At 37.2% G+C, this 115860-nt stretch overlaps 5 protein-coding genes across 6 annotated transcripts; 3 read left to right on the top strand and 2 right to left on the bottom strand.

Annotated features, from left to right (window-relative positions):
* Positions 1–12839: 12839 nt before the first annotated feature.
* LOC125263357 lies at positions 12840–14100 on the bottom strand. 2 transcript variants are annotated; one of them, XM_048182370.1, is made up of 2 exons: positions 13897–14100; positions 12840–13791 (listed from the first exon to the last, which is right to left on the bottom strand). In XM_048182370.1, the coding sequence occupies exon 2, from the start codon at positions 13780–13782 to the stop codon at positions 12991–12993; it is 792 nt and encodes a 263-aa protein (XP_048038327.1). In that variant the 5' UTR covers positions 13783–13791; positions 13897–14100; the 3' UTR covers positions 12840–12990. The 2 variants fall into 2 exon arrangements, with proteins under 2 accessions (XP_048038327.1, XP_048038328.1); XM_048182371.1 differs by having other exon boundaries at positions 13880–14093.
* Positions 14101–22233: 8133 nt separating this feature from the next.
* LOC125262605 lies at positions 22234–24741 on the top strand. The gene is made up of 7 exons (XM_048181447.1): positions 22234–22848; positions 23457–23792; positions 23872–23928; positions 24269–24388; positions 24495–24533; positions 24621–24653; positions 24710–24741. Exons 1-7 carry the CDS (start codon positions 22794–22796, stop codon positions 24739–24741), a joined length of 672 nt encoding a protein of 223 aa, XP_048037404.1. The 5' UTR covers positions 22234–22793.
* Positions 24742–37673: 12932 nt separating this feature from the next.
* Positions 37674–39971, top strand: zgc:194627 (uncharacterized protein LOC799208 homolog). Its single transcript, XM_048182369.1, has 4 exons — positions 37674–37845; positions 38680–38717; positions 39086–39412; positions 39646–39971. Exons 1-4 carry the CDS (start codon positions 37802–37804, stop codon positions 39765–39767), a joined length of 531 nt encoding a protein of 176 aa, XP_048038326.1. The 5' UTR covers positions 37674–37801; the 3' UTR covers positions 39768–39971.
* Positions 39972–40062: 91 nt separating this feature from the next.
* Positions 40063–94122, bottom strand: LOC125263353 (unconventional myosin-IXb). The gene is given in 44 exon segments (XM_048182367.1): positions 40063–41303; positions 41641–41768; positions 41868–41983; positions 43349–43396; positions 43589–43712; positions 43802–43933; positions 44022–44127; positions 44206–44334; positions 44471–44663; positions 44740–44813; positions 44897–45008; positions 45090–45131; positions 45261–45431; positions 47143–47250; positions 47430–47608; positions 47691–47797; positions 48408–48526; positions 49200–49325; positions 49543–49606; positions 49704–50762; positions 50858–51015; positions 51110–51259; positions 51347–51466; positions 51578–51688; positions 51860–51940; positions 52464–52580; positions 53104–53143; positions 55042–55134; positions 55880–55955; positions 56276–56471; positions 57359–57500; positions 57588–57709; positions 57803–57937; positions 58011–58036; positions 58039–58126; positions 58210–58299; positions 59704–59833; positions 59918–59936; positions 59939–60017; positions 60125–60224; positions 61846–61908; positions 64200–64294; positions 77394–78290; positions 93986–94122. Coding segments are annotated over 43 exon segments (6630 nt in total). The 5' UTR covers positions 78231–78290; positions 93986–94122; the 3' UTR covers positions 40063–40878.
* Positions 94123–94199: 77 nt separating this feature from the next.
* On the top strand, positions 94200–104201 carry s1pr4 (sphingosine-1-phosphate receptor 4). The gene is given in 6 exon segments (XM_048182368.1): positions 94200–94339; positions 94471–94540; positions 99030–99180; positions 100135–100893; positions 102435–102511; positions 102514–104201. Coding segments are annotated over 3 exon segments (1380 nt in total). The 5' UTR covers positions 94200–94339; positions 94471–94540; positions 99030–99180; positions 100135–100813; the 3' UTR covers positions 103737–104201.
* Positions 104202–115860: the final 11659 nt, after the last annotated feature.

Genomic DNA, 115860 nt, shown 5'->3' with positions numbered 1-115860 from the left:
AATGATTAAAATTTTGCTCTCGCTGTCTTTTTCTAATTGATATTCTTTTAGTAACATACTTTCATTTAAATTCTGAATAGAATTAGAAGTAGAAATTATTGGCAGGATGAAGCTAAAACGGGAAACTTAAACTTTTTACTCACGCTCATGTCATACCAAACCCATATAACTTTATTTCATCTGTGGGACAGAAAATAACATATTTGACTATTGAATATCCACACACTGCTCGTTTTCATGTAATAAGGGTGAAAGCAGCAAGATGAAAGTACCATAAATTATGACAATATTAGATAAGACTGTGATTTCACTTGGATGTGTCCAACTTAAATCACTAAAACCGTCTCTTCTCAGGTACAGATGAAATACAGTCAGTGATGGAGGGAGAGTCTGTTACTTTATACTGTAATGTTACTGAAATTCAGAAAGCTGATCGTATACTGTGGACGTTTGGACCTGACAGCACTCGTATAGCTCAAATCAACAGATCGGTCAATAAGGTCTCGTTATATAATGATGTTCTTGATGGGAGATTCAGAGACAGACTACATCTGGACAAGACTGGATCACTTCGGTAAAGTTGGTTTTATATTCGCACATTCGGACATCCCTATTCAATAGCCTTGTCAATCACACTACATTGGACATTCAGTGGACATTCACAAGTAAATATGCCATTAAAACAATACTTGCCTATTTTGATCGACTGTGAAAAATGTTGTAAGTTGACAATCGTTGGTTGTCAATATCATGTCGCTGCTTAAAATTCGCAAATATTAATTTATTGCACATTTATTGGAAAGTCTGAATTTACGAGAAGTCCGAATGTGCGAATATAAAACCAACTTTACCGAAGTGACTGGATCTCTGACCATCACAAACATCACGACTGAACACAGCGGCGTTTATGAACTACAGACCTTTGGTGGAAATGAGGTCCTGCCAAAGAAACTCAGTATTATTGTTTATGGTGAGTCGTTCTGTAGATGCATCAGGTTTAATTTCTTTGAATTGCAGTATGGATTCATTACAGACTTTATTCTCGTCTCACTGTTCCTGTCATCAGCAGTAACTCTTCACAATGTTCATCATCATGTTCATTGGAGTGTTCAGCTGTGAATGTGGGTCATGTGACTCTCTCCTGGTACAAAGGAAACAGTTTATTGTCCAGCATCAGTGTGTCTGTGTAACATAGTTCGTATATACGGGAAGAAGGAGGCGGGAACCGGCGAACGTTCAACAAAACTTTAATCTCAAAATAAACAAATACAAAACGAAAGTAATGCCGGCAGACCCTCGCGGACGTCTGCCGGCCACACAAACATAATAAAACATAAAATAAAGTCCAGGCCTGGTCCTCTCTCGTCCTTCACTGACGTCGCTCCTCCTTTTATGCCTCCGGAGCTCCTCCGTGAGAGACTCGAGGCCGGCGCGCCTCGCAGGTGATGCTCATTATCACTCGCGTCACCGGCCTCGCGCCGTTCCCTCACGGCTCTCGCCCGCCCTGCTCGTCACAGTCTGATCTCAGCATCAGTCTCTCTCTACCTCTGCACTCTCAGAAAAAAAAGTACAAAATTGTACCTTTAGGGGTACAATGGTACTAAGGTACAAATTTGTACCCTTGTGATTTGTACCTTAAGAGACCAGTTTTGTACCTTTGGTGACAATTTTGTACCTTTATTTAACAGTACAAAAATTGACCCCTCAAAAAGGGGACAAAATTGGCTTTGACAGCGTACAATCGTTGACTATAATGAGATATATATATTTTACACACACACACACGCTGAATTAAAATCAGAATTTATTAAATCCTTTTCATTTTCACATTTTACAACATTTCATTTTAAACACATTTTTAAACATTCCATATGAGTCCATCTTGCCGGGTGTTAAAAAGTAACACTGAAGCAGTGTTAAAGTTAATGAGATAATTGATTGATGATTGAGTGATGATTGACAATTAGTGGAGACACCTGATGATAATAAGCAGAATCACTGAAGGAAAGAGAGAAAAAAGGTCTTAATTGATGTTTTATGGAATGTTTCATTTCAAGTCACCATGAAAGAGGTCAGCGTTTGCTTTAGTTGGGCTCTTGACTCTTTACCTTTTATTATTAATTTTTCTCTGATTACTCCAACTTTGTGTTTGTAAAACACATTTGTTATGGTCAGAGAAAATAGGATCTGGTCACAATATAATTTGATGATATAATCGTCATGTGATGGCATGATGTCGTTTATAGCCTAACTCTCTGACCATATGCTTGATGTGCAGCTTTAGTATTAATGACTGTAATCCTGTGATTTTACAGCTTGAGATCCAACAATAGTATGATTTTTTTTTCTTTTAAGAATAATATATTATGCACTGAAGCTTCAGTGTTTAAACACACACAGACATCAAGAATCAGCATATGATTCTCAAGAACGGTGACGATAAATAAATACAAAATACTGAAAAAAAGATCAACTCTTAACATGCTGCATCATTTATTCATGCAGCAATGCATGATGGGAGCCATGGATGAGTTTTGATTGGTGGCTCCCATCATGCACTGCAACATGAAGCACTTTGTTTGATTGTCACCATTGTTGAGGGTCATATGCTGATTCTTGATGTCTGTGTGTGTTTAAAAAAAAAAAAAACCCTTCAGATTATTAAAGCTCTGCTAGATCTCAAACAGTGACAGATTTACTATAAAGAAATAATATAACATCTATATCACCAGTTAATACTGGATGTCACTAGTGTTGTCAAAAGTACCGGTACTTCGGTACCAAGTCGGTACTGAAATTTTGAAAATGTGACGATACCAGCATTTCTATAGTACCGGTAGTACCGAGAATCCGGGTATATTCGGTACCCACTGATGGGGCTGTGCCAGTATTTACTTGAATATGACACGAGTGAAGCACAAAGCTTTGTTTACAGAAGAAATAATAGGTTAGCAATTAAATGTGACATCGTAGCCATGGAAACATTTTGGTTAATGCCGAATAAGAGAGGTGCGTGAGTCCATACATTTAAGCTTCGTATTCTGTTTTCCGAATCGCGATCTGGTCACCTGATTAGCAGAGAATTTAACAATATTCCATTAGTTATTCCACTGAACATGGAATCTGTTTCTTTTCCCAAATCTTCACTCACGCAGGGGATTATAACGTTTCTTTCGTTCGCATTTAGGCCTATTATAGGCTATTCGCATTATTTACTGTGGTAAAGTAGAAAAACACCGTAGGACAGAAACCTTTTTGCTTGCACGTCAGTTTCTATTTAACAGAGTTTGTGCTTGTTATTAGACTTTATAAGGCGCGTCAAGTTTATTTGTATATATCGCGTTTCATACGCTGGTGATTTTTACTTTCGTTTTCTCTGGCAGCGCTAAATCAAACATAGCCTGAATGTCTTGCCCCTGCGGAGGATAAAACACGCTCTTCAGACCTTTTACAACAAGTGTCAGTTGTTTGTAACATCAGGAGATAACGAAGATATTATTAAAGAGAAATGGTCTCATTCCTGCTCGTGTCCCACATCCCTCTCAAAGCGCAAAGCGGCTATATCAAAGTAATAACGGGACTTTGGCTATATATGACGCGTCTTTGTGTGGAAATAAAAAACGAATGCTTTTTAAAATAATATTTAACTTTCTTATTATTTAGGTTACCATTATTTACCGATATTTATTTCATAGTTTTACAGGCTGTGTAGTGTGTTGTTTCTCTGACGGAATAGTTCAAATAAGCACGCACGTCTGTTACCCCTGTTGAAAAAACCAGCATATGCTGGTAAAGTAGGTTTTGAAGCTGGTATGCTGGTTTGAGCTGGTTTATGCTGGTCCAGGACCAGCTTAGGAGTAGTATGGACCAGCAGCACCTACCTTACCAGCATATGCTGGTTTTTTCAACAGTACACAATAGATGTTTGAGCATTTAATTATTTATTTTTTTTATATTTCAAAATTTATTTCATTGAGGTAGCCTATATATACACACACAAACACACACACTCCAAATCATATTTAATGTTTTTAAAATAGGCTATATAAAATAGTAAAATAGTTCCAATAGATTTTACTGTGGTACCGAAATTGGTACAGAGAACCGTAAAATTTTCATGGTATCGGTACCGACTACTGGAATTTTGGTACCGTGACAACACTAGATGTCACTAATGAATCTGGCTATTTCACAATGAGAAAACACAACCATTATGACTGTGCTTCCCAAAGCATTGTAAACCTAAATTGATCAACTTTGGCTCACAGCACTTTTGGGAAACACAGCTCAGATCATAGTTTCTCTGACCATAACAAATGTGCTTTACAAACACAAAGTCGGAGCAGCCAGAGATAAATTAATGTTAATAAATAGAGTCAAGAGCCCAACTAAAGGAAATGCTTTTCACCATCATGGTGACTTCAAACTAAACTTTCATTAAAACATTAACATCTAAACATCTGTTAATTCTCAGTAAGAACTTTTGTTGATGTATGACAGAAATCAAATCAAACTGGTTAATAATAAGTGTAATAATGTTTAATGGCTGGAAGTCAGTCGTAGTTGTTGTGTCTCTCTCTTTTTCTCTTGTTGTTTCTTCAGTGATTCTGCTTATTATCATCAGGTGTCACCACTAATTGTCAATCATCACTCAATCATCAATCAATTATCTCATTAACTTTAACACTGCTTCAGTGTTACTTTTTAACACCCGGCAAGATGGACTCATATGGAATGTTTAAAAATGTGTTTAAAATGAAATGTTGTAAAATGTGAAAATGAAAAGGATTTAATTAATTCTTAATTTTAATTCAGTGTGTGTGTGTAAAATATATATATCTATAGCAGGGCTGGGCAAACTCGGTCCTGGAGGGCCACTGTCCTGCAGAGTTTAGGTGCAACCATGATAAAACTCACCTGTGTGTAATCCTGAAGACCTTGATTAGCTGGTTCAGGTGTGTTTGATTAGGGTTGGAGCAAAACTCTGCAGGGACGGCGGCCCTCCAGGACCGAGTTTGCCCAGCCCTGATCTATAGTCAATGATTGTACGCTGTCAAAGCCAATTTTGTACCCTTTTTGAGGGGTCAATTTTTGTACTGTTAAATAAAGGTACAAAATTGTCACCAAAGGTACAAAACTGCTCTCTTAAGGTACAAATCACAAGGGTACAAATTTGTACCTTTGTACCATTGTACTCCTAAAGGTACAATTTTGTGCTTTTTTTTCTGAGAGTGTGGAGGTGGAATATCAGGATAAAAACACCTACAGCTGTGTGCTGAACAATCCCATCAGCAGGTGAAATAGCGCTGGTTTGTGTTTGTGCTCTGACTGTGGCTGCAGTTTTGTGTGGTATTTACTATTACCATCAGCGCAAGACGTTTGAATTTACTTTGATTTCATTCTTTAAATTAAGTGATTATTTTTATACAGATCAACCTGATGAAGAACATATTCTGCCAACCAATGGTGAGATACAGTTTAACGTGTTTTAATGTGTTTTAACACTTGAGTTTAAGATGTGGCTTTATTCTGTCCACTGAGGAGTAAACATCTTAAAGAAACTATATTAAGAGAGACAAAGTTTATAGATGACGAAAGGCTTCATTGAATAAAGGGATAGTTCACCCAAAAATGAAAAAAACCCACATAAACTACAGAACGAGCACTACTTCTACTCGTGGAAAAAATGGAACTGGCGCTGCGTTCGTTCCGTAAGTTGAATAGGGAAGGTGTAGTACATACAGCGTAAGCTTTTTGAAGAATACAAAAGTGCTGTTTTGGCGGAATATTATTTGTTTTATATAAAGAATATACATTTACATTTTTTCGAAAATGATAATAGATAAGATAATAGATAAGACCCTTATTCCTCTTCTGGTATCATTTAAAGCTCTTTGAAGCTGCACTGAAACTGTAATTTTGACCTTCAACTGTTTGGGCTCCAGTGAAGTCCACTATAAGGAGAAAAATCCTGGAATGTTTTCATCAAAAACCTTCATTTCTTTTCGACTGAAGAAAGAAAGACATGAACATCTTGGATGACATTGGGCTGAGTAAATTATCAGGAAAATTTTATTTGAAAGTGGACTAATCCTTTAATTAATAATTTGAAAAAGCTGCACCTTCTATGACAACTCAGGACTTTAACATGTGGTTACTGACCTTCAGTCGCTTAGTTGCAGAAATGGACATCCTGTATTGTGTTTGTTACCCACACAGCAAAAGGACTCCATGGCGGATCCACCGCGGAGGTATCGCGCAGAGGTGGAAAGTCCAGGGCTCAAAAAGTAAAAGTCCTGCCATATTTTTTTTCCACCCACTGAAGCAGTGTTAAAGTTAATGAGATAATTAAGTAATTAATTGGGTGATGATTGAGCATTATTGAAGACACCTGATGATAACAAGCAGAATCACCAAAGGAGAAAATCACAATTTTTAAGACACCATCACAGAGGTCATGGTTTGCTTTAGTTGAGCTCTTGACCCTTGACTTTTTAATATTAAAATTTATTTGGGCAGTTTTAACTGCATTAAAACCAACCAGACAAGCAAAGTTAAAAGATCAGGTGGTGTTGGTTATGTTTTCACATAATCATTATTTCTGAATCACTGAACTCATTTAGAGCTCAATCTCTGAGTTAGATTTACATTATTGATTACAGCAGCACTGTGATTCTACAGCAGAAGATCCAGTTTTTTTTTTTCAAAATAATTCAATCATCAAAAGTTGTTCTTAGAAAAAAAAAAGGCTTTCATTTAGACACAGACATCAAGAATCAGCCTGTGAATCTCAACAATGGTGAGCATAATAAAGCATGTTGCAGTGCATTCTGGGAGCCACCAATCAAAACTCATCCACAGCTCCCATCATGCATTGCTGCATGAATAAATTATGAGGTGAATTGTCTTAGTAATTTCTTTATTCTCACTATTTAAATTTTGCTGTTTTTCTGTGACTTTTTAGTAGCTTGTTTTCTAATGTTCAGGAAGACACTGAGCTGAGAAATGGTAAGATATTGTTACTGTGTCTATTCTGTCATCAAACAACATTACTATGTCTAATCTCTATCTCCATTCCAGTTTGTTCAGCTGATGGGGTCGGTGACGGTGGGAGAGTCTGTCACTCTAAACGTCACTCCAAACACTGGCGTCACTGAAATACAAGGTTTTGATGTGCTGCAGTGGCGGTTTGCAAAATCAGGCACAGATCACACAAATACGTTTGTTGTCATTGACAGACTGAATGACCTGAACAATAGCGATTGTCATGATCATAAGAGTTTCATGACGAGAGTAAACCTGGATCAAAACACTGGATATCTCACAATCAGTGACATCAAACCTACAGACTTTGGAGTTTACAAACTAAATATCACCAGGAATGGACAAAATATGATCTCCAAGACATTTCTTGTCCAAGGTGAGCAGCTCAAATCTGTCAGTGTAATAAAGATTGAACAATTAATAAATTTACTGGATTTATTGGCTAAATTTGCATACAGTGCCCATATTGCATTAAAAATATTGTCAAATCATCTAGTGCAGGAGATGACAATGCAGTGCATCTTTCTCAAAGCTTCATTAATCATATCGATATTAAATGGCAAGTGAAAAGATCACATTTCAGTCATCAATCAATTGCCAAATATGAGCTAAAAATGTAAAAGATGCAGTGATAAAAGTTTTTGTTCTGTATTTGTATATTTTAGGCATATATTTGAGTTATGGTCACTAGATGTAGATGTTTGACACATTTTGACACTATCTTACAGATTCCTCAGAAAGCAGAGAAGATGCATCAGAGGAGACAAAACCACTGTTGAAGAACGGACAGATCTGTGAAAACACGTGTCTATAGTGACATTATCCCTGTGTGCTTTTATGAGCCTTTAAAATGATCAAATGTGTTTGAAATGAATGCTTCATACCTGTGAAAGGTATTACAGGAAAGGGTTTGTTTGTTTTAACTTTACACTAACATGTTTTTTGTTTATTTTAATGTTGATGAAATGTATTACCATTAACAGTGATCTTGTCTGTTATGCAGATATTCATTATGTATTTTTCATGTCTGTTACAATGCATGTTTTTTTCAGTTACTGTTTTGAACAGTGTTAAAGGGACAGTTCACCCCAAAATTTAAAATTCTGTCATCATTTACTCCCCCTAACGTTGTTCCAAACCTGTATGAATTTATTTGTTCCGCTGAAAACAAAGGAAGATATTTGGAAGAATGTTTGTAACCAAGCAGATCTCGCCCCCCACTGACTTGGTTACAAACATTCTTCCAAATATCTTCCTTTGTTTTCAGCGGAACAAATAAATTCATACAGGTTTGGAACAACTTGAGGGTGAGTAAATGATGACAAATGTTTAATTCTTGGGTGAACCGTCCCTTTAATGAACAGAACAAAAAGTGTCCTCTAGTGACAATCAGTATGTTGGGAATGTGGGTTTGATTACAGTTTTATAATGTGAATAAGATTCTGCATTTTAAAGGATTAGTTCACTTTCAAATAAAATTTTCCTGATAATTTACTCACCCCCATGTCATCCAAGATGTTCATGACTTTCTTCAGTCGAAAAGAAATGAAGGTTTTTGATGAAAATATTCCAGGATTTTTCTCCTTATAGTGGACTTCAATGGCCTTCAAACGGTTGAAGGTCAAAATTACAGTTTCAGTGCAGCTTCAAAGGGCTTTAAACAATACCAGAGGAGGAATAAGAGTCTTGTCTAGAGAAACCATCGATCATTTAAAAAAAAAAAAAGTAAATATATATGCTTTATCTAAACAAATGATTGCCTTCCAAGTGGTTCTGCCAAAACCGCACTTTTGTATTCTTCAAAAAGCTTACTCTATTTTACACCTTCCCTATTCTACTTACAGAATGAACACAGCACCAGTTCCTTTTTTTCTGTAAGTAGAATAGGGAAGGTGTAAAATAGAGTAAGCTTTTTGAAGAATACAAAAGTGCGGTTTTGGCAGAACCACTTGGAAAGTGATATCTCCCTGTTTTCTCCCTGTTTTCCCCTGCTTTCTTTTCACACTAAACATTGCAAATGAATAGCGCCTATTTTAAAATAAACATTATTTGTATAAAAGCTATATTGAATTAAGAATATTATGTTTATTAATTTGAGGTTCTGATGTACTGTAAGAAAATAAAATAGACCCTTTTCACATTTCTGTGCTTCGTCATAGTTGGGTAAACTTTTATAGCAGGGAAATGAGAGACTAGGCCTACATTAAATATATATATATTTGTTTTCTTTTGCGTAAAAAGCAAAAGAGAAACTCTACAATACTTGAAAAACTTTTAAAAAGAGGGAAAAATAGAGAGTGAATGATAATGTCAGTCAAAAGAAAGATGTCATTTTTACCATCACTCCCACAGCTGCTGTATTAGAAACACCTTCACAGCAGCGTAAACTTTTTTTTTTTTTTTTTTTTCTGCAAATGTAATATAATAATAAACAAATTATAGTGTTATAAATGTACATATATATTGATGACCGTTAAAATGCGTCATCAAAGGTTCTATTAATGGGTGGTGCAAATTAAGTTTATTTCACTTGTATTTTAACCTCCTTCAGTTTACAGTATTGAAAACACACTGTCTGTTGGGCATTTCTAACATCAGAATCTGTTTTCTGAGCTTTACTGTTAAGGTTTGGACTCAGTTGTTGAAGAACATGGAGGCTCTGTCGTTTTGTCGTGCAGCTACCGAAGAATTGTACTTGAAGAACTGACACACTGGAAACACAACCATATATATGATATTATCCATGGAGAAGTTTCTTTAATGACACAAGATCCAGCGTACAAGAACAGAGCTGAAGTTTTACCTGAAGAGCTCAAGTAGGGCCAGATCTTTCTCAAACTCACCGATCTTCAGCTCTCTGATAGAGGAACGTATCTCTGTTTTGTTCCAGCTGTGAGACTTTATCACAGTACACAACTGGTGGTCAAAGGTGTTAATACTCCTAATTTTATTTGATGTTTATGTGATTGCAATCTAAACAGAGTTGGTTCAAATAGTCAAACATGTACAGTATTGTTTTTGCATGCCAGACAGCACACATATTTTGCTGCTAGCAAAATAACTAGGGTTGTTCCGATTCCGATACTAGTATCGGAAATACCACCGATACCACAAAAATTTCTGGCATCGGTATCGGCGAGTATTTAAACTAACGTACCGATCCGATACCATTTTCTTAAACAATACCTAGTTGTGCCCGCTATCTTTGCTTAACGCAGCAAATCGGAAATCAATTCTTCTTCGCGGCTCAGAATGCAAACACAGGAAGTTGTGCTGTGTTGCCACAAGCAACCACTGTTTAGAGCAGCGGAGAAGTGAAAACGCGCTAGCAGTATGTCTGCTGTTTGGCAGTATTTCAGACCAGTAAAATGGCGACATGTCTCATATGCAATGCTGCAATTTCGAGTGGCACAAGTATTGGCAACTTTAACACAAATAACTTAATAAAGCATTTGAAGACGCGTCACCCCGCGCAACACGATGGTTACATAAAGGCTAATGCTGCGTTCACACCAGACGCGAATGAAGCGATAAGCGCGAGTGATTTACATGTTAAGTCAATGCAAAGACGCGAATTGACTCCCTGCGGCGCGATTCGCGTGAAAGACGCGGTGCGAATTGAGCGATTCGGGCGTTTGACGCGCTTAAGATGGAGAAGGATGAGGCGTGCCAGCTTCATTCAAACAAAGAGAAAAGTTTTCAAAAGACAAATAAAGATAACCGACAAAATTGTCGGGTTTATTGTTCTGGATGACCAGCTGCTGTCAGTCGTCGAAAACGTGAGATTTTTATTTAACAAAATTGTTTCTGGACTTCAAGTTTTAAAGAGATTATTTTCTTATATAATTATATTCCTAGATTTATTTGTTGCACTGTTTTTATAGTTATATTGTAAAACTAATATACCTTTTTCAGTTTACAGTGTTAGATTTGTGGCTGCATTTGAAGTTCTTTTTCACTTAAAATAAATAAATAATATAACTGACAAATGTATGTCAGATAATAAAAATACTCTAGTTCACTGTATGTTTTTGTTCTTGTTTTATTAAGGGATAAGTCTGAAGCACACCATAAATAATTCTATCAATTCATACAGGGCTAGTAGTATATATATATACACAGATACACACCCAGGTATCGGATCGGTACTCGGTATCGGCCGATACCCAGAGCTCAGGTATCGGAATCGGTATCGGGAATGGAAAAGGGGTATCGGAACATCTCTAAAAATAACTAATGGTTATAATTTTTACTCCCTATAATACATTGCATAAACAAAGTTCACACAGCTAATATAACCCAAAAAATGGATCTTTACAAAGTGTTCATCAGGCATGCTGCATGCATGCTCAGATCATGTGAGTATAGTATTTATTTAGATATTTACATTTGATTCTGAATGAGTTTGATGGCGCTCCGTGGCTAAAGCTAACATTACACACTGTTGGAGAGATTTATAAAGAATGAAGTTGTGTTTATGAATTATACAGACTGCAAGTGTTTAAAAATGAAAATAACGACTGATCTTGTCTCTGTGAATACAGTAAGAAACGATGGTAACTTTAACCACATTTAACAGTACATTAGCAACATGCTAACGAAACATTTAGAAAGACAATTTACAAATATCACTAAAAATATCACAATTATTTTGTGATATCATGGATCATGTCAGTTATTATTGCTTCATCTGCCATTTTTCGCTATTGTCCTTGCTTGCTTACCTGCATAAAGTCTGATGATTCAGCTGTGCAGGTCCAGACATTAATACTGGCTGCTCTTCTAATGCCTGGAACATGAGCTGGCATATGCAAATATTGGGGGCGTACATATTAATGACCCCGACTGTTGCGTAACAGTCTGTGTTATGTTGAGATTCACCTGTTTTCTGGAGGTCTTTTAAACAAATGAGATTTATATAAGAAGGAGAAAGCAATGGAGTTTGTCTGTGGACTCACTGTATGTCATTTCCATGTACTGAACTCTAATTATTTAACTATGCCGAGGTAAATTAAATTTTCAATTCTAGGGCACCTTTAAGTTGAAAGAAAGTTTGAGGAACATTATACCTTATAAAAGTGTTCCTCTAAAATCAAGAAAACTGGATGTTTTTAATGTTCTCAGAACCAACACTGAATATTTAGAGAACGTTCTTATAACAAAATTCTGCTAGCTGGGGTGGTGTTGTTAATACATACAGGTAAGAACAGAACAAATAGTATTTTCACTGTAAATATTATCACTGGTGACCAGACCACTAATGAAAATGGTTTTACTTTCCATTTTTATGATGTAACAATTATTTTGTGACATATTATCTGCAAAACAATGTGTTAAAAGTTAGCCTGTATAAAATATATTAATACAATTAATCTACATTAATCTTTCATTTTGCTGACAGCAACACTGGAGCTACATGAACAAAACATGATGATCATGTTCTGAATGCTTTGAGATGTCACATGATCAATGGCACCCATTTGGTTTAGATTTGACATACACATTCAGAAATTTTAAATATTGAAATGTTGAAAAAAAAAAAAATCCAACCCTCTAACCATAACATTTATTCCAAAGCCCCTTTTAGGCAAGAGTTTTAAGCAGAGTCTCTGTTCTTTGATATATTGCATGTTCAGATATCCATACAACAAAATATTCAAGTTTTGTGAAAATTATCAAATACGCTGGCAGTGGCTGGCAACTTAAGAAAAACTAAATGCTGGCATGGAAAGAGTTAAATTATTTGATGTGCAAAACCTAATTGCAATTGAACAGAAAACATATTTGTTGCTTAATTTTCATGAAATCAGTCATTTATTGAGAGTAAAAGAAGCAAAGCAAAACAGAAAGCAAGAGATTCATTTAAAATAATATTTGTAATAGTAACAGGCTTACTGTAACATATATAAGCTTGTATTTTTGTACTTGTTGAGAAAGTATGATAGTTTAAATTACTGTTTTGCTCTGATATTTTGAAACTTCAACAGTAATCTTTTTTTGGGTATTGAAGCTCTCCTGGAAGGCTCTGCGCATGTACTCGTCTGGAATTCCGTCAGGCACAAGGATCTGAGAAACAGTGGTGCTATCATTAGGCCCTTTCCGTTTCCTATTTATCTGGATCTGCAGGTTGTAGTAGAGCTGTTTATTGTGTGTGAAGGTGCCCTGCATGTCGATACGGAGATTATCAGTTGTGATCAGATTAGATTTTTGCCGTTTCGACAGGCGTCCACCATTCCATTGATTGATTAAGTCTGTTGCCTCTTCACTCCACTTTTTGGCTTCAGTGATCTTAGCTTCCTCCGCATAAAAGGTTAATTTTATACGGTTAGCCTTGTCATCCACAGTGTCTATCACTACTCGGTCTCTCTTGTTGCGATGTCGAGGGGTGATGTGAGTGACTTCTCCAGTTTCAGTGATCTTCTCTTTGTCCTTCACCAGCCCACAGTATCCCCAAGTAAAGTCATTAATTCTGCACCAGTAGAAGTCTTCTCCATGCTTTCCACACGCACTGTCAGCTCTGCACTGCCTGCCCCAGTAGTCCATGTTCTCCTGAGGTGAACAGTACAAAGCTTGGCTCTGTCCATCTTCATCAATAGTCTTGCACTTGTACTCACCACCGTCCGGCTTGCAGTCTTCTTCACACTGCGTTCCATGATGGGTCAAGAAGGTTGTTCCAGCACTCAGCCACGGTGAACAGAAGAGGAAGAGCAAAATGAGAAAGGTGTGTAGATGTTCCATTCTTTCTGTCTGGAGGAGAATGAAGTGAAGAGTAAGAGGCAGCAGTAAAAGGACATGCTGAAATAACATCATAAACACATGGCATAAGTTTACATACTGATGATATTCACTCACGTTTGCAGATCGACTGAAATGGCTACTGTTAGATTAATTTTTAGGTAGACTATCGAAAGGCTCAATGCTGTCAGTCATCAGCTGAAAACAGTGCCTCAGCTCCTGTGATGTGTGGCAGCAGCAGCTCGAGATCTCTGGAGATTGATCAGGCAGACACAGAGACAGTGTAATACCATTACATTCTCAACTTTTTTCATGAAGATGTGCCATATTTATACACACAATATTAGGAAATAACATTCAGGATGTCCTGGGCATCCAATCATAGTACTCAGATGTCAAACCTCACCATATTTGGCATATGAAGGCGAGGCATACAGGCTAAAATGCTGATTTTTCAATTTTGGGGCTTTTAGTTAGTGTTGTTGTTTTTTCAGACTAGTGGTAAGAAAACAAAATCCACCTTTATGTTTTTAAAGGCTGTTTTCTCAAAATGATTTTTTTTCTCCTACACTGAGCCATATATCAGAAGCACTTACACACACACCAAACTTTACAGTTTTATTCTTTATTCTGAAGGTTTTTACATAAGTATTTGTTCATATATAATTTGCCAGATTATATGCAACATTTTATTTAAAAGAAAAACTGTAATTTTCTGAATTATAAAGTGATAAAAAGCGATACTCAAAATCCCCTCTGTAAAAACCTGTGCCTTTGACTCTAATATGTTAAAAAAAAATGAAACAGGAATTGTGAACCTGACTTCATCCAATGCTGAGATTTTGTACTAGAAATTTATGCAAATAAGTGCATTTTTAAGTAAATAATGCATAATTTGCATATTTAAACATAACATTTGAGAAAACTTGTAATACAAAAAATGTTTGCAGTTCTTATTATAATCAATCCACTGGGGAAGTATGGTGAACTATTATTTTTTACCCAGTTCCCCTGTCTCCCCTTAGGAAATATAGTAAAAAGTATGAAATGTGCATGAGTAAATGTACATATGTCTTGATTTTGTGTGTCCAAGGTTCCTACTTCTTGTTTTGGCTAGTTGTGTCCATGATGTACACATAATCGTGGAAAGAGGAAGTTTCACACGGGCAGTGTCTTACACAAGATCCATCTACTTGGAGCTGCCCAGGCATGAATTTCGAATAATAAGAAGCAGATGCTTGATTTTAAGTAAAACCCTCACGTACGGGTTACAACATTTACAGATGAAAGATGTTTTTTCTGGAGTTTTGAGAGTCCCATATAGGCAGAGACTGCAGGCTTGTTGGACTGTTTTCTCATGCGTTCTGTCTAGAATCAAAAGAATTGCTTCCTCTGTTACATTTTTCCACCCGTTAAATTTTTTATCGAAGACCTATTTCTTTATCTACTCCTAGGCAGTCGGTTCATGTGTAATTTTTTTTTTTGATATGCAAAAACTTATCAAAAGAATTTTAGGACTTGAGTTTGGCCTATGAAGTCCAAACCACAACAGTGTGAGTTTTTGTGTTGCACAGCGAGGAATTTATTTGTTAAATGTATTTTCAAGTATTGTAGTTAATTTGTTTGTATTCTTATTGATTAAAAACTGATCAGCCTCATATGTTTTCTATCCACATCTTGCAGTTTCCATCCAGTTTTTTTAGCAATGTCTCAAAATTTCCATAAAATATGTGGATGAAAACATAACTAGCATTACACAAGTTTAACATCCAGATGTGCTTGTGAATAAAGATAAAATAACGTGAGTATGAGTGATAGAAGGACAATCTGTCACACGACATTGTTATTGAAACAGTGAATTGAGCTGATATTGTGGAAGTTTGCAGATTTCAAACAGCGCAATTGTGCTGAATTTGCTCTAACAGCTACAGTGAATAAAACAAACAATGAGGACTGCTTACTGTATATAATGAAGAAAGATTCAAAGTTTGAAACTGGAGCACAAAACCGGATCTCTTGTCATCACTTCATCACATCTAAACACTATGGACATTATAAACTACACATAATCAGCGACGGACAGAAGATCATTCATACAGCCATTGTTGCTCATGTGAGATTGAGTTTTTCAAAGTAATATTGATCAGATCATAAAAAAGGAATATAGTTTTATGCAACTTTTTTTTTAAACCATTATGCATAAAACATTATGCAATTTTTCTGCAAATTTGACTGTCATAATTCATTTTGAATAGTTATTAGTAGTTGAACAGTTATTTTAGATTGATGGGAACATGAAAACACCACATTTTTACTTGCTATGCTTAATAGTGTAATAATGTATAAAGGCTATAAGTCAGTTGTGTTTCTTTTTTATGTTTTGTTTTACCTCTTTCCTTCAGTGATTCTGTTTGTTAACAGCAGGTGTTCATCAATAATGCTCAACAATCACTTCATATTCACTTAATTATCTCACTGCAACACAGCTTCAATGTTACTTTTACTCTTTGTAGTGTGGACACTACAGGATGTTCCTGTGGGAACATGAAACTGACATGAAACTTTTGATTGTTAACATTGTTGAGATTCATATGCTGACTGTTGATGTCTATGTGTGTTTAAGTGAAGCTCAAAATGTTTTATGCCCTATATGATTTAAAAATCCTTTAAAATAACTGAAATATTACTAGATTTCATGCTGTAAAATCAGAGATATTTTAATCAATAAATATAAAATCAAAGATTAGACATAGAAATAGATCAGTGAATCAGACAACTCCAAGATGATTATCACAACAGCCAAAAGCACTTGATCAACTTTCTCTTGGCTTTTTCACTAATCACCATAATGGTAACTTTATTATTTTCAATAAAGCATCAACATTTAAACCCCACTTAATTCTCAACAAGAACGTCCGTACATGTATTTAAGAGATAATGTCAAACTGGTTTGTGAACTGGTTTCACACTCAGTGTGTCTGAAGTCAGTTGTAGTTCTTGTGTTTCTGCTCGTCTCTTCTCTTTTTTCTGGTCTTGTTTCTCTGTTCTTCAGTGATTCTGCTAATCAGGTGTTCATCAGTGTCTGAATTCACTCACTTCTTTTCATTCACTCTGAATACTTTTCTTAGAAATGCAAGAGCAGTTATTCATGGAATTAGATGGAACTGGTGACACAAGATAATGCTACCGCTTATCTCAACACCATTACCAGAAGTTTTGTTCCACATTATTAAGAAAGTCACAGTTCTCATGCAATATGGGGAATATTGCATGAGAACTGTGACTTTCTTAAGCAGTAGCATTATCTTGCATCGTTATCCAATTTCATAAATCATTGCTTTTGCATTTCTAATAGAAAGTCTTCACTGATATTTCATATATTCCTAACAAAAATGGCACCTAAATTGTCAAAAAATAAAGGAGGGAAAGCACCTAAATCAGATCGGGATGAAGGGCTCTCTGGCTCCACAGACCACAAGGAGGTCGAGTCTTCAGACACAGAGACATTGAAGCAAATGAAACCCGCAAACTTAGTTAATATCCTCCAAGCAATTATGTCATTAAAGTCAGATTTTTATGCGAAACTCAAAGCTGTGTTAACCATGTTGGTGGATGTTAAGAACGAAATAGGTGACGGCTCTGCTAGACTGACAGAAGCAGAGGAGAGAATATCTCAGACTGAGGATGCAGTTAACAAACTGCAATCTACAGCTAAAACGTTGGATGACAAAATAAAGTCGCTGTCTGCTAAAACAGAAAATCTGGAGAATAGCAGTTGGTGTTTCAACGTAAGGCTGGTGGGGCTGCCGGAGAAAGCTGAAGGCAGAGACGTGTGTGGTTTTCTGGGGGGAAAAAAGGCTTCCTGATGTGTTGGGGATGGAACTTCACTTTTTGCTCATCATTGAACGGGCTCACATAATCGCAAGTGTTCAGACAACAAAGCACCGCAGAGGGCATTAAGAATAAAGTTCCTTTAACTATAAAGACAAAGTCTGAGTATTGAATGCGGCCAGATAAAAAAGAGAGGTTCTGTACAAAGGCAAGCGAGTGATGCTCTTTTCTGATTTTCAGCCGAGGTCAGCAAGAAATGCCAGCGCTACAACAAGGTCAAGAAAAAGCTCAGAGCAAATGGTCTGGATTACAGATTCATCTCCCCCTCACAGATACAGGTGTCTTTCAAAGGAACTTCATACACTTGAAAACCCTGGAGAAGCCTTTTTGGACAATCCACCAGGGTAGAATCAAATAGAAATGTGGTGAGTCACTGGATTAATGAACTGGATTAAAATGTAATGCCAAAGACTTTAAGACTTAGATAATGCCCAACTTATACACTTGTTTTGATTTGATTTTTAAATTAATAATGTGGAACAAGCTCTTTATGTAGGTTTTCCATTTAACTGTAAAACCTTGCTGTAAAAAAAAACAAAAAACGTCCAAATTCTTACAGTAACATACTGATGTGTATTAAGTCAATAACTAAAGAGGTATTCTGCATTTGTGCACTCTAGTGTTGAATGTGATAATTGCAACTGCGCAGTAAAAGACGTGTTCAAGCTAAGCTCCGATCTGAGTGTCTGTTTTACTGTTATGTAAGTGTACAACCATAACAGAACTGGCAACGACATTTGAAAGGAAACTGTCGTGCAGCAAACTACAGAGACTGGAAGCAATTGTGTCTTGCCTACCTCAAAAGAGCTGCCGAAATGTCTGCTATGGATGGTGGAGGGCACACGTAGGCCCAACGAATTGTGAATAAACTGCATCAGAGTTGTGTAAAGAAGATATACATTAATCAACTTAAACAAAAGAAGAAGCGAAAATGCCTGGGTGTGTCAGACAAATGGTTGCTTTTGACAGTATGGTGGAAGACTGGGTGACATATGTAGAGAGAGTTGAATAAATTAATAAAAGTCAAGGACCACGAGCCCAATAAAAGCAAATACTGATCACCATGATGGTAACTACAACAAAATATTTTCATTCAAACATCAACATCTAAACCAACGTTAATTCTCAATAAGAACTTCTGTAGACGTGTGACAGAAATAAAGTCAATCTGGATAATAATAAGTGAAGCTGGTAATACTGTTTGTGGAGTTGTTTAATCCTCCTTTGTTGAGATTTTGAGAGATTTAATGTCTTCTTTTATCCTCAGTAGATTTCATCTTATGCTGTGGCTAGAAGTCTGGTTTGTGTTCTTGTTGTTTCTCTTTCCTTCAGTGATTCTGCTTGTTAACAGCAGGTGTTTGCATGTTTCAGGAACGTCATACTAATCTTTAAATGATTTTCTATTAACATTAAGAAATTGGACATTTTTATGTTCTTGGAATGTTACAAATCAACATTCTTTTAATGTTGAATTGTTAACCCTTAAATGCATGACTGTTTCGCCAATCATTCTTACATATTTGGGTCTTTATCGACCCGGATCTATATCTAACACGGAAGGATCTCTACCTGTCGCGATAATATAAAACGCCTCTGATATTAGAGTAACAATTACAGAAGAATAAAATAAATCGTATTTTGTTACCTTTTGGAGCTTGAAAGGGCTCCGTTTGAGCAGATGTTTTATGCCATCATCACTGTCCTCGTCAGAGCTCATTTCCCAGTAATTCAGCAAATAATGGGCTATTTTTATGTTTGAGGTCATGAATATGAGCCCATTCATGATCTCAAACGTATTCTCAAAACTATATTCATTTTCAACATCTTCAAAATCAATATTTCGCTAACAGCTTCACCAGATCCATCCAGTGACAGTTACAGTCATATTTCATTGCGTTCAGTATTTGCTCTGAGCCATTTCATGTTTTTCTTATTATTTATTTTTCTGTTTAAATGAGTCGTCACTTCATCATTGTGTATCAGACATTGCCACCTTGTAGAATGAAGGTGAATTGCACTTATTCCGTCATCTAAGATTCAATTATTGTTGTGCAGAAAAAATATACGTACACTCATACACACCTCGGGTCGTTAGCGACCCTATACAATTTTTACAAAAAATGAATACAAAAACAGGCATTCTTTTATAATTTTAATGTTTGTTTTCTTGTTATATTCTTTATAATGAATTGATTGAGGAATACCAAGAAGGTTGATGTCTAACTTTAAAAACTGAACAAGGAGGAGGGTAGTGAATGACGTCCCGGGTCACTAAAGACCCGAGGTATGCATTTAAGGGTTAATAAAAATTACATTGAAATAATGTTTCAGGAACATTATACTAACCTTAAAAAACGTTCCACTAACATCAAGAAAACTGGACATTTTAACGTTTCCATAACCAAAACCGAACATTTGGAAAACGTTCTTAGGATAAATTTTGTTGGGTAGGTACTTGACGTTACTAGTTTAACTACATTTCTCAATAGTGTGGTGGTAGCATAAGCTGTTTTCTGAATCAAACAGCTTTTCAGATGCAAAGCTCTTTTGTTGATCAAGTAGTGTAGTAGCGTCCACACAAGCTAGATTTTCTAAAGCATTTCTGAAGCTCAAGCTCAAATCGGAAATACAACTGGATCAGTAAGCGATGCCATCACCATACATGGACCTGTGTAGCCGACAGAAGTACTTCTGTATAACGGTGACTGCTTCTTCATGTTTTATGGTGGTTGGGTTTGCTTCTGTGGTTAAAGTTGAGTTGAATTTTAAATTACCATACAGTTTATCCTGCAAAGAAGGGCCTAAAATAACACTCGAGAGTAAAAATCGGTGTTCGTGAGTATATGAAACTGTCAGTGGTCAGATGGCCGGTAAAATTTTTATGAATTCTGACAATGCAATGTTGTGAGAACATGAACGACGCTCTGAACAGTTGATGGTCAGTGCTGCATCATCATGAAAATGTAAGCCTTTCCACTGTAAATATTCAAGCACTAGAACAAGCAAAAGGAAATTCATTACTCACATGTGAGAAGTTTAACATCCCAAAAACCTGTGTCTCAGATAGCTGAACTCTCTTTCATGCCTTCATGTGCTTGAAGAACGGATAAATTCACACAAAATTGTCGAAAAATGCCCGTCTCGACCAGTATCCTAGTAAAGTCAGTTGAGAAAGAAAATGCGTGATCTGTGAGTGCATTCGGTCTTAAAGTGACAGTATCCTAATCCTGCTGCTGTGCTGTCTGCGATTTTAATGTTAAACAAACAACAAAGGGAGAAAAAAAAATCACTCACTGCTCTTGAACTTTAAAAAGGATATGAAGAATATTAAGTGTTATTTATTTAATTATCCTACTTTATTAAATTGTTGTACTTAAACATTTGTATCTTTATTGGATTGCATTATTTGTGCTATTGCTTGTGATATTATTTATTCTTATTTTATTACTGACTGTTTACTTGTCTTTAAAAATGTAGGCTATTAAAATTATATTAAGCTAATAGTTTTAGCTGTGGTATCAAAATTGGATTGTGAATTTTCACTTTATCATCCCAATGCACGGTGAAGAGGATAGTTTGAGTGGCCTAAGACTCTCCAAGGATCACAGCTGGAGAATTGCAGAGATTAGTTGTGTCTTGGGGTCAGAAAGCCTAAAAGAAATGGTCAAACTATGACCAAAATATTCAGTTGTCAGGCACGACTGGAACTTCAAAAGGGACCGGCTTCTATCAGATGAAAATGAAAAAAAGCTTTTTGGCAGCAAACCTGCCAGATGGCTTTAGAGCAAACAGGGATAAAAAGTACCCCATGCCCACGGTTTAATATACCGCTGGATCTTTAATGTTGTGGTCTTGTTTTTCTTCTTCTTCTATCTTGTTCAGATACATGGCATCATGAAATCTAAATCAAAAGGAGATTGAAAAAAGTATTGAATAAAAGAGTGCAAATAACTGTGGCCAACATGTTTTGGAGGAAAACATTTATTTCATAAAGAGATTTTCCCCACATTTTCGGTTCTTTTACTTCAATGGAAGGTTAGATTTGCAGATTTATTTTTTACAGGCTTTTTGTTCATATTTACCAGGGGTGCCAATAATTCTGACCACAACTGTATTGAAATAGCCTACATATGTTGACAGGTAGGTAGAACATTGTATCATTGCATTCAGACCGGACCATTGCATTTTGGTCCCGAGACTTCTACAGAAAATATTTAGACCACTTCTATTATCGATTGCTATCAGGATGTGAAAAGAGTTTCAACCAGTATAACAAAAGTATTTATAAAAGAAATTACTGACCCTACCTTTAATACTTATTTCAGTGTTAATGAAGGAAACAGTGATGTTTGAACATTTTCTGCCCTCTAGTGGACAATCTACAGGTTTGCTGTTTAAGTTGTATAATGTGAATTAGAACTGAAAGTTCAATTTCAGCCTCATTTACAACAAAATATGTTTTAATGCAGCTTTTTTTAATAGTAAAAAAAAATTGTCATATGAAGTTATTGTGTTGTATGTCAAGTAAACTGAATGCATATGCATAGAATGCTTAAACTTCTGTTATCCTTTTTATCCTGTGACATAATAATTGTCTTTGTAAGTGTAATACTTTTACCTCAAAGAACAAAAACCCGGGATTTTTAGTTTAATTCTGTTAAAAATGAAAGTTTGACATATGGATGGCGCCTACACACTTTCTTACACACCCATTCATTTTGTTAAACCGTTTGATTGATTGTCAGTGGCGTGTGCTGAACAATCAGTGTGGCATGTTTCCGGCGCTCGAGCTGCGTATCTACTGTGTTCGAATATTGCGACGTTCCAAAGAACTTACTTCCTAATTTTGATCGGATTTGTTGGCTGGATCGAATCTCTTTTCACAACATTGAAATTAAGAACTTGTTTTACTCGTATAAACGCTACCTATTGACTGAAATCGGTTAAATATGATAAAATCATCTGTAAAAGTGAAATTATGTTCATTATCGTCGCTGTCACTATATGCGGTTTAGCTGTTTTAGGAACGGTTGCGGTTCTGATTGGACGAACCGATCGAACGCTTTGAGACTCCACGGAAGTTCGAATTTACAATGAACATATTTTAATCATCTTTTACTCACATGTACAGAAATATGGAGATGTTTGTTGTATTTTTCGTTCTGTTACTCGTGGATGGTGAGTAGCTAGATTTAAATGTTTTTTTAAGAATAATTATGTTCACTTTACACTTTTTAAATGATTTAAATCTCTCTCTAATTTATACTCTTTTAGTAACATATTTTCAATTTCTGTATTAAAATCTGTTTTGTGGAGCTTAATGTAAAAAAAAATGTTTGTGCTGATGTCTGCCTGTCCAATATTCATCACTGCATTAACATTATTTAGTATTCAGTGATCTTACCTGTGAACTCTCTTATTCTCATAAACACCTTTCATTTCGTTGTTCCTGTATTCACAAAATATCCTATATGACTTGAAATGTGGCCTTTGAATAGGATTCGAAGTAGAAATTATTGACATGCATGAAGCTAAAACAGAAAACTTAAAATTTTACTCACCTTCATCTCAAACCAAACCCATATAACTTTATATACCCACCAAATGAGCAGTGTGTGGGTATTTTTTAATACCCACACACTGCTCATTTTCATGCAATAATGGTGAATAGAGTAAAAAGCAGCAAAATGAAGCACCATGAATTATAACAATATTAACTCTTAGACAAGACTGTGATTTCACTTGGATTTGGGCGACTTAAATCTCTAAAACGGTCTCTTCTGCAGGTGTGGTTGGCGTTACAGATGAAATACAGTCAGTGTCAGTGATGGAGGGAGAGTCTGTTACTTTATACTGTGATGTTACTGAAATTCAGAAAGCTGATCGTATACTGTGGACGTTTGGACCTGACAGCACTCGTATAGCTCAAATCAACAGATCGGTCAATAAGATCTCATTATATAATGATGTTCTTGATGGGAGATTCAGAGACAGACTACATCTGGACAAGACTGGATCTCTGACCATCACAAACCCCACAACTGAACTTGCTGGACTCTATAAACTTCAGCTTATTGGTGGAAAAGAGGTCCCGCCCAAGAAATTCAGTATTATTGTTTCTGGTGAGTTGATGCATTAGGTTTGTTTCCGTTGCATTGCATTATGGATTCATTACAGACTTAATTCTCTCATGTTTTACAGCTCGTCTTCCTGTTCCTGTCATCAGCACAAACTGTCCTTTATCATCATCTTCATCATGTTCATTGGTGTGTTCAGCTGTGAATGTGAGTCATGTGACTCTCTCCTGGTACAAAGGAAACAGTTTATTGTCCAGCATCAGTGTGTCTGATCTCAGCATCAGTCTCTCTCTACCTCTGGAGGTGGAATATCAGGATAAAAACACCTACAGCTGTGTGCTGAACAATCCCATCAGCAACCAGACTCAACATCTGAACATCACTCACCTCTGTCACACATGTGCAGGTATGACAGCGCTGATTTTTCATAGAGCTAATTAATATATGTTGGTCTTATTATTTCGTCAATAGCAAGTTTTAGCAGTTCTAATACTGACACGGATTCTCTCTTTCCATTATAGCACCAGGTTTGTCTGCAGGTGAAATAGCGCTGGTTTGTGTTTGTGCTCTGGCTGTGGCTGCAGGATTGTGTGGTTTTTACTATTACCATCAACGCAAGACATCTAAACAAGGTCAAGAGAGTATGGGTTGCATACAGCTAATTTAACTTTATTGTGCAAAATATAGTTTAGCAAGAGAGGTTACATTTACATCAAAGACATTATTATCTGTGTTTGTTTTCCACAGATGGGGGAACATTTAATAAGGACAGATATTCACAAAAAGGTAAGTTACTGTATGTGTGTACCTTAGTTGAGAGTTACTATGTCCAAAGGTGTCATGTAATGAAGTCTGTGATTTTGGTTAAAACAGGTGCAGTTCCTCTGTTGGTCGTGAAGCTAGACGGTAAGATATCATGTGGTTATATTGCAGGTTATTGTGAAGATAATGTCTTTGTTCAGCATATAGGGCATGTTGTCGTGAAGCCGATTAGCTCAGAAACAGCATAAAATAAAAACTGTCAGGGTATATCCCAGCTAACAAAAGTAAATGTTTTGCTAATGTCCATATTAAGTTATGAAATGTGTTTTTTAATGATCTCTGAATGTTTAAAACATCCATTTTTTCCCTGGTTTTGCAAAACTTAGAGCAAAAATTAATGGAACATTCTATTTTATAATTTTGCAAACAGTATGGAAATTATACTTTTGAATGTTCTCTGAACCATGATATTAGTAATTGTTTCTGAAAGTTGAGAGAACCTTGCCAGAACATTAGCTAAAGTTCTGAAAATGTTCCCTGTTAGCTGGGCATATACCAGAGTATTATAAGGTGGGGTTGAACAAATAACCGGAGGAGCAGGTTTATGGATTGTACTCAGGTGAAGGGTGTGACTGAGAGGAAAAGAATAGGTTGTAGGAAAAGCACATGGGAACTCCAAATCCATTCATGCAAACACACACTCTAGCAAAATGTCGCTGTTTTTTTTTTTAGTTTTTTTTTTAGAATAAGCAATTACTATGTAAATATATGAAATATCCTGGCTCTTTAGTATGGTAGTGAATGGCACTCACAATTTTGATGCCCAAAAAAGTGCATCCATCCAACATAAAAGTAACCCATATGACTCCAGGGGGTTAAAAAGTTCTTCTGAAGCAAAGTGTTGGGTTTTTGTAAGGAAAGTATCCATATTTATAACTTTATAAACTATATTAACTAACTTCCGGCAGACAGCCGTATGCATCGATTTACGGCAAAAAAAGGAGTAACCTCTGACGGAATGTATGATGCAGGACCATCATACTGCAGTTCAGACAAATAGGGCTGGGCAAGCTCCTCTTAAATCAAAATTTCTCATTCGTGACTGACTCTATCCTCTTCCGCGTTCGCCATTACGTCATGTGTCGGGTCAGAGGTTACTCTTTGGGCACAAATGGATACGTACGGCCGTCTGCTGGAAGATAATTTTTATAGCTTATAAAGATTTAAATATGGATATTTTTCTTATAAAACCCCATTGTTTCACTTCAGCAGGCCTTTATTAACCCACTGGAGCAGTAAGGATTACTTTTGGATGGCTTTAAAATCTGGTTCAAACTAGATGGACATTTAAGGATAAGGTACAATCATACCACTTATTACACTGTATTTCACCAAATAAATAAGTATGGGGAAAAGAGATATTGATTTGAGATGAAACTGTTTTAACCCTTAAATGCATGACTGTTTCACCAATCATTCTTACATATTCGGGTCTTTATCGACCCGGATCTATATCTAACACGGAAGGATCTCTGCCTGTCGCAATAATATAAAATGCCTCTGATTTTAGAGTAACAATTACAGAAGAATAAAATAAATTGTATTTTGTTACCTTTTGGAGCTTGAAAGGACTCCGTTTGTGCAGATGTTTTATGCCATCATCACTGTCCTCGTCAGAGCTCATTTCCCAGTAAATCCAGCAAATAATGGGCTAGTTTTATGTTTGAGGTCACAAATATGAGCCCATTTGCCATCTCAAACGTATTCTCAAAACTATACTGTATACGATTACTGCTGGTCTGCAGTAAATCGCTGAGCCATTTCATGTTTTTCTTATTATTTCGTTTTCTGTCTAGTTGTAACCTCAGCATTTTGTCCCAGACATTGCCATTGTACACTCATACACACCTCGGGTCGTTAGCGACCCTATACAATTTTTACAAAAAATTAATACAAAAATAGGCATTCTTTTATAATTTTATGATTTTTTTCTTGTTATATTCTTTATAATGAATTGATTGAGGAATACCAAGAAGGTTGATGTCTAACTTTAAAAAATGAATGAGGAGGAGGGTAGTGAATGAAGTATGCATTTAAGGGTTGAAATTGTACCTGTTAATTTCACCTGGATGAGCCTGTGTTATCAGTTTTTCCTGGTTGTTATCAAAAACTTATCGCTGGATGGTGCAATTGACCAATCAGAATCAAGTATTCCACAGAGCCTTGTAATAAAATGTAATTAATGTTAAGTGTAGAAAGCGTGCAAAGCAAATACATTTATTTGAATAAATTTTACAGTGTAATTTATTCCTGTGATCAAAGCTGATTTTTCAGCATCATTACTCCAGTCTTCAGTGTCACATGATCCTTCAGAAATCATTCTAATATGATGATTTGCTGCTCAAGAAACATTTATGATTATTATCAATGTTGAAAACAGATGTCCTGCTTTGCACTTCCATTTTTGTGGAAACCATTTTTCATGATTTTTTGATGAATGGAAAGTTCAATGAACAGCATTTATTTGCCATTTGTTTGTAATATGTGCATTATACTGTATACACACGCATATTTATTATATATATATATATTTTTTTTTTTTTCCTTATATGTTTTCATGAGATTCTATCAAAGCTATTTTATATGAACACAATATTAGGAAGGTGGTCATAATGTTATGCCTCATGTTTTTACATTTTGCACCTACGTGTAATTAAATCTGTAATTTATTTGTTTTGCAATACTACAACAACATTGTACTTGCATCAAAAAATAAGTGCATAGTAGTTAAAGACACCTAATATAAAGAGTGACCCAGTTTTGACCCAATGCTAATTATTTTCCAGGTAGTACAACTGTGCATACTGAAGCTCTGTGTGTCTGTGTTTGTGCAAATCAACTTTTACAACAGACTAACATGTGTTTGTTTTCACCAGGAGGGGACACGTCTAATCCGAAGAGAGATTTGCCAAACAGTAAGTTATCATATAACTGTGAGAGGATTTATATGGTTGTACCTTTCAGACATCAAACACCATTACAAAGAACATTTAGATCTACATTTATTCATTTTGTTGATCCTTTTATCCAAAGCAACCTAAACAGTTTACTCTAAGTAGGGAGTAACATGAGAAATGCTGCACTGCACAACTGTCCAATTGCTCAGAAAAGTACAATCTAATGAAGATCTAATGAAGACCTCCGGGTCCTACTCGCCTATCTGGCCACCGTTACACTCACCCCCTAAACATCACTCCCATCCGGGTCACGGCACCAATGTAACCTACGGGTCCTACTTACCCCACTCTGTGTGGGCCTCGAACCCGGGTCTCTGGTGTGGGAGCTGGGTGCACTAACAAGGAGGCTAAAGACAGCAGCCTCTGACATCAGTCGCTAACGTGCCTTGAGATCAGGGGAGTGAGGTTTACATGCACAGCTCTCTCTAGCTGGCCTCCGTTACACCTGGAGAGCTCCATTTGTGAGGTTCAGGATGGAGTTTGATAGTGCTGAAGGCTGCTTGGAAATAAATAAACAGGGCTTCGACAGCAGATAGCGAGGTCGATGTATGAGAGAAAAAAGTGTTTGGTGTTGGTTAGAAGAGGTCAGAGGGGTTAGAAGAGCACCTTTGATGGGGGGTTATTGCGGGCCACAGCGCATGTCTGTCTGCTACTCCACTGGTAGTATATGTAAATCGACAAAATTTACTCGTTCTTCGTGTCACCTGGACTGAGAAATTAACTTTTATTTGTCAGCAAAAGTCCATTGGATGACACAAAACAGGCTTTCGTGAAAACTACAGATTATACTTTAAAGGTGCCCTAGATACAGTTTTTACAAGATGTAATATAAGTCTAAGGTGTCCCCTTAATGTGTCTGTGAAGTTTCAGCTCAAAATACCCCATAGATTTTTTTTTTATTAATTTTTTTAACTGCCTATTTTGAAGCATCATTAACTATGCACCAATTCAGGCTGCGGCCCCTTTAAATCGTGCGCTCCCTACCCCCCGAGCTCTTGACTATAATACAGTGCATTTACAAAGTTCACACAGCTAATATAACCCTCAAATGGATCTTTACAAGATGTTCGTCATGCATACTGCATGCATGCGTCGGATCATGTGAGTATAGTATTTATTTGGATGTTTACATTTGATTCTGAATGAGTTTGAGGCTCCGCTCCGTGGCTAAAGCTAACATTACACACTGTTGGAGAGATTTATAAAGAATGAAGTTGTTTTTATGAATTATACAGACTGCAAGTGTTTAATAATGAAAATAGCAACAGCTCTGTAGTCTCCGTGAATACAGTAAGAAACAATGGTAACTTTAACCACATTTAACATTACATTAGCAACATGCTAACGAAACATTTAGAAAGACAATTTACAAATATCACAAAAAAATATCATGATATCATGGATCATGTCAGTTATTATTGCTCCATCTGCCATTTTTCGCTGTTGTCCTTGCTTGCTTACCTAGTCTGATGATTCAGCTGTGCACATCCAGACGTCCTATCCTTGTCTAATGCCTTGAACATGAGCTGGCATATGCAAATATTGGGGGCGTGCATATTAATGATCCAGACTATTACGTAACAATGGTGTTTGAGACTCACTGTATGTCATTCCCATGTACTGAACTCTTGTTATTCAACTATGCCAAGGTAAATTAAATTGTTGATTCTAGGGCACCTTTAACATTTTTTGCAGAACAGTTATACTACTCTTTAAACAGTGCTATCATAAAAAGGAACACTATGGCATCTGTTTCCTTACCTGTACACAATGCCATTTTGCTTCAGAGTTTTTCTTCGGCGTGTTCATGGTCATCCAGTTTGAAATGTTGACTACAAACATAGAGGTTTTTCAGATTTTCTGTCACACCGTTCTCTGCATATTTACGATACTTTGCAGCATTTAGACGCTGCCTACAACACGCTGGATCCTTCACTCAAACCGAAAGTAACTTACTCCGCTAGAATTTACTCTTTGAATTCTTGCACCCAGGAGCAATACAAGTTGACACCATTATGACTTAAAGTTTGCAAAGAAGTATCACCTACTAAAGTAAGGCTGTATTTGACTGCCGTAAATGTATTCTTAGCAGACTAATTCTATCTTGTCTCCACTGACTGCTTTAGAGTCTTACTCAGATTGACTTGCAGGCGAGAATTTTTTAATTTAGTCCAGAATTTTTGACAGAACTGTCTAATTTCATGTTTATCAGAAGCTGGTCATCTTCGGGTGTTTTATCCATCACAGTGGATGAGTATGCATGTAAAGGAATTTACCATTTCAGGATTTCTTTCCTGTCTAGAGAGTCATTTCCAGGTCTATAGATAGGACCATATCCTCTTTTTCTCAGACATGTCCTGGCCAGGATTTTTAATTGCCTAAAATGTTCCAGTTTTGCCTTTGTTTTCATACTTGCTGAAGATTATGACTGAAACAGGAACAGTGGCGTGCACAGACCTCCGCGCAGAAATTGCGTTCTGGGGGCACCTCGATACGACCTAAAAGGGCACTTTCATGATTAAAGGGGCAGGGGCTCAAGTCATTTTAGGCAATTTAGAAATCCTGGCCAGGACATGGACACCGGGAAAAAGAGGACATATGGTCGTCACCCTACTATAGTGGAACTTTAGAGTCAGAATGAAGCTGAAATGATCACCAGTGTATGAATGGGAAACTAAAACACAAGTAAATTAAGTGATGGTGAGCTGTTTTAAACAAGTCAGTTGAAGCTAGGAGTGCATGACCACAAACGGACCCACAACTACAACACAAATTTGTGTGGGGGGTTATCACACAGAGAGGAGAGTGGTGTGTTTTGCAAATATTACAAATAATCAAACCTGTTTGGTGGGAGTTTGCTTGGGAGAAAGGGTGTTGCTGTGTCCTCTGGGCAAATCCAGGTTTCGATGATGAGCTTTACTGACAACTGACTGGCATTTCCACAGTCCCGTACAAAGAGAGCGATGAGGAGGTGCAGAGAGACTGCAGACTTGTTGGATCATGTTGTACAACAGCACAGCGCTTCCTCTGTGACATTTGTCCACTGTTTCAAGTTTTTTGAAAAAAATACTTCTTTTAAAGGGATAGTTCACCCAAAAATGAAAATTTGATGTTTATCTGCTTACCCCCAGCGCATCCAACATGTAGGTGACTTTGTTTCCTCAGTAGAACACAAATGATGATTTTTAACTCCAACCATTGCCGTCTGTCAGTCAAATAATGCTAGTGGATGGGAACTTCTACTATAAGAGTAAATAAAACTTGCATAGACAAGTCCAAATGAAACCCTGCAGCTCATGACGACACATTGATGTCCTAAGCAGAGGTGGACATTCCAGGGGTCAGAAAGTAAAAGTCCTGCCATATTTTTATCTCATCCACTGAAGCATTAATGAGATAATTAAGTGATTAATTGAGTGATGATTGAGCATTATTGAAGACACCTGATGATAACAAGCAGAATCACCAAAGGAGAAAATCACTATTTTAAAGTTACCATCATCGAGGTCAGGGTTTGTTTTAGTTGAGCTCTTGACCCTTGCCTTTTTAGTATTAGATTTTAGTTTTAACTGCATTAAAACCAACCAGACAAGCAAAGTTAAAAGATGATCAGGTGGTGTTGGTTATGTTTTCTCAAAATAATTATTTGATCTGAATCACTGAACTCATTTAGAGCTCAATCTCTGAGTTAGATTTACATTATTGATTACAGCAGCACTGTGATTCTACTGAAGATCAGCTTATACAATACAGAATTTTTTTTAAAAAAAAAGTTGTCCTTATCACAAAAAAAAAAAAAAAAATCTTTTAGGCACACACAGACATCAAGAATCAGCCTGTGAATCTCAACAACGGTGACAAGAAACATATTCTGATCAACGGATCAACTCTGAACATTAGAAAACAAGCTACTAAAAAGTCACAGAAAAACAGCAAAATTTTAATAGTGAGAATAAATTAAATTACTAAGACAATTTAGCTCATAATTTATTCATACAGCAATGCATGATGGGAGCCATGGATGAATTTTGATTGGTGGCTCCCAGAATGCACTGCAACATGCTTTATGATGGCCGCCACTGTTGAGATTCACAGGCTGATTCTTGATGTTTGTGTGTTTAAATGAGCTCTGTTTTTTTTTTTAAATCAGAACTCTAAAAAAAAAAAAAAAAAAATTGTATTGTAAAAGCTGATCTTGTGCTGCAGAATCACAGTGCTGCTGTAATCAATAATGTAAATCTAACTCAGAGATTGGGCTCTAAATGAGTTCAGTGATTCAGATCAAATAATGTTTATGTAAAAACATAACCAACAACACCTGATCATCTTTTTTCTTTGCTTGTCTGTTTGGTTTTAATGCAGTTAAAACTGCCTAAACAAAATCTAATATTAAACAGTCAAGGATCAAGAGCTCAACTAAAACAAACCCTGACCTCGATGATGGTAACTTAAAAATTGTGATTTTCTCCTTTGGTGATTCTGCTTGTTATCATCAGGTGTCTTCAATAATGCTCAATCATCACTCAATTAATCACTTATTTATCTCATTAATGCTTCAGTGGGTGGAATAAAAATATGGCAGGACTTTTACTTTCTGACCCCTGGAATGTCCACCTCTGGTCCTAAGACACGAAACGATGAGTTTGTGCGAGAAACCGAACAGTATTTATATCATTTTTTACCTCTAATACACCACTATGTCCAACTGCATTCATCACTCGATTCGTTTGGTCTGATCGCGCTCTGACAGCGGCAGTGATGTCTCGCGCAGATACTTCAATGAGAGCGAGACATCACTGCCGTTGTCAGAGCGCGATCAGACCTTACTAACGAGTACTGCATGCGGTTGGACATAGTGGTGTATTAGAGTTAAATAATGATATAAATACTGTTCGGTTTATCGCACAAACCGATCATTTCGTGTCTTAGGATATCAATGTGTCGTCACGAGCCGCAGGGTTTAAATTGGACTTGTCTACGCAAGTTTTATTTACTCTTATAGTAGAAGTTCCCATTCACTAGCATTATTTGACTGACAGACGGCAACGGTTGGAGTTAAAAATCATCATTTGTGTTCTACTGAGGAAACAAAGTCACCTACATCTTGGATGCGCTGGGGGTAAGCAGATAAACATCAAATTTTCATTTTTGGGTGAACTATCCCTTTAATGAAATTTGATATGCATGATCTGGAGACCCAACATTTTTTTCTGCAAAGAAAAAACTAATTAAATGCTGTCCTGTTGTCTTGTGTTCTGATGCCTGGTGTTTGCGAACACAATTGTGGTTCGATCTCCATCTGAAAAACTGTTTCTGTATGTTCTCCAGGTGTTTTTGTTACAGAGGATAAAGTCACATCAGTGGTAGTTATGGAGGGAAAATCTGTCACACTACCCACCGAGATCATTGAAATACAGGAAAAGGAGATGATATGTTGGAAGTTTGCTGATTACAAAGAAGGCAGTTGTGCTAAATTTGTTGTCATTGCTACACTGTATAAAGCAAACAATGAGGAGCACCCATATAATAGAAAAATTCTAAAATTCAGAGACAGTTTGAAACTGAACCACAAAACCGGATCTCTTACCATCACTAACATCACACCTAAACACTATGGACATTATAAACTACACATCACCTGCGAGGGACAGATGACCATTCATACATTCATTGTTGCTCATGTGAGTAGATTGAGTCTTTCAAAGAAATATTTTAGTATTCAATAAAGAATAGTTTTATCTTCTTGATGCAGTTTTCTGTCAGAGCGTCATATTTCATTGTGAATAGTAAAAAAACATTGAAATGGGAAGACTAATTTAATTTTTAGATTGATGGGAACATTCAAATACTTTCCCTTTTTTTTACATTGTATGCTTCTTTATTTTCTCACAGGTTCCACTGCATAGCAAGTGGACCCCAACCCTGAGGAGACAAACCTGCCCTTGATCACAACAGATGACCTTCCAGTATACAATCACTGGAATATCATCCACATTTGAATTCCACTGACTAAAACAAGAAACATTTTTCTATTTTTTTAAACATCGCTAATGACAAAATACCTTATGCTGGGTACACACCACAAGATAATCTGGCTGATCTCGGGCCGTTTTTTCCCCTTCCAACAATCCTAGATAATATCCCGATTATCTTGATGGTTCTACAGATTATCTAGGTGTGAGGTGTCTCGGTACACGATCCGTTCTACGCATGCGTAGTAGACTCTTTAGAAAACGCACATGCGCAAATGATAATTATCTTTCTTCATGTAAGTGCAGATAGTCTTGGTAGAAATGCATGTTCCTTATTGTCTTCTGTAAACAACATTGAAGGGGTTATTTTCCTCGTTTAAATTATATAGATATATATTAGCCTATATAGACCCATACTAATACAAAATTACTCAACTTAAAAGTTTACTATTAGCAGCTTTTAATAAAAAAAAAAACGACACAAACCGTCTTTGACAATACTACTGACCTCAGACCAAAACACGGCAAGTTAAGTAAGTTAAGCCTTATACCAGCAATGAATCGCAAAGGAGAATATGGAGGAAACTGATCATGTATGTTCATGTAACGACTCACAACTCCTTTATTATTTTGGATTGGCAACCACGTAAACACATCGTAATGCATAGCGTAAGCTACATTTAAAAGCATCAAAATAGACCCGCTGTTAAATGTTATACACAATACTAACGTTACACAAATATGCCACAAGTTGTGCCGCCTTGCCATCAAGTGTTTCATTAGTAGGTACCGATAGTGTAGGAAAACCGTGACGTTTTCTACTACGTAATCTGTAAGAGATCTGAAAGGTAAGATGGAGAGAGGTTATCCCTAAACCTACCCATCTCCACCCCCTAGATCTGGATCCAACTCCTCCCACTTAACATATTCCTAAACTTATGTTCACAGTCGGGATTCTGGTTGAAAATCTGTTCATGTCTGGTGTGCTGTCATTGTCACATCACGGCACACCACACACTATAGGAGCAAAACGGTTAAATCTAGGATTTTATTGTCCTTATGTTTGTGGTCTCTCACATTTTGATTTTAAAAGTCTTTTAGTGTGTACCCATGCAGCATTAATGACAAAAGTAAATTTGTGAGTTCTGTAAAGCTTACATAGAATGTATGTTTTGTCACACTACACCTGTTTGTCAGGAGAAAGGAACTATTAACTAAACACAACAGTTAATTTATGTAAATTATTTTAAAACCATTATCACGCTAGTATTTTTTAGTATTTTAGTATTAATAGTAAAATAGTATTTTTTCCCATTTTAATTTTTTTTCATAAAAAAATATTTAAAGGAGTCATGACATATAAGAGGTCTTTGTACCATTAAAACAACATGCAAGTGTCATGGCTTAAACGTCCTCCTCATTATGAACAAAGCATTTAAGCAAGCCCCAAAAACAGCTCTTTTTGATATTGTGGGATCTGTGACGTCATACATTTGCAAATGACTTCCTCCAGACCAAGACATCAAAGAATAACTTTACATCATCACACCATAGGCCCCGCCCACTGGAGTTCAGTCGTCTACACTGGATGAGAGCGTCGCCTCAGAAGCAAATAGAACCCATTATAATCACGGATGCTGTCTAATAGGACTGGGACAATACAAAGAATCTGGAGTGATTCAGATATTTTCTGATGTATTGTGATTCTCTCTTGAATTGATTGTAATCTTAGTATTTTAACAGCAGATGGCGCTGTGTGCTTTAGAAACAGCCATATTCTGCTTGCTTCCAGTTTCTTTATACACACCACTTAAACCTAAAATAATCATTCATAATGTTCAAAAAAAGGTTGAAGTGAATTACAAGGGTTTTTGCAGTGGGCTGTTTATATTAATCTTGTGTCATAAAAGCATTCTGAGCAGAGGTGCAATTACATGTAATCACTTACATGACTCAGCGCTCTTCTTCATGAGCATTTGAGTATGCAGTTAAAAACTAGCCTAGAGCGCCATCTGCTGTTAAAACAAGAATTGATGTATTGTCCCAGCCCTACTGTCTACACACTGATACAGTATACTAATGTGTTCAGTTTCTGACATACTTCATGCATTTGAGTCTGTCGACAAATGTAAGAGTGAAAGATTGTTCGCTTTGAGGCGTCCAATTTAAATGGCTTGTTTGAGTCTCTGTAGAGACTTCAGAAAGATCCCAGTGGCAGAAACAAGTGAATGGTTTATTTGAATGATGTCCTGGGTTGTGCTTGAGGATTTTATGTTTGTTCGGAGCATTTTGTTTTGTAAACAAGGCAGTGTAATGGAGAGTTTGCAAAGAAACTTTTGTTGAAAGATGAAGCAGCCGACAGTATTGGATGTGACAGCAGCTGTATCACAAACCATAAGTAAATGATTTAATAATGCTTTGTATGTAAATTATAGTTTTATATGGATAATCAACACACTTACTTATGTGCAATAGCGAGTGGTCGTTGATACTGTTTCCTCAGCAATGACTTTAGCCAGTCATAACAGTGGCTGTTTACTGACAAGCCTTAAAGGAACACTCCACTTTTTTTGAAAATAGGCTTATTTTCCAACTCCCCTAGAGTTAAACAGTTGAGTTTTACCGTTTTCGAATCCATTCAGCCAATCTCCGGGTCTGGCGGTACCACTTTTAGCATAGCTTAGCATAGTTCATTGAATCTGATTAAACCGTTAGCATCTCGCTCAAAAATGAGCAAAGAGTTTCACAATTTTTTCTATTTAAAACTTGACTCTTCTGTAGTTACATTGTGTACTAAGATCAACGGAAAATGAAAAGTTGCGATTTTCTAGGCTGATATGGCTAGGAACTATACTCTTATTTCTGCCTAATAATCAAGGAACTTTGCTGCCGTATACATGGGTGAAAATTAGAAAATCGCAACTTTTCATTTTCAGTACATGATGTAACTACAGAACAGTCAAGTTTTAAATAGGAAAAATATTGAAACTCTTTGGTCATTTCTGAGCTCTTTGATGCTAAGCTATGCTAAAAGTGGTACCGCCAGAAACCGAGATCAGCTGAATGGATTCAAAAACGGTAAAACTCAACTGTTTACCTCCAGGGGATTTGGAAAATGAGCCTATTTTCAAAAAAAGTGGAGTGTTCCTTTAAGGGGTTAGTTCACCCAAAAATTAAAATTTTGTAATTAATTACTCACTCTCCTGTCGTTCCACACCTATAAGACTTCCGTTCATCTTTGGAACACATGAAGATATTTTTAATGAAATCTGAGAGATTTCTGTAGCTGCTCTGCAAAAACCTATCATTTCAGACAGAGAGTGAGAATGAGGGTTGGAAATATTTTTTTTTTCCCACATGTAGGCTATTTATTGTGTGCAAAAAACTTACAATAATAAGCTTTAAGCTTTTCTCAGTGTTATCAGAAAAAAACTTGACACTATATATAAAACAATTTTAGAATTTCCATCAAAAATGTGTCCAAATTCTTGGCTAAAAATAAAAACTGGACTGGAGCAAAACAAAAAGTGATGAAAATCGAATAAACTGCACCCGTTAAATATTTTCATGCTACTTATGTATTGTAATATATATATATATATATATATATATATATATACACACACACACACACACACAACTTTTTATTTGCACAGCTTTGTAAATTGTATTTTTGTTTACTATGTAATTTAAAAAAATATAGGCATATTATTGTACACATTTGTAAATATTTTGAATCAAAACTGTGTTTGGTCCTTTTGTTCATAAGATCACACATTTAAATGTGTAGATATGTTTGTAGATTATGTGCTGAACTGCAGTCGAATCGAATCGTTCATTATTTAAAAATTATATTTCATGTATTGAAATTAGTAAAAAAAAAAAATATGATTGTAAGAAAAAACAGTTAAACGAAATTCATAATCTTTTGAGAAGAGCAAATCAACTTTTATGACGGTTATTTAATACAAATAGTGTTAATTATAGGTTTGATTGAGTATATTAGGATGCATATTATTTAGTTGATGTGTAGCCTACCTATTCAGTTTGCTTTTACTTGTCTATGTAAATGTTTACTAGGGTTTGGGCTCAACCCCCTAACGATGCCCATAAATATGTAGCAGTAGATCTTTATCACTTACTTTAAAAACGTACGTTTTCAAAAATAAACATAACTGCTTCAAAATTCTGAAGCACTCGAGGACGTCAAAGCCCCGCCCTTCCTACGAGAGGCGGTGCTACTTTCAAATTTAAAGGGAAGGCGCCTTATTTCAAAAACTTAGTTGTAAACCAGAGATACAGCATGATGTTGTTGACGGTCAGTTCTGAGAATAACACGTACCAACGGTAAGATGGCTTTCTGCACGATAAATCTATCTAAAGTCTATAATCATTAATTTTCGGTCTACAACAATGTTCTTGTGAGATTTATAATAAGGGTTTTCAGGCATGTGATATTGAATGTCTGTTAGTCTCAGTTAATGTTTCAGTTAGTCAAAATAGCCTATGGTTTGAAGTGCAGTGTGGGATAGAATGACTCATATTTATGTGCATGTGCAATTGAATTTTTTAAAGAAACAACTCTATTCATAGGGACCCTTTTTGAATGAAATAATTCAAAATTCTGTTTCATGGCCTGTTTGACACTTACTGACAGAGAAAATATATGCACGATGTGAACTGTAAACAAGACGTAAATTCTGCACAAAGACTCATGACAGACATTCATTCATTCCATTGAACAAAATAGCTGTCAGTTAACAGACTTGGACCAGTCAGCCAAGATAGGCGGGACTTATTTCAAACAATGCACAGGATATCGCTGATTTGTTTTTTGTTGTCGTAATGATGGCAGAATATTTTGAATTACTTTTTAAGGAGTTTTATTTATTTTAGTATTGTTTCCCCATAAATGTATGGTATTATCCCCTTATTGCTCCCTTTTTTTGTCCCTTGTCTTTTATGTGTCTCTTCATATGCATGTAAATGATTCTTAAACTGTAAACTTCCTTTAGATATTTGACTCTACATACAAATGTCTTTTATTTCTTAATTCTAATGTTCTCCTGAAGGTGTTTGTATATTTGTATGATTCTTGAAAACAAAACAAAAAACTACTCTTTAAGGAGTTGACATTGATCAGCATAATTGTTATTAAAATGTTCTCTCTCGTTTTTTTAGATGTTTCATCTATGTGTTGGTACTGTTAATAGATAAAGGTAAGAATAGATACTGTACAGTAGGATACAGGGTTTAAACCACTAGTGAAACGTTTTACTTTGCAGTTTTATGACTTTTTTTTTTTTTTTTTTTGCTATTACAATTTATTTGCAAAACAATTCCAGTATGATTTAAGAAGATCATTTTGCATTTCAATGGAAAATTATGACTGTACATAGAGTCACATGATCATTATATATATTAGCTACATTTGTTTTCAGACTTAGAAATTCAGAAATAATTGTAACAATATTAAATATTTGAGAAAAATCCCAAATTTTCTGTCATTTCATGCTTTTGGACCCCACTGTATAATAATAGTGAATGATTAAATTTATGTAAAACTAAAAAAAGGTGTGTTTTCTAGCCTCTCTGCACAGGTTGATTGAAGGTGATGAAGGAGGCTCTGTCGTTATGCCATGCAGCAAAAGAAGCATTGTACTTGAAGAAAAACATCTGACAGTCCACTGGAGACACAACGACACCAGGAATGTATATGATATTATCCAGGGAGAAGTTTCTGTAAAGGAACAAGATCCAGCATACAAGAACAGAGTTGAAGTTTTAGCTGAAGAGCTCAAGAAAGGCCAGATCTTTCTCAAAATTACTGATCTTCAACTCTCCGATAGAGGAACGTTCCTCTGTTTTGTTCCGGATTTGAGACTTTATCACAGTACACAACTGGTGGTCAAAGGTGCGTTGTAATGTATTACTGCTGATTTTATACATTTGATGTTTCTATGTGAATGCAGTCTAAACAGAGCTGGTTTAAATAGTCAAACATGTTGTAAAATATGTTTTTGCATGATAGACAGCACACATATTTTGCTCTCAACAGAATAACTAATAGTTTTCCAAGTGTTTAATTGTACTTTTTTTTTTTTTTTTTTTTTTTTTTTTTTTTTTTTTTTTTTTTTGCCTTCACAGAACGACCAGTAAAAGAATACAGATCAGAAAAATTGCATGTAAAAAGTCATGGTACAGGAACAAGCCTGGGAAGGACTCTGCACCTCCTCCTTTTATCTGGATTCATTCTGCACTTTATTTGATTCTGCCCATTCTATTGTAAATGAAAAACAAAGCAAACCAGGCCATTGTTCCCCATTTTTGTCATGTTTGTTAATAGATGATGTGCTGCACTTCTAATCTTTTTATACTACACAATACAAATAAATTATTCCGTTTTGAATGCACTATTCAACATAAAACATTTTTTAAAGCTATAAATGGAATTAAAGATTTGTGTTGATTAATTTGAGGTTCTGTTTTCATTCGTTAATTCAAGGGTGAAGGTAGATGGCCAGTGATAAGAAATATGGGTAAGACACATGAAAAGCACACAGGTTTGCGGCCAGTACAAATTGTATTGTAAGAAAATAATTAGTTTCATTTCTCCATTAAATGTGGAAAAACATCACTGAAGACTCAAAAACAGCCATACTAGTAGGCACATGACAGTCCACATGATGCAAGACAATCATAGACATCCAGCCGGCATTCGCTCCATACTTTTCAATCATGACAACATTCAACAGCGGACGTAACGCTTGACTTTAGTATTAAACACAATGGCTTGGCCACTAACTGTATTTAGTCCTACACAAAGCTATTCTGAATAGACATCCACACAGATCCAAAGTGTCATATCGCTCATCAAAATGAAAAGAAAAAAAAAAAAAAAAAGAAGAGTTCTGAGTTATTCTGGAAAATTGCATTCGGTTATGGCATTCTGGTCCAAGAGGAAAGTGGCTAGTGCTGTATCCTTCCTCCTCTAATCAAAACTTGTGCATTGAGTGTTTGTGCAGAAGGAGTATCTACAGCTTAAAAGTCTTTTAAGATGATCCAAACATCAAGGAGATATTCCTCATGGTTTAATGAATTTTTCCTGTTCATTAAGGACACAAAAAGATGCAGGACTGTTTTTTTCTTGATGCTAAAAAAGTTTAAAAAAAAAAAAAAAATCAAGCAACAAACATTGACATGTCAACATCTGTATGCAGCACAAATCTGAGTCTTAAAAAAAAGTCTCATTTAAAATCCAATATATTATTAGTATGGAAAAGTGCTAGGGTGAGACAATTCTCTTTATCAGTCACTATGACCGTGGCAAGCAGTCACCGTCAATGACGACAACCAATCAAATGTTCTAGGCTTTGCAACTCAAACTGTGTCATTTACGAAAGCAATGTCCGGGTCCGAGAAACGTCGGGAGGAGGCCTGGAGCTCCTGTGTGCTGGAGGTGTCTGAGGCCGCGGTTGGGGACTGGAAGAGGAGCTCAGTTCCTGCTGCGATGTACAGGGACTGGATGCTGTCTTTGCGGCGGCCGGGTTGCTCGCGCCGCTGGATGAGGGTGAGCGACTGGGCTTTTCGGGGAGGGAGGGACTGTACAGCTGGGTGGCACAGGACTCCTGGGGGAAGTTTGACCGTTCCGGGGATGATAGGGTAGCGACGCTGGAGCTGAAGCCTGGGAGAAGACAGTGAAGGAAGAGAGGGGACGTCAGCCCGTGTGCTGCCTCCCTGGGCCAGGATGACAGACTTAGGAAGGCAAGCTGGTTTGGACAATCTTGGCACTACCATTGGTTGTCCTACAATAGGGAGACAGAACCAATCAAGCCCCAAAGCAGGAGAAACCCCAATGCAGAACCCAAGACATGCCACCAAACAGTCATTAAAGGAAGACAACATGCAGTGTCTTATCCCGTCACCGCAACCATGCACATAACACCGAAACACTTGGGTTAGAGGTGATCACAACCTGCTACAGAGTGGACGGCACCGCCACCCTCTTTAAATGCGCCAGGAACATCCCGTCCAGACCTGCGCTACACACAACAGGGACAGGACCCACACATGGGTGACTACTGCAGAGGAAAGAAAAGGAGATTGGTCCGAAACGGAGGGAGTCTGTACCTTAATACTGACCTTCCGTATCCGAACAGACTGCTCGCTCGTCCAGCAGGCTCTCAGAGCTGACTGATGCCTCCGAGTCAAAGTTCTCCTGGTCAGAACCGGGCTGATCAAGTTCAGGTAGTCTGCAGGCGAGGTCCTCTCTGGAAGACAAACACCATTCAAGAGTCATGCAATCTGTCTCGAATGATCCAAGTGGTCCTGTGATTACTTGTGATGAGATTTCCTTTACAACAACATACTTTTCTTGCTTGATGGACTTGATCCGTTCCACCAGGCTTCGCTCAGCTTCATTGTCTGGATCCAGGGCCTCATTCTCAGGTACAACACAAAGGTCAGAAGCTGGCTTCTCCCGAACCTAGAGTCCAAACAGATAAGAAATTTCAGTCAAGATAATGTGATTGACATTCAAGATTTTTCCCCCATTGCCACAAAAAAAGAAACAGAAAGGAGGATCTTCAGTGAAGGGACTATAGTGCTAAAAAGAAAATCATTTGACTCAATTCTCTTCCTGTTCAGTTAGTCTATGGCCCTGTTTAAACCTGGTATTAAGATGCGTTTTGGTCAAACAGATCATAAGTAGATGAGGGAGACATAACCTTTTACACCTGGTGTTTTAATCTGTCTCTTTTGTCCACTTCTGTCCTGATATCCTCAAGGGGAGGGTTTATGGGCGGGTAAATGTATGGCTTTTTCAGATCTTTCGATGTAACAGACAAAACAATTTACTTATGAACGCAAAATGATCTGATTGATAAACATACAGATAGCTGCTTTAGTTTCTGCTCTGAACACGGTGTGTGCGTGTGTACATTTTTCCTCTTCAAACCAAACTTGGGTCTTCAGGCGACAAAGTTTAAATCCCGTCTGGCTAGCGCGCTTCCCATAATGTTTATGAATTAGGTCAGTAGGTGGAGAGTAGACGGTCTTTTGTGGCTGTTCAAACACATTCGACCACATGAGCATCTACTCTATGAAAGCAATCTGGTCTAATGCGTTTTCGACTACCTTTGGAAGTGGTCAAAAGTGTACAAGCTCAAAACGTTTTAGACCCCGTTTACACCTATATTTAGCATCGTCCATTAATGGTCTGACTGATGAAAACGCTTCTTGATACCAGGTGTAAACAAGACCCATAAATTAAAAAGGGATGTTGTAAGTTGAGATGTTGGTATGTTGTAAGTGTGGCACAATCATCCCTTGTGCAGAGGAGATGAAGAGTGCTGTAAGTATGGAAGATGGAAAGGTCCCATAGGAGAGAATTTTAACCACTTGGATGTATGTTATGTTGTATTGAAGAGCTAAATACAAGTCTGGAAGTTTCCATGGCATGAGTTTCAAAGGTTTGTAGGAATCAAAAACAAAGATTAACAGTCAGACTTGACAGCTTATTTTTCTTCATGCTGTATACTATTACTGTGCTCAAGAAATATCAATAAAAATAAAGATCGCCTGTCGCTTAATATAAAAACAGAATGCATATTGCTTTTAAACAATTGATTTCGCATAGCTTTGAAATTCATGCCATTCACTGCAGTGACCACCCAAAACCATCACACAACTACACCGACACCCACCTGAATGTCTACAGCTCTAAAGTGACACTAAAACATGCAGTGGGTTGAGTTAGTATTAGTAGGGCACGACTTCTACACTGCATGCACACTGGATGCATGAACATGCCAAACTACTGGGGTTCACAATACCACAGGGGCATACATACCGCCACTTCTTTGTAAGGAGTGATATATCTGAGAGGTAAATGACAGCACTACAGAGACATTAAAAAAAGAGAAGCAAAAAAAGTGTTGCGACAGTTACTCTCTGTTGGTGCCTTGTGGAAGGTTGCGGACTGTTGGGATTGTTCAAAAGGGAAAATATGGGCATTTTTCACAGGCATCTGGAAACAAACCACTTTCAAATAATGCATAACGACAGGTAAGTCAAGGTAAGTTAAGTTTACCGTGTTTTTTCTTTTTAGCTTGAGCTGATTGACAGCCAGTGCCTCAGCGTATTCCAGCTGCTCAATCTCCTCCAATTTCTCATTGTATCTCCGGATCTGTTCGTTAAGTAGCATCTCCACACAACTGAGGATAGTAAAAAATTCAGTCTTGAGACTTCACTTTAAAATGACACATTCTTATTAACGACACACTATAACTTGCATTGTTCTTACGTGGTGGTTTTGGCGACGTCCTTCATGCTCATGAGCGGGTCGGCGCTGTCCGGACAGCGGAGAATGCAGGGGGCAAAAACGATGGCCAGAGAGTTTGGCGTCATCCGATTGCTCTTCTCCTCCTTCGCAACCCTGAAACAAAACCAGAGCATTAATACCTGATGGCTGCACGGTTTTCTACTCACAGCGTTTGTTGTGTAAGGAATAAACTCATCTGTACCTGACAAGGTGAAAAATGAGTCTCTCCAAGGTGTTGAAGTTTGCTGTTGGAAGCTGTTCCAAAACTTTGTAAATGGCTTGGAGTTGCTCTAGCTTCTCAGGCAGTTCTATGAAAGACAACAAAAGTGTTATAGAAAGCATGAGAGATGCCATAAAGGCAAGAAAAAGGTGTCATGGGGACCAACCTATGGCACGGAGGAAGTCATTGTAGTGCGTGAAGGTCATGAGAGGTTCGGGCAACTCCCTTAGCCACTGTTTGACCAGGCCAGTGACAGCATGGATGGGGTAATCCTCCAAACAAACATTCTCTGGGCCTACACAGACAGGCAGTCATTAAAGTTATCTGAGTGGGCAAAGTTAGCTACCAGACTTCAATAATCAAAAGTCTGGCTACATGAGGCCATCTTCCCAACGTGCCATTGAGTTCTGGTAATATCCATGATGGCTCACCTGCTTCCAACAGCTGGTGTAGCTCCTTCATGCGATTGGCTGAGCCAGACTTCCTGTAAATGCCCTCTGTGTACAGACCGTTCATTTCCACGTGTTCCAGCATTATCTCCAGCACAATTGGCACAGGGGTCTTGTTATTGACCAGGTGGCACACACGCACACCAAAGTGCTGCGATCCAGGCTCATCATCACACTAGACCCAGAGAACACAAAAAATCAACCAGTTGAACAAGATGTCAAAATGAATGCTTAGAGGATAGGATTCTTACCTTCTTGGAGCAGAATGTAGAGCAGTCTATGACTATTTTACTAATGCACTTCTTATGGCAAACCATTTTACAATCTGAAATAAAAATTGGCCATCGTCAATGTCGTCGTTAGCCCGATTGAAGGTGAATCGGTAGGGTACATATCAGAGATACTCACAACTGCACATGTAAGCCTTCTCCATGCCCCAGATGTAGGAGGTGCACTGATCACAAGACTGCATGATGTTGACTTGGTAGTTTGTAAATACGTGGTCTAATGGATTCTCCAACTAAATCCAGACAAAATGTTTACATTTATTCACAATGAAGAGTCAGTCTGAGAGGATGGATGGTTGGATAGAAATACTTACACTTTTAGCCTTCTTCCTTCTCATCTTACGACTTTTGGGGGGCTAAAACAGATTTTTCCCAAGGTAAGTTAAAAAGTTAACATGCATTCATGTCAAGTTATCAACATTAATAACTTATTTAAATCAGATAATGAAAGTCTTGAGGGTAACAGGGGATGCATGAACTTTCACCTTGGCTGGTTCGGCCTCTTCCTTTTTGATCTCCGCTCTGATGAAGCCATCCAGAACTGACTGGAAGAGATTGACCACTAGCGGTACCTCACCCTTCTGTTTATCTCCAGCCAGACTGATCACTTTATTCTGGTAGGAATTCATCAAAGCCTTATACCCAATTTGTGGTTTCTGTAGGTAAGTGAAGGAAGAAGAAATTAATGACATGAACTAGATGTTTAAGTATTCTGAATACTGTGTTTGCCCATGCAAATCTCAGATGATGTAGACAATTACCAGAGCTTTGCTTTCTGGTTGCTTAGGTGCTTTTGAGCACATTGCTGTGCAGTTGTTAGCATGATGTGGGCAGTTGCTTGTTAGCACAGTTCAAAAGATCTAAAGCATCTGAAAATGTCAATGGAAAATGTCTGGGACTTTTTCACCCACCAGGCAAAAACTAAGTCTAATCTAAAACTAAGACATATTTCATGTCCATAGTACAAATGGTTTGTTATATTCGAAAGCAATAAGGTACTCGAGGCTGTGCTGTATCGTGAATAAGTCAAGGTTGAAGGGCGTTGTTAGGCATGATGCAAAGCCGTGACTTATTCACGATACAGCACTAGCCTCGAGTACTTTTTGCTTTTATAAAGCGGTTGCCACACAATACAAATATTAAAGCCAAAAAATATGTATCAATGCAACTTTCATGAAGTAAAATCACTAAAAGCCTTCCTTCCACTGGACAAAACAGTCCCTGACCATGAACAGCAACAGAAGTTTCATTATTACGCCATTAGATAATAAATAATTAATAATAATTATAAAGACTGTCTTTATGAGTGTGTCAGTCAGTTGCAAAGACTTTTCTATTGAAAAGACTTAATTGTTGTTAACATGGAACAAGACGCAACTGACAAATGCTTTGACTAGCTCTGTCAGTCACGGGAAAACCCCTTAACTGTTAAAAGGACAAGATATTGCAGCAAACATTTAAACATATTTTTTATTATGAACATAGGACTGAACTGAAGAAAAATGCTAAATCTGAATGCAGGTAATAAACTCGTTCAATCAATCTTTTTCTCACAATGCTCTTCTACATAATACAGTAAGCTTCAATGAACAATATCAATTGAGAACAAACAGTTTACGTTGCTAAGAGTGGTTGCCAAGGGTGTTGTGTAGTGATACACAGAACCGTTGAGTGAAGCGGTCAGTATTTTATCGTGAATAAAACACAGCTTTTCAGAATCAGAATCAAGGACAGTAACTACCCGTTTTATAATTAAGTTTAAATCACAATGATAAAGGGATAGTTCACCCAAAAATGAAAATTCTGATATTAATTACTCATCCTCATGCCGTTACAAATCCGCAAGACTTTTGTTCATCTTCGCAAATGAAGATCTTTTTTAATGAAATCTGAGAGCTTTCCGTGCCTCCATTGACAGCTACGTAACCGAAACTTTGGCGCTTCAAAAAGTTCATAAAGAGAACATAAAATATGAATTGAGCCGTTTAATCCAAAAAGCGATCAAGTCTCTTCAGAAAATTTGAACTAAAATGCTCAATTCATATGGATTAGTTTTACGATCTCTTTATGAAATTTTTAAAGCGTCAAAGTGGTAGTTGCATATGCTGTCTATGGAAGGACACAAAGCTCTCAGATTTAATCAAAAAGATCTTCATTTGCATTCCAAACATGAACAAAAGTCTTACTTTTTGGAACAACATGAGGGTGAGAAAATTTTCATTTTTCATTTTTGGGTGAACTAACCCTTTAATGATTTGTGCAAACTTATAACCCAACATGAGCAAAAATATTCTTTGAGCTTGCAAATCGATTGATAGGATGCAGAGTACGTGTAGAGGGTGTGTTGGTTGTTTTAGCTCTACTTACAGAGATCGAGTACATCCCCTTGATGTTTTCTCTAAACTGCACAGTGGCAGTAATGAATATGTGCTCCGTTCCTGAAAGCTGCTTTCCCCGTGAGCGCAGGTCATTCACCTACACCGCAAGAGGGAAAAAGAGCAAGTCTGAGAGGTTGCAAAGGCTGTCAGAAATAGTATATATTCTAAACACAATTTAACAAGTCTTTAACAGTTCTTTTTTACACTCTTCAATCGCTACTGCATAACCACACAATCAACTATCGAACACCTTGCAGTCATATATATTCTTCATACCTGATTGCCCAGAAACTCATCGAGGTGGCGTAGCTCATTCGTGTTGGTGATCACGCGGTTCAGCGAGGCGTTCCACTGCTCAGAGGCCCGAGTCGACGAGTGACTGATCATGATGCTGGGCGTCCGTCCCAGTCGGCCTGCATGAGCCTTTGTATTGTGCGAGCGTGATGGTGAAGTGGCTATGAAAAAAGAACAATAGAATGAATGAAGGAAAACATACAATTATCTAGACTAATAATGTCTTGTCTTCACAGTATGCACCTTCTCTTTGATCCAAAAAGGAAGCCAGGCTCAGGTCTCCATCTTCTGGGGTCTGAGCTTCTTTATGTGGACGCTTCTTCAGGATCTTTCTGAAAAACCCTGTTGTCCTATGGAACGAAATATACCATTTCATAAGTTAGCTGTAACAAGTTTTGGATTTTATTAATAAACACCCTAGCATAACATGCTGGGAGGTCCCATTAGGCAAGGGATTTCACTATCAAAACACTCAAGAGATCACACACCTCTGCACAAAGTATGGAATTTCAGGAATCTCCCTTCTCTCATAGCAGATGCCTTGCATCCATATAAAGGAGTCTGTAACCTATGCCAGGAGTCAGACAAATGACTACCACTGATGTAAGCCAGTGGCCTAATTTTCCCATGAGTTCAAATGAGTCAGATTTCCTGTGTGACCATGTTCTACTACAGATAAGAGTATATACATTTGGGTTCAAAATGTTGGATGAGTCAATAAGTCCTGTATTTGAGGAAGACAGTCTTGCAGATAAGGCAAAGGCCTGACACATATCTATGCAAATATGTGCAAAAGTTTTGTTGCATTGTGAAATGTGTCAAAATGCAGGTCATAACACAATGCAAGTAAGCGTTACATTCCTAAGGGTTGCTGTAGAGGACGTTAGAATAGACTGGCATCTTCTACAGTCTGATTTGTCTCGGTGAAGCAACAGTTTGAGAAGAATAAAAGGTAGTTACCTCTCTGGGGTCGACGGCTGGAGAGGCGATACATCTTGCAGGCTGTGGCTGTCATGAACTTTTTCCTTCATTGTGTTGGCCTTTGTTCTATCAGGACCAGTATCAGTCCTGGACTGTGTCTAAACCAAAATTTATGAACACAGTAAATGTCTTAGTTCTATAGACCACAGTCTGGTATTCAGTAACAACCATTTTTTGCTGATTAGATAACAATGGCATAATGGGCAGTCTGTCACACTGTAAAGAAGAAAGTTCCTTCTTCCTTTGTAGATAACACCTTAAATAAAGCTAAAGTGTGAATGCCTTCCTTAATTTATCCCAAACCAAGTAATAACAACGTGATTATTTACTTGAAAAAGAATCAAGAATGGAACTTTGAAAGACAAACAATATGGAAAGATAGAGGAAATAATAAAGTAAACCAGAGTCTAAATTGTCTGTCAATACTAGTTGAGGTTTTAGTCTGTTATCCCATAAAACCCACCGAGCTGTCAGAATACAAACTGTAGAGCAAGGGGTTTTATTCAATCAGAGCAAGCTCTACAATGTTAGCAGCTTGACAATGGGTCACTCATTGAAGTCTGACAGTACAGAATTTGAAATTTTGCAAAGCTGTGTCCTAAATCTATTTGATAACAGACTAATGGCATTCAGGATCATTTCTTTTTCCTCAGTGTAGCCCAAGCTCAAGATATCTGCAATCCCTCCCACGATTCCAAGCACTTAATCAACTAGCAACCCACACACCATAGCTCCCCAGACGGCATCTATTATCAGGCTGTAATACAACACCTCAAATGGACTCATGGGGGGCAATGGAAAAGTCCAGTACTCTGCATCCTCCATTTCAACACTTTTAATGGGCAAACATATACGTGCAAGGGCGAGCCGCGGCTTACGTCTTGGACGAGCATTTCCCTGAATCAGCCAGAGAAGCATAATCACTTAAACTCAAGTGATTGTTTCATTCATAATCCTAAATTAACAATGTAACCAGAACAGCAGATTGTCTGGTTGAGCACAGAGACAAATTAGCCCCATTGGGAATCTTGCTGTGGAACTTAACCAGGCACAGAATCAATATATTCCTTGATGTTTACCATAGTATTAACCAGCTGAATCAAGTAAACGTTACCTGTGATGAGCCACCTGAACCTATTTTGGATACATCATCTAGTGACATAGAGATCCCACGATTCCTGGTAAAGTTTGGGAAACCAGATGGAAAATATTGTTAGAATCTTAAGAGGAGATGAAGAAAGTTATAAAAAGGGAGAACAATATAGGAATCCATACTGGAGAGTTTTGATGTTCCTGTCCTCCAGACTTCGGGGTCCTGCCACAAGGTTTTCTGGCTGAGTGTTGCTTCTCGATGGTTCCTTTCTCCTGTTGGTCTCTTCTTTGGCAAGAGCAGGTTGAGTAGCGATGGCCGGGTCACTGAAGCCATTTCTTCTAGGCCCGGAAGTAGGGATATCTAATGGTAAGGTGGAGGGTCGAACAAGTTCGGATGGGACATCTTTAACATCCTTTTTGCCCTTGTCACCTTTCCAAGCCACAAAGGTATACTGATCCAACTCTTTGCTGTCGGACCGCTCTTTCAACTTGCCCTCTGCTTTTCCTGGACTCTCTGGAGTTTTGCTCTTGAAAGGAATATCATCTTTTCCGGCTGAAGCCGCCCGCTCACTTTCTCTCTGGTTGTGCTCTAGGCCACGTTGTCTCCTCAGCTCCCGTTTTTCCTGACTTCTGGATACTGGTAGTTTGGAAAGTGGAGGAGCTCTGTTTTGGCTCTGTCCAGTCGGGGTTTCAGGAGACATGGGTTTACTTTGTGTACCTTCTTCTCTGGGAAGTGTGGATGATTCTTTCTCAGTTTGTTTCTGTTGCTCCTTGACCTCAAGGTGAGGACCAGCCTCCACTTGAGGAATCTTCTCAGAATTATTTTGCTCTTTTGGGGCAGAAACTTCATCAACATGGGCCCTGCCCTGACCTTCAACCTCAACATCCACAGGAGCCTTACTGTGCTCAAGGACTAGTGTCTTCTCATCTCCAGGCTGCTTGCCTGGTGTTGGTACTGTTGGTTGTTGTAGTGGCGTCTTCTCCTGCTGCTCAGCCTCCAAAGCAAGCCGAGCTTCCCTTTCCTCGTGCTCTTTCTGTCTTCTAGCTGCTTCCTCTTCCTCTCTGGCTTTCCTGGCTGCCTCTTCTTCCTCTTTGAGTCTCCTGGCTGCCTCCTCAACTTCTTTAGCTCGCCTAGCGGCCTCTTCGGCTTCCTTGGCTCGCCGAGCTGCTTCCTCCTCCTCTTTTCTTCTCCGAGCTTCCTCTTCCTCTCTCTTCCTCTTCTCTTCCTTTAGGAAGTAGTACCTAACCAGATCAAATCCAAAACTTACTGAATCATGTTCAATAATCCAAAAATCTATATTAAGGTGATTTCATGATGACTCGTGTTAGGTCTATACCGTTTGCGAGCTGATTGCCCTCTTGCAAGTGCCTGTATCTTTGTGATGGAGGCACGTGTTTTTTGATATTCAGCTCTTTGTTTGGAACCACGCCATGCTCTCTGGATCAGAACCGCAGCTTGGTAGAACTTCTCTTTGCGGAACATACGCCATGAGCGCTGTAGACAAGGTCAATCAAATATCAGACATGAGTAGATTGCCAAACACAAGACAAGTGCAAGAATACTACCCAAACACAAGTTTTTGATATACCTGGATCACGATGGCTGCCTCTCTCATTCTAATAAAGTCCATCCTCTCCATTTTGGCTCTAAACCAGCGCTGCAAGAATATAATTTTGTGCATGACATCCTTGTGCAGGATGTCCTGAAGCTTTTGCCTTTCAAGCTCTTTGAGATACACCTATAGAAGTGGAACAACATCAGACATAACTGTTAAGAGTCAATAAATGGAGACATTGTCATTTAAAACATTTCAGTGCAAGTTAACCTTGGTTTTTCCAATCTGGTAGGTAGTGTGGTCAAAGCCAAGCTTGTGCAACAGAGATGATATGTCCTCCAGGGACGTAGCGTTCTTTGGCAGCAACACACGAAACTGCTCAGTAAACTCCTGTAATGCAGAAAAGGAGCTTTGCTTATTCAGACAAACCATGTAACACACTTAGTTTAATTTGTAGGGTTAGGGGTTTATTCCAATCACTAGGTAAAATCTTTGAGTTACCTGAAAGGTGTATTTGGCTCCATAACCTGATCGTCTGATGCGCACCGTTTCCAACATGCCTGTGTACCGCAGTTGCTGCACAATGAGTGCCTCGTCAAAACACATTTCCCTCTGAATGTAAAATACAAAATAACAAAGAAAATTACTTAAAAGACATATCTCATGTAAAAGATTTCCTCAAAGCTAATGTGCATATATGAACAGTTCATATTAAGACTGGGAATGTGTATGATCATGTTGACTAATTAGTGAACAGGGTGAACAAGGATGTGTTGTTTGCACCTTCTCAGCATTGGAGCGGAGGCATCGGATGAAGAATGGTTCCGCCTTCCCCAGTGTTTCCAGGAGCTTACTAAGAGATGTCTACAAGATAAAGAGAGATCATAATACTGAGTGGAAGATCTAGAAGAGAACTACACATGATGCATTCAGCCCATTACATCCATTAGAGAATAATATTCTTAGCATTCTCCGATGACAGCATTTGAAATGTAAGCGCTACAGTTTTAAGCTGTTCCAAAACGTAGTGAGATTTCTGTTATTGCTTTCTGTTTACTGCAGTATATAAGCAGCTATTTTCTATTCTGCCACACCAATAGCTCTTGGGCACAAAATGTTTATGTTAGCATCTACGCTAACAGCATGTTACTCTTAGCATAAAAATACATAGAAAAGTATCATTTTAACCAATAATTGTTTGCAAGGCATACTGAACTGTTGTACTGATAATCTTCAGCATTGAATAAAATTAATGTTCACGCACAAGCACCATCTGGAACAGATTGGTGCTTATGATGCCTTACAATGCTACCTCCACAAGGTAATGGAACAGAGCATTTGTTTTTGGCATGAACAGCCAGGCTAATCTAATATAGTTTTTTTTTACTTGAAACTGGGCACTGATGCTGGGAGGACGTTTCTTCTTGTGCAGATGAAGCAAAGACTTGGTGGTGCGGTCATGGAGGCCCACTATGAACTTCAGCGAACGAGAGTCCAAAAGGTTCTGCCCAAACACACAAAAAGAGAAAGTGAATTTCTCTCACACAGAGACTTTATTTTGCCACACGAGTGCCATGGGAACATGACAGCATGGAAACTCTCATTCCAGCCAGAGCCTAAGCAGTAGAGTCTTCAAAACATTTACCCTGCACAGCACATGTAACGGAAAGTCATAAACAATCAAATGGTGATGGAAATGAGAATGTACCAGCTGTGCTGCAAATGCTCACAGGTTAAAGGTGCTGTTTTTTAATTGAACAGTGTCTATACAGGACAAAATCATTATCAAGGAGCTATCTATCTCATATATAAAGCACAGTTTGCAGAGTAGACTATGTTTTTCTGTGTGCATGCCAATATTTTTGTAATGGCATGCCTGGCTAGCTTGACCGCATTGACATTACTCTGTCTAAGTCTGGTTGAAGTTATCAAAACAGCAGCAAGACACCTTGAACTTCAAACAAACACCTAGTCTGTGTTCTTTTAAATATGCACAGTTTGACCAATTCAAGAATCGAGAGGTTTACCTTGGGAATGAGTTGCTTGGTCTTGGAGTTCTTGTTTTTCCTGTAAGGAGGAAGAGGAAGGTTGATGGTTTGTTGAGATAAAAAACGAATGGACGCAACGTGTTAGTAGAGTGAGTCATGCATTTGCTTGTGGAACATGAGTAAAGGCGCCTACACACTTGAGAAGCTCAGATGGAGCATCTGACGAAGAAGAATGTAAGATTTCTTTACGCAATGGTGTGGAATATGCCAGGACTACATTCAGGCCCAATCAGTTGTCAAACCCGCTGAAATTAATGGATTTGCAGTGTTCTTGGATGTTAAATCTATCATGTAGATGGACAGGAAGATGTAAGATTTGTTGTAGGTGTGGGTCCACAAACCAGCGATTGAAATAGTCAACCATCCCCAATAGTCAACCATCCCCATTGAAATCCATAGATTCGCAATGTGTTCTCAGAGGCTAAATCTAGCATGCAGATGGTGTAACAGTAAAGATGGTTTCATGGAAGGAGGGAATGATGGGCATTTCTCTTGATACATGTAATCTATGGGAGAGGTATTTCTACTTTAGGGTGGATGACAGTTATTATGAGAGGACAAGGTTTATAATTCAACAGGAGTCAATGTCTGTGGTCTTTGTAAGCAATGATTCTGCAGCTTTCCACGCCTCATAAAACATTACAGACTTAATGGGTGGGTCTTGAGAACCAATAAGCTCATGCAGCATGTTATTAGCATGTGGATACCATTCCAAGCTAGTGTTAATGAAGATCAAACTGCTTTCAGCTAATAAACTCTGCATTCCTCTTACATACGCCGCCAGGGAGCCATCTAAAAATAATTGAAGTACTTGTTAGATGGGTATTATTGGAGCAGGGTTAAGGGTGGTTTGAGTTACGCAGTAAATCATAAGGTTAGCCGACAAGTAATGCTGTAAATTTGGGAAAGTTTGATAGCAGGGACTGTTCTGCGAAGATTTCTCACAACTAAGCTTAGCAGAGAGCCAAAAGCATTGGCTTCAATGCCAAGACATGAAGGGTCGGCAAGGTGGACCCAACCATTCAAGGCCAGAGAGGAGTCAGCGGTCAAACTCACTGGAGGGCGTGACGCGGGAACCGTAGACGACCCCAGGACTGCAGCAGCTTACGTGGATCTTCCCCATCCAACTGCAAGTCCTTAATGGAGTTGATGATTTGGGCATGCATGTCCCTGATTCAGCCCGGTGGAAAGGTGGGAGAGTTGGGGAGACAGAGGGAGTAGGTAAGATGGGTGGGGAAGGGAAAGTATAGGAACCCAACACCAATGTTGTTAACAGACTACGGGAAAACAAACGCCCTACACCACAAAAAAGGAATCCATAATGTGGACATGAACAAATGCAGGCAAGTGTGTTAAATTTGAAATTAAAAGACTCTTAATTTGGTGAACTATTCCTTCAAGCTTCAGTGGTGAATCCATGCTGTTGTTACACTGGTTTTGACCTGACGGGGTGTTAAATGGGGGTCGGCACCCCATTCAGCAAAGGCCTGGATTCATGCACTGGTTGACTTACCACGCGGATCAGAACAAGAGGAGGTCAAACAGGTAGGATTGGCAATGGGGCTGGGGACACACTGCTAATAGCTCCTCCACAAACCAGGAAGTGAACCTAAACGTCTTTAAAGGACATTTTATGGTTTCCTTCCCACTTTGGGGCACTTAGAGGTAATAAACCTCAAGGTGCCGACAGGGATTTATGAGTGCATGTTGTGGATTTCTTTGAACAAACCAGGTTAAACACAAACTCTGGCTTGGCCTTTGATCATATGAAGAGAGAAGAGCTTGCACTGCTAGTTTCTGGATCCTGCGAACATCTGAATGTGGTATTTGAGATTGCTCACAATACCAGAAACCCAGCCTTCCCAAGCTGCCAAGCTCTCCCTGTCTGACCTCAATGTTCTGCTTAAGTCCACTTACTTCTTACTCTCATAACTAGCAAAGATGTCCTCAAAAGCCTCTAGAGGGCGCTCCTCTGAATGATCAAAGGAGAAATCAAGCATAGGAGCATGGCTGTAGAAAATAAACACCACACACACACACACAGTCACTCAAGGGCCAACGCCACCAGCAGGTGCCGATCTATGACCAGCTTTATTGACCGTACTGGTTAAACTTTAGTGAAACTGATCACAGGTCAGTAACTGAGGGGAAACCCTTGACAAACACCAGAGGAAAAGCACAGGGACATTGCAGGAATATACTTGATAATTCTCACAAAATATCAGTCAAGAACATGTCCGGGTCATATTTCACTCCAAAATAAAAAGAAAGAAAAAGGGACGGCATTTTGCATAATTATACAGACGTGATCACCATTATTGTCATTATGATATTTTCACAGCCCACCCACCTTTCATTAGTAAAAAGTGCCAAAAATAAAGTTAAATTGACTGAAATTTATGGCGTTTTTTGTTTTTTAAAATGAAAATATTTAATTTTATTTCTTCATGCAAAATGTAATTTCCCTTTTTTTTTCATTTTGAGATTAAATATGACCTGGACATGTTTATGTGACATTCACCCAATATATACTGTGTTATACTGTGTAGTTTCTTGAATACTCGGAGGGACGAAATGTATGAGATTACTGTGAGAATCGGCCTGCAATGTGCCTTTGTGGAGAGAACGTGGTCACATGATCACCTGCCACACAAAGGCAACTAAAGGACAGGAAGAGATCAAGTTCCTCACTATACTTCCTCTCTCTCTCGCTCTCTCTCTCTCTCAGACACACCAGCCTGAGTCCAAAGCTTACCGGTACATCCTCTCAATGGGCACGTTGGATCTCTGCAGCTCTCCTAGAGGAACTCTGGAGTTTGGTCTGACCACACCTGTACGTCCACACACACACACACACACACACACACACACACACACACACACACACAGACACAGACACAGACACAAACAGCGTTGACGGCGTTATTTCAACATGCAATGAGACACCCCACCCAAAAAGTCTTGCAAACAATATTACTCACTTATTTTTATTATCCCTTCTTAGTTTAATCATTCAGAAATCCTTCTAAATATGACTGTTTGCGTCACTGGGCAGCTTTCTCACGTGCAGACTATAAATAACCTTCTTAGACCCTGAGAATCCAAAGTTTTGGACTAATCTAAAACTAATCCATAATGCTCCATGAGTTACCCGCAGTCTTGGCTGCCCAGCGGCGACCGGCCTCGTTGAAGGCGGCCAATGCGCGGACGGTGGCACGGAGGATCCCCCATCGGAACATCGCCAGCGGATCCATCCCGATCAACTGCCGGACATAAGCTCGGTCACTGCTCCGCAAGAGAGCCACGATATCCGGACGCATGTGATCCGTGTTCTTCTCACGGAAATCCTGTTGCAGCCAATTTACATCAACATTAGCAGAGTCATTTTACAAAACAGTTTAACATTAATATTAATTGGTTAAAATATTAATATATTGAAATATGATAAATATATCATTTTATTTTTATTAGTATTTATACATTTCTTAATTAATAATTTTACTGTGTCATTAAAAGGCATTTTGTAAACAATTTTTTTTTTATTATTATTTGGGCTGACCAAAAAAAAAAAAAAAAAAAAAAAAAATTGTATATATATATAAAAAATACAACATAAAAAAATATTTTAATACAGCTTTAACAATTAATAATTTCACTATGCGTCATTAAAGACACTTTAAAAAATAATAACATACATAAAATTTTATTTTCATTATTTGGCCAGAAAAAAATAATAATAATAATATAGCACATTTTGTAAAGGTCAACAAATTTATTTTCATTATTTTTTTTTTTTAAGATATATTAAATATAGTAATTATTCTAAATATATACAAAAATAATTTAAAATAATGACTTTAATATAGTACACTAAAATTATCATTAATAATCATTATATATATAATAATTAATAATATATTTGTTTTATATATATATATATATATATATTTTTTTTTTATTTATATAATTTTTTAATATATATAAAATTAATCTTGACAAAATGCCTTTAATGACACATAGTAAAATTATTACTCGTATTAAGCTGTAAAAATGTTTTATTGTGTATGTTAATATTTATAATAATAATATTTTATTTTTTAATTGTTTTTGTCAGGCCAAATAACGAAACCATTGTTTTATGTTTAAAAAATGCCTTTAATTACACATATTAAAATGATTAATAGTCAAAGCCATGCTGTAAATTTTATTTTCATTTAATTTCAGTTGCCATTACCTTAATCTGGTATTTGACCTTCCCAGCAAAATGGAGGATGACGAAAGCAGGTTCCATCACTGGAGTCGCCACAAAGTAATGGTTCTGTTTGTGCTGCTGTTTGAACTTGGCCAGCAAGGTTTTATCAGTGGCGTGAGGAAAGCTATAAAGAAAATGTGTTGATGAGAATAAAGACAAAAAAACATTCTGGCAATGATGAGCAATGAACCAGTGAGATTAATGGTCTTACTTGCTCTCCTCGTCAAGTAAATAAAGGAGTCCAGTGGGCTTCTTGCTGATGAGGTGAAGACATCCGATGTTATCGGTGTAGTCGATGTTGTGCCAGGTGATGCCCTCGGACTGATACTCCTCCTGCAGATTGACCAAACACATTTCTCATTCAAATCGCCATAGGAAAGGGGCATATGAAGGTTGTGACCGTGCAAACCCGCAGAGCCCACTAACCTGTTCAAGTTTAAAAATGTGCTGGTTGAAGTAATACTGAAGCTGCTCGTTGGCGTAGTTGATGCAGAATTGTTCAAAGCTGTTGGTCTCAAAGTCTTCGAAGCCGAAGATGTCAAGCACACCAATAGACAAACACTGAAATAATGCAGAAACAACTTGAGAATAAGACCTTGAACAACCTTTAACGGAAAAAATGTTAATTGCTCACCGAAACGGACTCCTCCATGTCTTTTTATTGAGCAGCGCGTGATTGATCCGAAGGACGATCCAGTCGAACAGGGCGCTGTACAACGACTTGGCCATGGAGTCCCGCGCGGTGATCGCCTGAAGAAACCACACTCGTTTAGATACAAAACATCTGGAAGCTCCGATAAAACTGGCAGAGCGAGCGGCGTATAAAAGCATACCTCGCTGTGGCTGTAGGGCAGAATCAGCTTGTCGTTTACAGTCACTGTTTTCCTCTTGGTAAGAGCCTCCACCAGCAGCTCCTCCTTGACCTGCACCAAAACACACGAGAACGTTTGTGAAACCTCATCCACACAGAGAGCATGAATCCAGCATGTGATCAGACAAAAATTGAAGGAAAATCCTTTTTCTCCATTTAATATGACTACACAATAATAGTAAAAATAACAATTATTCATATTTTTAAATTATACCAATTAAATCAAATGAAATGTATTACTATCGCAATAATACTATTGTACAGTAAGAAATTAATAATAATAATAATAATAATAGTAATATTATAATAGAAAATATTTACAAAACAAACATTATTATTATTGAAATATTTTCATTAACATCTTGTTTTTATTTTATTATTTACAGTATAAAAAATAACCAAATCAATAAAGGATATATTAATATATTACTAACTATTGCAATAGTACTATTTTTAATGTAAAAAAAAATAGTATTAAATAATAAATTAAATTAAATTAAATTAAATATATATAAAATATATAATTATTATTAACATTCAAACTGTTTTTGAATAATATTTTATTTCATTAATTGAATTATAACAATTAACAAAAAATCAATAAAGAAATTAATATTAATATTGCAATAATACTACTGTACAGTAAAAATGATCATTCAATAATAATAATAATAATAATAATAATATAAAATATTTATAAAATTATGTATAGAATAAAAAGAAAATGAAAAGAAAATATTTATAATAAATCAAATAATAATATTTTTGTTTTTCAATTATTTAAATTATTAAAAATAAAATAAAAAAGGAATATATTAGTATATTACTATTGCAATAATACTATCGTAATGTAAAAAAGAATATTCAATAATAATAATAATATGAAATAAAATATAAAATAATTAATATTATTCAAACTATGTTGAATATTTTTTGAATTATAATAATAAATCAATTAAGAAATATATTAATATTGAAATAATACTTTTGTACTGATAAATAAATGTATGTATATAATAATTATAATAATAAATAATAATACATAAAATAATTATTTTATTTTACAAAACATGAAAAAATAATATTTAATATTTATGGCAGTATACAGCTTTTATTTGGGTGTAAAACCGCTAGGAGACCCTTAAAACTTCTCTTTTGTTGACAACAAATTTATAAATGATTCTCATGACACATTTGGCAAGGTATCCATGCATTAAACACATGTATTTTAAATGCATTTCAAAATGCAGCTATTTCCCCCCTTCTGATTTACGTAACTCACTTGGGTCAAACTTCAGGTTGAAAAAAATCTGGAAAAAAAAAGGGTCAGAGATCCAGGGATCCAACTCCTCCCACTTTACATATCCCTTAACCTACCCGTCTCCACCCTCTGGATCTCGTGTGTTCTGCAGTGAGGGGCTACTGCACAGATGGGAGGTTTCAAAAAGACATTTACCTTCAGCAGGTCTGAGAGCGTTGAAAGCACCTCCGGAGGCCCGACCTCCAGCCCTTCCTCTCTGCCGGACGACTTCTGACTGTACGTCACGTTACCCAGGTACAAGATGGCCGACAGGATGGAGAATATCCTACAAGGAACGCAACAACAAACCAAACCTCTCAGATACGAGTCTGCAAAGACATGAGTCCGTATGGTTTGACAGGAGACTCACTGTCTTTTGGTGGCCGGCAGAAGCCGACCATCTCCATCGCCTGCTGCAGTCGCTCGAAGTCGTGTCGAAGGTCATCCGCATCTTCTATCGTAAAGTTTTGCTGCAAGCGAAGAGCAAAAGACCGTTGCAATTCCAGGCTAACTGGATGTTGTTTAATTGTAGAGCGATGGTGAAGGACTCAGAATGAGCGTATATGAGAACGTTCACCTGTTTGAGGTAGAAGTATTCTTCGGGCTGCAGGAGCTTGAATTCTCGCCGCTCGTCCTCCGACGCGCCCACCAGCAGATAGTAAAACACGTGGTAGTTCCTGTGTGAAGAGTTAGTTTGAAATGGTAGTTTGCTTACTTAGCTTACTTGCTAGCTTAGCTTACTTAACAAAAGGCAGCTAATGACACTGAACTACTGAACTTGTTTTTAGACAAACATTCAAATTAATCAATTCACTATGGCAAATCCCAATGCTATGCGCTACAAAAAGCCATTTTACTATACAATATTTTAGAAACAGCTGTCCTATGATATCTTGTTTTTGAATATTCATTTACATGAACTCAATTCATTCATAAATAATGGTACTATTTATTTATATTGATTTAAATTAAAATACTCGTTTGTAATACAAAAAAAAGTCTGTTTCAATTTATTCAGATATTAAACTTGAAGGAGGAGATATCTTGTTTTTGGACCAATTCATGTACGATGCACAGCATAAATGAGTACACACCCTCTGAAACTTCTGAAAGTCAGCAATTACTCAATTATGTAGAAGACATGTTAAGGATCTTAGGAGATATAATGTTCCAGCAAGTCTGCTTAATCAATTACCAAAGAAACATGTCAAAATTATTCAGGAAAATAAGATTTTCTTATCAAGAAGTTACTAAATAAAATGAAATAAAAATGTTCTGGTGTAATTTTAAGGCATTGTTTGATCAACAGGTAAGTATGTTGAACCAAAACATTTAAAGAAAAGTAATTTCTTGACAATTAAAGTGTTATATAGCCCACTGAATCATTCTCAGACTTAATGCTGACAACAATGAAACCACTTGGGAGAGAATCGCCTGGAGATTTATTTCTTAGCGCAAAAGAGGACAGTGGTACCAAATCATTGTTTTAAGTGTGGAAATACAGCAAAAGTAACACAGAAATTCAAAAACAATGGACTTGTGATAAGGCCCCTGAAATAATTAGGCATTCATTTTCATTTAGCTTTCATTTAGTGATGAGGGATTTAGTGATGAAAAGACGGTAATATTTAATTATACTGATTTTTATTTAAAATCTGTTTTTTTTTTTCATTTATTTAAATGTATTTATATTTTATCTTTATTTATTTATTAAATTTGAAAGATCTTGAGATCTTGTTTTTGGACTAAATCATTTGCATGAACCATTTGAATGAATCAAATCATAGTACTATTTATTTAGGCTGATTTACATTAAAATATTTACCATAATACAGTTTGTCCCCCAAAATATTATATATTTATTTAATTCAATAGAAATAAAAATTACATCTGAAGGAGGTGATATCTTGTTTTTTTGACCAATTTCTTTCACATTAACTATTCAAATTAATCAGTTCACTAAGGGGAATCCCAAATGCCACATGGTAGTTAGCTTGTAACAAAGACGTTTTACAATATTTTGGAAACATCTTATCTTCTGTCATGCTACTGAAAAATGTTGCTAAGTTCGTAGCGTTACTATTTTTAGCCCTACACCGGTACAGGGTCTGTTTTTCGAGTTCTGCAACCTGATTATCTTCTACAACTACCACAGTGAGCTGATAAAGATGAGGTTAGTGCTGCAGAAGATTATCAGAGCAATGGATCAACAGATACACACGCTCGTCTGTGGGAACCATCTGTCTCTAGACAAGTCTGGTTTTCACCGCAAAGTAAAAACATTTCGAAAGGTTTTACCTCTCGTTCTTCTCTCTGGACACCAAGCGGGATTTCTCCAGCAGATATTTTTCAACCACAGCCCTGAAAGACAATGAGAAACATTTCAAACTTCAGATGCCAGCAGCTCTTTGTCATAAATCAGAGCTTCAAAGCGCACAGATGTCAATCAATGCGGCAGATGGCCTAAACAAAACCCTCAACAGAGTGCAACCATGAACACCCTCTTTATTCCCATTCATTATCCATCAAAAAGATCTTCGATAAGGCATTCTAAGACTTGAACCAAATCTGGGATGAATCCTAATAACACAAACTTAGTTTTGAAGCAAAAGGTACAGTGAGTGTACTAGTGTCCAGTGTCCACTTAATGACCGTCATCCGATGAAGTAGGCCACCCTACACTGGGCCGGAGAACAATAGGGCCACTGAAAGCATCCGTATGGCTTTATTGACTTCTCTCGGCCTTTGTTTAGAGGAGTACAAGTGCAGCGCAGTCACCATTAAGGGCTTTCGCACCGGGTAGTTATAGGAACTCAGTTATAGAAACTAGCCACCAGGACGGCCCCCTGAGATTGACATTTTCCCCTATGGCCGTTTTCATGGTTGCATTCGCACCGCCAGTAGGAACTCTGGAGTGACGTAAGCCGGCCGACAGTGACATCTTTTAAAAGGGTTAGTTCACCAAAAAAATGAAAATTCTGTCATCATTTACTCACCCTCATGTCGTTCCAAACCCGTAAGACTTTCGTTCATCTTCAGAACACAAATGAAGATATTTTAATTAAATTTCTGTCCCTCCATTGTCAGTCTACACAACTGACTTTCAAGCCCCATAAAGGGAGTATAGACATCATTTTCTTGGACACCTTTCTGGGACTTGAAAATGGTAGTTGCATAGACTGTCAATGGAGGGACAAAAAGCTAAAATCTAAAACTAAAATCGTTCCCAGTTCCTGCGCTGAGAACCTGCCAAAAAGCCAATAGTTATAGGAATTATAGCTGCTTTTCCACCACATGAACTTTCCCCAGGAACTAGGGACTTTGGGGTGGTACTCGGTGTGTTTCGACCACAGGAACCAGGGTCTAAATGAAGTTCCGGGTAAAAAATCCCTCCTCCTCAGAAAGTCCCTGCTCACGAGGGAGTACTTTTCCAAAGTTCTGGAACTTTCGGGGGTGGGACTTGGTTGCTGAACATTGATTGAGTTCATGCAACAGTTTGATTGGTTGACTGGTCAACCACCACTATTTTTAAAAGACTGTTTGAGCGATGGACCAACGATGAGGTTCTGGCTTTATTAAGCTTATATGCGGACGACAAAATCCAGCGGGAACTGGAAAGTCACACTCAGTCCTACATCACCAGACTAATTTGCCTAATATTCACAGTACTTTAGACTGCGATGGAAATGCAGACAAAAGGTCAGGGGAAAAAAAAAGGTTCCTTGGACAAAATTTTTCAGGTAATTTCAGTGGAAGCGCGGCTTATGAAAACGTTGCTCCAGTGCAAAAGCCCCTTTCGACTAAAAAAGCACATGGATCAAAGCGCAGTGGGTGAATGTCACGCGAATGTTTGGTCCAAAAATGTCCAGGTAATATTACACCCACAATATTTTGATTAAAATAAGTGGTAAAAACCCCATTAATTTTCTCTATAGGGAAATTTGATTGTGAACATTAAATTATAAACCATTAAAGACAGCCATTATTGTGAGCGACGAGGTTGTTCATCGATGGTATTTGCTTCTGTTGAAGCCATCAGATCGCATTATTTCAGCTTATTTTTAAAATAATTGTGTTCCTGGTGGAAAAACTACATTACCCATAATGCTGTACAGAAAATTCCACCAATCAGGGAGTCAAAACAAGCAAAACACACCAAAAGATTTTGTTAGCTCCGCCCACTATCATGAAGCACTGTGAATTACATAATTGAGTCGATCTCTCTACACTCTCAAAAGGAGTAAGGAGGAAACAAATAAAAAGAAAACGAGACAGACAACATGTAAAATTCGAGTCAGTTTCCCAGAATGAACAATAAACCACAAAAGTCAAGCACAACACAGGCATTCATCCACTGATCTCTGCTATCAAAGCTGCTCTGCGGTGGAGGAACCATGTCAGATCCACTGGTTCCTTAATTGTGTTTACACAGTGTGAAGAAGGAAGTGATGCGTATGACTGGAGTGTGACGTCTGCAGTTACCGCAGTGACACAGCGGCAGATGGCAGGGTGTGTGAGAGCGAACAGCAGCTGATAAGAACTTCAAAAGGCAAGGGTCACTTACTGAAGGCCACAGGCTCCATCACACTCCTCACGAACGTGACTGTGGCTGCAGCACAGATGAAATGAAAGCGAAAAAAATGGTTTCTCACCCTCGCACCACTCCGCTGTCTAGGTAATTGACCTGGATGAACTTTCCAAATCGGCTGGAGTTGTTGTTGTGGGCGGTCTTGGCATTTCCAAATGCCTGTTGAGAGAAAAAAAAAAAAAAACAGGATGTGTGAAAATGATATATTTTTTGTTTCACTTTAAGTTTTGATTTGTATGTTACAGGAAGACATGAGTATTTTGTGGTCATTCTAATCTTTACATTTTGATCTAAACTGAACATTAAAAATGATTTTAAATGATATTATGATGGCATTATTAATAATATTATAATTATTACATTTTCGTATAATATTTATTATCATCAATTACTAATAATTAATTAAAATATAATAGCTAAATAACGATAAACTAGTACTTACAGTAAACATTATCATCAATTATGATAATTATTATTCTGTAAACAATACTTATTTTTAATAATATTTTCACAAATGATAACAATATATACAATATTACAAACTATTTGATTTAATAAAATACAAATATTTTATTAAAACATTATTACCGCTATTTTTATTATCATTACAGTTCTTTTAAAAATAAGAAAAAACATGCTATTTCTGTAAATGATCTAAAATAATTTATATTATTATTACTATTATTATTATTATTATTACAAACTAGGAATAAAAATATAAATAAATATCAAGAGTAATAGATTAACAATAAACTATTTCAAAACAATACAACTGTATTATTCATTAAATTCGATATAAATTCAATATAAATAATAATAATAACAACAATAATAATAATTCTTACTGTAATTACCAATTATCAATAATAAAACATTAAAATTATAATAAACTATAATAAACTATAATAAACTATATATATATATATATATATATTATATATTTATATAATAGCTAAACAATACAAATGTATTATTAATTAAAATATTATTAATTATGATTATAATTGTATCATTTAAATAATAATAATATTAATAATAATTCTTAATGTGATTAAAATTACTAATAATAAAATAGATAAAATTATACATATAGCTAAACAATACAAATGTATTATTAAATAAAATTATGATTATAATTGTATCATCATTTAAATAATAATAATAATAATGTGATTACCAATTACTAATAATAAAATATATACAATATATATATATATATATATATATATATATATATATATATATATATATATATATATATATATATATATATATATATATATATATATATATAAACAAAATGCAATAATAAAAAGTATATTACTAATTACTACTATTATTAGCATTACTATTCTTTTAACTATTATAATAATTATTAATAATATGAAATTATCAATTTTATTAATAATAATAGAATTGTTAATGGATAAACTTTTTAAACAACAAACAAAACCATATAAGAATATATATTTAAATAGTATATAAAGACAAGAGGAACAGATTTAAAAAAGCCTAAATCAAAAAAAAAAAAGATTAAATCATGTTTCAGATGCAAATAACTCCAGCCCGACTGACTAAAACAAACAAACAGTCTGTATTTGAGTGAAGCGCCTGATGGCCGTCAGTTCTGTGCTCCGACTCCTGATGTTATCGCCTGTAAAATCACGTCACCTCCTCCTCCACCCGTCCGTTCACACCTCCATCTGTGTGACAACGGTCCCGTGATTAATGCGGCTCTGGTGTGGAAAGCGCCGCGGGCCAATGCCAACCTCTGCCAGAGGGCACAGCGCAGCCCCTTCCCTCAATGTGGGACAGTGTTCGCCCAGATCGGCCAACAAAAGCCCTGCGGCGGGGGGAAGTGGGCTCTGTGCATGTTAAAGAGGGAGGCTTTGTGCCAGACACCAGTGGAAAAACGGCTGGGGGAGGGGGAAGGGCGCTAACCTAATTAAGATTCCCTGCAGTCGACCTGTGACCCGTTTCACAGAGCACACGACCAAATATTGGGGAAAGCTGGAATGTGTAGTGTAGCCAATCAGGACTGCCCAAAAATTACAATTCTGTCAGTTCTGGAACACAAAGCAAGAAACTTCATCCAACTCTTTCCTAACAACAGCTTCAAGCAGCTACATGTCAAGCTCCAAATAAAAGAATAAAAGTATCCAATAGTTGTCCGTATGACCAACAGCTTTCTCATATTAATGCCAATAAAGATATTTACGATGCAAGGTTTTCCCTCCCTCTCTGTCCATCATGAGCATCACATCATATATAGTGCATGACTCTATGGACTACTTTCATGATGCTTTAACAGTGTATTTGGTCATTTCTGGAGTTTGATGGACATGGTCAATATGAAATACCAAAGTACTGAAAAGAACTGCACGAAGATTTTACAAATAAATAAATAGAAATAAATGAATAAAAAGAAATTAAATAAATAATGAATAAAAAAACAAAAATACAACAAATAAAATAAAAAAACTAACTAAAAAATAATGACCAAGTAAATATATAATGAACCTATAAAAGTAGTAATGAAGTAAATAAACAAATAAATAAAAAGTAAAAATAATCAAGTAAACAAATAAACAAACCAAGAAATAAATAGACTAAGCAAAAAATAAATAAAAAATAAAATAAAAAAACAAATAACTAAATAAATATAAACAAATAAAGTTAATAAATATTAAATAAAATAAATCAATAAAATAAATCAATACGTACGTACATAATAAAACTGTAAATAAATAACTAATTACATCTAAAAATGACAAAATAAACGCAAATAAAAATAAGTAAAAAATAAATAAAGTCCAAGCAAAAACTAAATAAATAAGTAAATCAAACTAAATAAATAAAACAAAAACAAAACATTAAATGACTATGTAAATATTTAACATCCAAAATAGAAATAAAGTAAATAAGAAATAATAAATGAAAATAAAATGAATTAAATTACATGAAAAAAAAAGAATAAGTAAAAATAAATAAAATATTATCTAACAAATAACTAAAATATAAATAAACAATAACAAAGTTAATGGATAATGATAAAATAAAAACAAATAACTAAGTAAATAAAAATAAATCCCTAAGTACATGAATAATAACTAAGTAAATCTAAACAATAACAAACAAACAAAAAATGACTAAAATAAATAAACCACTAAATTATTAGACCTAGCAAAAAACGAAATAAATAAGTAAATCAAAATAAATCAACAAAAAATAAATGACTATGTAAATATATAAAGCATCCATAAAATAAAGTAAATAAGAAATACATAAATAAAAATAAATAAAATGAATTAAATTAAATTAAGTGAAAAAATAAAAGACCAAGTAAAAATAAATAAATGTATTATTTATAGCAGAAATAATAGCTTTATTTTAGAATGACAATAATAATTCATATAAACTATGACAAGAATTTTTATTTTTAGGTGAACTATTTCTTTAAGATTCTCAAGACACGACAAAATGAAACCTTTCACCAAAGATTTCTGGGACATGACAGGAAGAAAGTTCATGAGAATGTTCATAAGAAGAAAAATCATAAGATTCACGGGGAATAAACACAGAAGTGAAAGAATTTTCTCAAGTAAGTTGGAAAGCGTACAGAAGAAGTCACTAGATAAACAACACAACACCTCTCACTCAAGCAGTCAGACGGTTCAGACTCAAACATGTCCTTACAAACGCTGTGATTGGTTGTGGGACTCAAGGGGTATGAGGAAACTCAACGATGCCGCAGAGGAGCATTTTTTCTGTCAGAATGTCGCAACAGCAAACAAACTGTTTAGCTAAAAGCTAAACGCTTTTCTGCCAGACCTGGGAAAGAAAATAAAAAGGGGTCGGGGAGAAGACAGAAATCTGCCGACCTGTCTGGACTAGTTCTTATTCTTCCTCGTTATTTGGGAGTCAGCAGCTCGCTGCAGTTTTCCACGACAAAGCCACAAGTCTCTAGTTCCGTATAGAAACTACAACTTCAACAACAATAAATATCACTCAGGTTAACTCCGATTTGAGCAGAGGCAGGGACCGACCCTCTGAGTCACTCTGAAAACTCACTAAAACAACAACAGCAGTGTGTGAAACTGACTCACCTGCTGCCACGCATGAGGTCTGAGAGGGAAAAATTCAATATTGAAACATAAATATTATTATATTAATATAACAATTTAGGATTATTAATTTTTCATAAGAAAAAATTTATGTATAACAATAACAACATTAATAATAAATAAATGCAATGTTATAGTTTATTATATATTATTTATATAGATATACATATAAAAATATAATAAATTATTGTCTACATAATAAATATTTAATTATTATATGATATAAATTTAATACATTATATATTAATTATGTATATATTTATTACAAATTATATATTATATATACATAATTATTAGTTTGTAAATTATTAAATTACATTGCATATTATATATATTATAATAAATTTTAAATCATACAAATATAAACTATTATATATTTGTTTTTTATTATTATTAATAGCATTTATAATAATTATTATATTAATACAATAATAATATTAATTTTTATTAATACTAAAATGCATATAAAATATAATTGTTTACATTATATACAAAAAATATTTATATATAATAAATATAATTGATGTTTAATGTGTGTGTTTTGTATTGTTTTATTTTTTTTATTTATTTTTTTATTTTGTTTTTTCTTGGCACTGTGAAGCACTTTGGACAACTAACGTTGTATCAAACTGGTGCTATATAAATAAAATACAAAAAATACAAATACATAATTCAATTCTTATTAAATATTACATTACCTTATTTATAATATATATATGTATAATACATATTTACACAATTATTAATATATGTATTTAATTATCATTAACATTTTATTTATTATTGAATGATATATATAAACAATATGTAACATTATACATTATTTATATTTTATAATATATATTATTTATGTATATACCCACAAACATATGTACATATACATATTTATTTGTGTGCAACAGCATGCATGCTAAATCCAAGGTTTATTTATATCTATTTAAATGACAAAACAACTGTGTATAACTCTAAACAGACAACAGACTATTCATTTTCTGCCTGAACTGCACATCGTTCACCCATCTGGTTTGACGGCCACTGAAATCTAAGCCATGCATACAATGCATCTCGAATCAACAAAGACTCTTTATAAAAGGCCAGTAGAATCCTATTACTCACAAATAACACTATGGGACACTCACATGACTGTTAAATATAGCAGCTTCTCCTTTTATTCTCGGCCTCGGAGCAATCATGTCCAAATATCAGGCCAAGACATTCTCGCCATCTCAAGAAGTGAACTGTGACTTCATTCTTTTTCTGCCTCTTCAGCATTAGCACAAAAAGACGAGTACGGGTGGTTTTGTTTGCCATTATGATATTAGCTGGTGACAGCGTGTACGAGCGCTAATTGAGACCATGAACACAATGGCATTTAAACAAACATCCTTCAGGCAGAAAGAGGCATCAATTCATTCTCTCACAATAACAAACACTACACATTTGTACATTTTCTGAAAAAAAAAAAAAAAAAAAAAAAATAGCTATGACTTTAGGGAATGAAATACATAAACATGGAGTGCTCTTAAGAAAGAATAGTTGATTAATCCTAATTTACGCTAAAAATATTGGGTTATTTTTTCTACCGAAGTCCTGTGCCTTTTGGGCTATTTTTCCAGTCTTTGGGTAATTTTTGTGTTACCCAGATCCTGGGTCAGCCGTAACAACCCAGTGTTTGGGTAGTTTTTGTGTTACCCAGATCCTGGAACAGACGTAACAACCCAGTGTTTGGGTAGTTTTTGTGTTACCCAGATCCTGGAACAGACGTAACAACCCAGTCTTTGGGTAGTTTTTGTGTTACCCAGATCCTGGAACAGACGTAACAACCCAGTCTTTGGGTAATTTTTGTGTTACCCAGATCCTGGAACAGACGTAACAACCCAGTCTTTGGGTAGTTTTTGTGTTACCCAGATCCTGGAACAGACGTAACAACCCAGTCTTTGGGTAGTTTTTGTGTTACCCAGATCCTGGGTCAGCCGTAACAACTCAGTGTTTGGGTAGTTTTTGTGTTACCCAGATCCTGGAACAGACGTAACAACCCAGTCTTTGGGTAATTTTTGTGTTACCCAGATCCTGGAACAGACGTAACAACCCAGTCTTTGGGTAATTTTTGTGTTACCCAGATCCTGGAACAGACGTAACAACCCAGTCTTTGGGTAGTTTTTGTGTTACCCAGATCCTGGGTCAGCCGTAACAACCCAGTGCTTGTGTAGTTTTTGTGTTACCCAGATCCCGGAACTGACGTAACAACCCAGTCTTTGGGTAATTTTTGTGTTACCCAGATCCTGGAACAGACGTAACAACCCAGTCTTTGGGTAGTTTTTGTGTTACCCAGATCCTGGGTCAGCCGTAACAACTCAGTGTTTGGGTAGTTTTTGTGTTACCCAGCTCCTGGCTCAGACATAACCCAGTGTTTGGGTAGTTTTTGTGTTACCCAGCTCCTGGGTCAGCCGTAACAACCCAGTGTTTGGGTAGTTTTTGTGTTACCCAGATCCTGGAACAGACGTAACAACCCAGTGTTTGGGTAGTTTTTGTGTTACCCAGCTCCTGGGTCAGCCGTAACAACCCAGTGTTTGGGTAGTTTTTGTGTTACCCAGATCCTGGAACAGATGTAACAACTCAGTGTTTGGGTAGTTTTTGTGTTACCCAGATTCTGGGTCAGCCGTAACAACCCAGTGTTTGGGAAGTTTTTGTGTTACCCAGCTCCTGGGTCAGCCGTAACAACCCAGTGTTTGGGTAGTTTTTGTGTTACCCAGATCCTGGAACAGATGTAACAACCCAGTGTTTGGGTAGTTTTTGTGTTACCCAGATCCTGGGTCAGACGTAACGACCCAGTGTTTGGGTAGTTTTTGTGTTACCCAGATCCTGGGTCAGACGTAACAACTCAGTGTTTGGGAAGTTTTTGTGTTACCCAGATCCTGGGTCAGACGTAACAACTCAGTGTTTGGGAAGTTTTTGTGTTACCCAGATCCTGGGTCAGACGTAACAACTCAGTGTTTGGGTAGTTTTTGTGTTACCCTGATCCTGGGTCAGACGTAACGACCCAGTGTTTGGGTAGTTTTTGCGTTACCCAGATCCTGTGTCAGACGTAACAACTCAGTGTTTGGGAAGTTTTTGTGTTACCCAGATCCTGGGTCAGACGTAACAACTCAGTGTTTGGGAAGTTTTTGTGTTACCCAGATCCTGGGTCAGACGTAACGACCCAGTGTTTGGGTAGTTTTTGCGTTACCCAGCTCCTGGGTCAGAAGTAATAACCCAAGAGTTGAGTTATTTATCGACCTCTTTAGGAGAGAGCAGTGCAGCTCCTTCAAATTGGTGCATATCTTCGGTAAAGTACAGGTTTGTGTACATTTTATTTTATCTAAAAAAATGTTATTGTTCTGTATATCTTTTAATTTTATGCAAAGCAACATACAGGGGTGCGATGTGAGTCACCTAAACGAGTGTCGAATCTGTCTTTTTGCGTGATGGAAACGCCTGAAGCTTTGCATAAAATTTTGTGATTTTATTCAAAAATATACAGAGTATAAATACTTAGGATACTTATAATATGTTCTCAGAATTGTACACTGATTATTTATGGACAGGTTATGGAGTCAGTCAAAGTATTTTTCGGCTACGAGTGAAACGCAGGCGGCGGTCTGAAGTTAACAGTTCCCCTGCTGAACGCGAGCCGTCTACAGCACAAGATCCAGCGCCGTTACGGTGGAAACAGACAACAGAGTCTGGTCCATTACACTTGAATTACTCCTAAATGTTTAATTTTTACTTATAATATTTGTTAAACGAGCTTAAATGTAGGCAATATGTATTAAAAACTATATAGAAAATAAAGGAATTATCAAGCAAACCAGTGGCTGTGTGGAGCATTTAAAAAATGTTTAAGAGAATTAAGTTAATCCATAAACATTAATTCATGTATGAAGTAAAAAAAAAAAGAAAAAAAAAGCTAGTATTATAGTAAAAATGAATCAACTCATTAAAACCTTTTATCACAAAAGATAGTGTAATGTAGGCCTCATTGTTTACTATGCCTGTGTTTATCCTCCAAGTTACAGACTTCTGGTGCTTGACTACAGTAATAAGGCATTTAGATCTTTAAATTAACAGACTTTTCTTTCCAGGTTGCTGGAAATTGGAGACGACTGAGGTTATTAGGCCTCGGATGGGCCTGTAATGACAAAATGGACTCTTGGGGTGTTTCATTTCACAAACCTTTCCACATGTCGACATCCCACGTGTCTTATTACAGTTACTGTTGTACCACTAAAATAGCTCAGACCATCTCATAAGCCAAAGTCCACACAAGACTAACACAAAGCCGAGAGATAAACAATGGCCACAAAATAGCCATTACAGCTTCCTGAGGAACAATATGCTGACTCTCAACACCCCGTGCGCAGACTGACCAATGGGGAGCGTAGCTTCTACAGCTACCACTTCCTGTTGAAGTGATCAGCCAGAGGGAACTTCCTGTCTGTGGCCAGCAGAAGTATTACTTCAGAGGACTCATATATAAGAGCATTACGTGTGAACGAAACTCTCACAGTTGCTTGGCAATGCCTGCAAAACAGAAAGCAGAGGTGTTTGCAGAGACGTCTTGTTGTACTGCTAAAAAAAGCAAGAGCTCAGTGGCATTTGCAGGGTCTGTGGCAAGAAAAAAACCTCTCCTGTTATCTGATACTCAATGACGTAATGCACTAAAAGCCACTTGGATCTGGAAGAAAAACACATTTTTGGCTTGATGGATTCCAAACTGTTCTCCTGACTCCTGTAGGGCATTTCAAGAAGAATGTACCACATAAATAGGTCACTCAACGTAGATACTTTTTCTAGTATTTAGAATGCAATGACGCCAAGGTCAAATATGCATTCAAACAAAGCAATACGGTTGTTTGTAGGAGGGGATAATGAAAGATTGTAGCTCCGGTGAAAAGGCGACCAAAACCGGTCTGACGTGCTGGTCAACGACAACTGATGCCAAAGATCTCTGTTTACATCATAAAAAATATGCAAGTTGAAACTGAGACAATAATGTGCAGCCTTAAAAAGAAAGGACTGCAAAATTACAATTTACTTTGAGTCACAGTCCATGAATTTCCTTGTAACAGTTTAAAGCAAAACCTAGACAAACCATTTGCTACTGGCTGAGGCTCTTCAGTAGGTGACAATTAGAACCAGTTAACTATTCCACAATTGACCCTTCGCAAAGACCCGCCCCCCCTTAGTTACTGTTGCTATATCCGACTAGCCATGGCGCCGTCACGCCACACAGAGTGAAAAATACATAGCGGAGCAAAGAGGACACTGACAACACGTCGACAGACAAGACAGAGCAGGTTGCTTATGATATCAAACAAAGTCCCAGCTTTCAAATTGTGTAATTTTTTTAAGAAATTCGAACAATAAAAAATGTTTTGTGGCTCTTTAATGTGTCGTGCCAGATCGCTGTAGCGCCTCAGCTCAAGCGGCTCGTGAACCCATCATCTCTTCCTACTAGTTAATTTATAGCATCAAATAAACATGAATGAACATCAGAAGGAAGGTTGTTTCAAACGCGGAAAGACGTCAGTAAACACCATTTTTCAAGTTAAGTCCACTGAGGTTAATCTTCTAACTCCTGACTGCTTTGTCGGACAAAATGGCGGATTCTGCGTTATGATTAGTTAGATCGCTTGTCAATCAAACTCCCGGCGAAGGGTCAATTGGTAACTTGATAACTTGCTAACTGAGACTAACATGCTGACGGTGGTTCCTTGTGGTCCAAAAGGTTAGAAATGGGACTGCAACTAAGCTCAGTTGATTTATCCATCCATCTGTCACACGTGGATGGCTGGACTAGAAGCAGGAACTTTGTATTGACCCACATATGGTAACATTTCTCTCTATTACAATGGAAAGAATAATAAATGGAATATTGTGTGCTTTTTTAACAAATCAGAACCAACTGATAGTCTTGGAAGATGAATGAGGCAAACAAACTTCATAAGACCATAAAAGGAAGCGAAACCTCAATGAGATCTGACTCCTATCATTGAAAACGTCTGGATGGAGCTTTGTTCTGGTCTCCGTGTTCAATCGACCCCTGCTTCTCACCACAAGCGCAGAGAAGCAGGAATATTCTGTAATGAAGCCTGAAGACATGTCTGCCAAGGGACAATGACTATGCTGACTGCGGGGAAATGACTTCTAGTTTTCAGAAACCACAAACACTGAAGCAAGCGTCAACACAAAACCTGCCATCTTTCATCTCTTCCAGGACTTGCTACGTGAGTGAACTTTGCGCTGATATAAGGGGGCTGAGATAAGATATGACACCAAACGGTTTCTCATGACATCATCATGTGTACAGGAAACTTTCTTAAGTACAAAGAAGAGATGTGAATCTCGGAAGCCGAGTGGGTTGGTTTTTTACCAAAGGGATTGCATGATAAATGACTTCAAAAACAGCATTTGAATGCAAGTGTGAAATCTGGATAGGGCTGCATGATGTATCAAAAAGGTTGAAATATCTCAGGTGTACGCATCGCAATGGCTTACGATAATTGAATGATTTGAATACTTCAAAAGATTATGCAAAGTCCAAGTTTTAGGTTGACGCAGACAGCAGAGAGTAGACTGGACACATGACTGTTGAATACGTGTGACATGCTTATTTTTGGGGGTGTGATGATACCCTCATGTCACAATTCGATACATATTAGGATACTGAACTCACGATTCGATATTATTGCGATACTCCAAGACAGTTTGGTAAAAGGATTACAAAAAAATGCACTGTTGATTAAAATGTTAAATGTGGTATTACATTGAGAGTGGAAATGAATTGGCTTGGACTTGGACCGCGCTGGTAACCCAATGCACAGGAAAATGGTGATTTATTTTATTAAATGCAGTAAACAAAGTTCTTGTGCACAGTAAGCCACCTCTCAGACAGTGCGTGATCCCGAATTCAGTTCTCTTCCACAGCTTTTATGGCCAAATAAACACAAAATTATGTCAAAATGCCCATCTTGGTGAGTATTCACAAACGCAGTCAGTTATGCCTTAAGTTGACTAAACAGTTGAGAAAGAAAGCGTGCGTGTAACAGTATATTGGATCCGTGCATTAGCTCTTAAAGTGACAGCAGCCTAAAAATCTGCTTCCGTCTGCGTGCTTAATCAAACAAAAGACAAAGAGAAAATCACTCACTGCTCTTGACTGAATAACTTTTGTAGCTTTAATAAGAATCAGTGCATTTTAAAAGTTTTTTATTTTTACTTTTGATTATTCAATTTCTGTTGTTAAATGAACCTAATGTAGGCCTATACCTGAAACCCTAAACTCCCTTGGTTTACACTGACGTTAAAATAACACTTTTTTTATGTAGCTAATGCTACAGTAGTAGTAGGGGTACTTTCTTGGTTGTGTCTAGAAGGGATACAGCAACGGCCGGAAGGGAGGCAAAATTTCATAATAAAATAACAGTAAGTTAATTTGCTACTTATCAGATTGTATTGTATTAACGACTACACCTATCCCCAACCCTAAACCTACCCTTACAATACTACAACTACAGTTATTAAATTAAATAAATAAATATTAAAATGTTCAGTGGCCGTAGCTGTATCCCTTCTAGTCTTTACCTACTTTCTTCTCAAAAAAAGAATGTGAAACATGTTGGTTATATCATTTTCAGTTTTTAGATATATTTAATACATAATATAAATATAACTGTATTATCATATAGCATATCAAATACTGCATTATTTAACATTATTGCAAGTTATCACATTTTTCTTCAATATGGAGAAAAACAACTTTCCAATAATCTGAATAAAGCCTCCAGGTGATAATCCTTGAGCTGTTAAAATTTCATGAGATCCACTCTAACTATTCTCCAAATGCAGTCTTGCAAGAGTTTCCACAGCACAAGGGTTACCGCTACCATAAACCACCACGAGATCAGGGTTGGGGAAGGGTTTCTGCTAAAATTTTGCAAAATAACAGAATGTGCTTGAACAGGTTTATGGGACTGGGCAATCATTTTAGAGCAAGAGACATAAAACAACAAGAACTGCATGAGACACGATAAGAAAAGCCTCCAGATGTAGGTTAGCCGGTACTGCAACATGAGCTATGAATGTACAGCAAGTTGTGACCCCATGTTTCAAGCACAGGCTTGTGGGAAAGAACTCTGTAAATAACTGATCTAAAGAGCTACAGTTTACAGTGAAGCCCAAGAGACCTGTAGGTAAGCTGTCATTATGGTCGTTACGAAGCATTGTTCAAAGTAAAGTGCTTTTCCAAACCCTACAATTCCAATCAAAGAGCCATTTTGTAGATACAAGTTTCCAAGGACTCAAAGCCATGCACAAAATTAATAAAAATACTACACAAACATCCAACATCGACAATCAAATTTAGAGTTCTTACATGCCATTACCATTTTTGGGGTTTGACAAGTTTGAATGTTGACAACTACAAACCGCAAACCCATCAAGTGACTTCCTTTATCTTCACCCTTTTAATAACTTACAACAAAACATGAGAACGATTTTGAAACTCTAATAACTTGAGCTTAAAATCTGCACTGTATGAAATGTAAGAAGACCTTTAGAAACAGTTTTCAACTGTCCCATGTTCCTTAAACAAATCTTCTGATCCCGAATTCAATTATTTTAAGCCTGCCTTGTGAATGTACAAAGTACAGTGCTTTTCAACACCCTACAATTCCAACCAATGAGCTATTTTGTGGAAGTGAGTATCCAATGGTTCGAATAATGTCCATGCATAAATCGAATGCAAAATGCTCAAATAAAAGATAAAGTACTACACAACAAATGCAACCTTGACGATTAAATGTGTGGTTCTTACATGCCATTACTATTTTGGGGGGTTGACTAGGTCTACGGCTGACAACTGCAAACCCATCAGTTGACTTCCTTTACATCCAACCTTTCAATACACTAAAACATAACATCTGATTCAAAACTCTAGAGACTCAAGCTCAGAATCTGTCAAAGAGGATGTTGGCACTTCAGAAAAAGTTATCAACTATCCCAGTAAGTTCTTAAAGGAATCTACAGGGTCTACATGCGAATGTTGTGAAACATGCAACCAAACCCAGTTCATATCAAGGTGTTGGTGGTCTTACCTCCAGCACAGGTCCTGCACCCAAGATGGTTCGTTCCACGCCGCTTGCATAGCCCTTCTGACTGAGGGCCGTCAAGCAGTGAATGAGAAAGTTAGTGCTTTGCGTTTTGCCCGATCCACTCTCTCCTGAGATAACGATACACTGGTTGATGTGCTTGCGCAACATGGCATAGTAGGCCACATCGGCAATGGCGAAAATATGGGGTTCCAGCTGGCCCAACTGGTGGTTCTCATACATTTTGACATATTTGGGGTTGTAAATGGGCAAGAACTTAAAGGGGTTGATGGCAACGAGAATGCTGCCAGCATACGTGTAGATCTTCTTCTTCTGAAAGCGATTTCGAAGGTTATCCAAGATGCTGTCCTCACTGAGGACCGGAAGGTTGCAGAGGTCCTCAAAGTCCTCCTGCTGCGGTGGGAGGAAACCCCGAGCAACCAGTCGCTTGGACTCCTGCTCATTTGCCACTGCGGGCAGGTGCACATAGCGGATGGAACCATCGCAGTTGCGCTCCTGCAAGAGAAAGTAAAACCCCTCGTTTCGAGAATGCTGTTCCTGGGCTTTCCTCGGCCAAAGAAGGACCCTGTGTACTGGAAGGTCGGTCGATTCCAGCACCCACTCCTCCCCGCCACATTCCTTCACCTCGGCCAGGACATAGCACTTGCTGGAGTCCAGTCCGAGGGCCGCCGCCACATCCTGGATGACGCTAGCTGCAGTGGCCTCTTTAGTGACTCTGAGAGTACAGCACGATGCCGTCTCCAGAGTCAGTCGGGGGTATATCTGAAGTTCGTAGGCCTTTCCATCTTGGCTAGTCGTCCCATCGCCATCTTTGACACTCATTCTGACTCAGGACGAGCCCCTTCAGCATTACGTACTGCCTTCGCAACCACCATCTAGCACCTGGAAAAGAGGATGCAAGGAATTAGGCCTGCAACTAGCAACATGAGTGATTAATTGATTATTTCTTCGATTAATCATTCCATTTTGCAAAATAATCACTTCACTTTGATATAACACATACAAATATGAATATGATAGTAAAATAAGCAGAAAAACGCCTCTCAACTATGTTGAATCATTGCAGATCACCCTAAGGCCATAATAGGGCTGTGAAATTGATTCATCACGATTAATCGAATAAAAGTTTGAAAATATATATGTGCGTGTATTAGGGCTGTCAAGCAATTACATTTTTTAATCTAATTAATCGCAAATTAATCATGCATCAAATTTGGCTGAGAAATTACCCCCGGGAGATAAAGTTATTATTGTGTTAAGTTACAAAAACATCAAATAGACATTAAAAAAAAGCTTTAGAAAAAAATATTTTACATAGAATTTATTACATATAAACTTTTAGGTTTCAATGGCCATGAGGGTGAGTAAATGATGACAGAATTTTAATTTTGGGGTAAACTAAACGTTTAATGAGTTTTTATTAATAGGGCAATATGAAATTATTTCTTTAATGAAGTGATACTCTAAATAAGAAACTAAACTACCAGTAGGTAGCAGTAAATGTTTAAATGAGTCATTGAGTCATTCATTCATTCGATTAGTTCAAACGGCTGATTTATTCAAGAATTAAGTAAATGTCTCTCTTTATGAATGGGCCATTGAATCATTGGGTTATCCGATTGATTCACTCAAAACCCGGATTAATTCGGAAACACTATGATGTGTTACTCAGAGATGCACAACAGTTCTGCTCTGGCTTTACAGGTAATATTTTCATTGCCAAAATTAAGCAAAAGCAGAAAAAAGTCAGCACACCAAAGCCCCAAAAATAAGCGACAATATTGTGTCTAAAATATAACAATATATATTTATTGAACAGCTGTATAAAATAAATCATATTTGCACTTGTGCTATTCCCGACAAAACACACATTACTTGTGTGATATATCATCATTATAATAAATATGAGACAAAAATCATACAGGTGCATTTTTTAAGAATATATGAAGAGTTCTATCTGAAATTTGCTTCTAAAATTATCATTTTTATCAGGCTCTTATGTTTATGTTCCATTGTTTCACTTTAATGGCAATGAAAAGGACTTATTGATTCCCATTAAAGTGAAATTACTGAACCTACACACAGGAGCCTGATAAAAACACTTATTTTAGAAGACTTCAGATTTCAGGCTTTTGCATCTGAAATCTTCATATTTAAACACACACACACATTATATATTATATTTACAAACTTTTATGTTAGATGTGATTAATCGTGATTAATAATTTTGCAGCACTAATATTTGTTCCTATAAACATACAGATGTTTACTACAGCAAAGCAACGCTTATTGACTAGATGCTTGACATCTAGATGTGTCCTTGACAGCACACAGAGTCAACCAACAAATAATGATATTTTTATTGATTTTATTGATTAGCTATTGCAGTCCTACATTACGTACTGGCCTACTTTGTTTCTTTCTATTAACCTTCCACTTTTTGTTTTGAAACAAGTTCCAGCAAGTCTCATTCATCTCGATTAGATCAATCATTTGAAAACAAGAGCTTCAGGATTTAATTAAAACGTAGATAAGGTGCCATTACTGGTGCTATTTGGATGAACCCATCGCCCCATCCCTTATTTCTCAGGCCTGCAGCTCTCCATCTGACATTATTATTCGTGGCGTCTGACTCAGACTAAACAGCTCCTTTATTTAATCTGCCTAAAGCTTGTCCCTGCAATAAACTGATCACGAGTGAAAATTGCATCTGTGTAGCAAAGTGTCTCACAGGAAACTGTGGTCACGGTTATAGTCCGTGTTTCAGTGTATCTGACCTATCCTAGCCAGTAATACACAGCACATCTCTATAAATATACAGAACAAAGCCACAGCTGCTACATCATAGGTGTCAATACAGGCATGGCAACCGCATCCCTGCATAGCAACATAAAGGGGTGGCATTTATGTCAATCTGAAATCAAAACAGACCCTATTTACTTTCTTATTGCACAAACTTTTTTTTTTTTTTGGTCATTTTGACAAAGCGCAATATGTTTTTATGTTTCCATATTGAAATGGAAATCAAATCCTGTCCTGTCAGAAATAAGTCACATTACAGAAGCACAACGCTGAAGGTGCTTTACAAGGAGCCCTAACTGGCCACATGCCCCAAAGGCTTCTAGAAGAACCAAAATCTGACCTACCAATCTAAGCTTATCCAACACCATTTATTTCATTTATAGATTAGTGAATTTTGTCTTGCCAGAGTTATTTCTACTCGGCAGAACAGAGGATGCAGAACACTGTATGCTTGTTCTAACTGTAAATTTGAGGATGTAAGTTATTTCCTGGTAAGACGAGAGCCAAGTGTCTTAAACAGCTGTCAACTTATATTGAGCGAAATTAAGTTACTCTGGAAAATCCTCATGAATGAATGGATGTATTTTCTGACGGCTTGTCATAGTGGGGCATCCATTGAGACTAACATTTTTATCCAAGATCAAATCAAACCACGAGGGGGTCGATAAACTAGCCCAAAGTGCTCATTTTTATGCATTATATTTCTTACATTTCGTCAAGTAAAAAAGTTCATTAAAAAATCTGAATGTACTGGTAAAAATGGCTAAATGTAAACCTTAAAGTCTGTAAAATAAACAGTGGAAATGTCTAAACTTTTCCAGCCTGGTTTCTCAGATGGGTGAAAGTAGGCCATCCTCCTAACTTGGCTGTTGACCATAACCAGAATCAATAAAACTCCAAGGCATGCATAAATGCATAAAGTCTGCGACCACAAAAACAGCATCATCATTACGGCTCATTCTGAGCTGTTCTGAAATAGACCAGCCAGGTTAACTCTTCATAATGCAGAACTTGAGACTAGGAGGAAAAACATGCAATGCCATGGGAAAGAGTAGAGTTTAATATATCTCTGTCAGACTCCTCATGTTTCAGAGAAAGTCGAACATTCCTGAGATAAAAGTGGAGCAGCAGCAGCCTGGCAAGAATAGAGTGCGACAGTCGGGTTCTGGAAGTAAAAACTCCATTCATTTTCTCCAGAGGGAAACTGATTTTGAATGATAACTTATAAACCTTTAAGGCCCTATCATACACCCGGCGCAATGTGGCGCAACAAGTGTTTTTTTTTGCTAGTTTCAGCCCGATGCAGTTATCATTTTCACGTCCTGCGCCACATTGTTTAAATAGAAAATGCATTTGCGCCCATCTGTTCGCCCATGGGCGTGCTGGTCTGAAAACAAGGTGTGTTCAGGTGCATTGTTGGCGTGTTGCTATTTTGACTGCACCATTGACCAGCACGTTAGTAATATGCGCCTATAGGTGGGTGCACAACATGAGTAAACTTAATGATATAAGCAGCACACAAACTTGACAAATATTAAAAATAAAAGGATAACAATGTAAAAGATTATTATTGTGTGCATGCTTTGGTAGAATCCAGCTTCTCCTTCTGGTCTGCTCTGCAAACTTTAACCTTGCACACGATCCATTTCCTCGCTAGAGAAGCGTTTAGTTTTTCCGCGTGCAGTTCCGCCATGTGAATAGCGAATCCGCCAACTGGCTTTTAAAGGGAATGGGATATGAGACTCTGATTGGTTTATTGCACATTATGCCCAAAACACACCTAATAAGGACAACCCTTTTAGACCATGTGCCGGGCGCGCTGACCATTTTTCCCATCATTAAACTAACTTGAGCCATGCGCTTTAGACCATGTTGAAATAGGGCCCTTAAAGACAGCCTTACTGTGAGTTATAAGGTTGTTAATCAATGGTATTTGTTTCTTTTGAAGCCTTTAGCCTGTATTATTATTTAAAACAATTGTGTTTAACAGTAGAATTTGTGGTGAAAAACTACATTACCCATGATGCTGTACAGAAAATTCCACCAATCAGAGTCAAAACGCAACAAAACACCTCTTTAGCTCCACCCACTCCCATGAAGCACCATATATGATATAATCCGGTTGGTCTCTCTCACTTGAATATTTCAATAAATATGCATATTTTGCAATAAACTTAAAATATATAGTTTCTACACATATCAACATTATCAAATGAGCAGTTTTATAGTTCCTTCCCTCAATAAAACCATTGAAAACAAAGTCATGTACGTGTCTTTTTTTCCGATTTTCAAATACTTTTTGCTTCAAATCAAAGTTCGTAATGCTATGATTCACCTCGTGGCTTTGTTCATGGCTTATAAATCTTTAACAAAGACTTTTTTAAAATCCCTAAGAGAGAAATGAATGGAAAAAATAGTTCAGAACCAGTGCAGCTGAAAAAAGTAATGCAGTCTATTATCTAAATGCATTACAATGCATTCAATACTATTATCTAATGGCACAACACTCTTAAAGAGCATAAATATATACACCACACCTAAACAAGGTAAAACAGTCATTTTTAATAATTCTGAATGATTTTTAAAGATACATTACAATATTGAATGTAAAATAAACATTATATTATTACGCTGTAATGTCCACCCATTCCTTAAATTTATAAGTATTGGCATTTGAACTTAAATTATATTAGACTTAAAACCTCAAGTTGAAACCTCAATCTCATATAACTTATATAAAAAAGTTGATATTGCCTAAGTACAAGTAGTGTAAAGACAAATGATGACATGACTTCTTGATCATATCATTTTTTTATAGTGCAACTATTATTTCCACCATATTGTCTTGCTTTTCAGTTAAAACATCTAAGTATCCTTAAAACAAGATAATTTAGACAACAATTATGACTTGTTTTCATAGATTGTCTCTTTAATACACATGCATTTTGGCAGATTTTTTCCCACTTCTTTTAAATATAAACAATTTAAAAACAAGTAAAAAAAAAATCTACATTCAGATTTCAAACTCTGAAAAACAAGTCTTAAAATCTTATGCAGTGTTGCTTCTCGAGTAAATGCATTTTTAAATATTTGAACAAGCCAAAAACAAGATAAATCAAAAACTTAAGTAGTCAAAAGCTTGATGCAATCCAGGTTTTGGAACCGATCTGAGATGCTCTTCTCATTTTCATGAAGTTGTTTTTGGCTAAATGACTAGAAAATCACTGACATTGCAAAAAAAATTGCAAGACAAAGTCACAAGCGAACCGTAAAAAATCATCACCAAAGCCGTTACTTCTTTTCAAAAGATCACCAGGATCATCTCTCCAACTGACTGGCACGAAAACAAGAGTTTTGGCCTCTTTTCAGGGGACAACGGGAGTGATTTCTGATTCGTGAGAGGGGTTGACTCTCCAGCTCCTCACGTTTCGGCCTCCTTCAACACTTCCTCGGATAGAGATACATTCAAGTTGGCAGAGCTCCCAGGGGAGGAAAGAGAGAGAGAAACCCATGAGGTAAATCAGTCACAGGTTCTTTATGGAGCACAGATGCAGCTGGAGACGCTCTGAATGAAAAGGCCCGTTGAAGTGGAATGTGCGGCTGAAACAGAAACAGGGCTTTTGTTTTAATATCACCTCCATTTAGGAAGCAAGTCTTTTAGCAGACGCGTGGGCAGGGGAAAGACGAAGCTCCACGCGGCGCACAGGCTTCCCTACGGACGACACCTCCATCATCAGTCTCGTATGCTGGACGTTTTCTTCTGGTTCAGGCCTACGCTGAATGCTTTTCAATCAGACTGAATATGCAAAAAAAGTCGAGAATCCACCCACAGGTCTCTAGATATGACTCGATTCTTCAGTGCAAGTCTGCGGGATTTTTCACCTGTTTTGGTGTTAAAACCTGACCTCTGAACAATGCAAATTTTTTTGCGGAGTGACTTATAGTAAGGTGCAACTTATTTTCCAGAAAATATTATAAACGTTTTTAGTAGTTTCGTGAAAGGAAGCTCAAGTAATGTAAAGAGGCAGTAGTGGGTCAAGAAACGCCTCCAACTCCTGTGAGAAATCAACTCCAGTCTGAGCGGAGCTCAATAAAACATCGGCAGTAGTTTCCACAGCGGGACACAATCTCAACGGCCTGGACCTCCTGCAGATGCACATGTGCGCCAGCTTTAGTTTCACCATCCTATCGCAGTTCACCACAGGAACAAGCCGTTACTGGAGACAGAAAAACCCTGCAGTCTCGAAAAGCACAAGATATAAAGAAGGCTACAGTGATGCAAATCACTCTTTAATAAAGTCCCAGCTTTAAACTACAGTTTTATTGAATCTTATGTTACTTGAGCTAGAGTTATACATTATTATACAACCATGAAATCAAATTTGACAATTTTAGTTTTTTTTTATGGAATATTGCAGTGTTTATTATAAATGATTTATCCATGCACATTTTAAATTCATGTTCCTCATAATGTTGAATCAGAATAAATTTCCGTCCCTCTTGCAGTGACATTTCTTCTCGAGGGTGGGGCAGCCTGTCACTCACAAGATCCACCAATAGCAAACCACAACCACAAAATCAAGCCCCGCCCTACATTTTTTCTTGTTCAAAAAGCCCTTTCATTCGGATATACAGCACAATATGGAAGACAAGTCTAGCGCAACTTCTGTTTCATGCCGACTTTATTAAAAGGTCATTTTTTGCACCACTTGTAGGAGCAAATAAAATAGCATTTTCAAATTGTTTTAAAGGCTGGTTGATTATGATTTCACTTTTTTAACTTTAGTTAGTGTGTAATGTTGCCGTTTGAGCATAAACAACATCTTGCAAAGTTACGACGCTCAAAGTTCAAAGCAAAGGGAGATATTTTCTTTTACAGAAATAGCTTTTTAAGGAATCCATGAAACGGCTGGTAGGGACTACAATAAGCTTCTTCCTGGGTTGGTGACATCACAAACCCCAACATTTACATAAACCCCGCCCCCGGGAACATGCAACAGAGGGGGTGTGGCCATGTTGGGCTGCTTTAGAGAAGAGGAAGAGTTGTTGTAGTATAGTGTTGTTGTCATGCCGTCATTTTACTGCTTTACAAACGAAGGTCAATTCAACACTGGATTTGCACAAAAGATGAACATGACGGCACATGCTAGTCGATGAGTTGAATCATCTCCACAGCAACTACATAAATTTATCCACTAACCATTCAGAAACGTCTAAAAGTTGTAACTTCTTCCTGAGTCTCTCCATCAGTGTCGACTCCAGTTTGAACAATGTAAGGCTGAACACCGTTACTGACAATCCTCATTTTGGCTGCGTGAGATTCTCCAGCTTTGTTGTTGTTGAGCTGTTAAAGCTCCGCCCTCTTCTAGAAAGGGGGTCGGGAGCAGCAGCTCATTTGCATTTAAAGGGACACACAAAAACAGCATGTTTTTGCTCACACCCAAATAGGCGCAAATTTGACAAGCCATAATAAATGATCTGTGGGGTATTTTGAGCTGAAACTTCACAGACACATTCTGGGGACACCAGAGACTTATATTACATCTTGTAAAGGGGGCATTATAGGAACCCTTTAAAGTTTGCCAATTTGGTCCAGTCGACCAATCAGAGCACATTCAGCTTTTCAGAAGGAGGGGCTTCATAGAGACAGGAGCTAAACAGATAGTTACTGACAGACTGGGAAGAGAGGAGCAACAACAATGGAGAATAAAATTTTTCTCTAACATTTAAGCATGAAAACCTGTCCTAGTAGAGCCCCAAAACTCAATCTAGGCATATTAGGACCTCTTTAAACTACAAACTCTTCTAAAAAAAGAAAGAAATCTCACATTTCATCTTTTTTTCCAGATGTAAATCACTCAAAATTATACACTGTGCCGAGCATTGTTTGCTCTGACATAACGACTGTTTTCATTGTTATTGAATCATTTAGTATTAGGCCGACACGCGGTCTCTGTGCCATTTGCATGCGAACAGTCTCCTGGACGTGCCTGAGAAAACACGGGCCACCTAAACGCTCCAGGGCAAAACTCTGTATACAACTCTGACAGAAAACGTGCAGATAGTTAATGATGAGCAGCCCAATATACAAGCTCCGTATGAACCAGCCATGACGTCAAACCGAGATAAGCTTACATTTTTGATCCTAAAGGTCACCTCTGTCCAAGGGGATTTCCTGATTATGATCCAAAGAAAGCAGAACGTGCAACTCATGCAAAACCATGGAAAGAGGTGAAAAAAAGTCAAGGAATAGTTCATCTAAATCGGAGTCAAATATGAGCCTGTTTGTTGCAACTTTAAGATGCATTTAAATAATTGATGTTGTTTTTGGGCTCTACTAGAACAGATTTTAATGCTTGAATCTTCATTATTTTCCCCATATTTTCCATTGTTGCAGGCGTTTCAGGGAGTTCAGAAACAGTGACACTGATATAGAGAATAATTCCCACTGGAGGGACTTTGTGCTTTGGAAAAAAAATCATAATAGGACCCTTTCATAATTTCTTCATCTTTTGAATTTTGAAGTCTTAAATCTACAGAAAAACACAAGTACATGCATGCATTTTGCAGCTAAATACTCGATCAAACGTATAGGTCAAGATTGTTTTCGACCAGAACGCCAATTAGCCTTTAAAAACTGGTCAAACAGAAGCCAAAGCTGCATCATGTCATCTGCTCTGCTCTGAAAACATCTTGAAGACATTAACTGCTCCTCCTAAATCTCCTGATATTACGGCCCCAGACTCCGTTTGGCTCTTTAAGTGCTTTCCAATCACTGAATGTTTCTGTTGGTCTGCTGCTCGCAGTCATTACATGAGCTCTGGGATTAGCTGGCATATCCAAAAGGAATGTCACGTCACCGGCAGCCTCGCCTCGATGACTTACTTTTGCCTGTGTGGCGTTCGGCATGAGAACACAACTAAAGAAGACCTAAAAACTCTCTGGTTTTCACTGATGTTTTCCCTCGGCTGCACAAAGATAAAGAAACGATTAAACATACAATTTACATACATTACTGTTCAAAAGTTGGGGTCAGTAAGATTTTTTTATGCTTTTACAATCAGTCTGTTATGCTCAGCAAGTCTGCATTTCAAAAATATTGTAAAAACAGTAATATTGTAAAATATTATTACAATGTAAAATAGCTGTTTTCTATGTGAATGTTGTAATTTATTCCTGTGATCAAAGCTGAATTTTCAGCATCATTACTCCAGTCTTCAGTGTCACATGATCCTTCAGAAATCATTCTAATATGATGATTTGCTGAAAGATTTCTGATTATTATCAATGTTGAAAACAGCTGTGCTGCTTCATATTGTTGTGGAAACCATGATACATTTGAAATGGAAATCTTTGGCAACATTATAAACGCCTTTACTGTCACTTCTGAATGATTTATTGCATCCATGCCGAATAAAAGTATTAAAGGATTAGTCCACTTTTAAATAAACTTTTCCTGATAATTTACTCACCCCCATGTCATCCAAGATGTTCATGTCTTTCTTTCATCAGTCGAAAAGAAATTAAGGTTTTTGATGAAAACATTCCAGGATTATTCTCCTTATAGTGGACTTCAATGGCCTCCAAACGGTTGAAGGTCAAAATTACAGTTTCAGTGCAGCTTCAAAGGGCTTTAAACGATACCAGACGAGGAATAAGGGTCTTATCTAGCGAAACAATCTGTCATTTTCGGAAAAATACAACCGTTTATGCTTTATAAACAAAATATCGCCTTGAACGTACTTCCCGTTTCCACGTAAGACCCTTATTCCTCCTCTGGTATCGTTTAAAGCTGCACTGAAACTGTAATTTTGACCTTCAACCGTCTGGAGGCCATTGAAGTCCACTATATGGAGAAAAATCCTGGAATGTTTTCATCAAAAACCTTAATTTCTTAAAAGTGGACTAATCCTTTAATTTCTTTCAAAAATAAAAACAAACCCTCATAACCCTCTTATATATCTTATTTCATCCCAAAAAAATTAAAGGAAGCCTATTTTAGGACCATATATATATATATAATTGTGCATTACATTCATGACTATCACACACATTTACCCACAAATTTCTCATTAACATCATGCAAAAATAAATAAATAAAAAAGCAATAAGATATTTTATTAATAAGAATTTACTAATAATAATTATATGCTGTTAATATTGGGTGGAATGCGCAAAACCGACATTAAAATAATGTCACGATGCAAAAAAAAAAAAAAAAAAAAAAAAAAAGCACTTAATTTGTGTATTCAAAACAACATATTTTTGTTTGATTTATTTTACGACCGTTGGCCCATTTCGCGGGCTTCAACCTCCTGCGGCGTGTTTACATCAAATGAAGAGGAGAATGGCGCAATGTTTGCCCGTTTACTAAACAAACGGCGTCGATAATCAAGCAAAAGTCAACAGAAACCTCGCAGCTGTGTCGACGCTAACAGCCACGGTTAATGAGCTCTACTCGACTGGCGACGGAGGACTGAGGAGGCGTTTAATGAAGTCTCTCTGGCACTCGAAACGCTCCGGCCACTTTCCTCTCAGACCGGCCGCTTCCTGCATGAGATCAATTGGCAGTCCAACATCAAAACCACACCATTACCAACCCGCTGACAGTAGCGCAAATGGAGACTCCCATTCATCTCCGGGACAGTATGAGCACATTGTCTCTCTGACTAAAGGTTAGACAATAAACGCCCCGTTATTCAGATGACCTAAACAGCCAAAAATGTCAGGCTATCGTTGTTTAGAAGGGGTTAATGCAAAACAGCGACCGAATGTGTGTCGGCTAGACTCATTTCTTCATGTGCTCTATAATTAGAGTTATTTATAAACTTGGATCGACTGCGTGCATTGAACGCGGGGAAACTAGCAAGACCGTCCAAGCTTAGCTTTAACAATTTCCGTCCTCTTCTACCACGTGTGCGTCATCTCGACTGCGCACCGCAAAGTTTGGTCGGTTTGCTTGATGCTTGAAAGCTTTTATCTTTCCTCGCCCCCTCCAAAAAAACGACACACCCATAATGCATTGCTGTCAGGCTACTTTGGGGCACCTTCTAGATTAAAAGCCTGTCTTCACCACAGTGAAACATATGAGTGACCAGACCACGGAGGATGTTTCACTAAATTAGGGAAGCATTCCAATGCCATCTGCAAATCTTGCAGATTTTCGAGAGGAAGGCGTTTTTTTTTGTGAACCTCTCGGAGAAAATGGATCTAATTCTTGCCATCTGCTCGTCAATAGTCATTACTTGGCTCTTATGATGGACGGATATGAAGTCACTAGTTTCTAGATCACTAATGGCTTCATATTCATCCATTACAGAAGAAAATAAAGAACTAAGGTGATATTGAATTGAATGTTTACATAGTTTGGATGCAATTAAAAATATAAAACGAAAATTAATACTGCGATAATTTAATTAATATTTATTTTATTTCACAAATACGCTATAAAATTTTGCAATCCTATCTTCTCTCACAACTAGAGAGAGTGATAACTTGAAAAAAATACTATAGTAATTTATGTAAATACTCTAGTGTTTTTGAGCCATACTACAGTAAAGTACTTGAATTATTTGTTGTGGTAATTCTATAGTTGCTGTGGTAATATAACAACTATAGTAATATAAACAAATTGCTGTGGTAATATAACAATAATATAACAACTATAGTAATATAAACAAATTATTTTACCCAATACTGTACTAAGTTTTCTACAACTATAGGGTGTATTATACACTACAGTTTACTGTAGTAAAAAACTAAAGTATACTACAGTATTTATTAAAGGTTTATTAGTGCACTATAGTTAATACTACAGTATGCTGTAGCATTTATTAACAAAGTGTTGAAAATACTATAATACAGTATACTACAATTTACTATAATAAATACTATAGTATTCAGTAGCATCTCTTTAAACTTTAGTAGCAAAACTAGTATGTTCGATTCATTTCTTTGAGTAATTGAATCTCAGAAGTGAATCAATTCAAAACTCTGATGCAGCGATTATTATTCTGCAAAAATTGTCTGAAATCTCAGCTTAGCATTTTTCATAAAGGTTTAAAGGATGAAAGAACGAACGCAGTGCCAGTTCCATTTTCATTTTTTCTGTAAGTTGAATAGGGAAGGCGTAGGACATACGTATTCTTCAAAAAGCTTACGCTGTAAGTGTGGTTTTGGCAGAACCACTCAGAAGGCGATCATTTGTTTATATAAAGCATATACATTTACATTTTTTTCGAAAATGACTGATCGTTTCACTAGATAAGACCCTTATTCCTCGTCTGGTATCGTTTAAAGCCCTTTGAAGCTGCACTGAAACTGTCACTTTGACCTTCAACCATTTGGGCTCCATTGAAGTCCACTATAAGGAGAATAATCCTGGAATGTTTTCATCAAAAACCTTAATTTCTTTTTGACTGAAGAAAGAAAGACATGAACATCTTGGATGACATGGGGGTAAGTAAATTATCAGGACAATTTTATTTGAAAGTGAACTAATCCTTTAAGTAAAAATAGATGTATTGTGGTTTGTTTATATGCATATAAATTAAATAGTTAAATATTCTTCCAAAAAAAAAAAAAAAAAAACCCTGCAAAAAAATGAGACTTTGTTTGATATGATTGCTGTCGTTGAAGACAAACATTTATAAATATTTCAAAAATTATTGAAGGCCGAAAATGTGCCTTTTAAGGCTACATAGTAAAACCCCACTACCAGAGAAACCATTATACCTTCTGCTTGTTCTTAAAAGCTGACTAATTCCAAATGATCCCTGTTATTTTGACAGGAAAATACAAAAAAAAATATTGTTTACATGTAGTGAGTTGATTCTGCGTGGTGAGACTCTCTTTCCATCTATCTATCCATCTATCTATCTATCTATCTATCTATCTATCTATCTATCTATCTATCTATCTATCTATCTGTCTATCCTTTTGTGTGTGTGTGAGAAATACAGTGCTCTCAGTAAAGAGTCATGTGTCCTCACACTAGAGTTTGCGGTACATCACTAAAATAGTACAGATCGCTTGATGGAGAGCAAAACTCTCAAGTGCTCAATGTTCAGCGAGTGAAAATATATCTATGCTAAACTTATACTTAGCCTTTAACACAGACGCTGGCGAGTAAATACTAAGAATTTATTAGCCAATGGCTAAGGATAGTCATTATTGAGTTGCCCAGAGTGCCGTAGTTAAAACAAAGTGCTTTACAGTAAATCAGAATTTAAAATATAAAAGGAGGAAAAAATAGAGATGAGAATCAAGCATTGTATAGGGTTGAAATAATACTGCATTTGTTATATTAATGCATGTAAATTAAATGAATATATAAACAACTCTTCAGTGTATTAATTAAGTAAATAAAGTGCATTGAGATTTATTTTGCAATGATTTGTTTGAAATGATTACTTTGGTTGAGGACAAAAAAAAAACCCTAACCCTGTATATTTAAGCCATTTGAGAGCAAAATAGAACTAATGAGATATATATTAAAGGGGTAGTTCACTCATAATTGAAAATAATGTCATTCATTACTCACCCTCATGCCGTTCCACACCTGTAAGACCTTCGTTCATCTTCAGAACACAAGTTAAGATATTTTCGATAAAATCCGATGGCTCAGTGAGGCCTTCATTGCCAGCAAGTTAATTTACACTTTCAATGCCCCGAAAGGTACTAAAAACATATTGAAAACAGTTCATGTAAGTACAGTGGTTCAACCTAAATATTATAAAGCGACGAGAATACCTTATGTGCTCAAAAATAAATAAATAAATAACGACTTTTCAACAGTATCTAGTGATGGCCGATTTCAAAACACTGCTTCATGAAGCTACGAAGCTTTACGAATCTTTTGTTCGAATCAGTGGTTCGGATCGTGTGTCAAACTGCTGAAATCACGTGACTTTGGTGCTCCGAACCACTGATTCGAAACAAAAGATTCGAAGCAGTGTTTTAAAATCGCCCATCACTAGATATTGTTGAAAAGTCATTATTTTGTTTTTTTGGAGCACAAAAAGTATTCTCGTCACTTTATAATATTATGGTAGACCACTGTAGTCACATTGAACTGTTTTAAATGTGTCTTTAGTACCTTTCTGAGCATCTGAAAGTGTAAATTAACTTGCTGGCAATAGAGGCCTTACTGAGCCATCGGATTTTAAAAATATCTTATTTTTGTTGCGAAGATGAACGAAGGTCTTACTGGTGTGGAACGACATGAAGTGATGTAATATTCATTTTTGGGTGAACTAACCCTTTAAATATTAAAGGCTGAAAAATATTGTGATATTTGTACAGCTATACTGCCCAGCCCTACTTTCAGGTCTCTCATTCAGTGGTTCCCTTTCAATACGTCAGTGCACATATGGTGCAACAAAAAAAGCTTTGTGGGCCGCCCTCTCAACTTCACAATAACTCTTTAAAATAGAGACTGAAAAAAAGAAAGAGAGAGAAAGAGTAAATAGGGCAGGGACACCCAACCGTCTAACACTCCTGGCAACCTGAATTTCCTATGACTACGTCTACATTCATCAGCAAGTATCAACTTCCTGTTCACGTCTGCTAGTCACTGAAGAGTTTCTCAATATAAACCCATCCCCTCTATTATGCTGTCATGTTACATAAAGTACAAATCATTAAAGTCAACATGAAACCCAATTTGCTCCCATAATAAGATGAATTTCCAGGATTATCTAAAACAGAAGAACATTTACATGTAGAATTGACACTTCAGTTAATCGGCCAAATATTGGCCAGGATATTGGGATTAATATGAAGACAAACATATTTCTATTTGGAGTGACACGCATTTGTGAGTTGTTCAAGACCAGGAAAGTGGATTGAAAAAGTACATTCTGATTTCATGATGTTTTTAAAGGTTGTTCAACTCAAAGACACCAATCTTCAGTTGCTTCAAGGCTCTCACGCTACATTCACAAGCAAAAATAACAGCGTGAAAAACAACGCTAACACATGACACGCAAAAATTTCTTTCGCTTCCTGTCAAGTTTCTGGTCTTGGTGATGATTGGGGTTTTTCCATGTCTGATGAACAGACAGTAGGAGGATAGAAGTCAATCAGAGTTGAGAAAAAAGGCCAATCCTAGAGTCCAGACAGGGATGACCACCATCCCATTGATTTTTCCAAAGACAATAAAGAGCTACCAGGCTGTGCATTGTATTATTACTTTATGATGGTAATACACGAACACTTGAAGCTTCATGTGATTGTCAACTTAAATGTGACCATAAACCGTATTACCTACAAATCCCATTGTGGGTCAGAGTTACATAAAAAACTCAATGAAGCACAATGCAACAAGTAAGAGGTTCAACCTGAGATCCCAACAGGGTTTATATCCATTGAAAGCATTTACGAAGCACAGATTGAAAATATATCACACATAATTGAGAAATATTAATCTAGAGTTCAGATTTATGTATAATTAACCACCACAACAAAGCGGGAAATCAAAGATCAAAAGTTACATTGTATCATTGTGACAAAGGCTCAATCCGGGAAGTTCGATTTATTTTGAGCCTTATCGCTGCGAACGGACTTTTATTCTTTGTTTAAGTGATTTTGAGTTACTTTCTAGCTTAACCGCTATTTTTTTGAGATAATATTAAAGTTACTTTGATCAGAAATGTTGCTTGGGGTTTTGAAACAAAAGCCTTTTCACTTCCAGCCACCCGGAAAGTTTATGTTCGCCGCCGCCGAGCTGAAAACGGCTCGAATAAATGAAACAATCAAACAGCCGGTAAACTTACCTTGATGTGTGCATGTTGTGCTGAATGAAGCTTCTCATCTTTGATAAGTTAATAAATGTGGCTGCTCGTTTGTCTCTGTGTGTTTGTGTATACGTGTATGCGGCTCCTCCTCTTCATCCAGTAGATCGCCTCTTCATCAAAGTCATCCAGACAGGTTTATTTCCACCCCAGAGACCTCTTTAAAAACATAACACAGAGATATGAGTCCGGAGAGGAAACACGGACATGGTGAATGTGATCTGAAAGCTTTGTGCTGTAGATCTCGACAAACACACAGTGAGGAAAACTTCTCGTGTAAACAGATGCAGAACAGCGACGCCTGGCGGATGAAAAGGAACTGCAACCAGACACCAGGTTACTTCATTTATTTCAGTTGTTAATATTAATTACTGTAATAATATTTTTACATATGCACCGTTACTTTTACGTTACGTTACTTTTTGCATTACTTACTTATTTTGCATTATTTAAATTAAACTCTACAGGCGTTTTGGCAATAAAAAGGCTCAACGAGGTTTGGAATATGGATTTCTAAGAGCTGTCTGTCTGGTAAAGGTGAGCAGAGAGCAAAGCCTTGTGGTTGGATTCGAGTAGTACAGCCTGTCTGAAAAACTCAAAAGTAATTACATTAAACTACAGCTAGATGTCAGTAGAAATTTAGATACTGAACAATGCCAAGTCTGTCAGTCCAGACATTGCTTGTATAAAGGCACAATATGTAAGATTTTTGGAATAAAATATCCAAAAATCACTAGAACAGTTATATATTTTGTTGACTTGTGTACTTACATTATCCCAAATGTTCCCAAGAATGTTTAAATCCAGAGAAATAAGCAATTTTAACCAGAATATGGACCGTGTCCGTGTGTCATCACCTGTGATACCCTCAATTTTATTTAGTAAAAACCATGGAAACACCAAAGACACTTTAATATATTACATGTTTTATTAGACAATGGAACAACTGTTTGGATACATTTATAGACAGAAAACTAATTATTGTTATATAGCTCAACATGTTTTGTCTTATTGTTTGAACATTATTTTCTTGATTCATGTTTTCACCAAGTAGCTAACATAGCATAATCAGATGCAGCTTTATTTTTAGTAACAGTAATACAGCATTTTCTCCATCATACAATGTTTTAAAATGAATTGCATGCCATTTATCAACACAAGCCATCCAGCATTTATTTCTATGATATTCTAAAATCGATCGATCTTACTGCAGTGTGCAACAAGTGTCTCACATCAGCCGCCGAGCGAACGCTCAGAGTAACGTTATAACATCATTTTCAACACACTTGAATGTATCTGATAAACAGCGCTGCTTTACCCCACATATGCTTGACCGGAAGAAGTGGAAGCGGTGACTGCAGCACATTAAAAGCTCCACTGCTCTCGAAGCGTGTCACGCTCGTCTCTCATTAGCAATCGCTCCAGCAGCCTTGTTCAGCTCCAACAGCACTCTGCCCTTCTCTGCTTCATACTACAGTAACGTTAAAGTGTACATAACACACACAGTTTCAGCCAATCTCATGTTAATCTTGAGTACCTATAGAGTAGTATAGGATCCTTCATATCTCCGAAAAGTCTTTAGTTTTATCAGATTTATAAATATACACAGATACACTGTACTGAGTCTTTCCAAAAACAGGAGGCATGCCGTGGACGAAGCTAAAGAGTGATGAGCATGCGCAGCTTTTGCGTAGCGAAGCTATTTCCTAAAGTTTTGGGATGCCTGCCTTTACATCCACTTGAACTTTAATGACATCCCATTCTTAATCCGTAGGGTTTAATATGGAGTTGGACCACTCTTTGCAGCTATAACAGCTTCAACTCTTCTGGGAAGGCTTTCCACAAGGTTTAGGAGTGTGTTATGGGAATTTTTGACCATTCTTCTAGAAGCGCATTTGTGAGGTCAGGCAGTGGTGTTGGCGAGAAGGCCTGGCTCACAGTCTCCGCTCTAATTCATCCCAAAGGTGTTCTATGGGGTTGAGGTCAGGACTCTGTGCAGGCCAGTCAAGTTCCTCCACACAAAACTCACTAATCCATGTCTTTATGGACCTTGCTTTGTGCGCAGTCATGAGGAAGGGGCCATCCCCAAACTGTTCCCACAAAGTTGGGAGCATGAAATTGTCCAAAATGTCTTGGTATGCTGAAGCATTAAGAGTTCCTTTCACTGGAACTAAGGGGCCAAGCCCAACCGCTGAAAAACAACCCCACACAATAATGCCCCCTCCACCAAACTTTGCCCTTGGCACAATGCAGTCAGGCAAGTACCAAGTACCCAGACTCGTCCATCAGATTGCTAGACAGAGAAGCGTGATTGGTCACTCCAGAGAACACGTCTCCATCCTCTAGAGTCCAGTGGCGGCGTGCTTTACACCACTGCATCCAACACTTTGCATTGCACTTGGTGATGTAAGGCTTGGATGCAGCTGCTCGGCCTTGGAAACCCATTCCATTAAGCTCTCTACGCACTGTTCTTGAGCTAATCTGAAGGTCACACGAAGTTTAGAGGTCTGTAGCTATTGACTCAGCAGAAAGTTGGCGACTTCTGCGCACTGTGTGCCTTACACTGCTCTGTGATTTTACGTGGCCTACCACTTCGTGGCTGAGTTGCTGTTGTTCCCAATGGACCCTTCGCTAAGCCCCGCCCTCCTTAGTTACTGTTGCTACGCCTGTCAAGCTTTCGAGCCTGGCAAGTCGAGGGATATATCCACGACATAATATGCAACCGATTAGAAAATAATTTGATCAAAATTGAAGCTAAAGCTCCGAGCGCGAGCAGCAGCCGCCTCATAAGCTGACCATTCAAATGGGAAACACACAGTTTATTGAGGAAAAGCTTTGTTCATCCACAGCAGGTTAAGTGAAATTTGTGAAAATAACCTAATAATTATAAATCAAACAGCTTATCCATAAGTCTTGTGGAATAAACACAAGACGTTAGCCTGACCACTTTGCAATGATAACATTCTCCCGCTTATATTTTTAGCACGCCAGGCTAACGTTACTCCGTCTTGCCTTTAATCATATTATTTCACGTTAAAATACGTTATATGCATTATGAACAAAGAACCGTCATTATTTCCAAGCAACGACGTGCTGAGTTAGCTAGCTAGCTAACCTACCTGGACTTACTGCATATGCATACATCAATATTACATCATTGTCGTCATGATAAATAACACACAATTACTGTACTTGCATTATTGTTAAGGGTAGGTGTTAATAAAGCCATAAACCACGTTAATATCACGCTGGAAGCACAATCTGATCTGACGTTAGCATTTTTCAGATTTTGCTAACGTTACCCACTGTTTCAATGGGAGGTAGTAAAATCTGACAGGGTAGCACAAATTGTCAGAACACCGGCACTTCTCCCCTTGGGTTTTAGGTTTCGAGAAGGGAAAAAAATTCCACCACCCCGTCTAAACTGTTAGGATACCGGGTATCAGATTAACACAATCCATAAGCACAACGCTTCGGCATGTTCCGTCGCTCGAAAGCTTGACAGACCTCCTGCGCCTAGTAACGGTTGCTAAACCACGATTGGCCTGTGGCGGTTTTCGGGCGTGCCTTAGCGAAGGGTCCATTGCTTCCACTTTGTTATGATACCACTAACAGTTGACCGTGGAATAATTTAGTAGTGAGGAAATTTCACGAATGGACTTATTGCACAGTGGCAACCTATCAAGGTACCATGCTTAAATTCTCTGAGCTCCTGAGAACGACCCATTCGTTCACAAATGTTTGTAGAAGGAGTCTGTATGCCTAGGTGCTTGATTTTATACACCGATGGCCATGGAAGTGATTGAAACACCTGAATTCAATGATTTGGAGGGGTATCCCAATACTTTTGGCAATATAGTGTATCAATGGCTAGCTAAACAAATGTATTTAAACACACACAATACACCATCATATTATCCATGGATAACTTTTAATTCATTATACATTTGTGTTGTTTACATCATATGCACTTGCGTGCCGACTGCCAACAAAACAGACATTTGATGCAGTTTTACTCACCACCTACAGTTCCGACTCATGACCGGGATCATTATCTCTGTGACCGCTCCATCTTTCAGTTTCAAACGATCTGTAAATCCAGCGTCGAACTGGGCCTTGTTTATAAAACCATAAGCGCCGATCCTGAGGGCTCGAGCAGCCATGGAAAACACAAGATATTCTCTATTCATTTGAACTAATAAAAAATTGATTGCAACTTTCAGACACGAATTTATCCTTATTTTGATAGTTAATTTAAGGCGGTTTCTGTGGTTACTTTAATGACAAATGTCAAGAGCGCATCAATGTAATGCGTGAGCACAAATCTCTCAGCTCCACTTAACGCTGGGATCTTTGGGAAGCAAGGTTATCTTTGAATTGTTGATTTCATGGTCTAAAAACAAAGTGATAAATTCTTTCTCGAGCAAGTCCTGTGCAGCGCTGACGACTTCTATAACCCAAATGAAGTGCATTGATGGGCGTGCTCTTGCTCTCTTGTTCTGGTTAATGTGCGTGCGCGCACTCTTCCGGAAGAAGTGCCCGTACAAGGAATTCCACCCTTTATTACGTAATACAGGTCTGAAGTAGTTTATCTGGCACATAAATACTCCGTCATACGTCCAACTAATTTTTTGAAACTTTGGCCATGTTTAGCAAGAGAATCCAACTCTTTAACAGTGTAAATAAGTCAGAATGCATGAAATAGCATTAAACCCCCCCTTTAATAATCTCATCCATGAACATGATTTCTTCCTGAGTCCCATCCTGATTCTTTTCCACCGGCTGTGAGGTGAAGACAACATCTCTCAAGATTCTGCACAAAATCTTGCCGTCATCAAGCTACGCCTTTGTTTTGAAGGCGACCTCTAGTGGCGAAACTTTACATATTGTGCCTTTAATTAACTAAATGAAGGTGTCTATAAGAATGGCCTACTTTTCAAAAGCTTTCTACACAGTTCACTCTTTGTTGTATATTTCATTTTCATTTAAAAGCATTTGATTAAAAACATTTTTTTTCTTTGTCCAGATTCCAGCTGTGCTCACTTTAGACATTCATCACCAATTTCATAAAGATGAACTGAACTGAACTGCATCCTGGGATGCTTTTAAACATGATCAAAGGAGGAACATGTGTGCCGAGCACTTCATGATGCTTCTCCTTCACTATCCACTACAACGTATGCATTTAAAACATTTTGTTATGAAATTCCTATGTTTTTACTTCAAAAGATCCTGTGAAACATAAATTCAGTCAAGTGCATCCGAAGATTGGTGTATTTCAGAGAGTTTCCATGTGTGTAGACTCTGCTATTCTTTTATAATTATAATTATAATTCATCTTCATAATTATCATTATAGTTATCATCCCTGGTGTTAGTTATCAACAGGTTTTAAAGCATTTTTGCTTGGTGTGCAGCTTGAATGTCTCCTGAAGCTGTAAACAACTTGTTTATCACGCAGGTTCAGTTTCTGCTGACGTGATCGCGCTTAATAGTGACACACTTTTGCTTTTTTGTGGCTTTCTCTGATAACACATTTTTTATTTTCAGTGTGCAAGTGTCGGGAGGGCGTTGGCAACTGTGAAGGGTGTTGTTTCTTACCTCAGGATGTGGTAGTTTCAGAAGTCCCCCCTCCTTTATCCTACCCCAACATTTACTGGATGGTATAATACAAAACAGAAATGAAGAAAAGAAACTGCGTAAAATGAAACTGCGTGATTCTACTCAGATGATTTAAAATAGTTTCAGGAGACAGTGAAGAAATGATGCATAGACAAAAGGGGACCAGATCAGATTGTTTTCATTCTGGATTGTCCAAAAGTAAATGGAAAAAAAAAAAAAAACCCTTAAGTTTCTACTTTATAACAGGTGATATAATATATATATATATATATATATATATATATATATATATAGAACATTATGAAGAATGCAATGGATCATTGCACATCCAAAATATTTATGATCGGCAAGCATTCTCTTGTTAGTATTTGAAAATTTAGGATAAATCAGCTAAATTTGTTAATTGAAAATGTATATTAAACAGACATGTAACTGATCAAGGTTTGTAAAGTGTGTGTGTGTGTGTGTGTGTGTGTCTGTGTGTCTGTGTGTGTGTGTGTTTCCACCCAGCTGGATGAGGTGAACTGAAAACAGCAAGGGAGGAGGCCACTTTTACTAGGTCATCTTCCTGTTTGCTGACTGGCTTCTGAGAAATATCAGTTAAAGCAACATCAGAGCTGTTGTAAGAAAATGTGTAGAGCATCAGTGTATTTAAATGGTCTTGCAAAATGTTTTCATTACTGCAACACGTGCGGAGTAGACACTGGCACAGTGGCTTCCTGTAGTAGTAGTAATCGTTGTTCATTTGTTGCAGTTAATATTTTATTGCAGATATAATATTGTAAATTGTTTAATAAATTGAAGCCATTATGTTTATATATTTTTTTTTTTTTTTATATGCATTTAATATTGCTTGTATTTTATAATTATTTTTCAAGTAGGCCTATGCATTTTTATTTTTAATGATTTATTTCTTTATTATATTTCACTATGTATTTTTTTGCAGGCCGTGCAGATAGCATTCACATAGATGACAAATCTTCCCCAATATGTATTATATGCATTACCAAATCGTATTGCATGCAGTGCCAAATTATTTTTCTCATGGCCACTTTCCCACTTTCTGGGAAAATGTCACAATTGTGCATTTTTAGAAACATTGTAGAAACTTCGAATTTTTCTGCTTTCTCCATTGGGTGTGTCAGATATCTGCAAGAATGCTTCCTTCCTTGTTACTGCATGGTATATAATGGTTCAGAGACCCAGCGCTCGCGCTTTCAGCATCAGAGCATGGCTCAATACCAGTTACACCAGCATCACTAATAAGAGGTGAGTTAAGAGCAAAATATGTCCTTTGTTTTTATTTAAGAAACATTTTTGACTTTTTTAAAATTATATATATATATATTAATTTATATATTATATATATAATATATTAATTTATATATTAATTTATTAAAAGTCTTGAAAATTATTTAGTAGTAATTTGAACAGTAAGTTTTTGCATTTATATTGAGATTAAAACTTCATTGTATTGATTTAACATGAACCACACAATTAGTGCATTTAAATTAAACATTTAAAATATTTATTTGTTTATTGATTGATTGATTGATTTATTGCATGTGTTGGCTCTTTAAACATTCCACGCTGAATTACCCTCTTAACCACAAGAGCAGTAGTGAAACTAGATATTTAAATGTACAGTACACGTGCGGAGATTAAATTAGGTCAAGCTCAAGAAGAGTTTACTTCTAAAATAACATTTTTAGAACTACATAAAAAAAGTTTATTTAAAATAATTTAATTATTCGATAACACTTTACTATAATGTTCATTAGTTAAACATTAATGTATTAACTAACATGAACTAACAAAGAATACATTTGTAACTGTATATACTAACCTTCGTTAACGTTAGTTAATGAAAATACAGTTGTTCATTGTTTGTTCATGTTAGTTCACAGTGCATTAATTAATGTTAACAAGATTTTAATGTATTAGTAAATGTCGGAATTAACATTAACAAAGATTAATAAATGCTGTATAAGTGCAGTTCATTATTAGTTAATTTTAACTAATGTAGTTAACTAATGAACCTTATTGTAAAGTGCTACCAATTATTCTTTACTATTCTCATCATTATTCTATATTTTGTGGGCGGTGGTGTAATCTGGCGGTTAAAAATCTGGTAACCGAAACAGGCGCCGCAAATAGTAGTTTCTGCGATGACACCATTGTGCACTTAAGCAAGATGCTTGCAGCGGGACTGTCCCTGTAGTGTGAAGCCACTTCGAAAGACAGGTGGACTTTTATAATCCCACGTTAGCAAGGTTTTACCAAGTAGGATGCGTTCCTGGATTAACAAAATCATAGCATGCACTCTTAAAAATACAGATTCTTTTTTTTTGGGGCATTTGTGGTTCCATGAAGAATCATTAACATCCATGGAAACTTTCCATTCCACTAAAGGTTCTTTCTATTATTAAAGTTCTTCACAGAAAGAAGAAAAAGGGTTATTTTAAGAATTTTTACTTAAAGGATCTTGGTTGTTCTATGGCATCGCTGCAGAAACACCATTTTGGAATCTTTATTTTTAAGAGTGTGGAAACTTTGCATTACACAAAATATTTTTTAAAGTGGAAAAACATTCTTCAGATTATTAAAATGCTCTGATAAGAAGAGAATGGTTATTTTAAGAACTGTGCACTGAAAGTATCTTTGGGGAACCCAATGTGTTTCCTCTATAAAAACCCCATTTTGGAACCTTTATTTTTAATAGTGCATGCCAAAATTTTAAACTTTTGATTTTATTCAATTCACAAACCCAATAAAACTGAACTTTGTTGAACAAACCGTTTTCCCACCAGGTTATTCCGAGAGGGAAAGAATATTCAGGACTTATTCCCAAGGAGCCGGAGTCTGATTGCCTGGAGTCCGATTGCATCGACATCCGAATCGACCCCAGTGAGATTCAACTCCACGCTCCTGCCGTTCACACCATGGAGGTCCTACGTTCTTTCAGCTCCGCCTCTTCCTGCCCAGACATGTACAACTGGACTAGCAACAATCTCATCCTGGGGCATTACAACTTCACGGGGCGCCTCCAACACCGCAAGCCCTCGAAGAGCGGCATCAGCGCTGTCACCGTCTTGTTCCTGTGCTTCAGCGTCTTCATCATCCTGGAGAACCTCATGGTGCTGTTGGCAGTGCTCTTCCGCATGCGCATGCGTCGTCGCTGGATATTCATCTGCATCGCCAACATCGCACTGAGCGACCTATTGACGGGCTCCGCCTACGTGGTCAACATCTACATGTCCGGCGAACGCACCTTCAAATTAAGCCCAGTTCTGTGGTTGTTCCGTGAAGGACTTTTGTTTGTAGCATTGGCGGCGTCCATATTCAGCCTGCTCTTGATTGCCGTCGAGCGCTATGCCACTATGATGAAGCCTGTCCACCAGAAAACCGCCACAAAGACTTACCGAATCTACATAATGGTTGGGCTGTGCTGGATAACAGCCTTAATAATTGGCTTCCTTCCACTGATGGGCTGGAACTGTGTTTGCGACCTGAGAAGTTGCTCTACACTTCTACCGCTCTACTCCAAGGGCTACATCTTATTCGCCCTAGTCATCTTCTTCATAATCCTGCTCACAATTGGCGCACTTTATTTTGCAATCTACTGCCACGTCCGCAGCAGCACAGAGGTGACATCGGTACGCAAATGCAAGCGTTCGCTGCGCCTCCTGAAGGCTGTCATCTCCATCGTGGGAGTTTTCATGGTGTGTTGGGGACCTTTGTTCGTCCTCCTGTTGGTGGACTTCTTCTGCTACTCTCGCAATTGCAGTACGCTCTATAATCCCGAATGGGTCATCGCCCTAGCCGTGCTCAACTCCGCCATGAACCCGCTCATTTACTCATTTGGCAGCCTGGAGCTGCGCAAAGCCATCGCGTCGCTCCTGTGCTGCTGCTGTCTGAAGGCGGGACTGTGCGACCCCAAGACTTTCATGTCCAAGGAGACCTCCAGTACTTCAGGGAGTCGACACAGCAGCTTGCGCAACAGCTTCAGCAAGGTGCGAAACCTGAGCACCAGCCCTCCACCCGAACTGAGGAACGGCAAGAAAACACGCCTCAGCTCCACCACTTCTTGTTTATCTGCATCAAGCGGTTAGGCCGTGATGGGCAGGTGTGTTTCACCTTCGCCACAGGAACTGCACCTCCTCAAACTCTCCATCATTGTGGCTTCAGGGCTGGTTCAGTTGTTGTGGGTTAAACGTCAGCTGGTGTGAGTTTCTGTGCTGAAGTCAAATCATGCAGAAGGGACTTTAAATGTGAGCAGCTGTGCAACAAAAACATTAAAAACTAACAAAAAAATCATTCAGCTTGAGGAATTTGAGCTGAAAGCAATGCAATCAGAACTGTAAGATTCTCAAATAGAAACTGCCTTTTTATTGTTTTCTACAAGAATGTAAAAGTAATATAAATATTATAATTTAAATATATAAAAAGTATATTTTCATATTGCACGTATATTTTGTACATGCACTTGTAAAACTGTTTTAAAGTTTTCAGGGCAATATTTTAAGTGTATGCACTGTTGAAATTGTGTTAAGCAAATAAAAATGCATTGATTGCTATTTGTGCTGCAAGATTTCTTGAAGATTTTCAGTCAATATCATTCATTGAACACAAGAGGGAGACAATATATGTATATATACGCTTCAAGACTGCAAAGGGCATCAGGTAGCCTATTTTCATTTCAAACACCTCGAACTAAGCTCATTTATTAATAATAATAATAATAATAATACATAACATTTACACAATAATATTCACTTGATTCACAAAAGATACTCAGTGATTCGGGTTAAGGTTTAGAGGACAAAACTTCAGGATTGTGATTTGATACATTCAGATTTATGTAAAGATCCACATTTTGAAATCCACCCCAGCATTCGAGAATCTAAAAACAACAACAACAAAAAACCCTTTAGTGTACATTGGAAACCACAGCCCTCCAAAAATAACATGACAGCCCATCTTAAACCCATCTGGACAATACATACAGCAATTGGAGGAAATGCACAGTGGATGGAAGAAATTAATATGGCCAGAGATTATATTAAAAGGTGTAACCTACATGTTAACAAATGTAAGGGAATCATATGAGTAACGTTTCCTGAAGAAACGCTAGCATATTAGCTGTAGTAGTTTACTTAAATACTTAGGGAAATATACACAAACAATAGATTTGGACTCAAAATGCCCCTGAGTGACACATACTTGAAGTCTGTTTGTGATGAATTTATGCAATAAGCTGTTTACTAATGTGCACTTGTATGGTAAAGTTGGCCGGTTAAGTTTGATCGTACTGTGCTAAATGTACTGTGCGATATGAAACTGGTGGGTGTGGCCACACCTCAAAGGAGGACATCCTGATGGTTAAAAGTAGAAAACACACTGACATAAGATTTTATTTTCTAACTTAAAAGGCTGCTCACTAAATGCAAAAAAATATTATTGTGACAGTTCCTGTTTTGTCTGTTAGTACAGTTAACAGGAAATAAAATGCTAAGAATAAAATGTTTACAATTTTGTTAGTTTTCTTGTGTTTAAATATTGCTGGCCCACTATTGCTGGCTGAATGTGTTAAGAGTTCATTTTCATCCATATTCTGATTTCTGAATATTCTGATATTCAGATTTCATCAAATTTAATGTCAACACAACACTTTCTATCAGTTGTTTTGAATTTTACACATACATTGAATGAACTGGTTAATTTTATTCATAGCCTATAGGCTATTATATGCTTTTAGGTTTGTTAAATATGTTGTTGAATTGACCGTTCGCAAAGACCCGCCCCCTTTAGTTACTGTTGCTACGTCCGACAAGCCATGCCGCTCTCACGCCACACATCGTGATCTCACACATTCAAAAATGTATTGTGGAGCAAAGAGGACAACACTTTGACAGACAAGACAGAGCAGGTTACTTTTGATATGAAACAAAGTCTCAAATTTTAAAGAAATTTAAACAATAAGGTTTTGTGGCTCTTTCGATGTGTCGTGACAGATCGCAGTAGCACCTCAGTTCAAGCGGCTCATGAACCGATCATCTCTTTCTACAAGTTAATTTCAAATAAACATGAATGAACATCAGAAAAAATGTTGTTTTAACTGTGGAAAGACTTCAGCACACACCATTTTTCAAGTTCAAGTCCACCAACGTTAATCTAACTCTCCTGACTGCTTTGTCGGGCATAAGGACGGACTCTGTGTTATGATTGGTTAGATCACCTGTCAATCAAACTCCAGGTGAAGGATCAATTGTTTTATAATGTGTTGATAAATCATGTGTTTTTAATTAATAAACAGTATACTTTACCTCTTTACCAAACCAGCTGGCCCGGCAACTTTACCTGAAAATAAATTTGTCGGGATAGCATGACCTCAAAATGTTTTTTGGTATATAACTTTGCAATTAACACACTGCATTCACATTGAAATATTATAGCTTGATTTTAAACTTAACAAAAGTAGACTAATAAAGAAAAACAACCCCCCAAAAAAACATCTAGGTATCTAAATTACACGTTTTAACAAAAAGTGTCCCAATTTACCTGCCTCACCCCTACACAAAGTCAGGAATTAACATCATAAATGCCTGTTTACATCATGGACGACAACTGTAATCTATATAATTATAATCATTCTATTTTTATGAAAAGAGACAGTACACATTTAGATTTATGTGTTTGGAAGAGCCTTTATTCAGTGCGACCCGTTGCATTCAAAGTAGGCCTACACATTTAATGAGTTCTTGCTTTCCCTGCAATGCAAGTCGCTTCGGATAAAAGTGTCTGCCAAATGTATAACTTTAACGATGGTGACACAAAGCAGACGTATCATTAGAAACATTTTCATAACGATTTTTCCTCAGCTGATGACAGCCAATCAGAATCCACCGGACTTCATGAGCGCGAGCATTTAAATCTTCGGATTACATAACAGCAGCGCGCGCTTTTAATAAACAGAACGGTATTGTCCATTGGTGTCGACGCTAATGCAGTCATCGTTCAGGGTGTGAACTGACCTAAAAATGCCACCTTAAACACGTTCCTGTGATGATTACAGTTTAGTTTACGACTGAATGACGTCTTGAAGGAAATATGGATTTATGTTCTTCTCATGATAGAGGGCACAAAGGGTTGCGTGCAGACAAACCTACCCGCCCTGCGTGATTACTGCGCGTCGCCTCCAGGTGTTCTGCAGACAGATAATGACATTCTCGGAGGGTCCTGGCTGGGATCGGGTGTCTGCACATTTGTAGCTGGTTAGCTTGCTAGCAATTCAAACCATTCACAGTCTATGCAAATTAATTCATTATTACCGTTAACTGACAATTCAGAGCAGAAATAAAGGCAAACACAACGTTCTCATGGTCTAATATCTTTTAATTGAGAGAAACATGTAGTTTTAATGCTTGTGAATAAATCAGATGCAACCAACAGATTAGATTAACATGTTCCCTGGTGATTGTTGTGATTTGCATTTAATTTCACTGATGTGAAACTGGCTCTGGGTAATATAACTATGATTCTTCCCTTTAGGACAAGAGTCTGCTGAACAAGAAACTAATTGTGTTTATTATTCAGTTGCAACATGATTTAACTTGTTTGAGAGATCCTAGAGGAGAAAATTAACCCAGTTGTTGCCTGAGAAAACTTCTGCAAATGGGTCAGTGACGTGACGGGTCATTTTTTCTGTCCAGAGGCCTTAATAATAATAATAAAAAACAAAGATATGACATCCAAAGTATGTAAGGTAGTACAACTAGATCTCTTTGTTGAATCCAAAAGGTTTTAATTATATTTTGCTACATATAAAGGTATTTTAAAGATTTTGAAGTGTGAAAAGGTCATTCGGTTTCACCGTCCAAAGTCCAATACAGCCATTTCGTTTGTGATTAAAATATCTAAAAATGTAATAAATGCATATTTTTTTTATTCTGGCATGATTTTATAACATCATATATAAACATATAGTGCAAAATGGTATTAAAATTATGTGTAGAAGTCATTGCTTTGTTATGAGAAAGAATGTCCGGAAAAATTAACTTCATTGGTGTCATTTGGAGTAACCAATATATCCTGTATCATGTGACAGGATGTGACATCATTCAGACGCCTACAAAGGACCACTTGGTCGTGAAGCAAAGTAACCAAGTCTAAAAATTCATGTTTTCACTTGCTCATAGGCATGTCCCGAAACATCAGGTAATTTGGTACAACCGCTATAAAACATGAAAAATGTTGAACTTTTAAAAACTTACTAAATATAAAATGTTTGATTGTCCTTTTGCTAGCTAGATATCAGCCTGTTAACATTGTTTGAAAATATTGTCATTCGGTAAAACCGAAATTTTGGTTAAACCGAATGATTTTTTGTTGGTGACAAATTTTGTCCATCTTGTAAAAAATGACAAAAGCAGCATTAATTGATTATAAAATCCACATAATCTCATTGTTAAAACTTAAAGGTGAAATATGTAAAATGTCCTGTCCACTAGAGGCCTATTCAAAACAAAGGCGTAGCTTGATGACGCCAAGTTTGAGCGCGGAATGTGGTCTTCACCTCACAGCCGGTGGAAAATAATAGGGATTGGACTCGGGCAGAAATCATGTTCATGGATGCGATTATTAACATTACAGTATGAAGCAGAGCAGGACCGAGTGTTGTGGAGCTGAACGAGGAGCTGGAGCGATTGATCAACACACACCTCACAAGCAGCAGGACTTTTATTATGCCGCTGTTAGAGGTAAAGTATGAGGTAACACAGCTCTGTTTATCATATTAGATACATTTGAGTGTGTTGAAAATGATGTTATAACGTTACTCTGTGCATTCCCTCGGCGGCTGTGAAACACTGTTACACACTGCAGTAAGATAGATCAATATTACAATATCATATTAAATGCTGGATGGCTTGTGTTGATAAATGGCATGCAATTAATTTTAAAACGTATGATGGAGAAAATGCTGTATTACTGTTACTAAAAATAAAGCTGCAAAAAGTAAAAAATAAAGCTGCAAAAAATAAAATCTGATTATGCTATATTAGCTACTTCACAAAATAGTGTTTTTCATGGGCATGGTAAAGCATGGTATTTGAAAAAAATCAACAATAAGACTAAACATGTTGAGCTATATAACAATAATTAATTTTCTGTCTATAAATATATTAAAATAGTTGTTCTCTTGTCTATTAAAACATGTAATATATTAAAGCGTCTTTGGTGTTTCCATGGTTTCTACAAAATAAAACCGGAAACCGCGGGTATGACGCAATTGACAGGCGACTCCTCACATGTCCCGGAGCCTTGGTTAAAACTGCAATTTTCTCAGGATTTACAAATAGTTGGAAACATTTGAGATATTGTAAGTACTCAAGTGAACAAAATATATAACACTGGCCTAGTGGTTTTTGGATATTTTACTGCAAAAATCTTACATATTGCAACTTTAATAAAACTTCAAAATCCATTATATATTTTTTACACTTTTAAAAACCAAATTCGTCAATGACCCAAATGCAATAAATAGTGTCTGCATACTGATTGGAGGACAGGAAAACATGCTGCATACTGATTCGAAGAGAGTAAGGGGTACTGCTTGTTGACTGGGGGATAGTAGCACACTGCAAGCTGATTGGAAGACAGTTCATCTGTGGCACGAGGACCTCACAGGCATTCATGTGGTATCAACATGTCTTTAAATTGTATTTTAATAAATACATTACAACCACTTACATTCAGCACAGATGTGAAATCCTTTTCCGCATGCGCTGCCTGGACCGTGACCCAGAAGGATCTACGGACGCCCGGTGCTGTGGGTTTCTTCACACGGCTTTGCTGCTTTATTGCACAGCTGGTCTTGTTCAAGTTAAACCAATTATAAAGCGCACAGCTCTGGTCTGGACCGCAAACACACTGACTACATGGTGGCGGAGGGAACAAAACAATATCAAACAACTTAAGGAGGCCACGTCACGAAATCTGGTCAGTCTCTGCAATGCATGATAAAAGGAGTCCGACATTGCTGTGAAACTAAAATAAGAGGCTTTCAGCTTTCATCCCTGCAGCTCCTTCCCACTGATGCGTTTATGACCTATAATTGTTTCTGAGTAGCACAAATCTTTCCAAGTAGCTGTCAATGCTGCGGACTGAGGAGAGCGGTTCAAGTAAGGCTGCAAGACCTGCAATATATATGGAAACTATCCTATATAGATGCTATACAGTAGATCAGGGATCAAGAAGCAATCAAATTTTGCAGCTTTTTTTTCTTCTAAGTAGTATTTTATGATACTCTAACACTCTGAAAACCCTAGTAATAATATTGCAACAGTATGAAAAGCACGTCCAGTCTTTTCCTTAATGGTTACAGGAGCAGCTCTGTTGCGATGCAAAAAAGGAAAAGCCAAAGTTAGACTGCAGAAAGTTAACAGACTGAGGTAGATTTATGATCTACCTGAAGCCTTCCATTTTTTATACGTGTAAAAGGAGATGACAGCGCGACCTAAAATAAGGCTCTTGCCGTAATTCATTTTAACTATCTTTAACACGCAGAGACACTGCAGGCAGTTTTTGAAGCGCAGCGAATATGAGGGAAAACCTGCTCAACATACATCTTCATACATTTCAGCAGGAACACTGAAAGATCTCGATATTTTGTGCTCCCATGGCCGTGCTTGTGCTGAGAACAGAATGCAATGCTAAAAATACAGATATGGCTTTAATCAGTATGCAAAAAATCCATTATCCGCAATGCCTTGACTTCTAATGGTAAACCATTCATATTTTATCAAGGTCGGCTCGTTTGGAAAACATGTTTTATATTCACTGATGACAGATGAAGTTGAAGAGAAGCACACTTCATGCTGATTGGACTAGAGTAAAGGACACTTAATGCTGATTGGAGGATGCTGAAGAATGCTGAATTCAGATTGGAGGAGAGTAAAGCAGTGGCGTTTAGGACTTCACTCCTGTTCCTGCTGAACTGAGCCAGCACTCAATCAGCACACTGATACCAGTTCAGCAGGCACAAGAAGGCACAGCCCTCAGTCGTTTCATCAAAACCACACCATCGCGATTATTCAAATGATCTGTGAGGATTTGCCTGGACAAGTTGCAGGGATGGTCACGACACTACGCCTTGTTTGCAAAGACTCTGACCCCAATTTGCAGTTAATTAAAGGTTAAAAGTGCAGTTATTACAGCTGGCAATAGGCAAGAGCAAATGCCTTCACCGACAACCCTACACACCTGCACGTCTGTTCCCATTTTGTTCTCATAAACGGACACATTTATCATTGTTTGGTGAATTTTCATGGGCGAAATCCAATCAATTTAGTAGAAGTCCATGCGATCAGGAATTTAGCGTGAGTGCGAAATATTTCCCCAAGCAGATTTCACATGCATTCAAGTTGGTCCTTAAATCCATGGATTTCATCCGATGTCAAAAGTGAGGAACAAACAGGGATTTATAAAGGTGGAAACACTTATCTATAGTCCAATGTCTTTAAATCTGTATTGACTTCCATTTTTTTGTCAAATCCCACTCTTTATAAATTTTAAACTTGACAGAGTGCAACAGTCGAGTTCTGGAAAACTCCATTCATTTTCTCCATAGGGAAATAAATTTTTAACAATAACTTGTAAACCTTTAAAGACAGCCTTATTGTAAGCTACGAGGTTATTAATCAATGGTATTTGCTTCTTCTGAAGCTGCCAGTCCATATTATTTCAACTTATTTTTTAAAATAAATGTTTATCAGTGAAATTCATGGTAAAAAACTACATAACCCATGATGCTGTACAGAAAATTCCACCAATCAGAGTCGAAAAAGCAAAAAGAGCCACAAACGTTTTATCCCCACCCACTCACATAAAGCACTGCATTCGCTTGCTTAAAATACTTAAATATGTGTATATATACGCGCATATTTTGTACAATAAACTTAAAAATGTTATATTTCTCCATCATTTTTAAATTCATTATGCTGTTCGCAATGCTTCATGGGATTGTAGTTCTTTCCCTCACTATAGCCATGACAAGCCATCTAGTACCTCACTGTAAAAGTTGAGAAAACTTAAAAGTTTAAGGCAACAAACATCAGCAAATTTTTGAGTTTTCTCAACTTCTTGTATTCAGTTCATACAAAAATCTGCTGAAGTTTGTTGCCATAAACTATTGAGTTTTCTCAACTTTTGATTTTTTACAGTGTTTGTGTTTTTGTCATCAAAACATAGTTTGTAGTGTTGTGATTCACCTCATAGCTGATTGGCTTGGTTCATGGCTTATAACTCTTTAACAAAGACTTTTTAAAATCCCTATGAGAAAACTGAAAGGAAAAATACTACCGCTGAGGCAATATTGCACTCTATAGACAACCAAAAAGATAGAGGCCTAAATTATCATCAATGCTGCACAAATAACCACCATACAAGGCTGGATTTAGGAAAACAATACAAATAGAGCTGAACTAAGTCCATCAAAGTGACGGATAATGATTCGTTGTAGCGCAACCGCTGCCCCTGCTTTCCTGGAACATCTACACCTTTCTGCTTTTTAATGACTGGAGTGAATTTACTAACATACAAGAACTGGTCTAAATGGACTTTAACTTTGTGTGCCAGTGCTTCCATTGAGTTCGACAAAGTGGTCAGAAGCTCCGCTGTGAAATGAAAGCCTGACACATTTGCCTCATCCATCTCAGCTAACAGTATTCAGACCATGGATCTAAGAGCTTAACCTGCCTCATTTGCTTGCGTGTCCTAACTGGTTTCACATTTACTGGCATCCCACCCTTCATTACGCCCAGTTCCTGCCCGGACTTACTTTAATGCCAGAGCAAGTAGGTGGACATCACCTGACCATGATGGGACGGGTGGATTTCCCTGTACACATACCGTCATACAGTTCACTTCAGGCACTGAACTTAGCCACTGTGAACAGTATTCTTAAGGGATCAATGCTCACCAATTAGCTAAGCTCTGTGCCTTGAGCAAGTGATGACCTGATGGACCAACTTCAAGATGGAAAGGGTGCGACCGAATGAGGGGTATTAGCTAGAAACACGGTGCATCTTGGGTAATTATACCCGCCCAGTCATTGTGACTTTGCACAAATAATTTAGAACTCTAGGTTTGAATAAAAAAATGTCAGTATCTTCCCCATTGAAGCTGTTGTGAAGGCTTTGGGACTGTTCTGGATTTTTCAGTCAATCATGCACCGTCTGATAACAGTCCTAAGCGCTGTGGGTGTCAAGCATGGTTTGCGTCTCCATTTTTTATGAAACTTGCCAGATGCCCTTTTGCCTTCGCCGATATTCCAGTAAGCCATTATCTGTCATTCCTGAGGAAACATGATATTTCCAGAACGATGAGTCACTGTTTGTGTTATTGAGACTGAAAAACATACCAAGCAGTTGCACTCACATGAACTAAATGCCAAAGAGGTTGCATAAACAAAGACTGAATCTCAATATGTTGCAGCAAGCGCCATGTAAAAAGAGTTTTACATTTTCTGAAGTGGCGTTTGTCTCTTTAAGGCCCGTTCACACCAGTGATGATAACTTTAACAATAACTATATTAGCGTCTACACCAACGCACATTAACGTTAAGCGCATGCTGCAGTTTTCTCATTTTCAAGCTCTTTAAAGCAGGATGGATTCTGATTGGCTGTCAATGTTTTTATCATTCATCAGCTGGAAAAAAAAATTCTTAAAGTGATTCCAATGGCGTTGTTCCTCTGTGCCCTAATCTTTATAGTTGTGGTGTGGGCTATTCTTTCAAATTTAGAACGATTTTTTAAAACGTTATCATTATAGTTTGTGTGAACGGGCCTTTACTTTGGTTCCTCCTGGGATTTTTTTTTGTTTTGCACATTTTTGCACAAAAACAAGTTGCAAGTAAGTTTTCTTAGAAAAGTAATCAACCAAAGATTAATTCTAGGCGTTAGTGACGATTATTTCACTTTAAAATGAAAATTACCCCAAGCTTTACTCTCCCTCCAGCCATCCTACATGTACTTTCTTCTTTCTGATGAACACAATCTGAGTTATATTAATAAATAACCGCATCTAAGCTTTATAATGGCAGTAAACGGGACCAATGAGTATGAAGCTGAAAAAAGTGAATTTCATAAATTAAATACAGAAGGCAGTCTGGCGGAAGCTAGATATTTTACTTCATAACTTGTTAAATATGGGGGTGAGCAAATGCATCGCTTCACTTCAGAAGGCTTTCATTACCCCCCAGAGTAAATATCCTGGTGCATCTAAGCTTTATAATGGCAGTGAATGGGTCAAATGAGTATAAAACTCAAGAAAGTGCATCCATCCATCATAAACATGCTCCACACGGCTCCGGGGGGTTAATAAAGTAAATTATCTGGCTTCTGTTGAATACAGAAGGCGGTCTGGCAGAAGCTAGATATTTTACTTTATAACTTGATAAATATGGATATTTTTCTTACACAAATGCATTGCTTCACTTCAGAAGTCCTTTATTAACCAACCGGAGCCATGTGGAGTACGTCTATAATGGATGGATGCACTTTCTTGAGCTTCATACTCTTTGGTCCAGTTCACTGCCATTATAAAGCTCGGATGTGTCAGGATATTTATTAATATAACTCTGATTGGGTTCGTCAGAAAGAAGAAAGTCATATACACCTAGGATGGCTTGAGGGTGAGTAAAGCTTGGTCTAATTTTCATTTTAAACTGAACTAATCCTTTAAATCACTAACTCCAAGTATGTATGGAGCCCCTAAAGGGACATGGTGATGGAAAAATATATGAAATGGGAAAAAAAAAAAAAAAAAATTACAAATGTTTTGAGTTCCTCCTTGAAACTTTGCGTTCACTCTGAAAATGTTTGCGTTCCCCCGAGAATCTTTGCAAAGTTCTATGCAAGCAAATGCAAAGATTCTCGGGGAAATGTAAAAGTTTTACGAATGAACGCTACATTTCTTGTGGGAAAGCAAAACTTTTTGGGAGAGAATGCGAGAGCATTGAAATATAATTTTTTCTTCCCATCTTATATCACCATGTCCCTTTAGGGGCTCCATAAGTATGAGCATTAGTAATAGTCATTCTCTGCTGATTAAAGTAAAATCGTTTCCTAGGTGGAGCAAGTACATTTTGATGAATGATAAAACCAGCACAATAAAAGCAGGAACGTGCATTAGGAAATTAAATAGAGCCAGTGTTGACTTTAAGCCACATGCAAACAAGAGCTCTGACAGTCTAATTCAGACAAATCTCTGTGGTTCTTTGTCTGTTGTTAAAGTATCTCCAAAAACACCCGGTCAGGTTGGCGGTGTAGGTGGGGCACCTGAAGAACTGTGCAGGGGTGGAAATCCCTGGCAATGTGATTTTCAATTCTGTTTATCCACCAAATCACGGTGCCAGGAACCCTCCCCACCACAGCTGCAACTTTAGATCCAAAAGCTTTACAGCTGTGGTCCAGCTGCATCCCAGGGCTGCCTGTACCCTATGGGGAGAGAAGGAAAGATCGTCAGCTTATCCAAACCAGGTCGACATTGTGGGATTCGACCCCGGCTGGCGGTCTAAACCACTCTACTGTTTATCATTAACACTCTCAGGGAAGCTACTTTAAAAATGTAGTTTCAAAGGCAAGATTCTCATAACGTAAAGTAGGTAAAGCTGAAATGTGTAGGGTGTTTGATGTTACAAAAACTTTCTGTTTGTCCCACCAATTGCAGATGGAGTGAGTGTTAAGGAAACCTGTTTGAAAACAGTCAGTATTTTTGTCAAATTCATTGGGTGTCGCTAGTGAGGAAAAATGAACGTTTACTTAACACTTTAGTGAACTTTACAGTGCAGAATTTATTTTTGAAAAAAGTTGTTTGCTAGATAATGAGAAACTAAATTGAAGCTATGAGGATAATATATTTTAGAAAATTATGGGATAAATTATAATATTTATTACTTTTTTAACTACTTTTATGACACCAACACCTTTTTTTGTGATCTCTGGAGCATGACAGACATGGTTGCTCTGAACCATGATTTAAAAGAGTCAGATTTAGCACTTCAAAATGTTTAATTTAATGGTACAAAAGAAATGAAAGACACAAGAGTGAATTTTTTAAGTTTTAGTGAACTATTCCTTTAAAGTAGCACTGCTTTCGAAAATTCCAGATTCATCATATAAGGACCTTAATTGGCCTTTGAGGACAACGGGCTCCACAAATCCCTGATCCTAAGGG

Source organism: Megalobrama amblycephala, linkage group LG2, assembly GCF_018812025.1.
Source record: "Megalobrama amblycephala isolate DHTTF-2021 linkage group LG2, ASM1881202v1, whole genome shotgun sequence".
Lineage (NCBI taxonomy): Eukaryota > Metazoa > Chordata > Actinopteri > Cypriniformes > Xenocyprididae > Megalobrama > Megalobrama amblycephala.
This window is presented reverse-complemented; position numbering and strand designations above follow the sequence as displayed.

Bases quoted from the DNA above. Each gene is read 5' to 3' on its own strand.
- LOC125263357 (XM_048182370.1), bottom strand. From the start codon at position 13,782: ATGGAACATCTACACACCTTTCTCATTTTGCTCTTCCTCTTCTGTTCA.
- LOC125262605 (XM_048181447.1), top strand. From the start codon at position 22,794: ATGTACAGAAATATGGAGATGTTTGTTGTATTTTTCGTTCTGTTACTC. The intron at 23,793-23,871 runs GTGAGTTGATGC...CATGTTTTACAG, and splicing joins ATTCAGTATTATTGTTTCTG to CTCGTCTTCCTGTTCCTGTC. The intron at 23,929-24,268 runs GTTCATTGGTGT...TTTCCATTATAG, and splicing joins TTTATCATCATCTTCATCAT to CACCAGGTTTGTCTGCAGGT.
- zgc:194627 (XM_048182369.1), top strand. From the start codon at position 37,802: ATGATGTTGTTGACGGTCAGTTCTGAGAATAACACGTACCAACG. The intron at 37,846-38,679 runs GTAAGATGGCTT...TCGTTTTTTTAG, and splicing joins GAGAATAACACGTACCAACG to ATGTTTCATCTATGTGTTGG. The intron at 38,718-39,085 runs GTAAGAATAGAT...TGTGTTTTCTAG, and splicing joins GGTACTGTTAATAGATAAAG to CCTCTCTGCACAGGTTGATT.